Here is a 141,539-nt window from a genome sequence, read left to right on the forward strand (position 1 = left end):
AATCATGACGAGCTTTTGGGAGGATTACAGTTTTCTGGTGTTCATATCTCTCCCTTAAATCATTCCACAAAATAAGTGGATCTTTCACCGTTAAATACTCAGTTTTTAATTCTTCATGAAGATGGTGCCGAAGGAAAATCATTGCCTTAGCACGGTCCTGCAGGGACCCTTGATTTCCTTCTTTAATTGTATCTCCCAGGTTCATCGCATCCAGATGGATCTTAGCATCAAGGATCCAAGATAAATAATTTTTTTCAGAAATGTCAAGATCAACGAATTTCAATTTTGTAAGATTTAACATTTTTTACATATATTATCAGGAATATAAAAATATATTAAAAAACTTACTTGAAGTAGAGGACTACTAGCTTCAAAATCGTCAGAACTTTCGTGCTGATAACGTGTTATGAAATCATAGAAAAGAGAGAGCCATAACGTATTATAAAACTTTTAAAAGGGGAGAGAAAGAGATAGAGCTCAGAAAGGTTATGAAACTTATGAATTTCTTAAAAAATTCAATGATATATATAGGTTTACAAAGGGGACTATGCTTGCTCACTATGCTAGCACTATGTACTATGCATATGTCGGCCAACTCACTATGTTAGTACTATGCTAGCTAGTACTATGCTAGTACTATGCACTATGCATATGTCGGCCAACTCACTATGCTAGTACTATGCTAGCACTATGCACTATGTATTTGACGACTAGATAAATGTGGTCATACAATTCAAGATAGTTTATAACATATATTTAATTTTTTTTGAATTATTTTTTATTTATTAATTAAAGAACTAACTATTAGTGTATTGATATTTTTAAAAAAAATGTTAGAACATATTTAAAAAATTCTTAAAATAAAAAAAAAAATTACAATTTGTATTAGGGGCATACTAAGTGGACAAATTGAGAGGCATAGTAACACTACCCCGGAAGGAAAAAAGCTGACTATGCACTATGCATATGTCGGCCAACTCACTATGCTAGTACTATGCTAGCTAGTACTATGCTAGCACTATGCACTATGCATATGTCGGCCAACTCACTATGCTAGTACTATGTTAGCACTATGCACTATGTATTTGACGACTAGATAAATGTGGTCATACAATTCAAGATAGTTTATAACATATATTTAATTTTTTTTGAATTATTTTTTATTTATTAATTAAAGAACTGACTATTAGTGTATTGATATTTTTTAAAAAAATGTTAGAACATATTTAAAAAATTCTTAAAATAAAAAAAAATTACAATTTGTATTAGGGGCATACTAAGTGGACAAATTGAGAGGCATAGTAACACTACCCCGGAAGGAAAAAAGCTGTTTTTGAATCCAGGAGGCACACCTTCCTCTGTCACTCTTTGTTCCTTCTCTGTTTGAGCATAGAAAAGATAACAAAATAGAATTAGAAATTATTTGTACAAGTCTAAACAAAGTAGACCTTATTTTAAAAAGAATAAAAAAATAAAAAATTATTTTTTATTAATAGAATTTACTTTTTTATAAAAGACTCGTACGAAATTTGTTTATTTAAAACTTGTACCATTACTCAAATAAAATAATGCTATGTCGTCCGAGTCCTGTGCCCCCAAGTGTACATATAAGTGAATTTGTTTTTCTCTTTTTGTCTTAGCATTTGTCTGTTAAAAAAAAAATACACAAATGCTTTAACAAAATAAGAGAAATGATATTTACAGTGATAAAATATATAAAGTGTCATACACTGTTTTTGAAAAAAATGAGTAAATATATAACTTATATGAAAAAATTAATTTTTTAATAATGAATCTCACTTTTTTCAAAAGGATATACATTTATACAACTCATGACTATATATAATATTACTGTACAAAAAAAAAAAAGCATTTATCGATTCATTCGGAGGCACGAGATTTGGACAAACATAGCGACATCTGGAAGAATTGAATGTCAAAGGTTGGTGAACATTGTGTTTCAGACAAAGCTACGAACAAGTTGTTGCTCACTTACAGTCCCTGTCATCGGTTGTCATTCTCCGGCTTATGACAAGAAATAGAAAGTGGTTTGTAAAGGAAGTCCTTTTCTGAGATGAATTCACCATTACAAAAGATGGTTGTAGTGGCCATTATATCTACAGAAGGTGGCCTCTACTCTGCAATGTCATAGCACTAGAAACAAGAAAACAAATTCTAACAACCTACTGCTGTGTATAAGGACATAATGTACACTACTGCTGTGTATAAGGACAGAATGTACAAATATGTAAAGGAATATACTATATTACAACTTTTAACACTCCCCCTCAAGATGGACTATATATGTTCAAAAGTCTCATCTTGGAAATTAAAGACTCAAGTTGTTGTCCTAATGCCTTGGTGAAGAGATCTGCCAACTGCATGTTATTCTTGACATGTAAAGTTTTGATTAAACCAGCTTGAAGCTTCCCCTTACTACATGATAATCGATGTCTATGTGTTTTGTTTTCTCATGAAAGACTAGGTTGGCTGCTATCTGTAATGCTGCTTGGTTATCACAAAATAACAAGACTGGATGAGAGTGAGGTACATGTAGATCCTTGAGTAATTGAACCAACCATGTTAATTCACATACTGTTGATGCCATAGATCTGTACTCTACCTCTGCAGAGCTTCTAGAGACAGTTGTTTGCTTCTTAGATCTCCATGAAATTAGTGAATCTCCAAGAAAGATATAGAAACCAGTGACACTTCTTCTGGTGTCAACACAACCTGCCCAGTCTGCATCTGCAAAGGCCTTTAGGTGCAGCTTTGATTTAAAGGACAAAAAAATGCCTTGTCCAGGAGTCCCCTTGACGTACTGCAGCACCCTATTTGCTGCTGCAAGATGTGTATATCTAGGCTTATCCATGAATTGAGAAAGAACTTGTACTAAGTAGGAGATATCAGGCCTTGTGATGGTTAAATATATTAATCAACCAACTAGTCTTCTATATGTTGTTGGGTTATCAAGCAAAGTCCCTTCCATTTTGTTTAGTTTTAAGTTCTGCTCCATTGGAAACTTTTGCGTTTTACTCCCCAACATCCCACTATCTTCAAGAATCTCTAGTGCATATTTTCTTTGGCTAAGTGAAATTCCATTAGCTGATCTAGCTATCTCGATGCCCAAAAAATATTTTAAAGGTCCTAGATCCTTTAATTTGAACTTGCTATCTAGAAATAACTTGAGTTCTTCAATAGCATTCATGTCATTGGATGCTATTAATATGTCATCCACATACACAAGTAGGGCTATGAAGGATGAACCCGAGATCTTAGTAAAAAGGGAGTGGTTTGTAGCAAACTGGATAAAATCATGTGAAATCAAAGTTCCTGAAAATTTATTGTCTCGAGGCTTGCTTCAAACCATAAAGAGACTTAAGCAATTTACAAACTTGTTTATTCTCTCCTTGTTTAGCAAATCCTGGTGGTAAACTCATATAGACTTCTTTATGAAGATCACCATGCAAGAAAGCATTGTTGATATCTAATTGTGTGAGATGCCAATTGAAAATGGAAGCAAGAGCCAAAATGGTTCTAACAGTTACCATTTTAGCAACTGGGGAAAAAGTATCATAATAGTCAAATCCTTCTAGTTGGGTATAACCCTTGGCCACTAATCTGGTTTTGTACCTCTCAATTGTCCCATCTGACCTGAGTTTGACTTTGTAAACCCATCTGCACAGGTGGGGTAGTTAATTCCCAAGTTTGATTAGCTTCAAGGGCTGCTATCTCAGTTGCCATAGCTTGTCTCCATTGAGGATGACAAACAGCCTCACTAAAGGATTTTGGCTCAGAAATTGTGGATAAATTGAGAGTAAAAGTTTTATGAGAAGGTGAGAGATGACGATAAGAAATTGTAGAGGCTAAAGAATGAGGATTACCTGCCTGTGGAGGACCATCAGAAGAGGAAGACTGAAGTGGAGTCTGAGAGGGGAGGAGCTTGAGATGGAAATATGATAAGTAGCCAGGAACTCTTCTAATTCTAGTAGAACACAAGTAGGTAAAATCGGAGGAGCTAAAGGAGAGTTAGAAGGGGAAGAAGTGTGTTCTGGTTCTTGAGATAAAGAGGGTTCTTCATTATGAGTTGAAGAAGAGGATCTGGGTCTTAAGGTTCTGTGTTGGAATTAGAAACATTGGGTGGAAAGTCATTGAAAGGATATGAAAAGGGCATTGGGAGTACAAGAGGGGAAGCATCAGTTGAAGGGAGGTGGTAAAAGAAAAGTAAGAAAGGGGAAAATTGACTCATGAAACACTACATCCCTGGATATGAAGACTGTTTTAGTTGTAAATTCATAGAGTTTATAACCTTTTGTAGCATATGGATAGCCAATGAAAACACATTGTTTAGCTCGAGGAGAAAACTTGTGTATATGGCTAAAAGGTGTTGTAGCATAGCATAAACACCCAAAAACTCTTAAATGATTAAGAGAATGATTTTTTTGATAAAGGGCAACATAAGGTGAAATGTTGCCTATAACTGAAGAGGGGATTCGGTTGAGGAGGTAAGTGGCAATCAATATACAGTCACCCCAAAAGGAAAAAGGAAGACTAGATTGAAATCTAAGGGATCTAGTAGTGTTTAAAAAAGTTTGATGTTTTCTTTCAACCCTTGCATTTTGTTGTGGTGTTTCAATGCAAGATTTCTGATGTATGCAGCCTTTAGAATTATAGAAATCAGTCATGAGGAATTCTAGACCATTATCAGTTCGAATACTTTTAATTTTAGATTGAAATTGAGTGTTGATAAGTTCAAAAAAGGCTTTTAGAATGGACCTGTTGAACCTAAGGTTTCAAGTTTTATATAATTATATATCTACACATAGATTTTGATGATAACAAATGAATTTAAAGAATAAAGAAATCTCAAGCTCAAGTTGTCTACACAATGGAGTCAAGCACATCAAAAAAACAAGTATGAGCAAGAAAGGAACAAGTTCACATTAAAGTCATAGAGTAATATTGTAAATCTCTTAAAAATTCGAAATTAGGATTAAGATTCAAAATTAATATTTTATCATAAAGCATTAAAATACATTTTTCACATGTGCATGAATATTTTGAAAATTAAATTTGAAAATTTTGAAAGATAATTTATTGTCATCTTTTACATGTGTATACCTTGATTAAAGGTTTGAATTTTGAAAATATTAAAGATGATTGATTGTCATCTTTCACATGTGCATGTTTTATTTGAATATTTTCAAAAGTAATTGATACTTTTTTTTAATTATGCAAAAGGTAGATGTTTTTGTTTGAAATATTTGAAAAGTAAAGTGTGCTCCTTTTTTCATCTGCCAAAAGTAAAAGATTAGGTTTGAAGTTTTTGAAAAATGAATAATGTTGTCTTTGACAATTGAAAAAGAAGAACCTTTTATTTGAATTTTTTTGAAAAAGTGAATGATGTTGTCTTTGATATGTGAATTTTTTTAAATTTGAATATGAAATCTCATATGTCTATAAATAAATCATTTAAGAACTTCACATTTACAACACAAAGAGCATACAACATTCATTCAAAGCTTTCATTCTCTCTTCTCTAAGTATTGAGTCTTAATTCTTGTTCATTTTGAGATATATAGTTTGCGCTGTATTGTTCTTATTTCACTCATTGAGGAGTGTTTTCTGATAACCTACCCACTATCAGCTCTTGTATCAGTAAAGAGTGTGTATAACCATTGTGCGTGTAAAGTGTTCTACACAGGGAATAGTTGAATCACCACGTGTAAGGTGCTTGTAAGTACAGAGGGTGTTATACACGGATCCTTTATAGCGGTGTTGTTCAAAGGTGTAATAGGTTTCTATCTCCACCTGAAGGAGGTTGAATAATGAATTTGGGAATCTTCAAGGGGTAGCTTGAGGCGAGAACGTAGGCAGTAGTGCCGAACCTCGTTAACATACTGAGTTTGCTTCTCTCTTACTCTTACTCTTTATATTTATTGCTATTTCGTATTTTGTTTATATTTTATATTGTATATTTGATTTATAATTATTATTATTTTTAATACAATTCAATTCACCCCCCTCTTGTGTTAGTCATCTGGGCAACAGGACCTAGTATCAGATTTATGTTTCACTAAGTAGGTCCAAGTATATCTAGTGTAATCATCCACAATAGTAAGGAAATATTTGGAACCAGAATGAGTGGACACAGAAAATGGCCCCCAAATATCACAATGTATAAGATCAAAAGGAAGAGAAGAAATTGAACTACTAATATTAAAAGGAAGGTATTTTTGTTTTGCTAGAGGGCAGGTAGTAAAATGAAAAGAGTTTGAGTATGTAATCTCAGAGTCAAGTTTCTGTAACAAACTGATTCTAGAGGTAGAAATATGCCCAAGTCTGAATTGCCATAAATCAAAACAGCATGGTTTAACAAAATTACTAGAAATAGAGGTATTCAAGGCTGCTTGCTTATAGACGTATAGGTCATCTCTCTTTTCACCCACTCCAATCATCTTCTTGCTGGTAAGGTTCTGAATCAAGCAAGAATGAGGCATGAAAATAAAAGAATAGTTAAGAGTCAATACTTAATTTGCTAGCTGAAATTAAGTTGAAGTGAAAAGTAGGGACACAAAGCACATTAAACAAAGTAAGGTCAGAGAAAAACTAAAATGTGCCTATATGAGAGACAGATATGGAAGTGTTATTTGGAAGTTTAACAATTGAAAAGCAAGGGACAAAAGATACAAAGAGAGAAGGATCATTGATTATATGATCCGAGGACCCTGTATCAATGATCCAGGTGGCAGAAGAATAAGATACATGATGAGAGGGAGAGAAGGATGTTATACTTGAGACAATGTGAGAAAATGCTAGATTGGCAGATTGAGTGTCAGAACATGTTGGTTACACAGAATGTGAATTCAGCATAGAGATGATTTGGTGGTACTGCACATTGATGAAAGACATGGTAGCAGAAGCTGCTGCCATAGGTGAAGAAACATTAGGATGAAATAAAGCATCATAAGTAGTAGGATTGGAACCTGAAACAGTATTGACAGAAACTGTAGAGGGCTTATTTTTTAATTTAAAGCCAGGTGGAAAGCCATGAAGTTTATAGCATCGATCAACAGTGTGGCCTAAAATACCATAGTGACTACAAAGAGGTCTCTCTTTAGCACGAGAAGGGGTTTGTCTATTGGTTCTATTGTAGTCTTGTCGAGATAAAAGGGCCATAGGTTCCATATGAGGGGTAGGAAGAATCACACGTTGTCTTTGTTCTTGATGGACTAGGGAAAAAACTTGGTTAATGGGTGGGAGGGGTACCATAAGAAGGATTTGAGCTCTAATAGCCGAGAAAGACTCATTAAGGCCAACTAGAAATTGAATGACATATTCAGAGTGTTGAGCAGCAACAACATCTTTGAGGGCACCACAAGAACAGATAGGAAGGGGTTTGTAGTTACTTAATTCATCCCATAGACCTTTAAGGATAGTAAAATAGGCAGAAATAGAGAGAGTCCATTGAGAGAGACCAAATATTTGCCTTTGAAGTTGAAAAATACGTGGGCCATTGGCTTGAGAGAAACGGTCTCTCAAGTCATTCCAGACTTCTTGAGCATTGGCAATATATAAAACACTGTTAGCAATTTCTTTGCAAACAGCATTTAGAAGCCAAGAAAATATCATTTTGTTGCATCTACACCAAGGACCAAAAAAAGGGTTATCGGCATTAGGTTGGCTGATAGTTCCATCGAGAAAAACATGTTTGTTTTTGGCTTTTAAGGCAATAAGCATGGACTAGCGCCATAAATGGTAGTTGTCCCCTGAAATAGAAAGGGGTTGGGAAATGAGCATGGCACCTGGGCTCTCCGAGTGATGGAGGTAATAAGAATTGGAAGGATAATCAGGGCTCATAGCAAGTGGAGGTGGAGGTGGTGGTGAAGGTGGAGGATCACCAGAGGTAGACATGAGGAGTCTATTTGGCAACTGATAAGAGAAAGAAAAATGAAAAAGAAACTCTTTTCTCAAGAGCTCTCTCATACCATGACAAGAAATAGAAAGTGGTCTGTAAAGGAAGTCCTTTACTGAGATGAATTCACCATTACAAAAGATGGCTGTAGTAGCCATTATTTATACAGAAGGTGGCCTCTACTCTGCAATTTCAGAGCACTAGAAAATAGAAAACAAATTCTAACAATCTACTGTTGTGTATAAGAACAAAAGGTACACTACTATTGTGTATAAGGATAGAATGTACACGTATAAAGAATATACAAATATGTAAGGGAATGTAATGTATTACAACTTTTAACAGCTTAGGTGAAATTCATATCCCAATTTGGCTAATTGATTACCATTCTAAGGTGAGTCAAGACTCAAGAGCAAGCCGAAGCAAGTATGGGTTTTCTTAGATGAGTAATGCTATTTATTGTAACTTTTACGTACTTTCCGTGCACTCTACTGATATGATTGGCTGGATTATTTTTTTTAATACACAAGCAATCATATCATTGAAGTGCACAAAAGAATCCGTAAAAGTGACTGCACATAAAATTTTTGTTCATAGATACCTCTTGGATTATTAATGGTGGTCCCTATGAATTTATTCATGGGTTGAGGAAGGTATTTTTAAATAAAGATAATGTTACAGACATCGTTGGACATGTTTCACACTGCTTTCAACGATGTCCAATGCCTTGCACTAGGAAAGCCAAATAAAGGCTAGAGTAGTATGGAATACCTCCGATGCCTTTTGTTGTGTTTGAGTAGTGGAGTGACTATTTAATATTTTATTATTATTTTTTATCTATTTTTTTACAATTTACTATTATTTAATATTTTTTTATTATTTTTTTACCAATTTTTTACTATTATTCATAGATCTTCTGACATCACCTCACTATCTAAACATAGCCTAAGTCAAGATAAGTTTGCGTGGTATCTTAACTCTCAGGAAAGATGGTTCCAAAGTTACCTCTGATATGCGCTAGCTTCCCCCTCATATATCTCGAGTAAGCGTTCAATTGATATGACTGACTTAAAGACTTCGACACCCTCCGATCTAAATTGGATTGCATGTTGTTAGCACTTTGAACTTGCTACCATATCGGATGGAATTTATATCCTAGGCAAGCAATCCGAGCCTTTATCTCACTGGGAATGGTTCGTAGTAATCTTTTCCATTACCTTATCAATTCGTTATTAATGGGTTTGTGATCTTGACCCTCGTTAGTGGGCTTGTAATCTTACTTATTTAAACAAAAAAAGGTGGGCTTGTGATCTTAGGTCCATGGGACTTTTAGGGTGCCGATGTTCGGCCTACTTGGTAGGAGAGGATACCTGCCCCTCCAGATAATTATATTAATAATATCAAGCCTCTCTAACATTTTTTATTGAGAATCAGAGAGGTTTCATTAATACATGATCCATTCCATGTCTTCTTTATTTTATTTTATTTTTTCATTTTTTGCACTCTTTTATTGGTTTTGGGACAGTCTAGGAAAAGCAAAAGAGATCCTTCAACTTCTCCTAACTTATTGTTGCCAATAGAAGAAGCTGGCTCGGTATCCTTTTCACTCACTACTATGTATACGAACTCTCACAGCTTCTCGAGTCCTTCTCTTTCTCGCCAGACAGATTTCTAGCTAGGAAATCCATTAATTAAGCTAATTCAGTGTATGGTATTTTAATAATTCGTGCTTTCTAATTTACTTGCCAGTTACACACAACTGTTGGGAATAAATTCCAGGGAAACTCAGTTGAATTAGGAGATTAATTGCAGTTACAAAAAAAAGATATATACACCGATGAAAGCTCGCCAAGAAAAGGGAATGAAGTTTGAAAAAAAGCAGAGAGAGCTAGCCCATATGATCTTAAAAATGTTACATAGCACGAGCCCGGCCTAGAAGTTGTGCTGCAATTAGGAACTTCTTATTACACAGCTAGCTTTCATCATTTCATGAAGCTCCCAAATCATTGCACTTACATTATCCATATTTCTCACTCATGATATATATAATTAGTATGGTCTGGTGTTGTCTCGATTTCCTTTTCATACAGTCTCTGCACTTCAGGACCATCATCATCTTTATTGGACTTCAGTTCAAAATCCCTTACAAATGACTTCTTTGTTTGACCACCAACATCATCTTTGGAATAGTACTCGACATAATTGGGTCTCGGTTTGAAATCCCGAACGTATTTCTTTTCTGTTTCACGACCAACATTATCTTTGGAATAGTACTCGACATAATTGGGTCTCGGTTTGAAATTCTTCACAAAAGGCTTCCCATTTTCAAGCTCGAAATATTCGACAAGTACTTGGTCTTTGTTTCTTGCCCCCATAGAAGTGTGGCAATTGGCATTCTTGTTAGGTTGAGATGGCGATGAATCCAAAGGAAGAAGACCTTGAAGTGCTTCTGGCATTGGCTCATCTTTCATAACACTGACCCAATATTCTCCAGGATCCTTTCTTGCAGCTTCTATACTATCAGCAAACTACACTAGAATATAAAGAAATGTATGTAAGAAACTTAGTGAGCCTTTCAAGACCATATAATCATAATTCAAAATGATCAATAGGGTATGGACCAAATTCATCTTACCAAGAGAAGAGAGAAGAGGGTACTGAGCCAAACGATATCATGAGCTTTCATCTCTTCGTCTTCAATGGCTAATATGAAAACTCTTACTTCTCACTTTTATCTGCATTGAAAATCTATGTAAGTTCATGATATATATAGACAACGACCAAGGAGAGTTGCTCCCCTCTGATTCATGCTGGGAAGGACTGCATCAATTAAACTTGGTCTACTCAATTATCATGGTATTTTTTGTTAAACTATTGGTCTTGCTCTTACGACTTGCCAAGTAATGGTGGGTCCATCACTCGTGTCGTTACTGGAAAGAAAACGCTTTTTCTTTTTTCTTTTTTTAATCTTTCATCGTCATCACTTTTTTTTTTTTTTTTTATAAACAAGCAAGGTATATATATAGGGATACTGCAAAGTACAATTACAAAGTTCAAGGAGGATCAAAAAGAAAGAAATGGAAAGAGCCATCTAAAGGTATGCTTCCAAAAACAAGATTGGTTGCTGCCCATTGCGCTACAGAATGCGCACATCGATTTGCAGATCGATGAATTTTGACAAAACTCCAAAGCGAATTACTCGCATACAGATGTTGAATATCCTTGATGATATTGGAAATATACCAGTTTGGAGCAGAAGATTGGTCTTGAATAGCTGAAAGAACCAATTGTGAGTCTCCTTCAAAAATAACCTGAGTGTGTTTGGATGAAGCCGCCATTTTAGTGGCTAGGAGAGTTACTGTTGCTTCAGCGACAAGAGGGTTCTGGGACTGGATTTTATCAGTTTGAATGCTATGAAAATTACCTCTATGATCTCTGCAGACAACTGAAAGAGTGGAAAAAGTATCTCTGACTGCAACATCAAAAGAGTAACTAAAGAAATTTGGTGGTGGAGGTTGTCATATTGCTTGCTTGTCCTTTTGCTTCGTATTCCAAGAGTCTTTGTAATTGAGATAGATGTGATTCAGTTGGATTTTTGCTTCTTCAATATTGAATTGAAGTTGGTTGTGCACTATGTCATTTCTTTGTTTCCAGATAAAATCTAAAGATATGGCTGCAAAAAGTTGAAAAGAATGAATCTCTGAAGCTTGAAGGCCTAACTCTGCATGTGGAGAAATGATCATTTTGATCCAATCTGAAATTGAGGAAATCGGGAGAGCTTCTAGATTTAAAGGCCAAGAACTTTGACTCCATAGAATTCTCGCTATTGGGCATTTAATAAAGAGATGAAGTGCATTTTTTTCAGCTTGATTACACATCGGGCATTCATCCGAAGCTGAGATTGAAATAACTTCGTTCACTCTTGCTCTGGTTGGAAGAATATTCCATAGTAGTTTCCATATTAATAACTTGTGCCTTTCATGAATTTTCAATTTCCATAAAGACTTGAATAAGCTTTGTGAAACAGGTTGGTTTGAAGATTCTTGCCCATTGGTAATTACCTGATATGCTGTTTTAACAGAGAATTTTCCATTCTGAGATGGGGCCCAAACTATTCTATCTTGGATCTGTGAGAAGATTGGTAGAGGGATTTTCAAAATTTCTGTGGTGCTCTCTTGCTCGAATAAATCTTGCATCTTCCTTGTATCCCAATGTCTTGGATTACCTGTGATGAGGTCTGAGACCATTAGATCTGGATGAGCTTGATCCATTCCCTGCAATGGGATAGGCTTAAAGTTCTCCCTAGTAGGTATCCATGGTGCTGCCCATATATTGGTTGCGAGACCATTATTAATCTGAATACATCTTCCTTTGGTAATTGTGTCTCTCGTATGTAGAATACCTTTCCAAAAATAAGAATCTGATTGGCGTTGTTGAACTTGCAAGAAATCTGATGTTCTGAGATATTTTGATCTTAGAATTTCATACCATAGGCCAGGCCGTCTTTCACACATATCCCATCCTGTTTTTGCAAGAAGAGCTTGATTCATGTTTGTCATTTGTCGTAGTCCAAGGCCACCTGAAATTTTTGGTTTGCAAATGGATTTTCATGATTTGAGAGTCAGATTATGGGTCTTATCTTTTGGAAATCCCCACCAAAAGTTCTTGAAGCTTGTGTCTAGTATCTTACAGACTGTTTTGGGGATCATAAAGGTTGTCATGCTATATGTTGGAATAGAACTTGCTACTGATCTTATTAGCATTGTTCGGCCCGCCTGTGATAAGATTTTCATTTTCCATCCTTCTAACTTTTTCTCTACTCTGCTTAGAAGCTCTTTGAAATTTTCTTTCTTGTTTCTGCCAAAAGTAGTTGTGGCCAAATACTTCATTTTTTCTGAAAAGACTTTGTATGGAAGCCAATTGTGAATATCTGACTTGACTGCATTGTTGACATTTCTTGTGATGAAGATTGTAGATTTCTGCATGTTGATCTTTTGGCCTGACCATTGTTGGAATTTTGTTAAATTTTCTGAAATTGCTTGGGCATTGTCTGTAGTTGCCTTTGCGAAAATGATCGTGTCATCTGCAAATAATAAGTGTGAAACTGGTGGGCTTTACCTGGTTAATTTGATTCCTTCCAAATTTCCTCTTGCTTCTTCTTTTAAAATGATCCTTGATAGAACTTCTGTTACTAGAATGAAGAGAAAAGGGGATATTGGGTCTCCTTGTCTTAATCCCCTTTGAGAGTTGAAGAAACCCCTCAGTGAGCCGTTAATAAGAATAGAAAAAGTAGCTGTGGTGATGCATTCTTTAATCAGGTTAATCCAGTTTTGGCTGTAACCGACTAAACTCATTACCTTGAATAAGAAATCCCACTCGACCATGTCAAAAGCTTTTTCCATATCAAGTTTGAGGGCCATCATTCCTTTGTTTCCTTTTTTCTTCTTTAGAAGGTGAAACAGTTCACGAGCTATGATAGTATTTTCCTTTATGTTTCTGCCTGGGACGAAAGCTGTTTGCAAAGGAGATATAATGGTATCTAAGGTTAGCTTGAAACGATTGGCCATTATTTTGGTTATAATTTTGTATATGACATTGGTGAAACTAATGGGGCGGTAATGGCTTGGGTTATTTGGATTTGGAGTTTTGGGAATAAGAGCAATATTGGTATGATTGATTTGTTTCAACAGTTTACCCCTTCTGAAAAAATTCTGCACTGCTTCCACTACCTCCTTTTTAATGATGCTCCAATAATGTCTATAAAACAAAGTTGTCATACCATCTGGGCCAGGTGCTTTGTGGTTAGGGATTTGTTTTAGGGCCCCAACTATTTTTGCTTCACTTGGAACTGCTAGAAGATTGACATTGTCTTGGTCTGTAATTTGCTTCTCAAAAAGATCTTCTAAACTTTCCGGGAAAGTAGGTTTTGTAGAAGCATAAATGGATCGAAAATGACTGATAAATGTATTTTCAATAAGAGTATGATCCATAGACCAATTACCTAGGCTAATTTGACGGCGTCGATTGAATTTCTCCTTCTTCTGATTGTTATTGATAAGTGGTAGAATTTGGTGTTAAGATCAGTTGAAGTGAGCCATGCTATTCTTGACTTTTGACGCCACAAAGTTTCCTCATGTTGTCTTTGTTTTTGAAGCTTATGTTGGAGTTCTTTCTCTTTTTCCTGGTTGTACTCACCAATCGGTTTGCTTTGGATATCAATCAAATCTGTTTCCAACTTTTGTATATTGTCCTGTATTCAACCAAAGTGATTCCTATTCCAGAATTTGAGAGCTTCTTTTGTAGATTTGATTTTCTGACAAAGAATATAAGCCGGGTTGCCCTGAAAAGCTTTGTTCCATGCTTCTCTGATAATATTATGACTGAGCGGTTCATGAATCCAGAATTCTTCAAATTTGAAAGAAGAGGCATGTTTCTGGTTGTTGATTGTATGAAGCAATAAAGGGTGATGATCTGATGCTGATGATGCCAAGTGTTGTAAGGATGCATCAGGGAATAGAAGTCTCCATTCTTGAGTTGCTATTGCTCTGTCTAATCTTTCTCTGATGAGAGCCATACCGTTTCTGTTATTAGACCAAGTATATTGAGGGCCTGAATAACCAATGTCAATGAGGCCGTGTCTGTCCATGATTGCTTTGAGTCCTTGGTTGCTATTGGAAATAAAAGGTCGTCCCCCATACTTTTCATTTTGATTGATAACATCATTGAAATCTCCTATACATAACCAAGGGCCATTAAAAGCTTGATGAATAAAGTACAGGTGACTCCAAAAAGACGCTTTTTGATGTTGTTGTGCAGGAGCGTATACATAAGTAAGTAACCAAGGATGATAAGACGGATCAGAATACACCAAAACAGAAAAAGCATTCATATTTAGATTGACCGGTTCTAAGTCCAACCCCGGTCTCCACATAAGTAACAAGCCACCTTTTTTACATACTGCAGGGATACAAACAAAAAGATGGAAACCTAAACTATGTACAATAGATATGGTGCGATCATCCGACACCAAGGTTTCCGACAAAAAAACTACATCAGGATTATATTTCCTAATATTAGCCCTTAGGTTTCTGATTGCATTGGGTCGGACAAGGCCCCTGCAATTCCAGGCCAGTGTTCTCATTTGACTTTTGGAGGCATTTTGAAGCTTACCTCGCTAGCTGATTTGGATTTGCTGTGAGAATGAGTAACTGGCTTACTATACGGATTCAGCCTTCCTTTTCCTTTTGATTTTTTTTCTTTGCCTTTTGTTCCTGATTGCATGTCCATGAGAGTGAGAGCTGTTGTAGATTCTTCTGAAAAAAACATTTTAACTGTTTCATCCACTTGCTCTGGTTTCTCTGTTTTGTTGAGGCGCTGTGATTTTCTTGTTGGTTCATAAAAGGACTCTGTATCATGTGGCCTTTTGGATGGTAGAAGAACTTGAGGCTGAGATTGAATGGACATGCGATTGAGATGTGCCTCTTGAGTAGACAGAGATAAAATATCTTCAGGTGTGCCACTAATAAAATCAGTTTCAGTTGGTATTTCCAAATGTGCAACCAGATTACCCACTGGCATTGAACTTGAATCTTCTAGCAACTGAATTGTAAGATTGGATTGAGTTGGAATTTTTTCTGGAATAGGAGCATGTATTACCGTGGATATGCAATGGTCTAAAGAAGTAGCTAACTGAGTAGCAGTAGGAGTAGAGTCTGTCGTAAAACCTTGCTTCACCTTAGAATCTTTCAGATGATGGAATTCGGCAGACTTGTATTGATTTGGGATGGGCCGGCTTGTAGATAAATCAAGTGGGCTCTTGAAGTGAGGACAAGTCTCAATGGGCTGGAAAGATTTGAAAGTTGCTTGATGGGCTGTTGAAGGTCCAGGCCCAGGCACGTTAAAAGTCTGAAGGCTCTTATACTCCTTGAAGGCAGAATAGATTTTCTGCCACTGAGCATTCCACGGTGTTTCAGTTGCTTCCGTCGGTAATGTATTATCTTGGTGACTATGCACGTGTTCAGCTGTCCCTTCCTTTACCTGCTGTTCTGAAACCAGATTTGAAGACAATAAGGATATTTTGCTGGCAATAGAGGTATGGTTGTGGGATTCGGTCGGTGGCTCTTCAACAGTAAAAATATTTATTCTTCTGGTTGGGGAAATTAATGCTCTTTGTTCACTGTAGCAGACCAGATCTTGAGGGAGTGCTGAATTCGTGGCGTTGAAGGTTTCCGATGGGTTTTTGGTAGCCAATGTTGAGGGGGCAAGATGAATCCAGCCTTGGTTGTTTTTCTTCACCACCGTAGATATTCTTTCGGTAACTTCTTGCTGACCTCTCCTTGAAAACAGATTCAGATTTTGTTGTTGAACATTGGTTGGCTTCTCTCTGTTTTGATTACCATAAAGATTAGTTTGACTGGAAATTTTCCCCATGAAATCGGTTTCTGTTGGTTGCCCGTGACCTGTTTGTTGAAAAGCCTGAGATATGCCTTGGTAGTTGTTGCACTTGGCTTTGATCCAGGGGCCATAAATTAATCTTGTCGTAGGCGAACTTAGAAATCCACAAAAAACTTGGGAATGACCGAGTCTACCACAGGCATAACAGAAGTCTGGAAGTTTTTCATATTTAAAAGCTATCCATATTTCAGAGTTGTCTAACCTTGGCATCATAAATCCTTGCTGTAATGCCTTAATGACATCAATTTCAACCTTGAGCCTGATGAATTTTCTTAAAGCTAGTCCATAAAGAGGATCCTCTTCCACTTTGATCAAAGTTCCAAGTGCTCGCCCTATTTGAATAGCATTTTCTAGAGTAATATAATCCAAAGGCAGGCCATGGATTTGCACTTGGAATGGAGCATGATTTAAATTGATTTCTTTGAGAGTGGCCCCAGTTGGCCCCTGTTTTAGAACCAGAAGGTGCCCTTTAAAATTCCATGGGGCTTGATTGAGGACTCTAAGTTTATCTTGGGTATTTCTAAAGGTGAAAATGAAACTGTTTGTTTCCATATCTTCAATAAGGAAATTTTGTATGAAGTTCCATGATGCTTTGATGCATGAATGTATTGCAAATTTGTTTAAAGGCCTATCGGCTACCAACCTACCTATCAGAATTTTGTTTGAGATAGTTTGAGCTGATGCTGTCGCTGGATGCAGGTTGAGATCATGCCATGAGAGAGCAGCTGTTTGGGAGATGAGGGAATCCAGATCCATCTTTGCGTCTATTGTATTGGTTTTCTTGTTTTTGGTTGAGATGTAAAACAGAAAAGTAGCAACAGTAAGTGCAGGAAAATGTAAAAACAGCCTCCTAGTTAGAGAGAGTCTGACTTCTCACTAGCCGGCTTTTTTAAGTCAAGATTTTCATCGTCATCACTTACGCAAGAGGGATTAATACTCTATGAAAACGAAAGAGTATGTATTCGGCGATTCACACGTGAAGATGGTCGGGATCATGTTCACAGGTAGGTGAGAAATCTTGGAATAAGTTTTGGGTCAAGTTATATATTTAACTTTGACAAAAGGTAAATTATTTTTGTTCGATTCTATAATGTTTATATATATATATACTAGTAGAAGAAACGTCCCTTGGACGTTTGCCTGGTGGGGGCATAATTTATATGGTAATTATATATGGACGTTTGCCTAGTAGAGACAAAATATAAACGTAAAACTTTCCTATTAAAGTAAATAATAGTATTTAAAAAAATACAGCAATTGTATTAAAGCAACTGTATAACTGGAAGATTGGAACGCAAGAAATTATCTCCTACAACAATAACACATTGTGGCACCCAAAGACATGGTCCGTGGTCGAAAGCCTAACGTACAACTTTCACTGCCAAATCAACACAAAATGATAAAAAAATGTATTCATTACAATACAGCATAAAGGTTTTGATATTAAAGTTATAATAACTTAAAACATAGGAAATTACTTTATTTTAGGCAAATCTCCATGCATACATACTATGTAAACAATTATCAATTCATATTTAATTATGTTTTTACTTATTACTTTAAAAATACAAGCATGGAAAGTTCTATTTTGTTGGTAATTTTGTGCTTGGATACATGGAAGATCTATAAAACCTGATTACAACTGCGGGAGGTACCATTTTGAAAAGTAAAAAAGAGCTTGGGTGTCTGAAAAATAAATAAGCAAATGGATCATTTCAACCTGATGGGGAAACTGAAGTAAAATGGGACAAAACAAATATCGAGAATATGTTAATACGGAATGAAATTTGCACAATTATTTCAACCTGCATAAATCACCCCATCCCACCTGAAAGCAGGTTTTGATCCAAGATGTTTGTTACGACACCAAAATAGTTTACCAGCCTTCTTATGGCCCATAACATTAAGCCAAAATATTTCAGGAAAATTCCCATATTGAGAACAAATAGCCAGGACTCAACAAGATGGCCACCCCATTTCCCATGACTCATTAAGTTATTATGAGAGAATGGTCCGTTAATTTTCTTCCAGACATTCCAATTTCCAGACAAATCCAGTTGAACTAAGATGCTCATAAAAGTTGGAGAATACATAATCCATATATTCCCATTGTTCATGTCTGTCATGCATCAGAGAATTGGACTTACATTATCCAAGCCCATAAGCCTATCAGTTTTGGGGCCATTGCAACTCCCATGGTTGTTAAGGTCAACTTCATAAGGTTCTTCATCCACGGGGTGGATTGCTTCCATACAAGCCTTTACCCCTGCAAAGCCAGCATTTCAAGTTACATCAGTACATAAAAGTTTAATCAATACAAGGAAACTTAAAGAAACAAGATTAAGGGTGAGAAACACCAATATAGACATATATAAATAATCTTTATAACTCGCAATAACTCTAAATTAACCCTTTAAAAAGATCTATAGGATTAAGTTTCTGCTAAAATTCAAAATATAGCCCCAATTTTTGTAAAATGCTTTAATTTTTTTGAAAACCTATAAGTTTGGCCCTTAAAATTTTAAAAATCCAAAAAATATTTTTTTCTTTATAGAAAGAACCCATGGCATGTAGCATTTTCCTATTCACTCCAGTCCCCTTTAAATTTCTAATTTTCTCTTCCACTTTCTTTTTTCTATGTGGCATTTCTCTATTTTCTCTTGAATTTCGTTCAATATTTTGTTCTTTCTTTTATTTGTGTTCTCTCCTCCACATCCACAACTTGGAAAGAAAACACTAAATATACTATGTTTTTAATTATCAGTAATTTGTGATCTTTCATTATATAGATGTGTATCATATATCCTTAAGTTAATAAAAACTTACTGAAAATATTGCTTATATGTTAAAAACGTTAAGGGCAACTTACAGTCAATTTTAAGGATCCATCTCCCATTCAAAATGGTCATGAGAACTTTAAGTGTCCTGGTACATGCACCCTGTGCATCCGTGGCCGCAATCACGTGTGTGGCATTTGGTTTCCAATACTTGGTGACAGTTGCACCACACATGCTTGCAAACTTGAGCACAAGAACCTGAAACAAAATCATTTAGAAAGAAGACATGAATTATTTCAATTTCCACCAAATCATGACAATGACTCAAGGGAGTGATTAAAAGGACAAAAACCTATTCAAACTAACCTTTTTTTCAGTAGATAGAGCAGATCCACATATAACTCATTCTTTGGCTCCATCCCTAGGAGCTACCCAAAGTATAGGCTGCGGAGGGGCTCTACATGCAAAACAGCAGAAAATTAGATGATACTTTCAACATAGCTATACACTATTTAGAACTTTGAAACATTAAAAACTGATTCAGTTAATTACAAAAGCATTAAAAAACCTAAGAAAATGGAGTTGTACCTCTGATTTGGCCCCAGATTATCCTAAAAAACATGTTTTCCAGATTGAGATTTCTCATTTTGGAAACTTGATTGAAGTATGAGCAGGACAGAGCATGAGAAAGTTTTCCTGCAAGAAACAAAATAAAAAACCATTAATAGTTAAAGCTTAACACATTACATTGAAAGATCAATTCCACTGGCAATACATTATATAATCATGATACTGAATGGCAAGGCATATTGCACTAAAAACAATGGACAAATGCACACACATACCCAACAAACACAGACCACGAACAGAGCTTTCTTCCAGACCTCCCAACCAAATCTCCTACAACCGATAGTCAAGAAATAAACCAACAACTCTGCCCTGCACCTCTCCCATCAACCCACCAACATATCTTCTTTATTGCTATTGCCACAAATTAATTATTCACCGAGACAATATAAACAATTTTAATTCCAGGGACAGCCATGTCACCACAAGAATTCAGAAAATGGAAATTTACAAGTCAAGACATCCATAGCCACATTTGGTGCCCCAAGCATCTATACCAACATTGTCAATGATGTTTGAATGTATTTCAGCCTTTAATAATGTGCTCTTACCAGTTGGCATTAAATTATAGAAGGAATTTGATATATAAAAAAATGTAAGTACATAGGTATATATAGGGAGATATGATACATAACAAATATTATAAGCATTTATAGCTAAAGCAAGAAAAAAAAAAATCCAGATAATTTCACACATATTATATTAAATGAATCAAATGAGATAATACATCTTATAAAAAAAAATTGTTCCAAAATATAAACATTCAGTGTACAAGAAGAAAACTAACGATTTATGCAATGAAAGTATTTCTATTGACAAGTCATGTATTCTTTGATTTATGCAATGAAAGTATTATCATTTAAAAAAAAAAACAGAGAAGAAAACTTAATGATAAGGTAAACAAGGATAATATAATTCAGTCCAGTTAGAAACTATTAATTCAAATCGCAATAAGTTTTAAACAAACCATAGGTCCAAGCAAGTTTGGGAAATAAATGATCATCTTTCAAATTCATATTACAATTTTTTCCTTAAACAATTAAATAAAGGAACATAGACAACATAACTAAGTTAAATTATTTACTTTTAAAAACAAAGTTTGACCATCAAAAAAGAAAAGAACACGTTAAAAAATAACCACAAGAAACACATTACGCATGAACAATTCTAAAATTCTGAATGGCCACATCAATATAATACCGAAATCAGACCTGATTACAATATAAAAATCAAGAACCCAACAGATCATGGGACATTACATCTCCAATTCCACAAATTCAAAAATCAAAACACGTAAGAAAAAATCTGTATGTGTGCATGAAAGCAGCCTCTTCAACTCTAACTCTTTGACCACCTTCAAGAACTGATCATACATGCTCATACACCACCTCAAAAGGTACCACAACCACCTTATAAGTCACCAAGAGAATCCAGAAAATGGAAATTTAAAAGTCAAGACATCCATAGCCACATTTAGTGCCCCAAATATCTATACCAACATTGCCATGCCGTGTGTTAGTATTCAACTGGCTGACACATAGCATCAATATGCAAGTCAATAAAACACAAAGCATACTCATGTTATGTGGCAATTCCCGTTAGAATATTACATATTTTTTTGATGTTAATATATTAATTTTACGAAACTTTAAAACCTAGCTAGACCTCAAATTTGTAACATGAAAAACTCAAAGGAAGCTTTCCTGAGAGCTCTGGAAGCAAATCTGCTTTGGCACCTAGACATACTATCACCGCATCATATTCCCCTAAAGACAAATTCAATACCCATTAACCACTAAATGTAGAGATAAATCCTCTAGACCAGAGTATGTTTGTAAATAATGAGATCCCACCAGGATTAGCCACTCGAAACAGAAATTTGATGTTTAATATAGGTTTATCAGAGTTTATCTAGTTCAATTAACTGTGCTCAGTTCACATGTTCAAGTTGAATATTATGGGGAATAATCTGGTTAGAGGATACCTTTCCCAATCTATTTAACTTTGTTGAGACAGATTTTAGGGGAAGACTATAGTCACCATTTTAGGTAGTTCTACACTTAAATGATTACATGTGAAAAATGTGAATAAGAAAATCTCGTTTCTGAGTCCTAAAAAACTAATCAAATCAATCTCCTTCAGTTTCAAAGCCTACCTTCAGTTCCAATCAGCAAGTGAATTGCCTTTTATACTTGATACTTCATTTTTTATTATTCCCAAACATATCATGGGATATTGGACAAGGATATGATACATGCACCACATACATACAGCAGATTGTATGAGAATAAAACAGGGAGACAGTGTTAAGATGTATGAGAGAGAATGTTTGTACATTGAAGATTGAGCTTATCAAAGACAGCTGTTCTATAGAATTTTCCATGTTAATCAGCTGTATATTTCTAGCTGCATTACTGCTATGTATCATAAACCTACACGTCAATCAACATATGAAAAGAGCCTAAAAAGATTGAAACGGTAGTTTAAGTGATTACCTTCAAAGTCGAGAAGTTTGTGAATAGATTTCTTATGCAAACATAACTCTCTCTCTCTCCAAAGCCAGAAATTGTTAGTTCTTTTACCAAATTTACACATTCTAAGAAGAGTGCCTAACAAAATGATAACGAGGACTTAAGATAGCATAAAGATAACTAAAATATTCCTAGAAGGAAAATATAATCAAAGGCTTAATTCTTCAGACCTGGAGATAGCATTGGGGATTGAGATTTACAGCTTCAGGCATATAGAAGGCTGATTCAAATGGCATACATAACTTGGGTGCAAGATTTTGAGCAGTTTCCTTATCAATGGTCTCTATTCTGCAACTGGCAAGGCAATTCTGAGCATTCTAATGACATAAATGAAAATTATAGATATTATTACAAAATTAAGATCAATTAGTAATATATTAGGCTTGAAAAGGGCGTATGGAATTACATCGTTCAATATAAGAAGATTCTTCATGTTCATTGCTGGTCTCAAGATGCCTCTGGAAAAGTATTCATCAGAAGGATAGCAAAATGCAAAAGTAATTTTCTCTTACAATAAATGTGCAAAAGTTAATTGAATAGAGCATAGGAGGAAAAAAAGCCAAAGAAATGAGAACTTCAACCAACTCTTTAAGCTTCCAACATGAGCATTAAAGTAAAATCCCACTGAAGAACTTTTATTTAGTTTAACACATTAGTGAGACAAATATTTTCAAATTTCAGAAATTCACTATATACATAGAAAACAAATTGCACGCAGTGAGAAAGGGACCTTCTCCGAACTATGAAACCATAAGAGTTTTGACCAACTGCTGCTTCCACAATGCTCAAAAGCTTCAAACACTCTTTCCAACAATCAGACCCCACAAGAGCAGCTTGCCTACAAAGAGAACAAAAAAACTGTGAAATACATGTAGCAGCACCCCATTTAAATAGTAGCATCAGTTTGGACGGACAGAAGGATTTACGATGTTGGGAAAAAAAATAAATTCAGGGAAAAAACAAAATTGAAATTTACAAAAATCCCAGAAATAAAATTGCAGCCCATATGATGATAATTGAAAAAAAGCCAGACCTTTAGGTGAATAAGGGTGTGGTAGACCAGGAACTCCCGAAGCTCCTCAGCCAATCCCAACTTCATCGTATATATCAATGCGTAGCCTCAAATCCTTAGGACTTTCCTGCAAACAATCTTTTTCAAAAAAATCAATAAATTCCATAAGTTTTATTTTATCTTTTATTTAGTTTGAGAATAACAATGCGCTTTGTTAGAATTGGTAAGAAGGAAAGAGTTACTTGTAGCAAGTGCCAGGCAACAGAGAGGCCAGCAAAGCCAGTGCCAAGCACTGCCAATCTTTTCACACCAAAGCCAAAAGAAAAAACAAATTTCATGTAAGAATTCAGAGAGAGAGAAAAGGAAAAAAAGAAAGGAGCAATTTGGAGTATGGTAGATTTCTTGAGAAAGATGCAAAGTACCTGAGTGGGCATTGAGAGAGTGAGACAGATGAAGTGCTTTTGCTGTTATGGAGAGCGAGACAGTGACGGAGGCTGGAAGGGGAGAGGAGCATCCTAGGGTTTTAGGATTTCGGGTGTCTGTTGTGCTATGTGGAGAAGGATCCGACGCGAGAGACTGTGCTTTACTGATGGAGGTGGTGGACAAACACCCACGTCGAGCTGAGCCACCTGAGATCAAGCCACCGCACCCCGAACCAGTTGCCACCGCAACTCGGAAGAGAGACCAAGAACTCAAACGAGCACTGTTGCCCCGCCAGCCACACACACAACTCCACGGACCACCACTCACGTTGCCTACTCACAAACACAGCAACCACGGATCCTCCATGCACATCGGAAACAGCTCTTGCCAAGATCGAGCAACCACCCAGCCACCGTGAGCCTCACCTACGTCTTCGGGACCCCAGTCTCAAATCCCTCTCATCCCGTGCCTCTCTCTCTCTCTCTCTCTCAGTCGGTAAGAGGAAATTAGAAAGGTACAACGAAACAGGGGAAAGAAATCAGACGGTCACAATGTAAAAAGACCAAAACGTCTGTCGGCAAAAGGGGCAAAACTGTAAAACTACAAACAGAAGATAATAAAACTGAGGGATAGAAAGGGAAAACAATTAAAACATAAGGGTAAAATTAGAAAAACAAAGTTGGACGAAACACTATTGTTAACCGATTCGCACTTTATGTATTAGTAAGTATATAGATATAGATATAATAGATATATCAGTATAGACCTCTGCAATAAGGACAAGATCTCCTCACCCACTCCGGAGGAGAAAAGGTGGGCGTGATTGAATATCAATAACGTTTAGAAATTTTCTGAATTTGTTTGAGATTAGTCTTAAAAAATGAGAGATAAAATGATAAATAAAAATATTTTTTTAAAAAATAAGTACTATATTAGAGTTTGTGAAAGTGGATATATAAAATTAAAAAAAATTAAATATATTTTTTTAATATTATTTTTATTTTAAAGTTTATATATAAAAAGTTGTATTAATTTTTGTATTTGATAAATAATTAGATGAAGAGTTTAAAACTTGATATAGAAAAGTATTTTATATTTGAATGATATTTGGAAATGAAATTGTGAGAAATTTTAAAAATTTTATAGATTACCAAACATGCCGAAAGAATTTAACAATATCATGTATGAATAAATTATAGATTAAGATGATTGTACTCTTAGGTCCCGTTTTAAGTTGACTCTAACATCTAAATACCCAATTATCAAATTATTAAACTCATTTCAACTCAAAATCTCTTTACACATGGGACCCATAACTTTTTTTCAACTCAACACATATTTATGTGCAAGACCTACAACCTTTTTAACTTTCCATAAATATATCTAAACTCATTTTAACATCTAAACATATCTAAACTCATCTTAAGTGGGACTCACTCTATCATTTCAACTCATTACTATTTATAAAGAACTCAACTCAGTTCAACATCTATCATCCCATTTTCATCATCCTCTCATTATCCTATGACGTGGCATTACACGATAGTTTTACTAGTAAAATATAATAAATAATTTTCAATCATTTAATGTCATATCATAGTATGATGAGAGGATGATAAAAATTAAAATGATAAATAGTATTGATCTTTTTCAAATTATCACAGATGAAATATCTTCCATATGCTATACATCATGAGTATCAAATCCCACATCAATAAAATCTCGTTTACTATTCCGTTTGAATCTTAGAGGTTTGATAGCTCTTTTTACGTAAGATTTAGATTATATTAAGTCGCGCATTAGATAAGAAGGAAGAAACAATCAAAGACTTTTTCACCTACATACACCTAATTGTATTACATATCATGTCCATGTTGAGGGTAAAATGTTAGAAACTAGGGCCGGCCTAAGCATATATGGGTCTCCCCTGTAACGCCTACGGGTGGCTTGATGCTATACATCTTTAATACCAAATTCCATATCAATCAAATCTTATTTACTATTCAATTTGAAACTTAGAGGTTTGATAGATTTTTTTTTTTTTTAACAGATTTTAAGTTTTGATTAAGTTCGCGTATTTGGTGAGAAGGCAGAAGCAACCAAAAACCTTTATCCACTTAGATTCATTTAATTGCATTACATATGATGTCTACTTTGATGGCGAAAGACTAGGGCCAGGTTCAGCACATGGGTCTCACCCGTAACGCTCAAAAGTGACATTTCTGATTGAGATTGGTTTTTATTAGGGGTGTCAAATCATGTTAACGGGTCGTGTTCGTTTCGTGTCAAAGCATGTATATTATACATATAGGTAAACCCTAATCCGACCCGTTAAACTTATCGTGTCACAATTTCAAACACGACCCATTAACATAACGTGTGTGTCGTGTCAATCCGTTTTGATCCATTAGTGAATATTACTAAATAAGTTGACACGACAATACAACTTGTTTCAAATTGTTTATGTAAATGGACTAAATAGGCCTGAAATTAACCTGTTTAATTTGATTAAATTTAATATAATTTTCTATAATTGTTAAAATTACAATATCTATAAAAATTATAAAACTAACTACAAGTCTAAAATTAAAATCTAAATAATAAAAATATCGAAATTAAAATTCTAACAATTTTACTTTTTGGTAGAAGGGTATAATTGTAACTTTAACTTTCTTAACGTGTCATAACGGGTTATAACGAGTTGATTCGTTATCAACCCGTTAAGAAATCGTGTCTTAACGGGTCAACCCGTTTTGACCCGAACCCATTAAGACTAAACCCTAACCCGCTATTATCGTATCGTGTTCGTGTTGGATTAACAGGTCGTGTAACAAATTGCCACCCCTAATTTTTATATTCTTCGTAATGCCTCAAGGGAGGCTCAAGACATATTTAGACATATATTTCAAAATGATTAGTTAATAATATAATTAGAGTCTCATTAAAACTACTTAATGAAAAAGTTAAAAAGTTAGAAATTTGAAATTAAAAAATATTTATGTTTCAGTGGTGTTTGGATGTTAGAATAAGATGAGATGAGATGAAATACATTGAAACCATCCCAATTAGGCCTTAATCTTTCAATTATTTCTTTAAGAAAAATTATACTCATCATTCTCACACCATACATAATTTTTTTTTCTCTTACTAAATTTGTGGTATATGAATGATGAGTAAAAGAAATCAATTAGTTTAAGAAGAATAAAATCAAAAAATACAAAATAAATATGGTATATAGTATATAGGGATGATGAGTAATAAAACTCTTTTTTTAATAAAAAATCCTTTCATACAATTTTTTTTTTTATGTCCAAACGTGGGCTTAGACATATTATCAAAGATTTTCTTTTCTTGTATTGCATTAATTCTCACGTGCCAAAATTCTTGCTGCCAAATCACCATCTCCCATACCAAATCAATTAAGATAGTGTTCCAATGCTAAAATTATTTTAGTTGATCTGAATTGAAATGAAATAATAATATTTTATTAATTTTATTGAGATGTAAATAAATTGATATTTAAATTTAAATTTATAAATTAAGTTGAAATAAATTTAAATTTTATATAAAAATTTATAAAATAATATATATTCCTTCAATAATTAATTTAAAATAGATTAAAATATGCTTGTATTCCCGAGTGTATTGACATCATTCATCAAGAAACGAATGTCACGGGCTGGTGAGGAATTATGACCGACCGAGTCAGCTGCCGCGAGTTGTGGCCCAATGGTTCCCCCTCTCGCTTTTCATTTTCTGGATTTTAACTTTGGAAAACACTATATCCACAGATGATTTCGGTAGAAATCATCTACCGAAATTTTTTTTTATTTTTTTTTATATTTTATTTTTACTTAGTGATTAAGTAAACATTTTTAAATGAATATATAATTTTTTTTATTTTTAAAAAATATCTAAATAATTTTAAAAAATAGTGAAAGAAAAAAAAAATTACAAAAAAAAAACGTTTTGTAGTGATCGGTAAAAATCTTCTGTAAAAATTATCTGTGGACGTAGCAACGTCCTTTAACTTTTATGCTATTTAATTAATTTGCCTATGAAAATTGAGTAAATAATTTACACAGTTTTCAAATATATAAATTATGAGGATTCATTCTTTTTAAAAAATAAATAAAAAAAATCATAATTAAGACTCACATGAAAAAAAAAAAAAATCTTTTTTTTAATGATGAACTTACTTTTTTTAATAAATATATCACAATATTAAATATTGTAAGATTTATATATTTCATCTATATCTTTTCAACTTAAACCATTCAATTCAAACATAAAACATCATAATAAATTTTCTTAAAGTTGGCCTCTTGAAATATTTAATTGTGGACTCTATGAATAATTGTCAAAGAAATCAACTTGAAGCATTTGCCAAATTAATATAATATCCTTCCCGATTTGTTATTAGGTTTTGGACAGGAAATTTAGCATATCCTCTGTAATGTTTGACTTGATTTTAGTGTGGCATAAAGGACATAAATCTCTTATGATAGGCTCCACCCCAACTCTTCTTAATTATTCTTTTCCCTGATAACGCCAACCGTCTTACGTCTTGCTTATTTAATGCTTCCGTTCTCTTAATTCAATGGGCAATGATAAACAAAGTTGGAGATCTTTAACCAAGGAAAAAAAAAAAATGGGTTCTGGGTTTGCATCTTGGAGCCTCTTCCTTCATCTACTAATCATTATGGTAATCTCGAGATTGTACTTGATTCTTATTGCACTCTACATGTCTTTCAGAATATATGTTGCTGTAATACTCTCAATTTTCTTTTTTCCCTTTAATTCTTGGTTATAGATTAATCGAAACTCTGAAGTAATATTATTTATTTTTGGAAGATCTTGACTCGGATTTTATTGCCTGTCATTCCCTGTTTATGTCTGTAAATTTTCTGCAGGGTGCTCATGGCACTGGAGCCAGGGAGTTGACCAAAAGACACCCGGGAGAGTTTATAGATCGTCATGATCCTGCAAGCAAGTATGGAGAGTTCGAAAAATCCAAAGGTAACATCATGTTGGGATATCATATGGAGGAGGATGATGTCCATATAAGACTACGTGATTCCCAACGCCATGCCATGGATGATCCTGCTGAGCTAGACCATGATCATGTTCATCAAGGAACACATAGAAAGCATGCTCATGCGTATCGGCCTTCATCCCACATGGATCACATGGACCCTTCCTCCATGATCTTCTTCACATCTAAGGATCTGAAGGTAGGAAAAAGAATGCCCGTCTATTTCCCAAAAAGGGATCCTTCAACTTCTCCTCACTTGTTGCCTAGAGAAGAAGCTGAAGCAATTCCCTTCTCATCAAAGGAACTCCCACACCTTCTTGAATTCTTCTCCTTCTCCCGGGCCTCTCCCCAGGCCAAAGCCATGGAAGATACACTTCGACAATGTGAGAATGAACCCATTAAAGGAGAGACCAAGTTCTGTGCCACCTCCTTGGAGTCCATGCTTGATTTTGCAAGTGGCACTCTGGGGTTGGATTCCAACTTCCGAGTTTTGACAACTTCCCACCTCACCAAGTCAACCACCCTTCTCCAGAACTACACTTTCCTCCAAATCCCAGAGGAAATTCCTGCTCCCAAGATGGTAGCATGCCACACCATGCCCTACCCTTACGCAGTTTTCTATTGCCATAGCCAAGAAAGTGAGAACAAGGTGTTTAAGGTTGCCCTGGGTGGTGAGAATGGAGATAGGGTGGAAGCTCTTGCTGTTTGCCACATGGATACCTCTCAATGGAGCCCTGATCATGCGTCGTTTCGCCTTCTTGGGGTTCAGCCTGGGACCTCCAGCGTCTGCCATTTCTTCCCAGCAGATAATCTTGTCTGGGTTCCAACAAAGTTGTCAATTTAGTATTCCGATCCAAATGCATGCGCTTGTTGAAGTTTTACTTCTGAATAAATACTTGTGCGCATATGGTAGTTTCATGTAAATATTTTACGGTTTGTAGCGTACCATTGTAATGAATAAAGTAGTGCTGCCTTTGGCATTTAAATCGAATTAGATAGCCGGTGCATTTCCCAACCAATATGGCTAGTTAACAGATGATTCACAGGGAAGGAAGACAAGAACTTCATCCAAAAATATAGAGAAAACAAGTCTGATATTCAATTCAAAATTATTAAATTTAAGAACGTCGAAAATCAACCCACAAGCAGGGTCGTAATAGCCGAAAATCATCCATATCAGAATTTTACCAAAAATAACAAAATCCTAATAATCATGCCAAAATTAAATACGTAATAAAAGAAATAATATGTCAAAAATCTCACTCAAATTGGATTCAAAATCACTTACTAAATGATAAATAAAATATTACCATAAAAGATAAAAAAGAATTAAAAATGGAGATTCAGAAGGGAAATCGGTAGATTTTGGCCTAAAAAAAGATACACAGCGAGTATAGCTGGGTGACCACGACGTGTACGCTGAAAAGAGTTTTCTAAATTGTGGTCATATATGCAGTTCTAATATCTGTAGCCAAAATTATAGTCAAAATATCGAAATGCATCCAAAATTGCCACAATTAGGAAAAGATTACGATTTCTTGCCATATTTGCGCTGATTTGCTAACTCAAAAAATCTCAGCACCATCAATATGCCATCTGGCTCGGATCCTCTTGCATCATATTGTTTATCTTTTTATTTTTTCATATATTTTTCTGTTTTCATTCTCCCTTAAATTTTGCCTAGTTCTTCTACATTGACATGGTTCAAGGACCCCCATAAAATAGGAAAAAAAATTATATTTTCAAGCCAATAGGAAGGATGCACTTTCTAAACCAAATATTTAATTCGCAATAAAAGTTCGATTTCCATACCAATTTGCAAATAGAAGAATTCAAAATATGTATACTCACATTGTGCACGCTTAGGTTCTTAAAGGATCTATCAAATGTACATTTAAATTACGTATCCTATATATTAAAGCATGCACTTAAGTTTAAATCTGAATTTGGTAGTATTTAGCAACCATCAAATTTAAAAGCTTTTTCCAGCAAATGAAAATGGGTTGTCCTGTTCATATCAATATCTGGCCAACTAATCACATAAAGTACGAAATTTGATCAGCATCTTAAGCGTCTGTCTGATTTCCCCTTCAACAACGGCCATCATTTTGGTACCCATTTCCCAGTTGTGTTGGTAAAAGCACCAACCACTCATACTGAACAACATGCAAAGCACTAACCAACGCGTGGGATGCATCATCTGTACACTGTTCACACACCCAGATTTGCCTTTTGTGCAGTGTTTGAACCGACTGAAGATCGTTTTTTTTTTTAAGGATAAACAATGTCGGGCATGGCACATTCTGAAGGCCCACCATTGACAATTCAGTGATGATCACCCCTTTGAAAACTTCTAAGCACAAAGAATTGATACGCAGAAGCTTTTCTGGGAAGAATAACACTCATAATACCATTGTATTATTTTCAGGATTTATAGATTTTCACAATCTTGCACGAAGAGATCTAAAACCTCCAAAGAAACTTTGCCAAATAACTGAAAAGACCATATATAGAAACTATTGCCAATATTTTAACAACAAAGCAAGATATTGTAAATCAGTCAATATAGCTTCAGCCCTCGAACAGATTCAGTTCTGTGTGGCTCTTTTGTTCAAAGTCCTCGACACAAGGCTTCTTCTCTTTTTTATCCTAAACGTGGGCATGATATATGATAGCATTAGGAGTAACGTCAAAATCTTTAAGAAAATGATCCTTTTCCCTGGCATCAGAGGCATATGGAAGATCTCGACGCAAAAGGCCTTTGATTGCTTCTGGGATGGGTTGGTCTTTCATTATGCTTTTCCAGTAGTCTTCTGGGTCTTTTCTGGCATCGTTGAGGTCGACAAGCTATTGCAAAAGAAAACACAAAGTTAATAGAAACAGTGCTGAAAGAGGAGATCAAAGTTGCTAGATATGGAAGGCTCACCAAGAACAGAGAAAAGAGAAGCAAGAATGCAGAGATAGTCTTCATTATCTTCTTGTCTGCACGCTCTTGGATTTGTTAATCTGAATGGTGCTACGCTCATCAACATCTGACTAATAAACCCTTTTATAGGCCAATTTCAAGCATCCTTATCGTGGACCTCTATCTACCCTTGATATATCATCCATGTGTATTAATTTGAATTTTGGTCTTATCTGTATATATTTGCAAGATGTAATTTCCACTGAGGTCACAGTTTTTTTTTTCTTTTTTTTTTTTTTTCACACCATACTTGAAATGAATTCTATCAAAACATTAGAATTCATTTCCCATACCAACCAGAACACAAGATCTTTCTCATGTTAAATACTTTCCCTTTTTTTCTCTTGTTAATAACACAAGATCCTCAGCTTGGCCAGATCCACCCCGTATGGCTGGACCATCCTTGGTTGCTATAGTTTTTTTTTTTAATAATATATATGTTACGGACCTAGTACATGGTCAACTGTCTGTCTTACCCAATATAAATGCAAGATTGACGCAATATTATATAAATTTATTCAAAGGCAATAAATTAATTACTTGATTATCAATTTCGTTGGCAAAGCTGATGACTTGTAAATTGTTTATTAAATTGCACTGAATCCTCCCTCCTTGGTTGTAATTACAAATAATAATTATTAATATATATATATATATCTTTATTTAGATTGTGTACTCCCTAAATATTTCATATATAGGGACCATGTCATGCTTTAGTCAGCTTTTATTATTGTCCATGTTGGCATAAAGATAAAAATTAAGAACCCTAATCATAGGTTATAGGTTGAGTTATAACGATGACATCTTTGTCCGCCATCCGGTTGAGCACTTAACTACTAAAAGGTCCATGTCACGCAAGCATTTCTCTATTTCATACTTGGTTATTTATTCTTTACACCAAAAATTGTAGCATGGATTGTCTATATTGTGTATGTTTATGTATTGATAGGGCTGATCAGTTTGTTTCCCATCGGAAAAAGAGAGAGAGAGAGAGAGAGAGAGAGAGAGAGAGAGAGAGAGAGAGAGAGAGAGAGAGAGAGAGAGAGCAATGAAAACAAATAATTTCATTGTCTTAATTTAGTATTTAATATCTACTTTTAGAATACACACCCAATTAAATAGAAATAATTAATTTAATAATTGATTTAAAAGTAATTCGTCGAAAGTCCAGCTTTCATTTCCTCGTAATTTGAATTCAAGACATAAAATTCATAACATTTGCTAAAAAAAATCATTCAATAATTTCCATATCAACTCATGAAAAATATGAATATCTACCTGCAGATCTAGATGTAGATTTTTACTTAAAAAAAAATAGATCCAGATGTAGATTTTTCGTCTTTAATTTAATCGTCGAGCGGTACTTTTCTTCAATGAATTTTAGGTATACTTACCCCCCCGTGGGGAATATATTAAAAAGAGAAAAAAAAAAAAAAAAGTTTTCTAGTTAAGGATATAGACAATGGGTCGGCTTTGCTGCAAAAGTCAACTTCACGTGGGGGCATCACGGTATACACTTCGTTCCGTAAGTCATCGCATTCAGATGTGTCAAACAAGAATGCTAATTTTTGTACTTTGATTTATTTAAAAATGATGTTGGCTTCTTTGACTTTCATGTTTTTCTCAAGTTCGCCCAGCACTTGAGGCATCCAAGGCGCCATTTAGATGTTGAGTACAGTAAAAATGAATTGAATTTTTATAAATAGTAATGGATTAAGATAATATAGTAAATTTTGTAGAATCTACCTAAAATAAATTTAGATTTATTTAAATATTAAAATGAATTTAAATATATATTTTAAGAAGTTGAAATAGATTATAGATACTACATATAAAGAAATGTTGAGTTGAAAAATATCGTGAATTTCACATGTAGAGAGATTTTGAGTTTAGTAATTTGAAAGTTAGATATTTAGATATTAGATTCAGTTTAAATCAAACTGGATTGAATTCATCTTTGTTGTTCAGCTGCCTGGAGCTTTGTGATCATAAAAATATCAACAACAACAACAACAATAATAAAAATAAATAATTGGTGGGCAAAAATGACGTTTTAAAACTGAAGAAGAAGCCTCACAGCTGTGGACATTAGATAGAATAAATACCTGTACTCAGCTGTAGACATTACTGGCATTGAAAACTTTCAAAATGTTTTGTCTTGCAAACAATATTGTCAAGCATCTTCAATGCATCATAATCTCTGTCAAATAAATGAAAATCAATAGATCATTTTCATGTCAATTCGTGACATTTTTTCCCTGCATGCCTGTCAATTTACGACTCAAATGACAATATAATATGCAGCCTTACGTGTAAAGATAGAGGATGACCTCCCAATTAGAGTGTCTGACTTGCATCTAGAAACAAAAGACTATAGTCACAAATATTCAAACCAGAACGATGAAATTCAATAGACAGACTTATTCTTACTGCTTATTCACATTCCAAGAACCAATAAGACATTGACTTTACAACCGCATCACCTAAAGAAATTCAATTCACTTATGTTATACAGATCAAATCTAAAAGGAACAAATTAAACTTATGGTAAGAAATGAAAAGCTCATTTATCAGTAAGAAGTATCATTGCATAATTTAATATAAAATATAAATACTTCACTTCAAGGTTCTAAAAAATGGCCAGTTGGAATGCTGTGAAAGAAAATTGTTAGGAAGCCAGGTTTAGAACTAGAAGGAAAAGAAAGAATCCACAGCATACGGGAACTTGTCATTTCCTCAAGACTTCTAATCTTGCCCACAGTTTGCAGCTCTCTAATAAAACTGTTGGCAACTGTAATTATTAGACCTGCATCCTTGTATTCTCAGCCTTGGCATCACATATCACCAAAATAGAAAATCACTAGGCGATCCTTTCCCCACGTGCTTTGATATTGTAGATCCCCAGCACTCTGATAGCATACAACAAAAGCCACAAGGCTCAATAAACTATCTTTCAGAGTTTTGGCTCTGCTAGATACAATGAAGAATGGTCTCAATGATGATAATTGCTGGAAGAAGAGATAACTGTCATACACAATCCATTTATTAAATTAGAAGTGACGCTACTTTTTTTTTTTATAAATAAAATTAGAAGTGACGCTACTTGCACGTATTATGTGGATATTGCACATGCACATAGCTCATCTCTACTTATGTATACAAACTCATAGTATGTGCAAGTAGTATTACTCTTACCACATATTCACCAGAAAATAAATAAATCTCCAATTGAATTTTGTGCGGGATTGATTTTGGCAGCTAATGGAAGATCTGAGTTATAGGCTATGAATGTTCATAGTGGAATCTCTCTTACCAATGGACTTCTAAGAAAATGCAAAAGGTGCCCTGTCACCGCAGCAGTCGAAACCTGAAGACTAATGATCCATTCGAAGAAGTTAAAGTATGTAGTAAATTATTTCACAAGGCATGACAAACTGTACTAGAGGTGAGGTCAGGATAGTATACGAAATGAATCTTATTCATGGCACTGGCAATATCACAGATGCCTCCAATGATGAAACAACTACAAGAACTGTGTTCATTTTCAAACAAATTGGAAAACAAGAAAAGCATGTCTTAATTTGTCATGATGTACCATCTATACCTATTGAGCTGCATCTTCAGAGAACCTAGCATCAAAAGGAGCTGAAGGGTGGGAATGGGCAGCACCAGTTCCAGAACCATGCTGTAGTTCAATCACAAGCCATCGAACAGCCTTACTCATCTGTTCCAACTGTACTGCACTAATGGGTGGGAGACCAGTACTGGCAGACTGCCCTGGCTTCCCAGCCAGTGAGCCAGTTGCTTCATCCACAAGGCACTCTGATCCAATCCTTTGCTTCACAGGCTCCACGAACTCGTCCGCTTGGTCACAAGCAACTCTGAACAACTCCCAAATCTGCTTAAAATTTTCTACAGCAGCATCTGTGGCTGCTGTTTTCTGGGCACTAGAAATCTCCTTGGCTTCGAGCACATTAGCTGCTGCAACCACAAACTCCTGATATGCATTGTTCAGAGAATCTACCGTGCTGTCCATTTTGGGGCTCTCTAGCTGCTGCAAAAAACATAAATAAATAATAACTGCATGAAGTCTCTAGTCACAAGAAATTAACCCAGAATGAGATATGTGAAGTCCAAAACAGCACACATTGCAAAGAGTTTTGGGTGAAGTGGCAATTTCCAACAGCACCAAGAATTGGTTGTATTTCGAGGAACTTGTTCATAAATATGGAATGTGGGAACGGAAGCCTATTAAAGGGTTTTTCTGAACAAATAAATGCCAAATGAATAACAAAATTAAACATACACTTGTAGTCACTAAATAATAAAATTTTCAATTTTAAACCCAGGATGAATCACAAACCAAAATATAAATCCTACCAAATACCGAAATCTGAAATCCAAAGTGAAGATATACCCAGAGAACTATCAATCTCACCCGCTTCCATATGTGTTACTCTCGTATACAAATAACCAGTTTACCAAGCCACATAAAATTCTATTTGAACCTACAAATGCAATGGATTTCCGACAACACCAACAAGCTAAGAGGAAATTATGTACAACAAAAGTGGTCAAGACAAAATTTTTTTTTTTTTTTTTTTTTATGAGTAGTGGTCAAGAAAAATTGAACAGGCTGAAACCGTTATTACACTGAAAATATAAGTGTTTCTCCAAGAGTATAGTTGGCACTACACAGCACCATATGGCTTGATTGGCAAACTAAGGAAAAAGATGTAGTATAAGCCCAACCCTGTCATAATTCCCAATAATTGTGAGCCTGTGGCCTCAAATTAAAGCCGATTTTCAAATTTCTGCAGCTAAGATCTCAGATTTTATTTTATTTCATTTTATTTTTTTATATGTTGGAACCTCTCCAAGACAGGACCCACCCCTACATAATAAATCCGGGTCCCATGCACCACACCTTCGAAAGTATCCCTATACAGAACTGATTGTTTGCACAGTATTGAACCTTGGATGTTGAGGGGCCAAGACCAAGAACTTTACCACTTGGGCCATCCCTTTGGGGTTAAAAACAAACTCAAAATAAATGGATGGAAGTGGACCTAAAAAATCTTTTCAGGTTCGACACTTACAGTTGAATGAAGAAGTGGGAAATTCAAAGACGTTACAATCTCCAAGTTGTGTTAGTAACTGAGAGCACGCGAGCACGTGAACTGTAGGTGAGAGTGAGACTCCTCCGTCCTTGGAGGAGGGAAAAAAGCCATCCTTCAACTTTCGAGGCCTTCCAGAACTCGCACAAAAACTCGAGACTTAATACCAGATGCATTCAACTCACCCCCATAAGTTCAAATTTGACTTCAAGAATTTAGAGTGTGTGATTGTAGAAATTTAGATATTGGATCAGTTGACGATAAAAAAGTAAGATTTGCCTCAAAATAAATGGATAGAAGTGGACCTAAAAAATCTATCCAGGTTCGATACTTACAGTTGAATGAAGAAGTAGCTTCTCTCTCTCTCTCTCTCTGTCTCTATTTTTTCTTATGTTTTTTGAAAGGGTGCGGACTGCGGAGCCTGGAGGGGCTAGCTACCATCTGCGCAGAGCTCGCCGGTATTCTACCGAGGAAGAGGATTTGGGGTGGTGGTGGCGGCCCGGTGGGAGACCCTAGGGGATAGGTGTAACTTGAGAAAATGTTGTGTTTTCTTAAACAATATTTTGTGAATTTTATTATTATTTTTTAAATGCCTCAAAATTTTATTCATCTTTTAAGATTTAATACTAAATTATGAATTATAGCATAAGCTTGAATACATAACTTTTTTATAGTTTTGGAAACAAAACTATGAGTTATTATATCCATTCCTTTTACTAATAAAAGCCAGTGTAAAATACAACATCGGCACCATTGATATAATAATAGTTAAATAAAAATACACTTCTTAAAGAGAAGTGGTGAATCATTAGCTAGAGCATGTGCTACATTATTTATGTTCCTAAAAACATGCCTAACACACTTACTCTTTTTAAAAGAGTTTTTACATCTCTAATAATCAAGCTATCTGAACCCCACTTCTCATCAGTACTATTGATGACATTGACTACAGAAAGAGCATCATCTCCATGGACCACTTGTTGTAGTCCCATTTCAAGACACAATAAGATAGCTTTAAGCACCGCAATGGATTCTCCAAACTGTGCATAAGGGAAAACACCTCTTGAAGATCTGCATGTTGCTAGCACCCCGACCTTCTCTATCTCCAGCAATCACCTCAACTTCCCACTCTGCACTGAAACTTATCAATGACAGTATTCCAAATGATATTGATTGTATCAGGAGGAGGCGTTTCCCATCTCTGCACACGTGTCTTGTTGTTCTCTACCGGTGCAAGCTTTTTGAGAACAGAACCCCTTCGGACCGGTCGGGCTGTTTTTCTCATAATAACAGCTCCCACACATGAGGTGACACGTAGACAAGCTCACACCAAATTGTCTGAAGGACATTCCAGCTGATTGATTTCAGAAACAACCCACTGTAGGAAAGGAAATAGCCACGGGAGCTCTCTCTTCCAAACACAAACAACAAACAACAGAAGAAATAAGACAGATCTTCATCTTCGAGTAGAAGAAAAGGCAGAGTGGTCGTTAGCGTGGGTAGGAGAAAAGAACCAGAGAGAGGTCTTGTATATAGAACTCTTGAATTAACAGTCTTTTCAACCAAAAATACCCAACAAAAATATCACTAAAGATTGAACTATCCATAATTTGAAATAAGACAAATGCGACTCAAATCAACTACATAATAGGTTCTAAAATTGCCATTCAAGATGAAGCACCACTGCGTAGAACTTGAGCCTTCTTAGACTTGCTAGTTGCCAACTAGATCTCGGGTTCTCCTCAACGCAGCCGCCGAGTTCCCGTCGCCCATCTCTCAGCCGCCGCTAGTTGGGTGGGGTCTAATACGGCAACACTGTGGTCGCAGGCTTTGTAGTCGTCAATTGTGATGCCGTGCTCTGCTTCTTCATGGCCCCAGCCACTTATTCTCTTTATTTTCTATTTCTCTCAGACTTGGATCCTCCACCTCTCTCTATTTTCGTGAGAATGTTTCTTGGATTTGCTCTTTCTTTTTTGCAATTCTTGATTCTGAATCAAAGAAAATGTGAAAAGAAAAAGACTGTTGTTTACACCAGTTTTCTCTAATGGTGTTGGTCACCATCCCAACTAAAGTACTACTTTTCCAACCTATGTAAATCTGGGGGCTGGTTTTATTGGAGGGGGAGGACACGACATGTTCACGATGGAATAGAGAGACAGAGACGTACGGGAAGAGGGGGGAAGAAATTCGTCTGGGTTCAAAGGGTGTTCAGCGAGAGGGGTGTGTGCATTGTGTGGCCGAGGAAGAAGAAGTTTCGTCTGGGTTCAAGGGGTCTGAAATTAGATAAGAAATGATTTGGTGTAGACGGGTCCATCTGTTATAAAATGAAGTGGATACGTGATGGGTCATAATTGGAGGGCTGTTATTAAGTGAAAAGCAACCCGACCGGTTATAAGGTTTTGCCTTTTGAGAAAGAATATGTTCTATTTAACAAACTTATTTTTTTATAAGGAGTTTTTTTTTTTTTTTCCCTCAAAAATTCTACAAGAAATATCTTAAATCGGTATCTAAAATAACTATTTTTTTCCTTAATTTTAACTAATTGAGGAGGGTTTTCAAAACTGTGGGGGTGTCCTGGCCCCTAGTCCCCCCACCCTCCGGCACCAGGCAAGTACACGTGATGATATCCAGAATATAAAAGAATAAAATAAATAGTGATTAATATATAAGAAAATGAAATTTGACTTTCTCTAATAAAAGATACATATAAGTGAGTTAAGAAAATGAAGAGCAAAAAAAGAGACCAAAATTGTTTTAAATTTTTGGATTCTTTTCTACCCAAATTCATGGCAGCTCAGGCTCTCTCTCATGATAGAAATGTATAAAAAAATACTAACTGTTTTTATCATTGCTCGCCCCATTATCAAACAAAAATCATCAGTTATAGTTAGAAGCGACCTTCTAATCATTACATCGAAAGTCATGCTGTGTGGTGTGGTGTCTCATACACATTGATTGAATTGAGAAAAAAACAAAAAAACAAGAAGTTTTTTCCTTAAGAGAGTTCGGTTTTTTCGTGTCTATCATTAATGCCCATGTCGTTTTATCAGCTGCATCGTACGTGGAATTCCAATAAAACTTCGTCGGCAAGAAAATATTTTTAAAAAATAGGAAAAATTATCAAGATGGATATTTAGCCTCCGTTTGAAAATTGAGCTACAATAAATTGAATTGATTATTTATAAATAATAATAAATTAAGATAATAGAATAAATTTTATATGATCTATTTAAATTAAATTTAAATATTAAGATAAATTTAGATATATTTATAATAAATTAAAAAAAAATTATAAATCTCACATATAAAAAAATTTTAAATTAAGATAAATTTAATAATTTGAAAATTTAGTATTTAAATGTTAGATTCAGTTTAAAATTAAACCGATCAAGTCCAGCTTTAGTGTTTATGACATGCCTATGATTTGGTTTGTTATTTTTCTCACAACTTATTTATCTTTCTCAATTAATTATCAAAATAAGTACATTCATAACAAAAATTCATATCATTATAAAAAGAAAAGGTACAAAAACCTAAAATAACCATTTCTTACAAATATGTTATTCAAGCAACTTTTTTTTTTTTTTTATCTATTTATCAATTTTTACAATTTTTAATAAAAAAATATATGAGAAATGCTTTAACAATAAAGAGATTTTATAAAATTATATTTATAAAATGATATTATTTGATATGCTATATCAGATTATAAAATTATTTTTATTTTTAAATAAATTATAACATATCACATGAAATCATAACAATTGAATTTATCTTTATAAAATCTTATTGTGAATATAACATTTTCAAAATACATATAAAAATATTTTCAATTTTTTTATTCACTTCCACAAATCCTCGTAAAAACTTAAAATCTCTTCTCAAAACTTACATAAATTCTTCTAACCAAATCTGACATCATTTTCAAATTGAGGGATGGTTGGAAATAATTTTATTCTCATCACATTTTATTTGATTTTTAAATATTTTTAAACATAAATATTTTCAAATTATTTATTACAAAATTTTCAAATTAATTATTATAATTTTTTCAAATTTTCAAACAAAAAAATAAAAATTCAACTTTTTCAAATCTCAAAACGAAAATAATATTAAAAAATAATATTCTAAAAACATTTTAAGTTTATGATATTTTTTATTTAACACTTCTCTATCATTTTTCAAAACTCAATAAATACTTAACTCAAAATAACTTAAAAAAATTACTACTCCTGGTTATAAAATATTCTAACAATATTTATAACTTTTTAATATAAAAATCAGTGTAAATTACAACATCACCAATAATATAATAATAGTTAAATCAAAATAATTATTTATTAAAGTCTGGAGTATGCAAATCACCTACAAGGTTTTTGAAAAAGGAATATGATCTATTTAAATTCTCAAATTAAGTACATTCATAACAAAAACTCGGATATATTATTATAAAAAAAATTATCTCACTATTATTTATAAATTATTTTATTATTATTTACAAAATTATCATTACATTCCTTTTCTTATCATTCTTTTAAAGCGTATCAAATTTTAATATATATAGATTATAAATAATAAGATATTAATAAAATATAAAATAGAGACACGTCATTTTATATAATTAATTTTTATGATTATAATGATTAGCATTTATAAGGAAAATAAAAGAATTTAAAAATAACTCAGATCCAACCCAAACTTATAAAAATACATACAGTCAGATTTGACGTACAATTCCATCTCTATCTCTTTATCTTTCTTTTCCACACAGTTTAAACACTCGCACCTTTGTCGTATTCTATCATTTTCTTCGCAGACTCCACAAACCCCTCCGCATGGTCACAAGCCACTCTGAACGATTCCCACTTCTGCTCAACGATTTCCAGGGCTGCATTCGTGGCAACTGTTTTCTGGCCACCAGATATCTTTTTGGCTTCTAGCACGTTACTCGCCGCAGTAACAAACTCCTCGTATGCATTGTTCATGGAATCTACCAACTTCTCCATTCCCGGGGCTCCCTACCTGGCTGGCTGGCTGCTGAGAAGTTTTGAAAAGAAAAACTGCGAGAAACCTGAATCCTCGAGAAATTCACCCGAAATAAGACATGAGAACAGCAGTGCTGCATGCATTTGCCACTCCTTTTTAGGTTACTTCTAAACGAATGGATTACAAAATTATACATACAATTAATTCACTCCAATCAAATGTTTAATTAATTTTGAATCGTAAATTCCAGGAAGAGGCACATGATATCGATCGAATTAAACCCCTATGGCCTTAACTACTCTACTGAGTACTAAATTTTTGAGTCCATAGTACTGTGTGATACTTACATAAATATATATATATATATATATATTATAAAAAAGGAAAAACTACCTGACGTACGACGCCTAATTCTGCATGAACGTCCTACATATTTATTCCGATACTTCTACGAACTAATTTCCACAATATAAGAATAAATTAATCTCTGTTAAAAAAACAACAGAAGAAGTTAAATTCAGATTGAACAGACCGATACCGTGTATTAGTTGTGTGCACCCGAACCGAATATTGTATATTACATGTTCTTCATGTAACTTAATGCATTATCAGCTTGCATATTCTATTAGATTATTTCTCACCCATCAGGCATAAATGAGTTAATGCATTGGATTGAGAAAATTTAGAAATCACCTGGATTTTTCTGCGGATGCGGAGCGTTGAGGGGCTCGAATTTTAGCAACGTTGAGATTGCCGAGATCTGGACGCCCGAGGGAAGTTGAGGTGGCCGTCCGTTCCGAGTGGCGGGGGTAGGGGGAGCTAGTGGGTGACAGGAGGATATGATCTGTACTGTGCGTGAAGGCCGGGTCCGTTGGAGCGAGGAATGAAGATCAATGCGAGCAAAATGCGCTGAAAAGAGTAGGGAGAGAGTGCGATATTGGACTGGCAACTGTGGGACCAGTGGTTTATAACTGGATAAAGGAATTGCCGTCGTCGGTTCCCCCTCCCAATTTTCCATTAAGCCGTATTTTTTTTTTTTTCTTTGAGTCGATCATGGAGGATCTCAATCATGGAGGTTCTCAAGTCCCGACAAATTCATTGATTCACGCTTGGGAACAACTTTATTATATCGTGTCAAAATAACGTTAGGCATAAGATTTAAATGTTTTTGTAAAAATATGAATTCTATTAAGAAAAATTAGTTTCACATATTTTTACTGTAAGGCTCACTTTTTTATAAAAAGTTTGTGTGAGGCTTGTATATATTAATTCCAAAATAATATAATATCTTTTTAAAAAATATATAAATGAATAATATTAGAAATAAGCTTAGCATGACGTGTAATATTGCAATTAGTACATCCATTCCATTTGATAAATAAAAATTTATCACTAAAAAAATTTGCTACGGTCACAAATATAATATTTTATAAAAGTAAACATATAATATAAATCGACATAATTTCTTATGACATGTTTGATATATTTTATAATAAAATTATTTTTATAGTCTAACATATTACATTAAATAAATTTAATTTATAAATTTATTTTTAAAATATTTCTTTATAGTTAAAATATTTTTCATTAAAAAAATCGATGGTTAACATATGTGATATTCAATGGTTGCATGATTTATATTTTCAGAAAAATATTGAAGGATATTTTAAGAATTCTTCTTCCATGTATCTATTCTCCCAATTTTTGAGATAAACGGCTATTTCTTGTTTTGAGCAATCACTATTCCTAGCCTTTGTCCCATTTCGTGAATTAAACGGATCGATTTTTAAGATTTTCACATACTATTTTAAATTTTCTTTTTCACAAATCTTTTTCGAGTAAGAAGGTTATTTTCAAAATTCTTAGGAGACGATAAATAGTTATTTTGAGAAATTTTTTGTAAAAATAAATATTTTAGTCACAAATAAATTTTATAAAAATAAACTCATGATAAATTGATATAATTTTATATAATATATTAAATTATAAAATTATTTTTATTGTCAAATAAATATAACAATTCACATAAAATTATCTTAATTTATAAATTTATAAGATCCTTTTATCGATGTAGTGCTTCTATCCGGAAAAATGATTATTTAAAAATATTTTGGGACATGCCCCTGCTCATGTCGACGTAACTTGTTAAAATTGGATATATGTCGCTGTCGTAAATTACTACATGCCAGTTGGACGTAAAAAAATGTTGGGTGAGGTTTAGGGATGAGATGATATGAAATTTTGTGAATAATAATAAGATAATTTATAAATAATAGTGAGATAATTTTAATTAAGTATTTTTTATATTTTGAAAAATGAGATAAAAAAATTAAATATAAAATATTATAAAATTAAAATATTATAATAATATTGTTTTATAATATTATTTTTGTTTGATGATTTGAAAAAATTAGAATTATTTTTTATTTCTTATTTAAAAGTTTGAAAAAGTTGTAATGATTAGTTTAAAAATTTTGTATTTGAATTATGGTTAGGAATAAAATTAGATGAAATGAAAATTCTATATTTCATATGAGGGCCCTAAACATGCCCTTAACCTAAAATTTAGGATAATTTTTGAGATTTTATGGACCAAATAATATTTGATACGCACACCTCGTACTGGAATAGCAGAAGCAAAACATGTTTGTGGTTTTGATTGAGACAATAAGTTCTATATATGTAAGTTGACGAAATAGAAATTTTAAAATACCAATTAAAGAATATGTTGAAAATAATTTATTATTCGTACTTGATAAGCAGATATTTAAGGACTCGTTTCAAGATAAAAGAGTTATTGATCAGGAGATCATGATAAGCCTAGTTGTGTTTAAGTGCATGCCAATCAATGGACTCGACAATTGGTCTATGTATTTTGAAATTTCTTGCATTTAATAATGTTTATCTCAAAGCTAATTGAACGACACTAACAAATTATACACGTTTACAACATTCATGATTTGACAATTACAGCATAATTCTAATGTAACAACATATATATCAAAGAGATCATGAGCAAGCAAAATGATACTTATATTATATTGTTCATCAAGCGACAATTTAATGCTAAGAGTCAGACAACCTGATGACATATATCCTGATTCTCCAAATAAAAAATTTGAATTCGAAATTCGAACCTTCAACCCCTTATCATAAAAAATTAAAAATCAAACGACAATTCATTATTTTATGACCAATGTTTGGAGATTGATTCATCCCTACATCTCGAATTTATTACAAAAAGATAATAAACAATACCCATTTTCCATTTTAAAAAAAAAAACCAAAATAATATAGAGAATAAAAAAATTATATCATCTTTATTTAGGCCAAGAGAAATTATGTAAAAAATATTTAAAATTCATAATTTTATTTGTTCAAATTCTTCACCTTCTTATTATTATTTTTTGGTTCAAATTTCTCACCTCTACTTTTGGTCCAGATTTGTTATCTATGTGTTTTTCATAGCTTCTAGCCTTCTATGCTAAACAGAATGCAAATTAAATACATAGAAGCGATCATATCATTAAGAAAACTTTGATTAAAAAAATAAAAATAAACTTCATGTGGGGGCATAGGATTGGAGAAGCCTATAAATTGGACCGAGAAAGAAGGAGACGATAATCTTTCCAAACCAACCCGATCCAAAAAGTTACTATAATTTGTAATCCACAAAGCCCAAATCTGTTTATTCCTCTTATTCAAATTTTAAAAAATTACCAAATCCTGATTTGGATACCGTAGTTTTATCTCTTTTTAATTTCTTTGCTTATGCTCCTTCGTCCCTTCTTACGTTTTTTCATTGTTCTTGTTTTCCAAAACTTTCTTTGTCATTGGCAAACTTAGAATTTCAGTCATGAATATCGAATATCAAGAATTCAAGAAGAAAATAAAGAAAAACAGTAGTTCAGCTGAGAATCAAGAGCTCAATAATGAAGGCGAAGGCGAAGACGGTTTGCTAACTGTTTCTCTTCCTATTCATCCCCCAAAGACCAATCGTTCCTTGCTGGCAGAACAGCCTGATCTAACACCACCGACGCCATCATTCTCACCCATGGTTCACTCAATCTCAATGCAAGCACGGTTATCTCAAAGCACCCCAGCACAACTTCCCCTTCGACGCTCACCCACACACCCTTTATACGTGCCATCTTTCATGCTGGAGCCCCCGAGTTCATCCTCGGCTACGTTTCGGCAAGAAGGTGTCCCGTTTCGCTCTCCAAATCATGCTTGTCGTAATCGAAAACGGATGCTGGGTGAGGGAAAAAGTGAAACCATCCCAGCTCTGTTCCCGTGGGCCACGACGCATCGAGCCACTGTGCATAGTCTAAATTACTTGCTATCCAATCAAATTTATACTATTTCTGGGGACGTCCAATGCAAGCGGTGCCATCATAAGTATGAGATGGAGTATAATCTAATGGAAAAGTTTGTCGAAGTTGGTAGTCTTATCATGGCGAAGAAGAGCGCCATGCATGACCGGGCTCCGAGTTTCTGGACGAATCCGGTTCTTCCAACTTGCAAATCTTGTGGGAAAGAAAACAGTGCCAACCCCATTATCATAAAGAAGAAGAAGGCGATCAACTGGTTGTTTTTGCTTTTGGGACAAATGCTCGGGTGCTGCACCCTCAAGCAGTTGAAGTATTTCTGCAAGCACACCAAGAATCATAGGACGGGTGCCAAGGATCGAGTTCTTTATCTGACTTACCTTGGATTATGTAAACAACTAGATCCTGATGGACCTTTTGATCCATAAGATTTTTGTATTGGTCATGGGTGTTAATAATTAAGGACAACAACATGTAGTTTTGGTGTTTTTGTCCTTTTTGTTTCTTTTTTCTTTTTAAATTTTTTTATGGGCTAATGCCCCTTTCTTTTTTTTTGGTTCTTGATGATGACCTCCAATAATATTTGTGTAATAATTAATTTAGCTACTTTGCCTTCAATTTCAAACTGGCTTGTAATCTTTGCAATTGAATGATTCAAATGCATGTCATGCGGCCTTGGAGTTGCCATGCATGCATGCTAGTTCAAGATTTTTATGAAATTTAAATCTTGTGATTTGATCATAAAGTAGTTACATGCGTATTATCTGATAAGATCATATATATCAATTATACAGATCATTTTATTTGTAAGGACTTTTATTCAAATAAAATTACGGATTAATTTTCAGTTCTATCCTACCATAACATAAAATACCAATTGAGCTCTCCTCCCCTCTGTTAAGTGTAGCGCAAGAATGAAAATGCAGAGCAAAGGACGAGTGGAAGATGAATGAATAACAGAATTATATTCTATATCACGTGCTCTGTTACAAGTGTGTATTGCTATTTATAGATTGCAAACTGTAAAAATAATAAATGAATAAAAGAATGTAAAAGAATGGATTTACAGCTCATGGCCTTTAACAAAATTGTATTCCTCATGTTACTGCTTTGTCCTTATCAGGAGGAACCGTAGGCAACTTAGATTTAAATTCATCTTGTAAGTTCATTAGCCCCTCGCAAGATGGAGAGTAGATGTTTATCACTCTCATCTTGGACAGTAACCGTTTGAAAGCTGGAGAATGGAGCGGCTTGGTCAGCAAGTCTGCGACTTGATCTGATGAAGACACATGCACAGTGGAAACTTGTCCAGCCAAAACTTTATCACGAACTAGATGACAATCTAGCTCAATGTGTTTCGTGCGTTCGTGAAACACGGGGTTTGCGGCAATGTGTTGTGCAGCTAAATTGTCACAATGTAAAATTGCAGGAGCTGAAATGATGATGCTGAAATCCTCAAGCAAATATCTGATTCATGTAAGCTCGCACACGACAGCAGCCATGGCCCTATATTCGGACTCAGCCGAGGAGCGGGCAACAGTGTTCTGTTTCTTGGATTTCCATGCAACGAGGGACTTGCCAAGAAGGATGCAAAATCTAGTTGTGGACCGGTATCTAAGCAATTCGCCCAATTGGCATCTGAGTACACTACAAGTTGAAGTGCTGAAGTGCTTGAGAAAAATATTCCTTGGCCTGGGGTTCCCTTTACGTACCGAATGACCTTGATCAGAGCTTCATAATGAGGTGCTCATGGACACTCCATGAACTGGCTCAATAAATTTACACTGTAACTAATGTCTGGGCGAGTATTAGTGAGATAAAGGAGCTTGCCCACTAATTTTTGGTAAAGAGCAGGATCATGAAATGGGTTGCCTTTATCTTTTTGCAGTTTGATATTGGCTTCCATCGGAATGGGAGATGGTTTAGCTGCGAGCAGTCCTGTTTCGGCTAATATATCCAATGCATACTTTCGCTGACATAATTGGATTCCACCCTAGCCACTTCCATGCCGAGAAAATATTTCAGTGGCCCGAGAGTTTTGATTCTGAATTTTGTGGATAGAAACTGTTTGATGGCATCACTAGAAGTGGTGTCCGAGCTCAGTAAAATAATGTCATCGACGTATATGAGGAAAGCAATGAAGAAGGTGTTTGTCCGTTTGGTGAACAAGCTATAATCGGCTTTGGATTGCACCAGGCCGAATTCAGCAAGTGATGAAGAGAGTTTAGTGTTCCATTGCCGAGATGCTTGACGTAAGCCATAAATGCTTTTCTATAATTTGCAGACTTTGTTGGCGTGTGATGAGGAAAGACCAGGTGGGAGCTGCATGTACAATTCTTCATCGAGTTCCCCATATAAGAACGCATTATTTACGTCCAGTTGCTGCAAGTCCCAGCCCTTGATGGCAGCAAGAGCAAGTAGACATCGGATGGAAGTCAACTTTGCAACCGGAGAGAAAGTGTCGTGAAAATCAATTCCTTCACGTTGGGTAAAACCCTTTGCAACCAGTCGGGCTTTGGCACGTTCGATCGAGCCATCCGCTTTGAACTTGTAACGATAAAGCCATTTGCAAGCAATCGGCTTCTTGCTAGGAGGGAGATCGACAATGGACCACGTGTTATTCAGTTCCAAAGCAGTGAGCTCTTGTTGCATGGCTTCTCGCCAGATGGGCTGTTTAATGGCTTGATTGTACGTAGTGGGCTCAGTGTTGATGGAGAGGGATGTAGTGAAAGCATGAAATGAAGGAGATAAAGAACTATAAGATAAAACAGAAGACAATGAAAAAGAGAGGTTCAAACCTGGGATGGAGGATGATTCAGGGGCTTTCGACGTGGATGCTAATTGGTGTGGGAGCAGGGCATTGCAATGGAAATCTTTAAGGTATGCTGGTGCTGTTCTGGTTCTTGTGGAGCGACGAAGTGGGGTTGAGGGCGAAGGTGCAATGGTTGGTGTAATGGGTGGGGGTGAGGGTGAAGGTGCAATGGTTGGTGTAACGGGTGGGGGTGAGGTGTTGTGGTTGAATGATTCTGTGTTGGTTTGGTCGAACGGTGGTGATGTATCAAGAATGAGAGGGTCTTGTGAAGTTGGAGTGGGAAGGTTGACGTGGGATTGTGAAGGGTCCTGTTCGGAGTGAGGGAAGGGGGAAAAAGGTGAGGGTCATTTGTACGTTTGAGGGGAAATATTTGCTCATGGAACACAACGTCACGCGATAGGAATATTTGCTGTGTGTTTGAGTCCAGAAGTTTATAGCCCTTGACCCCGTATGGATACCCAAGGAAGAGACATTTTCAAGCTATGGGGTCAAATTTAGAACGGGTATGACTGAGGGTAGATGCGAAACACAGGCAGCCGAAAGTTCTAAGATGTGAATAAGATGGTTTTTGGTTGTATAGTAGCTCGAATGGTGATTTGTTGTGAACTTGAGGTGTGGGTGTTCTGTTGATTAAGTGTACAACAGTGGTAATGAAATCGGTCCAATATTTCATTGGTAGTCTGGACTGAAATTTCAAAGCTCTGGCTACGTTTAGTATATGTTGGTGCTTGTGTTTAGCCAAGGCATTTTGTTGAGGTGTTGCAATGCATGTGCGTTGATGTAAAATTCCTTTTGATTGATAAAAACTGGGCATGTGAAATTCGACACTGTTATCGGATCAAATTGTTTTAATTTGGCTTTCAAATTGAGTGGCGGCAAGTGCGATGAAATTTTGAAGGGATGTTCTTGCTTCGGATTTGGTTTGAAGGAGATAAATCCACGTGCAACGGGTGTAGTGATCTACAATGGTAAGAAAATACTTGGTGCCGTTGTAAGATTGAACTTGATTGGGACCCCAAATATCAACGACAATAAGATCAAATGGTTTAAAAACTAAAGTTTCGGATTGAGTAAAGGGTAGCTTATGCTGCTTTTCAAGTGGACAGATCTCACAAGGGATAGGTGGAGAATTTATTGGTTTAGAATTTGCAAGTTGCATGTCATTTAATATTTTTTGTGTCATAGAACTATGGCCAAGCCGATAATGCCAAAGAGTAAAGTCATCTAGCTTGGAAACACTTGTGGTATTAACATGACTGAAACGTAAGGCAGGTAAAAAAGATTGTAATTCGTTGAGGTGAGGTCTGGAAAGTTGGAGATGATAGAGTCCATTATGCACCTTCCCCACTCCAATCGTCATCCAAGAGGAAAGGTCCTGAATGTAACAAGAGTTAGAGAAAAACATTAGATAACAATTGGAATGAGTAGTAATAGACTTAGCTGAAATTAAATTGAATGAAAAGTCAGGCACACACAAAACATTTTTAAGAATTAACTGGTTGGAAATTTGGACCTCACCAAGATGAGTAGCTGCTGTGGTTGTGCCATTAGGAAGCTTAATGGTGTGTGAAACGGTGGTAACATTATGAGTGAAGAATTGAGGGTTACAGATCATATGATCCATAGCTCCCATATCGATTATCCAAGACACAACAGCGTGAGTGACGTGATTGAGTGTGTGTGTGTGTGAAATTGCAGGATAATATACCAGACATAGGGGACTCGGATGCTGAGAGGTTTGTAAGAACTTGGTTGGCAGCAGGTGTGTGAACAGAGGAGGTAGAAGATTGGAGCAACAAAATGAGCTGGCTGTACTGCTCTGGAGTGATGGATGGTCCATTGCCGATGTGATCCTGCTCAAGAGAAGATTGGTTAGCAAATGTTTTATGTTTGGTATGGTTTTTATGACCTGGAGGAAATCCATTGAGTCTATAGCACTTCTCTTTAGTGTGTCCTGGTATATGGCAATGATAACACACTGGTAAAGTTGGATTTGCTTTGAAACATCGCTCCAATGAGTGACCGGAAATGTTGCAATGAGTGCAAAACAAATGGTCTCGACGAGTGGAGGAGTAACCACGATGATCTGGTCCTTTGGCAGCCATTGCAATAGGTGTTGGTGAAGAGTTGAGCTATCTTCTTCGCTCCTTTTGTTGAACCAGCGATAACACATGTGACGCCCCCAAATTCCGTTTGGGATCGGACGGACATTTGAAGCGTCGAGACATGCAACACAAGGTTACCTGCCCCCATTCATGATATATAAGATGCAATGTTCCTAACATGCATTTAACATTATGCAATATTCGCAGCGGATAATTTTTTTTTAGCAATACTATGCACCAAATTGAAAATATCCCAAATGCTTAAAACATACTTCATACATAAAGACCCATTGAATAGATCACAACACTAGTCCAAAATGGTTATGATCCAAAAAGTACTAAAGATGCAACTCCATTGTACAAGTAGTAATTTATGTTAACTACTATATTAACATTGACGTCGCACCGTCGCTTAGTCAACTGTGTCTAGTTGATCAGCTCCTGATTCTCCTTCAGGTCCTATAACAAGATCTACCATTCGGGGGGAATGGTAGTTGGGACTACCAAAGTGAGATTTGATTACAAATCTCAGTAAGTTAACAAAAAAACTTCCACACAAGTTAATGATGCATGCATGACAGTAAAAGTATAAATGCATAATCAAATTCATAAGTAATTAAAGTATAACTTGGCGTACAACATAGCATAATTGACATAACTTAACTTGAAACATGAACTGAACTTGACTTGACATGAACTTGATCTGAAACTTGACTTAACATGAAAAATACATACTCCACAGTTGTTGTGGCCTCATGTATTCTACGTGTAAATACATACTCCACAGTTGTTGTGACCCCATGTATTCTACACAAACTTGACTTAACATGAAAATTACATACTCTACAGTTGTTGTGGCCCCATGTATTCTACGTGTAAATACATACTCCACAGTTGTTGTGGCTCCATGTATTCTACACAAACTTGACTTAACATGAAAAATGCATACTCCACAGTTGTTGTGGCCCCATGTATTTTATACAAACTTAATGTACTCAAGATGAAACATGACTGGAAAACGAAAGGACTGGAGCCCTGACGTAACATAACGTGATTTGAACATAACTTGAAATAGATACATTTCGTAACATGGCATAACATATAATAGACAACATATTTAACATGACATACTTGTAATGTACAGTAATACATGACAGAATATATTATGTAACAGATAAAAATTGATGACAGAATAAATTCTGTATAATAGACAATTACGTGATAACTTGGCATGACATTACATATATGATAACATACATACATACACTGTAGTTCCTTTACTTAGCACACATACACAGTAGACTGCTAGTAAGTTAAAAGCTAACTTACCTCGATCTCCGCGTTTCTTATAAAACTTCAAGTGCGACCACGAGGAACTGTAATTAGTGATTATAAAAATTAGAACTAAATCACTAATAATTTGAAATATGAAAAATACTAACTTAAAGAGTAAAATTTTCATTTCACTCTCTACATGTGGGAAAATGACCGTTTTACCCATAACTTAAGGATTTTGCATACTAACTCCAAAAGTTTCCAAAATTTACATTCCTCATGTAAATTTTGTCCTAAACTTAAATATAAACTCAGAAAAATTTAAAACAAAACACAACTATGAAGAACACACTATGGCCGAAACATCCATAGGCTATTTCCCTTGATTTTTGTTGCAATTCCTTCTAACTTCAAAACTCATGCTTAAACCAAAATTTTGCAACAAACATCTTCCAATCCTAAGTTCAAAACCATACTTAAAACATCCATTTAGAAAAAACTAATAATTAACACCAAACCTTTTTTGTAAAAAGATCAAAGCACTTGAATCACAAGTTTTGACCTTAAATCAAAACATCTCCAAGAATTTCAAAAATCAAATCTTACTTCTAACATATTCATAATATCATCCTAACATCAAACATGCTTTAAATCATCAAACTAAAGTCACCAAAATCACAAAATAACATTTGGAGTTTTTGGTTTTACACTTAGTCCAAAAACAGAAACTTTTTCCTCAACTAGTTTTGATAAATCTCTTGATCTATGACTTATAAATATATGATCTTCAAACCAAACCATCACATGGTTTAAAAAGATGTCCTAAAACATATATATGCTTCTAATTCAAGATCACATGATTAGAAATTAACCAAAACATAAATTTAGCCAAGAATATCCACACTTTGGCTTATTTGAATATCTCATTGCATAAAATTTCATATCTTTGAAACTAACACCAAATATCTTCAAAATAATAATATAACATGTATATAAGATGCTTAGGATCCTCCAATAAAATTATCAAAGTCATTGGAATAGGTTTAGACCACCAAAGAGTTAAATTTTCTCAAAACAGAAACTGTTTTTCTTCTTCCAGTTTCTAAGTTTCTAAATCTAAGAAAATCTTTCATCAAAACCTTTAATCATGCAAAAATCCTCAACCAATAGTCACATATACATGTTAAAAATACTCCATAAAAATTTCGGACCAATATCTATCCATTAGCTTGGTCAAAAACTCCAAACTATAACATATTCTCCAGTTTATCTCCTAGAATGACCTTTTTATAGTTTACACAATATTTGACTGACCAAATGATCTTCAAATTGGGTAAATAAGATATCCATGTAAACTAGATTAAAAAAGAAACAACTTATATGAAGGAGACTTTATGATAAAACACTTACAAAAGCTTCTAAATGGGTGTGCAAAAGACCTCCTAAAAGCTGTCCGAGAGAGAGTGTTTGATATTCTTTCAATGGAAAGTGTAAATGAAGATAATTTCGTGTGGAGAGGTGGCTGGAGATACTTATGGATGATATATGGAAGAGATGAGGCTGGAGTTGAGAGTTGAGTGTAGTTTTCTCCTACCCAAAATATCTATAAAAGATTATCTCATAATATTTTATCCAATAGTATCTAAAAAAAATCAACTTAAGATATTTTTATCTAATAATATCTATAAAAATCAACTCAAAATATTTTTACCCAATAATATTCATGAAAATTACCTCAAGATATTTCTTTTTATCCAATAATATCTACAGTTTTGAACAGACGTTTTGTCCGAAAATATAAAAAAATGTTATTGCGCCATAAGACTTTAAATAACCTTCCGAGTCTAATAGTACAAACTATAATACATTTTGACACTTCTAACTATCTCCAATAATCAAAAACACACTTCTGATACCATAGTAAATAATAACACTAACTATGTAGTTAGACAAAAACTTATACGATTAATGGATTCGTGAAAACTTATGGGGTTTTCACGAGGTTCCTAAAGTTAATAGAAATTTCACAATTGAATTTCTAGCGGACTGTTACAACACATGGTTCAAAGCAGGGAGAGAATTATTTAGTAAAATTTGAGCTCGTACCGAATCATAAGAATCATGTAAGCCCATGAGGAACTTCATGACCTTGCTTCGGTGAGTATATTCCATCAGTGTTTTCATTGATCCACACGTACAAGATGGCATAGGTTCATATATTTCCAGCTCATCCCAAAAACTCTTAAGTTTGTTATAATACTGACTTACCGAATCATCATCTTGGGTAAGTGTTGAAATGGATTTGTTGAGTTGAAAGATTCTTGGTGCATTCTGAATCGAAACACGTTCGCGAAGATCGTTCCACACATGAGCAGCAGTTTCAGCATGTGCTATGCTCGAGTGATGTTCAAGGCCAACGGAGTGTTGTATCTAGGTGATTACCATGTCATTGCAGCGTTCCCAAGGGGTATAGAGAGGATCGGCATTGTTGGAGGGTTTGAGGATTTTGCCATCAATAAAACCGAGTTTGTTCTCAATATTGAGGGCCCGGCGCATGGTTCTTGCCCAAGTTACGTAGTTTTCCGTAGTGAGCAAATCTGGTACGAGTGGAGAGGAAGCTCCTTCTCCAGGTTGGATGTAATAGGGACTGGCGGGATGGTGGGGATTGTTCTCAGGATGGGGAGGCATAATTGGTTCTTCAATTTCTGGGTTTGGAGGAGTATCTGTCATGGCTCTGGTACCATGTTAAGAGTAGCACAAGAATGAAAATGCAGAGCAAAGGACGAGTGGAAGATGAATGAATAACATAATTATATTCTATATCACGTGCTCTGTTACAAGTGTGTATTGCTATTTATAGATTGCAAACTGTAAAAATAATAAATGAATAAAAGAATGTAAAAGAATGGATTTACAGCTCATGGCCTCTAATAGAATTGTATTCCTCATGTTACTGCTTTGTCCTTATCAGGAGGAACCGTAGGCAACTTAGATTTAAATTCATCTTGTAATTTCATCACCCTCCTATCTGGTTTTAGACTTTACGTCTTCATTTTCACAAAATCAAAATAATTATGAAAATCAATGTTGTTGATCTAAAATTAATTGCTTTTCTTAAATCATACTTTGAATCTTTCATTCTATTTGTTTGGTTTATCAAAACATGTAATATTAATAGAAGGACAATGCTAGAGCTACAGGTACTCTTCGGTCTCCACCGAGTGTCCGGCCACCAAGAAGGACATTTGATTTTTTTTTTCATACATTTTTTTATATTCTTAAACATTTAAAGAAAAACACAATATGATTAAACAATATTTTCTTAATCATTAAGTATATAAAAAAAAAATCAATAGCTATCATCGGTGGCTTTTCTATATGGGATAAGTTATCCTTAATAAATACAAAAGAAATAATGAGACCACAATTGCGAAAAGGAAAATTTTTTAGTCAAGATTACGTAAAAATAAGTTTATAAACTGACGTGACTTGATATGATACGTCATATTATAAAATTATTTTTATTATAAAGTAGATATAAAAGACTTTATAAAGTTATGTCAGTTTATGAATTTATTTTTATATAGTTTATTTGTATTTGTAGCATATCTCTTGCTAAAAAAATTTTAATGCCCTTTAAGTTAAAAAAGTTTATGTAATCTATTTGTGTAATCTCATGTTACTTTATTATTATTTATAAATAAATAACTATATTAAAAAATTATTTAATTTTTTTATTATTATTCACAGATTATCTAAAATTAGCATAAGACCCAAACATAGTTATTTACCAACGCAAAGGAGAGGACGGGAACATTCCCTTAATGAAGAGAAACATGGTGCCTTTAGGTTGTGTTTGGCCACTTAAAATTTTTATTTCAAACTCAAAATTCTCATCTCATCATTACAATTTTCTCAAATCCCAATACAAAATATAATAAATAATTCAACTTTTTCTTAACTTTTTCAAATCCCAAAACAATAATAATATTAAAATATAATATTTTAATATTTTATCTTAAAATTCAAAATTTTCATCTGAAAATTCTTAGTGGCCAAGCAGAACCTAGTTTTTTATCCGGTTGAGTTTCGGAGATGGAGAGAAAAATGTGCTCTATGGCTCTTGTTTTCTTCTTCCTTAATGGGATTTAAAGAATAATTCTACTCATAAGCCGGTCCAAAACTCCAACACCACACACCATGATGTGGCGAATCCGGTCTAATCGCCACGTCACGGCTCTTCTACCCATTCTGCTCTCACTGCTCTCTCCCTCGGAAGCCTCCCGATCTTACTTCAAGCAGATCCCTCTCTCGCTGCTCTTTCCTTCCCGAATCTCCCTTCCCTCAGATCCCTGTCTTAGTGATCTCTCCCTCATGAGTCTCACTGCTCTCTCCCTCACTTCTCCTAAACGCAGAAAGGCCTCTCTCATTGTCTTCCCCTCCCGTCTCTTATTGTCTTCCCCTCCCGTCTAAGTACCCCCAAGACTCTCTCCCTCACTTGTTTCTCACTTCCCTCCCGTAGCCCTCTTTCTCTAACCCCAATCTATGAGTCGATGCCATATTAGAGGAAACAACTGTCCAGATCTAGGAGGAAAAAGACATACGTGTTTGCGTTTCCAGCTCATCCCCAACATTAGGTATGGTAAGTTTTCAACTGAACCTTTCTATTTGGTTCCCCAGTACAATGATCAATGTATGTGTGTTTTCTAGTACACACTGAGTAGAGAAGAGAAACATTTTTGGTATAACTTTGTTTTTTTGTTTAATTTTTTTGTATGGAAGTTGTTTTCACTTAATCATCAGTTATATGTTTGGAATTTTTTGGTTGTGCCCATAAGCTGTTTGAAGGAGTTACTGACTGAAATGGACCTTGTGTGTCCTTGTTTGTGCCCATCCATGTGTGTCATATATTGTGTGTCCTTGTTGCGGTTGTTATATGGTCACCACTCTGCAACAAACAGAGTCCATTTCTCTCAAAATTTTTTGTCTTGTATATACTGATATACAGCGATAAGCAGCTAAAAAAGGTGGCATTCACATTCTGTATGGGCGAGAGAGAGAGAGAGGTTTATGAGTGTGGGAAGCACAAGATTATAATGTGGTCACTACTCAACAGAAAAACCAATCTATTTGTCTTGAATCTTTATTGCATATACTGACACAATGACATTTGGCTTAAAAGAATAATCATTCACAATTAATAGGCCCCAAAACAAGAGAGAGAGACACACACCATACCCACCATCCTTGAATCTGATTCACTACAATGGCATAGTGATAATATATATTTAAATTTGATTTCTCCCTTGATACCAAATATTATTTTTAGGTCTCTCTTTCTCCGTCTTACATGAAATTTGGACAACAAAATCAAACACCAACGACATGGGAAAGCGACAAATGTGTCTATGGTTAACATACTTTATTTTCATAGTGGCTTCATGCATGAATTTGATTTCTCCCTTGATACCAAATATTTTTTTTGGGTCTTGCTCTCTGTCTTACATGAAATTTAGACGACAAAATAAATCACGAATGACATGGGAAAGCAACAAATATGTCTGTGGTTAATATCCTTTTGTATAAGAAAAAATTTTCACAACCTCCCAACACCCCACACTCCACATTTTTTTTAATTTTTATTATTTTATTTTTTATTAAATATTTAATATATAAATAATGAATAAAAGAATTAAATTAATTTAAAAAGAATAAATTAAAAAAAATATTAAAAAATTAAAAAAAAGTGGAGTGTGGTGTGTTGGGAGGTTGTGTAGCATTTCCCATTGCAGTATATATTTTGTAGCAACAACATTGATTACTAACCCAAAAAAAGCTTTGGAAATCAAGTAATTTACTCCAAAAAGTATAACTCTTTGATGCATCAACTGTTTAAGTATAACTCCTTGTGGGGTTTGATTGTATTTTTTTCATATTTAATGTTTGAAATTCTTGAATTGTATGCAGGGATAAGCAAAATATCAATTCTTCGTATGGGCAAATATGCTTCAACTGGTAGAGGAGAAAATTCTGACAAGAGAGAATGCACTCCGACAGAGGGAGGATGATTTATTGTTGCGCGAGTATGAGGTTTGGAGGGGAAAAAAAAAAAACTAATACAAAGAGAGAATGAATGATCTGCACAAGCAAGAGGACAAAGTTCAAAGGCAAATAGTAGAGAATAGATGCGCACATATACTATTGTGTTTATACTGGGTGTTATCTATTGTAATTATTTTTGGTTGGTTCGGATGATAGATGTATCGTGTTACTATTAATTGTAGCTGGATCATTTGACTGCAATTGTAATTGTAAAATGCACTATGACTATTTTGTAAATGTATGCTTGGTAAGATTTGAGTTGGATATGGATGTTAAATGATACCGAATGTATACATGTGCTTGGGTTAGTTTTTGTGCGAATTGGACTAGAGTACTCATTAGTTGCTTGCAAATGGAAATTTAGTTGGAAAGTTCTTATGAGTTGCATGGAAAGGGAAAAATGAGTAGGGAAAGATACAAATTAAAATTAAGTAAGAAAATTAAGGAAACGCGAATGCATTGATCATGGACTATAATGATGGTTTATATTCCTGTCTATGACATGCACCATCCCTCTAAAAAAGACCTCTAACACCACATGTTTGACACGTTCTCTCCCTATCATTTCTTGCACAATCACAACCATACCCACCACCATGCAAGAAAAGGAAAATCTTTATATTTCAATAAACATCAACCACAACAAAAAATCTGATAGGTAATAAAAAAAATCTGATAAGTAATCAAACATAAGTGCTTCACCTTCTTTACAACTAGAACAAAATATATGATAGGGAATCAAAAAAATCCGATAGGTAATCAAAACACAAGTCTATCATATTCTTTATAGCCACAACAAAAAATCTGATAGATAATCAAAACATGAGTCCATCACATTTTTTACAATCATAACAAAGTAGCCACTAAGCCCCAGAGCCATAAGTCCAGTTTACATTCGTTACAAGTCCAGTTTATTCTCAATCCATCTCCACATTAATTCATTTTTTGAGATGGGAGAAGCAAGTATAAACATCAGATTTGGGGTGCTTTCCTTCCGCATGCTCCCTGCACTTCACCTCCATAGTGGTGCACATAATTGTCTACATGCACACCTTGCACTGCATTGAATATTCACCAAGAACAAAATTAACTAACCAACAAATTGAAAGGAAGTACATAGGCAAGACGATCTTTTTTTTTTTTTTCAATAAATAAAATCTTATTGATTATAAGAATAGGCATGAGCCCAATTAATAGGAAAGATGATTTTATCTGAGACAAGATATAGTTGCACCTTGAAATTTCATCCTCTTGATCCATGATTTGATTCAGATGCAGAAACACGAATTATACATGATCATTGTCTATGACTCTATCTTCTCTACTTTCATGTGAATTCATAGGTGCCTCATAACTCCTCCCCTTTTGCTTCCCTTTTCTATTAATTATTCTGTCTCCCACACACCATGATTCGAATCAGTTTCAACTGAGTTGAACAATTTAATGCTCTGATATATCTTAAAGAGTAAAAATTAAAACAAATCCTATAAAAAATCCAGGAAGCATTATGAACAAGAAGAAATAGATGCAAAATACAAAGCAAGGAAAATACAAAGCAAAAGTGTATAAACCATACGAACAGTCAATTTCTTACATACGTTGAGCAAAATCTGGACGCATTACTCGTTGTACATGTCTTCAAGTCACAGATCGGGGTTAGAGAGAGAGGGCTACGAGAGGGAAGTGGGAGAGAAGTGTGGGTAAGAGGGCTACAGAAGTGAGGAAAGGAAGGAAAGAAAGTGCGGCCTCGAGGGTGAGAGATGGGAGTGAGGGCTACGGAAGAGAACTGTAAAATAAGTGTAAAAATAACTCAGCCATATACAATGCGAGAGAGAGAGAGAGAGAGAGAGAGAGAGAGAGAGAGAGAGAGAGAGAGAGAGAGAGAGAGAGAGAGAGAGAGAGAACCTTGGAGTCGTCGGCAGCTAAACGCTATGGTGAAGGTGAGCAGAGGAGGGAGAATGTGGGAGGGGAAGGGGATTTGGAAAATTTTTGAATACATATTCTGTGCTGCAGGATCTATTTTGGGGGAGGGGGTTTGGGTAAAACCGTGTTGTTCAAAACGCACGTTTTGAAAAAAAAAAAAAAAAGAGAAAGATAAATCCAGCTCAGTTGGTGTGTGGTGTGGGTGAAATAGAGGCTTAAGAGTAGAATTACTCGGATTTAAATGGGTACAAAGCTGGTTCTTGATCAAGTTTAAATTTTTATCGAAATCTACTCGGCTTCATGACCAATTTTACTTACATGCTAGTTCTTATTAGAAATGAACAAATTCGTGAATTTTATTTTTAAAAAACAATAAAACGTTGACAAGTGGTCTCCAAGAGAAACTGTATCAAGCAATATTCATGTTACGATCGAATGGTTGCCACTTCCTAATGGTAAGGAAATCTCAGCCTGTCCGAGTGCATACGAGGGGGGAAGTGGGAACGCATTGATTCAGAGCGTGGAATCATCGGGTCCGACGCCTGCGACGTTGCACGAGTAAGTAGCAACATTATTATTACTACTTCTAAAAGCAATCCAAAAGAGCCACTGTCGGTCAAAATTTACTTACTACTTTAATTAATAGGTGATATTCACGTGATACTTTATTTGATGCCACGTAAAAAAATGAAAAAAAAAAAAGAGTTATTCTATCTTAACACGTCATCTGTATATAACCTATCTATTTCCTCATCCCTTCTTTTTTTTCTTTATGTGGATTTGGGTGTTGGAAAGTATTGAAGAGAGTTATAAATAGTAATAAAAAGTAGGTAAAAAGTAATAATAAAGTAATGAATAGTAATAAAAAGTAGATAAAAAGTAATGAATAGTAAAAAAAATAGGTGAAAAGTAATAATAAAATAATAAATAGTAGTGAGAAGTGTTGAAGAGACTTCAACACCCAAACACAGCCTAGATAATTTCTCTCGGACTCTCTCCTTTCCATTGGGTGGAGGGGGGGTGTGGAGCTCCGACAATCTCCTTCCCTGACTAGCCACCTTACTCTACTAGTTTTTTATTTTTCTTAATTTTTTTCTTGAATTTTCTTTTGTAGCGTCGAATATTGCCGATCTTCTGCTTTCCAGCAACCTTCAACCAACATGCGGCCTTTTTTCTATTTTTCCAGTCGCCAATCTTTAAATTCGTAGAAGAAATCTATTATTATGCTCGAAGTGTTCGTCGCACGCATGGCCTATGCCGTGCTGGTCTCCCACGCATAGTGGCGTCTTGGAGCGACTTTTGAGGCCATGCATGACTCCATTGGCCTCATATCTTTTGAATTTGCTTGTCCTTTCACCTCCTTAGGTGACGTGTGTCTTGCGCGTGCCGCCATCGCTAATAACTCGGCTCAAATTCTGACTACTATCTTACGTTACTGCTTTCCTTAACTCGTGATCTTATAATATGAATTGTGGACCTCTCTAAAAAACATCTGAAAACAATATGGGACAATGCACCCACCCCCTTCACCACTTCCACTGGAAGTTCTACCGTCACTAACGGTGGTTCCATTGTTCGTATTTTTGCGAACATAATTTTTCCATCTTTTTATAAGATGACATCTTATTGTAGGATATGGGTAAGGACTAAGAAATTGATTCCAAATAAATTTGTTTTTTTCGTTTTTCCATCACTTTGCACTGTTATTTATTGTTTATTACGGAACCCCACTCCCTCTTTAGTATCATCTTTTTAGTTTAATGGAGTTAAATTGTTTATAAAAAAACACATATCATCTGTGTATAATATTTAAATAATAAAATTTTATTTCTAAAATTTAAAATTTATTTTTTAAATTAAATTATAACATATAAATATTCATTCATTTTATAATAAAATAATAAAAATAAAATAAAAAGCACTTCAAAATTTTGGCAGTCGTCCCACGAGGACGGGAAGCAACTTTACAAGGCAGCGGTTAAATGCATAGCCGTAGTACGAAAGAGGAGAGGTTCCGAGGGGGCGCGAGAGAGGCTTGCACCGCAAGTAAACCAAACATAACCTAACGGCATCACCTAACCTCCCTGAATTACATAAAGGCATCATATATTTATTTATTTATACTACGCAGAAATAAATAGACTTGAATCTGATAATAACAACAGCGACATTAACGATATCATGGAAACTAGACCACCAATGTGCGAACCCTAGGAACATTCTCCATTTTCCCTGTGAGTCTTAGGATTCCATCGCTGGAAATGGAGGCTCTGAAGGAGCTCTGCGACCTGGTCGCGCAGAACCCGACCCTTTTCTCTGACAAACTCGAGTGGCTGTGCAACCGGTGCCCCCAACCCGATTCCCTTTTTGCCGGATCTCCTCGGGTCTCCCGCTCTCAGCTCAATGCCGTCCTCGCCGTCTCCCGCTTCCTCTCCAAATGCTCCGATTTCTCCGATCCCCGACCAAAATCCGTCATCCTCGGGTTCCTCCGCTCAGTTCCCTTCTCGTTTGCGGGGTCTTTTTGGCCTCAATCCTTCACTACCGACTCGATCGCCTCCTTCTTCTCCGATTTCCTGAGCTACGTCTCCAATGCCGCCGAATTGTCCTCCGATTTCGCCGCAGAGATCGCAGGGTTCACCGGAGACGTTGTGTTATCGGCAATTAGTGAGAATTCCTCGATTGCTAGGGTTTTCTTAACGGCCTTGGCGCAGAGTTTCCTGCCCATTTTGCCATCCGATGCCGATAAATTGGTCATTTGCCTCATCGATCAGCTCGCGATCCCGGTCCTGGTCCCCGGCACACCGAGAGAGCAAATTGCAACGTCGAATTCTGCGACTTCATCAACGCAGAGCTCCCCGTTGAGCGCGAACCATTACCACCAGAATGAGAGTGCGAGTCCCGGAAATGAGGTGAGCCACGTGTCCGGTTCAACCTCCAGTTCGAGGGTTGGGGACGAGGCCACGAGTGCGACGTCATCGAGGGGTTCGATGGTGATAAATGGGGGAAGCATCGTCTGGAAGAGTGGGGTCGATCAGTTGGCTCTGAATCTGGGGTTCAATGATGGGGGTGGAGGTGAAGCTACGTTTAGGCAACAGGTCGCTTCGTTCGAGGACGAGTCCATTGAGAGCTTGGAAAAGCAGGAGATTGCGTTCAAACTCATTGCGCATGTTTTGGATAAGGTCCATATTGATTCTAGACTTTCGGATCAGGTGAGGTTGATCGTGAAGAAGCAGCTCCAATCTTTATCCTTTTTTCTGAAGGTAAGGAGGTTTTCAATGGTACAAGTTTGAAATATATATTATTTCTTATATGTCACCTGTAGTTAGTTTGTGTGTTGTTTTTGGGATAATTAGAACTTGAACTAGTTAAAAGAGTTGGGACCGAGAGAGATTGTTGAATTGTTGGTTCTCTGGGCAGATTCGGAAGCGGGATTGGAACGAACAGGGAGTGCTTTTGAAAGCCAGAATCAATAGGAAGTTGTCGGCTTATCAGGCTGCGGCAAAGTTGCAAATTAAGAGTATTGTGGTCCTTGACTCTGACGGAAAATTCACTAAGAGGTTGGTGCACGAGGCAGTTGCATTGCTGATTGACGCGGCAGAAGCTTGTTTGCTCTCGGTGTGGCGCAAGCTGAGATCTTGTGAAGAGCTCTTTGACTCCTTGCTCGCAGGAGTTGCACAAGTTTCTGTGGCTCGAGGAGGTCAGCCACTCCGTGTTTTGCTCATCCACCTTAAGCCCATTGCGCTGGCTGTTTGTGCACAGGTATATAGTATGGTTGTGTTATTTTGCATCTTATTCACGTGCAATATGGTAATCTTTTCTCTATTTATTCGTATTGTGTTTTGTACAATGTAATTGAAGCAGGCTGATACTTGGGGCAGCAGCCAGGGAGCTATGTTTGAGAGTGTCATGAAGACTAGTTGTCAAATAATTGAATCTTGCTGGACCAAGGATCGGGCTCCCGTGGACACATATATCATGGGATTGGCTACAAGCATACGTGAACGGAACGATTATGAGGAACAGGTTAGTATGGATATTGCTGGTGTCTTTTGATCAATAAAATTTGTTTACCGATAAAAAAAACGTATGGATATTGCTGGTAATTTGGTTTGAGATGGTAATTATTTTTTCATATCCAAAACTTTTTATTCTCTATCAGGGGGAAATCTTCTTGTCAAAAAGATATGTTTTTTCCTAAATTATTGTATCTTTGAGATTTTCCTTATTTTATTATCAACACTCGATATTATTGCATGCCTTTTTAATCTTTACCTATTTCAGGGTAATAAGGAAAAACAGGCCATTCCTGTAGTGCAACTCAATGTTATACGCTTGCTAGCTGACTTAAATGTGGCTGTCAAAAAATCCGAAGTGGTGGACATGATATTGCCCCTTTTCGTTGAAAGCTTAGAAGAGGGTGATGCCTCAACTCCTAGTTTATTGCGACTCAGAGTATGGAATCTTTGTCTTCCGAGCATGTATCTGTTGATGTGAATTTTACATATTTTTTTTATCTGTTTAGTTTGTTTAGCATTGATCACTATCACTGTATCAGATAGATGTTGCTTCTTTGGAGTTGGTGGCAAGTATCTTAACTTTTCTCACTAAATTTTACTGCAGCTTCTTGATGCTGTGTCTCGCATTGCAAGCCTAGGGTTTGAGAAGTCCTATCGTGAGACAGTAGTTCTGATGACAAGAAGTTACTTAGGTAAACTCTCAAGTCTAGGATCTGCTGAAAGCAGAACAGTTCCACCTGAAGCCACTACAGAACGCGTTGAGGTACTTACTATGTAATAAAATGTACTGGCTTAATGCTTTAAGTTGCTTGACACTGTATTTTCTCAAATGGACGCTCACTGGTTCAATCACATAGACTCTTCCTGCAGGATTTCTTCTGATTGCTAGTGGTCTTACGAGTGTGAAACTGCGCTCAGACTATCGTCACCGTTTGCTATCTTTATGCTCGGATGTAGGCCTGGCTGCTGAGTCCAAAAGTGGAAGGTAGAACTCTGTTTGTAATTACACTCATGCTATGTAATCATGGTGCTTCTATCGATTTCTTTTTTATTTATGATGGCACATGCTTGTCTTCTGGAGGCATTATTTTCTTACCACAATACATATTGGAGACTTCAATCTTTATAGTTGATACTATTATTGCAGGAGTGGAGCAGATTTTCTGGGGCCTCTGCTTCCTGCTATTGCTGAAATATGTTCCGACTTCAATCCTACTATAGATGTGGAACCTTCACTTTTGAAGTTATTTCGCAACTTGTGGTTCTATTTTGCTCTTTTTGGCTTAGCACCGCCCATACAGAATTTTCAATTACCAACAAAGTCAATGTCCAGTACACTGAATAGCGTGGGAAGCATGGGTGCTATTGCTCTTCAAGCTGTGGGTGGACCATACATGTGGAATACACAGTGGTCTTCTTCTGTTCAGCGTATTGCTCAAGGGACTCCTCCACTAGTAAGTTGATTCTGAAGAATTTTCTATGTAACGCTTGTTTGTTCTTTATCCTAGTATTTAGTGTCTTGTATACTTCCTGTGTACTTGGGCTATGCCTATTTCGATGATTTACTTTTTTGATACTCTTATATATATATATAAACTAGTATCTAGTGTCTTTTGGTTCTTTTCTTTGGTACCGTGGGATTTGTTTTGTATTTCACCAACTGTTTTTTACTATAATTGTTGTTTGATTGTTGTTTTGGAGAATTTGTGTAAACTTGTTTTGGATATTCAATTTCAACAGAATATCATCCATTCATGTCTTGATATCTCACTAATTGTTTGGTTGATTATTGAAATCACTCTGTTAGGTTTCTGTATTGTAGTAATTGTGTCTTGTCTTGGATGCTCAGTTTCATTTACTTACACATGTTTAAATTTTCAGGAGTAGATGTGGCATTCTGATTGTTGTTTTTTTGGGTCAAAGAACTGTATATGTTTATACTGCATGTGGGGTTGTGTTTCTCTGTAGGTTGTTAGCTCAGTGAAATGGCTCGAAGATGAGTTAGAACTCAATGCTCTTCACAACCCGGGCAGTCGTCGAGGGAGTGGCAACGAGAAAGCTGCTGTGACCCAGAGGGCAGCTCTTTCTGCTGCTCTTGGAGGACGAGTTGATGTTGCAGCAATGAGCACAATTTCAGGTTAGAGGAATTCCTTGGTTTGTTTTTAATGAAAAGCTATTCTTTCCTTTGTTCATTCATCACAAATTGATATTTTGTTGCTATTGATGTTGAAGAAGTATGCTATTTTGGAGTTTTTTTGGTCACCATTTTCAAAGATCTTGAAATAAAATGTATTGATAATTCTCCAATATACACTTTTGGTATCTGAAAAAACATTTGCTTTTTTTTTTTTTTTTTAATTCATTTTACAGGTGTGAAGGCTACCTATCTCCTTGCAGTAGCTTTCTTAGAGATTATACGCTTTAACAGCAATGGTGGCATCCTCAATGGTGGGACTACTGTGACTACTTCTAGAAGTGCCTTCAGTTGTGTCTTTGAATACCTAAAAACTCCCAATCTTATGCCGGCTGTCTTCCAGTGTTTAACAGCAATTGTCCACAGGGCATTTGAAACGGCAGTATCGTGGCTGGTATAGCTGTGTTTTCTATCAAGCTTTTGAAGCAATTTTATTTACATTTAGTCAACAAAATGCCTGTTGCAGCATAACGGCTTGGGCTTATGCTTCTTGCATTGTCTTGAAGTAAATGATTCAAAATTTCTGGGGAAATTCTTGTTCAGTTCTTTAATTTTCCTTACAAATAAAAATCATCCAATTCCTCAAATAAATGGATGGTTTAGGGGATAGGGTGCAATGTAATTTATATTTTCTTTTTTTAGCAAACTCACCATCTTAGGTGGTGGTATAAATCAGTCAAAAGTCCATAATATCTCCTTTTATTTGTAATTATTTTTTACTTCTCCAATGTTATCTTCTGCTGCTTCTCTCCTCTTTTTTTTTTTTTTTGATAACTTTCTGCTGCCTCTCTCCTTTATCTTTCCATAATATGTGAATATCACTGATCATTTAGTTTTGCTTCAGGATGATCGAATATCTGATACAGGCGACCAAGCTGAGGTTAGAGAATCTATTCTATTTGCCCATACCTGTTTTCTTATCAAAAGTATGTCTCGGAGAGAGGAACACATACGGGATATTGCTGTTAACCTGTTGACTCAGTTTAGAGATAGGTTTCCACAGGTAATGTATTATTGGTATTGCTATTATCATTTACATGTTTTTTATTTTTTATTTTTTATTTTTTATAATTTATAATTTTTTATTTATACATTTACGTGGTACATTTTAAACAAATGAGACTACATGAATGCAGGTTTTATGGAATTCATCTTGTTTAGATTCTCTGCTATTCTCAATTCATAATGAGTCACCTTCTGCTGTTGTCGATCCTGCTTGGATGGTGGCAGTTCGTTCTTTGTACCAAAAGATAGTTCGAGAATGGATCATCAAATCACTTTCATATGCTCCTTGTACAAGCCAGGGTCTTCTACAGGTTCCCAGAATACTCTTTATTGCTCTCAGGGTGGTTATAATCATGGATGCTGAATAGTTTTGTATTTTGAAATTTACCCAACTGAGATTTTTTTTTTTTAATTCTTATTATTTGTAGGAAGTACCCCAGTACATAGGAATTTTACAAGAGATTCATCTAATTGTGAAAAGGGAAAAGTGCTAAAAAGTCTTGGAAATTTTAATAAAAAGTCTTCAAATAGCTCCCTCGGGGAATTACATAACACCCAACAGAGTTATTTGTCTGATATAAGTTTGATTTACTTCCCAAGGCGGGTCTGAAGAACTTTGCTTTGTTGAGGTTCGACATCATAGAGAAAAAGTGTGCGCATGTATATATATATTCATATATATATATATCAGATTGCATTCATATTTGAGGAGATTTTGTTAAATATTATGACCATTTGGAATTTAGTTAAGTATCTCATTTTACCAAAAAGCTATTTAGGATCTGTTTGGTTATCCTTCAAGTTTTAAACACTCGGAACAACTGATTATTTATCACATCCAAGTTAGAATGTCCTCTTTGCAACAAATGGTTTGCTTGAGAATGAATTTGCTATTCAGATTCCATGCAAAAGAGTGAAGGACAAATGGAACCATCCATATTTATTCTTAGATAAAATTATCATCCTTTTGGCTTTTATAATGCCAGTTTTTTTTTTGCAAGCACCTAATGTCTTATAGGTCTCTCCTCTTGTATACTTCCTGTGTACTTGGGCTATAACTATTCCATTCATTCAACATAACCTTACTTTTACTGTTCAAAAAAATACTGGTTACTACCACTACTTCTACTTTCGCTAAATATTATAGATAGATTGTCAGAAATTTTTAGTTTGTTTCAATTTTTTTCTTGGATTTTGCTTGTATAATTCAGGAAAAGCTTTGCAAAGCAAACACATGGCAAAGAGCTCAGCATACAACCGATGTGGTTTCTCTATTATCTGAGATAAGAATTGGAACAGGTAAAAGTGATTGCTGGACAGGCATACAAACTGCAAACATTCCGGCAGTTATGGCTGCTGCTGCTGCTGCATCAGGAGCAAACTTAAAATTAACAGAGGCATTTAACTTGGAGGTGCTCAGTACCGGTATAGTTAGTGCAACAGTGAAATGCAACCATGCTGGAGAAATTACTGGCATGAGAAACGCATGTAGTACCTTTGGATTTCAATCAGGGGCTTCAACAGGCTTTGGGCTTGGGGCTGGTTTTCAAAGGTTGATATCCGGAGCATCTCCTCAACAGTCACAGGCTGAGGATGATTTATATGATGGGTGGTTACTTACGAACTTTGTGCGTTTACTTCAACAATTTGTTAACACTGCAGAAAAAGGTGGGGAATTGAACAAGTTGCAATTTCGAAAAATTTGTTCTCAGGCCACTGCATTACTTCTGTCAAATCTGGTAAAATACATTTCAGATTTTCATTTCGTGTATTTTGAGAGAATGGAAGAATATTCAAAGAGACTGAGTTGTCTTTGTCCGAATTTTTATCTGGCAGGGTTCTGATTCAAAATCTAATGTCGAGGGCTTCTCACAACTCCTACGTCTTCTTTGTTGGTGTCCAGCTTACATTTCTACACCTGATGCAATGGAAACTGGTGTTTTCATTTGGACGTGGTTAGTTTCTGCTGCACCTCAACTGGGATCTTTAGTACTTGCTGAGCTTGTTGATGCATGGTTATGGACAATTGATACAAAGCGAGGCCTTTTTGCATCCGAAGCAAGGTGTTCAGGCCCTTCTGCAAAACTAAAGCCTCACCTTGCTCCTGGGGAGCCAGAAACACCACCTGAAATTGATCCTGTTGAGCAAATAATTGCCCATAGACTATGGCTTGGATTTTTAATTGATCGATTTGAGGTTAGGAATTATTGACCTATCCCTCTGTCTCTGTTTCCTCCTATCCTATCTTAATTACTCATTGTATTGGATGAAATGTGATGCTCATATTGAGGAAAACACATTTAATCAATGTTTCACTTATCAACCATTTGCTTTGTTCTCCTTTTTATTTTTTAATCTCAGTAAGTTATATTTATTTAATGACGTGGAATTCGAAGTTTGTTTAGTCAGGGGATTAAGTTTTGAAATTGGGTTACATTTCTTTTTCTTCTGGTAAAAGACAAAATACTGAGTCACAGACTCACATGGCTGTGAAAGTAAGAAAATTCATTCGCTGATAGGTGTCCTGATTTTTTTTTTTTTTTTTTCCCACAAGTAATTGGAAGCAACACAATTAATATTGCTGGGCTGTTTCTTCAACTCCTGATGCTGTCTCACCTTAGGAGTTGTTTGTTTTCACTGCGAAATTATCACAAATAGAGGTTGGCTCAAGTGATAGATCACAATGCCTTACAAGGAGGATAACCGAATTGTTTGGCCTTCTGTGTCATTTCCTATTCAATACCGTTGATTGAGTTATGGCAGATATTTTACTTCACAGAAAGTTATGGTGGATATTCAGTTACTTTATTTGCATTTCTCACTTTCTTCTCTAATCGGCTGCTTAATTTTTTTACAACTAATAACAATTCATTAAAAAGTGCAGAAGGGCGCAAACCTCATACACAGGAAGTATGCAAGAGAATCCTAAATAGTAGAAAATGACTAACCATATGATACCCCATACTGACTGGTAAGGGATAAGAGTAGGTGGTGTATGAGATCCTAAATTGTTTGGGAAAAAGAAGTTCTTGCCCTTTATAATGGTTTCAATGGGACTCCAATGGTATCACTGACTAGTCCTTTTAGAGTATAGGCCATGTAGATTGGGTCTCCCTTGGGGCGTTACAAGTGGTATTATAGTCTATCCCACCCAAAAATGTGGTACCTGAGCCATGCCGCCTATGACGAACAGGCCCCATGAGGATGTCGGGAATTTAAGGGGGGATTTTGATACCCTATACTGATTGATAGGTGATAAGGGTAGGTGGTATATGAGATCCCATGTTGCTTAGGAAAGAGAAGTTATTGTTCTTACTCTTTATAATGGTTCCAATGGGATTCCAATTGTATCATGAAGTATTCCTTTTGGAGTATAGGCTTAGATGTGGCTTGGGCCTCCCTTGGGATGTTACAAACCAACTTTGTAATTACCAGATGCTTTTTCTCATGGTAGATTGTCTTATTCAAGTGATGCAGGATCTCTCCTGTAATTGCTTTCGTTCTCTCTAACTATAGTTCTTTGAATGAATTAAGTGGAAAAAAAACCAGCAAGTGGAGGTTTCTGTTAATTGTAAGACAGTTTCTTTTTGAATAAGGTGTTAAGCATATGGAGTCAGCAAATTATAAATTATGGACTTAGCAGAATTTTTAATCATTTGACTTTGCTAAGTCCATAATTTATAATTTGCTCCTATGCTTAATATATGACATGGACTAAGGGAGTCATTTTCAGTTAAGTTCTGTTCTACTGAACTCCATGCTATAGCCTGAATCCTCTTCTTATCATAATGTTTTTGAGCCTGCATTAGCCTGTTTCTTAACTTTCAGTTTTTTTTTTTTTCATCGGGCACATGAATTTCAACAATGATTGGCCAGATTTTGTGGTACTTGGATACTAGTTGCCTCATTTAATTGGAATTGACTTTAGACTTTTCCTGTTGTTCCCTTTATCTTGTTTTGGTTGTATAGGTAGTTCGACACAACAGCATAGAGCAACTCTTGCTCCTTGGTCGGCTGCTGCAGGGGACCACAAAATTCCCTTGGAATTTTTCATGCCATCCTGCAGCCACTGGTACTTTTTTCACAGTTATGCTTCTGGGGCTAAAGTTCTGCTCATGCCAGTCACAAGGCAATCTGCAGAACTTTAAAGCAGGGCTTCAGCTATTGGAAGATCGAATTTATAGGTAACTGCAAGTTACTTTTTCTTGTTATTTGGATTCTGCATCTTAGTGCACAGTTTCTTGGTACTTTTGACTTTCATTCACTAGAATTTCTCCACATGTATAAAGATTGCTCTTGTCACCATACTAAAAACTTAAAGTTCATTGTTTTCTTATTTTTGGTTCTCTTTTCTTCCAGAATTTTGCATACCCTGATACAAACTATGGAGCTTGTGACTAGATCTTTGATTGTGATGCATGTATGTGCAGCTATAAAATTTATTATAGTGGAAGTTTCAAGAGTTGATAACAAGGGACTGGGGTTGGGGAGGTGTGTTCCACTCCAATTCAGGTTTGGTGTATTTTGGGTAGTTTTCACGGGCTTTTGAGTCATTCGGGGCACTCTAGTATGGGCTAGGTGTTTTCTTGTATACGTCTAGTGTACTTAGTTACTCCTATTGATATATATAATATTTTTACCTATCAAAAACAAAAAAAAAAAAAAGTTTCAAGAGTTGATGTAGGTTCTAGTTAGGAATTTAGTCGCAACTTATAAGATTTGTTTTGATGATGGTATATAGTGAGAGTCAGCTGCAAGAATGGTGAATACTGCGAGTGCTGGCCGCAAGAATTTGATGACATTGAACCTCACTACGGTAGGGACCTTAAGATCCACCCTGGAGAGTAAAACTCCTAGATTATAAGATCCCACCTATCAGAATTGTGTACTAGGTACTCTAGGGGGACTCGTAGTGTGGAATCAAACCAGGATGTCTGAGTCTACAGCTCATCCCAAGATTGTCTTTTTACCACTAGGCTGCACCCTGACGGGCAGCTGTAAGAATGAAAAAGAATATTTGGTAACTGCGATTTTGCAGTTTAAATACCTTCATATTGTCCTTTGTCTACCCATTGGTGATATTACGTTTCTGATACCGAGGCTTATGCAGTTTATTACATACTGTGCTGGAGTTTGGACACTTGTCCATTTGTCTTGGTAAATTGTTGCACTAGAGCTTAGTTTGCTGTCAAGTTTCTATTTTAGTATTCCTGTTGTCTAGAGTGTAGTATGTATTTCCTTTGTATACTTCCTGTGTACTTGGGCTATGCCTATTCGTGATAATAAAATTCTTATTACTTATAAAAAAAAAAAAAAGTTTCTATACTCAAGATGACATCATCAAGCAAACTTGCATATTCTTTTTGAAATTGAATGTTGTTTTTGTTGTATGTTACAGGTCCTCTTTGGGCTGGTTTGCTTATGAGCCCGAATGGTATGACATGAACAATATGAGTTTTGCCCTTAGTGAGGCTCATTCTGTCTCTGTATTTGTTCAGTATCTTTCAAATGAGAGAGTAGATCAGTCTGAATCAAAAGCACGACCACGTGAAAATGGAAGTTCATTGATTGATGTGGTAAGGTGGCTATATTTGCATTGTAGTACATGAAATCTACAGATGGCTTTTCAATGTTCAAAAGACATGCTCTTTTTAGTTATTAAACAGTCTTTAACTGTTTCCTATAGTTATATAAAAAAAAATGTTTCCTATAGTTAATATTGCAAGCTCTATGTGCATTGTATCCTTAGAGTTATTTTAATATTTGCAGAATGATCAGTATCACCCTGTCTGGGGCCAGATGGAGAACTACACAGTCGGAAGAGAAAAGAGAAAGCAGCTACTCTTAATGCTATGCCAGCATGAGGCCGACAGGCTAGAAATTTGGGCCCAACCCCTAAACTCAAAGTACTCCTTTATCATACAGAGAAATTTCATACTTTTTTCCTTCTCTTGTATTTTGGGTGTCTTTGTAAACCTTATGTTACATAGTTGATTCAATATGGGGATAAAACATTTTCATTTTGCATCACCATTAACTTTTCAGGGAAAGTACTTCCCGGTCTAAAATTAACTCAGAAAAATGGATTGAGTACGCTAGGACAGCTTTTTCTGTGGATCCTCGGATTGCCTTTTCCTTGGCATCAAGGTTCCCAACAAACACACATTTGAAAGCTGAAATAACTCAACTGGTTCAGGTATGTATACTTATAATGTATCTCTTTGGATTTATAAAAAAAAAAAAATAATGTATCTCTTTGCTATTGCCAGACTATCTTCTGTGTCTCTCTAGGGTATCTTATATGAGTAATTGTACCCACACAACACTTTTCACAACACATTTCGTATGTTTTAAAATAAGGATATTTTGTGAAGTCATGTTACTTTTATGAGCTATTTACAAAAATACCCCTCATTTTAAAACATAGTTGTGTAAGGTATTGTGAAAAGTATTGCATGTTTACTCTTGTCGATCTTATATTGCTTGATATCTTAATTCACGGGGGGTTTTTCTTTCAGTCACATATATTGGACATACGCTGCATTCCTGAAGCATTGTCCTATTTTGTCACCCCAAAGGCAGCTGATGAGAATTCTGCACTTCTGCAACAATTGCCACACTGGGCTGCTTGTTCAATTACACAAGCTCTTGAGTTCCTCACTCCTGCTTATAAGGGTCATCCACGTGTTATGGCATATGTGCTTAGGGTTCTGGAGTCCTATCCTCCTGAACGAGTAACCTTCTTCATGCCACAGCTTGTGCAGGCTCTGCGATATGATGAAGAGGTTGGTTATCTAATGAAGATGTGTATGGCTTTTTTCTGTGAGTTTGTAGGTTTGGTTGGGGTGTGGATCAGAGTGGTGGTGGGTGTGTGTGGATATGTTTTCATTCTGTGTTAATAGCATGTGTAAGTTGAACCCAACAATGGACATTTTGACTCTAGTTTTGATTTTTAGATTTTGGACAGGTGCATCCAAATCCAATCTCTATTTAATTTGGGTTGGCTATGTTGTATGACAATCCAAATTATCCCAAACCTGATTCAATTATAAGTGGGTTTTACATTCCATGGATTATTTGGCAGTACAAACTAAAACCTACCTTCATTTTGAATGACTTATATTGGATGAAACCAACAAAGATTGTATTGAAATTAAACATTTTAGGTTGGCTGTAGCTTTTTATACCACCTATCCAAAAAAATAAAATAAAATTGTAGCTTTTTAATCCATTTTTTTTACAGCCATGTTTTCCCTTCAACCTACCGAACAGAACTCGCTAGCCCAATGGAAGCCAATTTCAGGGCAAGCACTTTGTTTGTTTGAGTTGCAGGCCCAAATAATGCAATTATGTATATGGTATGCCAGTATCTGTGCATGTGTCCATGAGTTTCTTATTTCGCTTGTAAACCCTAGCTAGGTATTACTCATGTATATATCCTGTGTACTTGGCTATGCCTATGATTATGAATAAAACTTCTTGATTATCTATAAAAAAATTGTGAATGCGTTATATGTAGCTGATTTTTTATTTCATCATTTTGCAGATGTTGGTTGAAGGATATTTGCTTAGAGCAGCTCAAAGGAGTGATATATTTGCTCATATTCTGATCTGGCATCTACAGGTGTGGAGAATATTTAACTGTGAATAATACAGCTGCCATTAAATGTTTTAGTATTTATTTATGTAACACCATTCTTTGTAACCTTTAGCTAAGTGTTTCTCATGTATACTTCTTGTGTAACTGGGCTTTGCCTATTTCTATGAAAATAATTTCTTGATTGCATATAAAAATATATATATATATGTAACACCATTCAGCATATAAATATGAATGAGGACATGGATCTTTTTACTTCACTAATTCAAGTAAAATGCATCTACAAATTAGGATGACGATTTTTTTTTAACTTATAATGTTTATACTAATGATTTGTAGATGCATTTGAAGATTTCAGGTCTATTAAAAAAAATATGACCATCACGCATGAAGAAGGGGTTAATGGTTAATTGCAATAACCCTGATGTGGCACCATCTTATCCTTGTCTATTCTTTACTTATTGGTGTATCTGTTTATTTTTCCTTTGTTGTGATTCGGTGATAGAAACCGCAAAATATAATATGCTTTCACTGAAATCTGTTTTGGTTTCAATTTGATTGGCACTGACTTTAAGAATGACAGGGTGAGACGTGTGGACCAGAATCAGGTAAAGATGCTGCCGCTGGGAAGGTATGTCCTCATGTATGTTTAGTGTACTTCAGATCAAATAGCACACGACAGTTTATTCATGATATGAACTACAATCGACTGCTATTGAAATTTTTATCATCAATGTGATGGAGATAAAATGATGTTTCATGTCTTGAAAAATTGTTTGTATGAAAATTGTTCATATGTACACGCATGCACACATATTTTTCCTTGTGATACACCTTAGTTGAAAGAAATGGAAAATTATACATAAAAATCTGAATCTATTTTCCATAAGGCCATCATTATTCTAATATAAAAATAAATATTATATACTCATTTTCAAATGTTCATTCAAATCTAAAATTTATTTTTGATGGAATATATACTAATTAATGGGTTAGACATTTAGAACTGCTGAGAGAACACTTGTTATTGCTTTTTTTATTTTTTTATTTTTATTTTAACATGTACAAGTAAGAATTTTTTATTAATAAATGCAAAAGGCACAACTGAAGTACATATAAAGCATATGAGGGAGACACCAATCTAGGAGAAATACTTCTTTTTTCTTTTTTATGATAAGTAACCAATAATTTTATTGAAGAATTGATGGCTTAGTAACATCATTGTGTGGCTTTTAGATTTCTCTCCGTACAACCCCTGCATGCATGCACGTAATCCTCACTCCGGCACCTCTCGCCGGAGTTGATCTCTTCCCCTCCTCCTTTCCTTCCCCCTCTTCTCTGCTCTGCATCCCCTACCTCTCCTTTTCCCCTGCTAAAGACAGATGGCAGATACTAGATTTTTTTCAGTGGAAGCAAAAACTTTCATCTTTAAGAAGGAAGGAAACAATAGTTTCCGCATCACTGAAAGAAACAGGCGTATGGCCCTCTTTCTTCTCATCAGCGGGGCAGCGGCTTCATGGGTAGTTAAAATGGTGGAGGAAGCCACCGAGTATAGGTGGCGTGAGTCTTTCTTCAAAAAACTAAGGGTGGGTAACAATGGGGTTCTCACGTTGCATCTTCTTAGGAATGCTAGGGGCTGCTATCTTCTGCTGGAGGAGTTCAACAATGGCCGGAGAAGAGGATCACTGATTATCCCAGAAGGAGTTGAGAGCTGTGGCTGGGAGGGGTTTGCCTATAATCTGAAAAAGGTGGCGGAACACAAGGTGGTGCCCACCGTGGGATGCTCGAGTCAGGATGGGAAGACAATCTCTTATGCCGCAGTTGTGGCTGGTTCTAAGGCAGAAAACAGCTCTGCCATGGTGGAGAAGGAAGGAAGGACTAGTCTTTTCCCACAGCTATCTGTCAGAAATGTAAAGCTAGGGGAAATAGAGGGTGTTTTTTGGGATGTCAGGGCAAGGCTTTCTGGAGTTTTTCAGGAAGTTTCTACTCTGATGAAAAAAGTAGACCTGGGTCTAAGCTATGTGATGGAAATAGGAAAGCATAGCTCTGACTCGTCGCACGTCTCTGGGCAATCATCTCCAAAAGAGATGCAAGTCTCTGCAAGGAAAGAATTTAAAGAGAAGGGCAATGGGCTGGGCATGTGGACATAAAAGGGTAAGGGAGTCATAAGTGGAATTAACGGACTGGATCCTCAAAGGGACTTAAGCCCATCTCCAAGGCCTTCAGGCCCACGTCCCAGGTCCTCTAGCCACACGGGTTCCCAGTCTCGAAAGGCTTCAAGCCCGAGCCCTAGGTGTTTGGGCCCCATCCTCACAGGCTCACGGACCGCAAGCCCACAACCACCACCCGGCCCAGTAACCAGCTTACCGAGCACCCGTTTCACACAAACGGGTCAGCAGACCTTCTCCGCCTCCTCTACGCCGGATCTGGGTCAACCCTCCCTGCCGGCGTTTGCACCGGCGACGCAGAAGCCTCCGACGGCCGCCGATATTCCCTCCGACGGTCATAAGAACCATCCGAAAACACTACAGCACGTCGGGATGGCTGGGTTTCTCACGGTCGGCGCTTCCCAGGCTTCTGTCAACACAGAATCGACCCAGAAGGTACCGGCGGTTGCACCGGCGACGCAGAAGCCTCCGACGGCCGCCGAGATTGCCTCTGATGGTCATGAGAACCATCTGAAAACGCTACAGCACGTCGGGATGGCTGGGTGTTTCACGGTCGGCGCTTCCCAGGCTACTGTCAGCACAGAATCGACCCAGACGGAGCCGATGGGGACCTGCGACCCCTTCACAAGCCTTTCCGAGCGCACCCCGGCGGCGGAGGACTGCTCTTCATCTGAGCTAGGTACGGGTGAAGCCTCTGAAGCTCTTTTCTCACATCTGGGTCTTTCTAAAGACCTGTCTAGGGTCCTATGTACTGAGATGGAAGCCTCTCTTGCGGATGGGAGGACCTCAGACGAAGAAACTCCTTATGATTCAGATTTGCAGTTAACATGTAGGGAGTTTGGGACGGATTTGCATTTAACTGAGATGAATGAAACTGAGGACATACCTAGTCCCCTCTGCTCTCTACCACCAACAGTTCCTTGGGATGTTTCGCAACCTGATTGGGTCATTCAGAAGGTTAATGATATGTGTCAATTCATGGGGATGTCTTGCGAAGGCTTTGAGGATCAAATGCAAGCTCTTTTCATCGCAATAAGAGCAGGCCAGCCCTCTCATGCCAAATCCGTGGGAAAAAAGGAAAGGGAGCTACGAAGACTTACCTGCTCTATAAACTATGGCACAAGGGAGGGCAGCGCGAGCAGGGGACGCACTAAGGATAGGGTGAATCTTGGCGATCCATGAAGCCCAAGATCCTTTCATGGAATGTTCGTGGCCTGAATGACCCGAACAAACGACTTAGGGTGAAGAACCTTCTAAGGGATTGGCATGTAGATGTCATCTGTTTGCAGGAAACCAAACTATAGTTCGTTGACAGGCATATAATAAGAAGTTTGTGGAATTGCCCTTATGCAGGATGGACCACACTTGCTTCAAAGGGCGCCTCAGGGGGTATTTTGGTGATGTGGGATAAGAGAGTAGTAAATTTTGTTGAGGACTGTGTTGGGGATTTCTCGATTGCGTGCTCTTTCTCTAATGTTGGCGATGATTTTGTTTGGGGGTTTGCAGGTGTCTACGGGCCAAATGAGGATAGCAGAAGGAAATTTTTTTGGGATGAAATAGCTGGCTTTTGCAGTTGGTGGGACATCCCGTGGTGCATAGGGGGCGATTTTAATATCACTCGCTTTCCGAGCGAGCGGTCGGGACTTTCTAGTTTGGGCTCAGCTATGGCGGACTTCTCAGCACTTCTTTTCGAGTTAGACCTGATGGATCTTCCTTTGGCAGGAGGAGATTTCACTTGGTCAAATGGAAGGGCCTGGTCGCGTTTAGACCGTTTTGTCGTTTCCTCTTCGTGGGAGACTCGTTTTCCTACGCTGTGTCAAAAACGCCTACCTCGGTTATGTTCTTATCATTTTCCTCTTTTACTAGATTGTGGGGGCCTTCCGGAGGGGAGGAGATATTTCAAGTTTGAGAACATGTGGCTAAAGGCAGATGGGTTCACTGAAAAAGTCAGCTTGTGGTGGGCATCCTACCATTTCACGGGCACCCCTAGCTATATCCTAGCGGGAAAGCTGAAAGCTTTGAAGAATGATCTAAAGAAGTGGAATTTGGAAGCCTTTGGGAACATTAACGACCAGCGAGACAAACTTTTCACGGAATTGAAACATTTAGATGAAAGAGAGGCTGAAATGGGGTTATCAACTGAAAATATTGCAAGAAAATTGACTGTAGTCGCTGAGCTGGAAAAAATCACCCTTATGGAGGAGATCTCATGGAGACAAAAATCACGGGCACTTTGGTTAAAGGAAGGAGATAAAAGTACAAAATTCTTTCATAAGGTTGCAAACTCTCATCGAAGGAACAATGCCATAGAGGTCCTTCATGAGGAGGGCAGGGTTATATCAGGTCGAGATGCCGTTAAGGATCATATTGTCCAATTTTATGATAGGCTTCTCACAGAGCAGTACCCTTGGAGGCCCAAGGTGGACGGTCTAGTTTTTGATTCCATCGACCAGACAAGCGCAGCTTGGCTGGAGAGACCTTTCGAAGAGGATGAGGTGTCCAGTGTGGTAAAAGGTATGAACAAAGATAAAGCCCCAGGACCAGATGGATTCCCAATGGCTTTTTTTCAAGCTTGTTGGGATATCATTAAGGAGGACCTAATGAAGGTCTTCTCGGAGTTTCACTCTTTTATGAAATTCGAGAAGAGCTTTAATGCCACTTTTATCGCCCTCATCCCCAAGAAGGCGAGGTCGGTAGAAGTAGGTGATTTCCGACCCATAAGCTTGATAAGTGGGATCTACAAGATCATCTCTAAAGTCCTAGCAAAGCGCTTGAGTGAAGTCATGGGGAAGCTCATCTTGAAGTCGCAAAATGCCTTTGTAAAAGGAAGACAAATACTAGATTCGGTCCTCATCGCCAGCGAATGTCTGGAGAGCAGAGTCAGAGATGGCATCCCAGGTATCTTGTGTAAATTGGATATGGAAAAGGCTTTTGATCATGTGAATTGGGACTTCTTGTTATATGTTCTTGGTAGGTATGGTTTTGGGGAAAAATGGTGCCAATGGATCAAGCATTGTATTACAACTACCAGATTTTCTATATTAATCAATGGCACTCCCGAAGGTTTTTTCAACAGCTCTCGGGGTTTAAGACAAGGAGATCCACTATCACCGCTCCTTTTTATTCTTGTCATGGATGTACTGAGCAAAATGATGGAAGGAGTGGTGAATAGGGGACTCATCTCGGGTTTCTCAGTGGGAGGTTCCTCCCAGGGAAGCATGTCAATCTCCCACCTTCTTTTCGCTGATGACACATTGATCTTTTGTGACCCGGATCCAGATCAAATTCGCTCTCTAAGAGGACTTCTCTTCGGTTTCGAAGCCGTCTTAGGCCTTAAAGTGAACTTAGCAAAGACGGAAGTAGTCCCGGTTGGCAGGGTCTATAACTTAAATGAAGTGGCTGACATTTTGGAATGTAAGATTTCATCCTTGCCTATGCGGTACCTTGGACTTCCCTTGGGGGCCCCTCATAAATCCAAGGTAGTGTGGGAAGGGATCATCGAGAAAATGGAAAGCAAGTTGGCAGGTTGGAAGAGGATTTACTTATCTAAGGGAGGGAGAATCACACTTATTAAGAGCACATTATCTAATCTCCCAACGTATTTTCTTTCTCTATTCCCTCTGCCTGCAGGGGTGGCAAATAGGATGGAAAAGATCTTCCGTGATTTCCTTTGGGGAGGTCTAGAAGACACAAAGAAATTCCACTTGGTAAAATGGGATCAAGTATGTACTCCTTTGGCTTGTGGAGGATTGGGCTTAAGAAAACTAAGAACCTTCAACAAGGCACTTCTTGGGAAATGGTTATGGCGCTATATGCACGAGGAAAATGCTCTTTGGAAGAATATTTTGGACGTCAAATATGGAACCATTTGGGGTGGGTGGTGTACAAAGGAAGTACGAGGTGCGTACGGAGTGGGAGTTTGGAAATTTATTCGGAATGGTTGGAATGACTTCCTCGGCAACTGCAAATATGAGATGGGAAGGGGCACGCAAATCAGTTTTTGGCATGACATTTGGTGCAGGGATGTAACTCTAAAAAGTGCTTTTCCTTCTCTCTATAGGATTGCGCTTGATCCGGACTCCTCAGTGGCTGAGAATATGTGTAGTACTGCAGAGCCCATTCATTGGTCTGTGAGTTTCACTCGCGCTGCTCAGGATTGGGAGGTGGGAGACATCACAGATTTTTACAGCATGCTATATGCACTGAAACACAGGGCAGGAAGGGAGGACAGATTAGTATGGACATGCACCGGGAACAAGAAATTCTCAGTTCGCTCATATTACAAGGCCTTGACAACCCACTCCCCTAATACCTTCCCTTGGAAGAGCATCTGGAGGAGTAATGCCCCTCTCAAGGTCGCTTTCTTCGTTTGGTTGGCTTCTCATGGCAAAATTCTGACAATAGACAAGTTAAGAAAGCGCGGTCTAATTATAGTGGATTGGTGCTTCATGTGTAAACACGACAGTGAATCAGCGGACCACCTTCTCCTTCATTGTGAAATAGTCAAGGCCTTATGGGATGAAATTCTCTCAAGACTTGGTATCGCATGGGTTATGCCAAAGAGGGTAATAGATTTATTGTACTCCTGGCAAAGGATTGGAGGAAATCGACAGATCGCCGCTGTTTGGAAAATGGTGCCGTTATGTCTAATGTGGTGCACTTGGAACGAAAGAAACAGCCGCTGTTTTGAGGACAAGGAACGCTCCCCGGCTGGTTTTAGGGATTTTTTCTTTCATACTCTGTTATTGTGGGCCTCCTCGATTGTACTAAATGGAAGGAGTTTTAGTGACTTTTATGCTACTATCCGTAGCACGTAGTTTGTAATTAGGCTCTTTCTTGTATACTTCCTGTGTACTCGGGCTTTGCCTATTTACGTGGATCAATAAAATATCTTTTATCTATCAAAAAAAAAAATTTTATTGAAGAGAGTTTTTCCTCTATGGTGGCTACTTTTGGTGATTCGTGATGGAAGTATTGGCTTTTGGCATCGTCAATCAGATTAGGCAGTCCTCTACCTTGATTGTTGAATTTTTTAGATGTCTTTGAGGGATAATCATGGCTTTTGCAACAAGTGCTGATAGATTCACACATTTTTGAGCTATCACCAAAGGGGGTCCGTGCACTTCGTATCACAGAGTAGGAAGGTGGTGAAGAATATTGTTCCTGATGGACCATAAGTGACTGACAATTTTCATTTGCAAGGCAGAATTCTTTTCTTCTTTTTTTTTTTTTTTTTTTTTTTTTTCTCTCTCTAAAAAAGAAATTCTGAAGAAAACTGTCTGATGTACTCTCAGTCTATTTGGTTTTGTTGGCAATTCTCTGTTTCTCATGTCTGCTGTGAGAATTTTATGATATGCACATGTATCATAATATACTGCTACTATTGTGAGAGATGCAGTGATTCCGATTGCATTTTCATTACCGATGTATATTTTTCTGATCTCTTGTAAGATTTTGTGAACTCAGATCAATGAATTATATGAGTATATGAGTACCCACATCCTTGGTTATTTTAAGTGCTAGTGGTTGTTATTGATATGGGGCACATGTTTCACCATTGGAAGCCTCAGATATGAATTTTAAATCTGGTGCGCTCTGTTGTGTTGCATTGGTATGAGAAAATAGCATGGTCCATTTTTAAAGACTGGTATTGCAAGATGTGTTTGCATGACTCTGCTTTGTTATTATACATTTGTTTAAAATTTTCAATTGTTATTATGGTAGGGATTGATGTTTTCCTTGTAGTAGTCTTTCAGTACATGCTGAAAAGCTTGTATATATCTTTTGTGATTTCAGAATAGTTTATTTCAAGCACTGTTGCCAAGTGTTAGGCAGCATATTATCGATGAATTTTCTCCCAAAGCACATGACATTTTTCAAAGAGAATTTGATTTCTTCGACAAAGTTACATCGATTTCTGGCGTACTTTTTCCACTTCCCAAGGAAGAACGCCGAGCTGGTATCCGGAGGTATGCTTCTTAGATGTTAACTCTTAACCTTGTAGTATTGCATCTGGGGGTCGAAACTAATATTTGCTACAACAGAGAGTTGGAGAAAATTGAAGTGGAGGGAGAAGACCTTTATTTACCAACTGCTCCGAACAAGCTTGTCAGGGGTATTCGGGTGGATAGTGGAATTCCCTTGCAATCGGCTGCAAAAGTCCCAATAATGATTACATTTAATGTGGTAGATCGGGATGGCGACCATAGCAATATAAAGCCTCAAGCTTGCATTTTCAAGGTAAGCCCATTGTCCTTAAAACTTTCGTTGATATCCACCTATGAGTTAAGAACCAAAAATCACAATTTTCAATGCTAATGTGAAGCTTAATCAATAAATGGAAATTTAAACAATTAAGCCACTCAAGTTTACAGGAGGCTGGTTTTCTTTCTGGTCGGCACCATGTTCATCATATGTGGTTTTTAATTCATATTTGTTACAACTGACTGTTAATCCTAATCAAATTGGTGGGTTTGGCACTAATGGATCCTCATAAACTCTTTAGAATTAACTGTGTCTATTTTTTTCTTGATTGGTTACTACGTGCATGTTTGGGATTGCGGTGGGAAATATAGTTTATATCTTTAGGGCTTATAGCGTATAACTTAATTAATAAGTTATACTATTAAAACATTATTTATTGTTTGGTAACCATATGTTTAAAACACTTTCAAACATGTTATGCTTGTTTGGAAATGAATTAAAAAAGTGCTTTCTGAGGTAGAAATGACGATTATTTGAATTTTTAAAGATTATGATCATATCATTGGAAGTTTGAAAGTTGTAATTATATTAAAGTTGTATGGGTATATTCGTCCATTAATAGTCTTTTTAAAATTTGAATAACGTTGCGCAATATTCAAAAAAACACTCCTCAAACGTACTTTTTAGCTTATTTGAGATTAAAAGTGCTTTAATATGCAACACCCAAACAACCTAATTTTTTCATTAAAAACCTTTTAAGCTATTTAAGCACCTTTTAAGACTCCTACCTCAAACCCAAACAAGCCCTACATCTATTTTGATGATGTATATCTTCTTACTGATCCTAACTTGCTCTTTCAAGGTTATTATGTGTGGCTTAACTGAGTTTTCTTGTTCAAGGTTGGAGATGATTGTCGTCAGGATGTTCTTGCTCTTCAAGTGATAGCACTTCTTAGAGACATATTTGAAGCAGTTGGACTTAATCTCTATCTGTTCCCTTATGGTGTTCTCCCAACTGGCCCAGAGAGAGGCATAATTGAGGTGAGTTTTTACCTTACACCTTGAAGGATTTTGCTTGAGTGCTTGCAAATTGCACTCGTTGTCCTCTTGCGGTGCTTCTTGTTTTCTCACTGCAATGTTACATGAACAATTGCTAAATGACCACGGAAGACAGGTTGCGAGACTTTATGTACTTTTTAAAGTTGCCTTATTATGTAAGATATTTTATGTAGATTTACACAAATTTGCAAGTGAGAGATCATTTCTTTCTTTGTTTTAGTTTCTTGGAAGTCTAGGTGAGAAGATTTGGAACGTTAGTTATATTTATATTTAAACTTGAGTATTTTTTTTTTTTAATTTAATTCTTTCCCTCGTTATTTTATTTATTATTTCTGAACTTTCGTTTTTAGGATTTCCTAGTTGAATAACTTATAAAAAAGAATTTCCTAGCTGAATTCGACTGTATTGAATTTTCCAGAATTGCAGGATCTTCATTCGAACTTTAGAACGTTAGTGTACTTTTATTTTTAATTTATTGTCCAAAATTAAAGCAACCGAATTAGAAATCTCTCTTACCTAGATTTTGTTATGACAAACCAACTAAAATAGAAAAACATAGTAGAGCCTAAATTGTTGTTGAAGTGGACCCTTACTTGAAGGTTCCAGTTAGCTTAGTACCTTGGTGTTTGTATCATAGGCCTATGATTGGAATTTTTCTGTCACTGGGATGAAGGGGTATATTTTATTTAGTCCCACCACTTACTCTGCATTGCATGGACCAAGCGGCCTTTCCAGTGATACAAAGAAGTCGGTCAATTTTGTTACATGCTTTAATCTTGTACCATTGAAATTTTTGGGGGTATCTAAGATCAAAATGCATAGTTTATTTTGCACTTTTAATAATAAAGTTAACTTATTTATAAAGAAAGGTATCTGATTTCATTTGAGTTTCAATATGAAAGTTGGCAAGGCCCTATCAAGCCTCTTGAGGCTGGAAGCCTGAAATAATTTCAACATACCTGTTGTGCTAGTTTTCAAACCATGTATCGCAAGATACCTGTAAACAACATATGAATTAACAGGGAATTATCCTTTTATTAAAGATAAAATGTTTAATTAATTCCAGAAGATTTAATACATTTTCCTTGCTCTGGATGGGATATTCTTTGAATAATTTCTCTCGGCCTCAACGGATTGACTGATACACCATGCATATATAGCTTCCTTCTCTAAATGCTATCTTATCTTGCAGGTTGTGCCTAATACACGGAGTCGAAGTCAGATGGGTGAAACAACAGATGGTGGTTTGTTTGAGATTTTTCAACAGGACCATGGGCCTGTAGGCTCTCCTAATTTTGAAGCTGCACGTCATAACTTCATCATTAGCAGTGCTGGTTATGCAGTTGCCAGCCTTTTACTTCAACCTAAGGATAGACACAATGGGAATCTTCTTTTTGACAAGTATGCTGTCTCTTTTTTCCTGATTTTATGTGTGTATTGTACTTTGTGATTATTCCAGGGTTTATTCTGATTTAGCTCTCCATTACAACAGGGAAAACTTAAGTCAGTTATTTACTTGCTTAATCTCATTGGCCACTTTCTTGGAAAATGTTTATATAAGGGCCTTTCCAAATACTAGATTGAAGATAGTGTAGAAATAAATCCAATGCTAACTTCATGTCAATGCAGTGAAGGGAGGCTTGTTCATATTGATTTTGGATTCATCCTAGAAACTTCACCAGGGGGAAATATGCGCTTTGAAAGCGCACACTTTAAGCTGAGCCATGAGATGACACAATTACTTGACCCATCCGGGGTCATGAAGAGTGAAACCTGGAACCAATTTGTGAGGTGACATTTGTTTACTCTCTCTCTCTACCTTTCTTTCAAATCAGCATCCGTGAATGAACTTGATCCAGATCAAAAAACAATGTGTGATGTTATATATGTGAACCGAAGTTTTAATATGTTTGCTTGTTACCATATATGTCCACAGTTTATGCGTGAAGGGGTACCTTGCTGCCCGTCGGCATATGGATGGGATTATCAACACAGTTTTGTTAATGCTAGATAGTGGATTACCTTGCTTCAGCAGGGGTGATCCCATTGGGAACCTTCGAAGGAGATTTCATCCTGAGATGAGTGAACGAGAAGCGGCCATTTTCATGATGCGTGTGTGCACTGATGCTTACAACAAGTGGACAACTGCTGGCTATGACTTGATTCAATATCTGCAGCAGGGCATTGAGAAGTAAAAGGCTTTTATTTATTTTTTATTGTTAAATTTATTTTTGGGTGCTCGACTTCACTTGTACATGAATGCATGTAATTCTGTCAATTTATCGTCACTTAGCTGCGATTTTTCCTCGGGGAAGCCCCCCTGCAAGTAGTGTTGAGGAGGTGAGTAATGTAAAAACGGCTGACACAGAATTGAGGTCTTTGTAACCTAGTCGTGGGATTCCTGCTGAGGGTTGTAAAAATATAGTTTGTAGTTATTTATTAATGGGAGTTCGCATTTTAGGGAGTTTATTTGGCTAATAATTATGTCTAAAGCACAGAGATAACAGATTACCATTTAAGAAGAGAGGTGTTGTAATTGCTCCGAGAAGGAAAAAAAAAATGATAATTGGAAGAGTTGAGTTGGGACGTAAGGTGCATGCTTGCCAGAAAACAACTTTTCGGTTGAAAAAACTCTGATTAAAACGTAATTTATTTACAATTCAAATTAGCTACAATTATAGTAAAAACTCTCTTTAAAAATAGAGCAATCTAGAATGAGAAATGTTTATTGATCTTACGAAAAATTAATCAATAATCAACTACAATGATAGCAATAGCAATAGTAATAGGGATAATTATACACCTACAATTCTCTTACAAATATTTTATAAACCTACAATTTTGTTATAAATATTATATAATTTATTATATATATATAATTATTTTATAACTCATTTCGTATAATTATATCACTTCATTTAGTCATTATAAATAAATTTTAATTTTACAAATTACTCCTCATTTACAAAGAAATATAAAATATTTATTTATTGTTCCCTTTTGTGGAGCGCCCTTTGCCTTTTCTTCTTTTATTTCCCCTTCACTATCCGCGGCAAGTGCACTGTCAATACCTTCGTTGTCTGCTCAATCTACCACTATAAATCAGCCGCCACCAAGTAAGGCTCTCTGCTTTTCATCCTCATCACGTACGCATGCAAATCACTTTTATGTTTTGTTTTTAAGTTTTAATTGAGATAATTTTGGATTATAAATTTTGAACAAGGTCCCAATGTTCTACCTTAGCCGAATCGAGCACACCTTTCGCGTGCCGCCGAGTCTCCTTAGCCTTCCTATCGAGGAAGCTGTCAAGGGAGAGCTTGAAAGACTCTTCTTAGATAAGGTCTGTTGTATGGTTTTTCGGTTCACTCTTTCTGGACTTTGATCAATCTAAAGTTAATATTTGTGTTGAAGGTTATCGCAAACTTGGGGCTTTGCGTTTCCATCTACGATATCATATCTATAGAAGGTGGCTTTATCTTTCCCAGTGATGGTGCCGCAACCTATACGGTATTCTTGATTATGTTATTACGTTGTACTGGTTTCAGGGATCACTTTATGCTTTCCATGTACGTTAGGGTTTTAATTGTAAGGTCTCCCTGTGTACTTATGCTCCCCCTGTTCTTGAGGGTTTTAAATCTACGTTAAGGAAAAAGTTACCGTGTAATGCCAATTACCATTCTTGTTCCGTATTCACATTTAGCATAGATTTTATAGCCAATTACCAGGCACTCAAAGTCAAATTCACATACACTCGTCACTCAGTGGAGTTATGAGTAGGGGAGAGGAGCCTTATTGGTATCAACCATGAATAGCTGACGTTAACATATCTGGCGATTGAAACCAAAATTAGTATACTAGTTTTCATTAGTACCTCTTTCTGTTTCCTCTCTCTAGTGAATTTGTGACTATTGTTGCTTTTTTATTATGTACAGCTTTATTAGGTATCTGCTTACTTTATAAGATCTTAATCATCTATTAACTTAGAATGGGCATCCCTACATTTCAACGTTTTAATCATAAAATGGCTTTTTGATCTTGTTTTTATATTTTATCAGGTTGTCTTCAGACTCATTATGTTTCGTCCATTCGTGGGAGAGATTATTGCTGCAAAACTTAAAGAATCTAATGCTACAGGTTTACGCTGTATGTTCTGCCCAGCTTTACTTGGTTGACTTTAAAGTGCCTAGCACTTCTGCATCTATTCTTTTTCGTAACCCTTCTTTCCTATTTTGTAAGTATTATTTTATTCATTACTTATATTCACCCTATGCATGCTTGTGCTTCTCTTTTGGGCTTTTGCTAAGTGTGAGGCAAAATTTCAATCTACTGGTTTCATCCTTGAATGGGAACTAACCTGAATTGATTTGAATCAGCTTTTCCTGGATGGTAGTTGAGGACTCTGTTTAGATTAATATGAAAATCATTACTTTCTAAGTAGGTACCTCACAAGCATATTTTAGGACAGCATCTCTCTTTTCAATGATGGTAACATGGTATATCATCTGCCTTCATCTAGTCATATGTTCTACTTGGCAGAGTACTCATTTTTTTCGTGGCGTATAAAGATAGTTATAACTACTAATGAGAATGGTGGTAGTAGTGTCAAAATGATGCATCTTTCTTTTTGCAGGTAATTGAGATTTAACATAGTTATGTCATACTGATGTTGACTCTATACATGGCAGTATCACTTGGGTTTTTTGATGACATTTATATACCTGTCCATCTTTTACCAAATCCATCCCGCTTCAAGCCTGACCCGAATAAAAGGTACGGTCCCTACTTATTTTAATATTTTTCTTCTTTTTTTATACTGTTTTGCCAAATCCTTTTGTGTTGGGAGTGTAGAGTGACTTCCATGCAGTATTTTTATGCTTTTCAAGAGTTACACACGGAACCTATTTTTAAGCAAAGTTGGACTTATTGGGCAAGTAAAGTCTCATATGGGATTTGTTTCTTCACTTGACTGTCTTTGAGCATCCGTAAGTGATGCAAGGACCTTTGATTTCCCTTTTTTGAGAGCCATACACAGAGAGCCTCATTTTTGTGAGTAGTGCTGCAAGAGAAGAGAAAGGAGATGACTGCTATTGTTTAGTATCTCCGGGTCCAAGGGCTGACAGAAAATTGTAGATTTTTTCCTCTCTTGTTAGAAAAGTCTCATGTGTTAGTGGGTTTTGGGTCTATTGAGGCTATGGATTTGTGATACACCATATGATGAGATTGAAGGTAGGTGGTGTATGGGATCTCACATTACTTGGGAATGAGAAGTTCTTGCTCTTTATAAGGTTCCAATGGAGCTCCAATTGTATCATTGACTAGTTCTTTTGGAGTATAAGCCATGTGGTTTGGGCCTTCCATTGGGGCATTACAAATGGTATCAGAGCCTATCCCAACTAGAAATGTGGGACTTGAGCCTTCCTACAACGAACAGGCCGGACGAGGATATCGAAAATTTAAGAGGGGTAGATTATGATACCCCATATGATAAGATTGAAAGTAGGTGGTGTATGAGATTCCATATTACTTGGGAATGAGAAGTTTTTTCTCTTTATAAGGTTCCAATGGGACTCCAATTGTATCATTGACCAGTCCTTTTGGAGTATAGGTCATGTGGTTTGGGTCTTCCATTGGGGCGTTACGGGATTTGAGTGATTTTGACCTCTACTCTCTTATACTTCATATTTGGCTGTTAGATTTCTTCTTGATCATCTCCGCTAGTGGATGTAGGCTTTTTAAGTCAAACCACTTAAATCTTGGTGTCTTATGCAATTGTTGAATTTTATTCTTTTACTTTATGATGCTTGAGAATTTTTATATATCTATTGGATAAAATGTTTTGTTCATTTTATATCTCATCTTTTATTCATCATGCGTCACTACTGTACGGACTGCAGGGACAAAGGCATGTGGGAATGGGAGTATGGTGGAGAACCATATGTTATTGACGGGATTGATGAGGTTCATTTTGTTGCTATTGTTTTTCTAATAAGTTATGTAGGTATTCTCAAACATCTGAAGTGCTAGCTTTTGCTAACTTCTGGTTTTAAAATGGCAGATCAAGTTCCGAGTTCATAATGTAAGTTATCCTCCAATTCCCATTGAGAAGCCAAAAGAAGCTAAGCCATTTGCTCCGATGGTGATTACTGTAAGTTCATCCCATGAATTTCATAATTTGGTTGGGTGTTCACTCTTGTTGTAGCTTCCTTGATGTCGTACTTTTCTTTGAATGCTATTGAACAACCATAAAAGAGCTAAATTTCATACTTTGGTACTTTTTTGTTTAATAAAGAACCATCTTAATGTGTCAATTACCCGTTTTTCATCAAATGTGAACAAAAATATTGGTGAGGCCCTATCATAGTTTACAACCCTTAACTCATACCTACACACGACACATAAATATAGATTACTTTTGTAGGCATCCCTTAGTATATACATTTATTTTGCGTAGGAAACAATACTATTAAAATCTTTGTACAATCCAATCTGAGAAATAAACATATAGTGTTTCAAACTAAATGTAGTTGCTTCGTCTTTGGCAAATGGTGATTCTCATCTTTCAAGCTGTATCTCTAATATTATCTTTATTTCTTAGGGATCGATTAATGATGACGGTTTGGGCCCCATTTCATGGTGGGTTGGTGCAGAACAGACCGACGAATCTTAAGCAAGCCCAAACTGGCCGAGAATGGCTGTATTATGAAGCGACGGAGGTTGTGGGATGTTTTTGCTGATTCTTTTGCAAGGAGCTGAAATAAACATATAGTAAGAAAATTGTAACTATTCTTTGTGTAGCAAATGATATCATTTTGCTTTCCTTATTGCCCACGAAGGGTCAAACACTTTCTGAGGGAACGGTTGAACAAATTAATGGGATTATCCATTTTTTTATATATTGCCGAGTAACTTAATGGGACTATCAAGTATCTGCTGCTTCCTTACTCTAGTTTTCTGTCTGGCGGCATGCATTCCGCCCCAAATCTGCTGAAAGCCATAGGGCTTAATCGATTTGATGAAAGCACTGCACTCTTGTTGTTACCCGAACAGCTTTCGTGTGTTGTTAATTGGAACATGAAAAGTCTATTAATATATCTCTCGTATAATATATATTAACATTAAAGGGCACTCAAGTTTTACCATATTATCAGAGAATACTATTTGATGCTTGACAGATGGTGGAATATCTTATATGTCGGGTTAAATTATAAATTATTTGTTATTTGGTGTGGAAAAAATATATATGGAGATACACAAAATATCAGATACGCATCCATATCGGTACAAAATATTGGCCAAAACAGTATATATCATTACTAAATTGATCTTGGCTCTTTCATTTCAGCAAGTACTATAGCTAGGCAAGACAAAGTGTCCTGAACGATGGAAAACGATTCGCGACTGTCAGATATAATATATATTCGTATCATTTCAGCGCCCAGCAAGATTCCCAGACACCATCCTATTTATATATTATATCATGCATGGTATTCTTTGTCCTCTGCAAATCACATGCCTTGGAGCTTCGTTACCGGCTACTTAGCTTAGCTAGCTGCCCATCACCTGCTTGTCCATTTGTTTTACTACACGACGATTTTGTCTGGTATATGCATAAGACTAGTAATTTCATGTCCCCAATAAATTCTGCATCGAGGAATCCTCATCAACATGATTACAACCCTAGAGCCACGAAGAATCCTAAGAACCCGTGTAGGAGTTTTTTTTCACCTTAGTAGAGTACCATTAGAGTATAGATGCATACATAGAAGCAATGAAAAATACAGAGACTATACATTGATTTGGATTTCTTTTTTATCTATTCATAATAGACATGATGGGCAGGTGAATATTTTGGTCGAGCTGCTACATTTTGAATGGTCAGGACTCCTAATTGAGATGTGACAGCTGGTCATTCAAATGAGACTAGTTATTTATTTTGGAAGTCAAACCCCAAAACGTGTAGGACTAGTGTGACAAGAAAATTTTAGACGAAAAGGCTGTCAATTATGCAGTATAAACAGAATCTTGGATTGATTTCAAATTTCAATGATATGACGAGAGCAAATAATCTTAGTCAAAGGTTGCAAGCTGGGATAATTACATACTCGGAAAAAGAAAAAGAAAAATGGAAGATAAACAAAAGAATTATGGGACTTAATTATTATTTCAATTATAATAATCCACAACGAATTTGGGATTTAGATCTCTTAAAATCTGTTGTATAAATTATCCCTCGAGATGGGCATTGTCCGGCTGCCTCCTCTCAAATTTTCTACCATCTGACATAAAATTTCAGCATGAGCATACTTGGCCGGTAGTTTTCAGATATACACGTTACCTGCCAAACTATACATCTTTGTTCACGATAGAAAAACAAAAGTTGAAAAAGAATGAAAGGTACGTTTGACCATTAATTAGGATAATATATAGCCACTGATTATTCATATGACAGGAACCTGATTATGACGCCCAACTCTGAGTCTTGATCATGTACTCATTACTTAAACCAGCTTTAATTTCTCGCCTTTCACTGATCTCTAATAATGGAAAGTACTACTCCCCGAGTCCCCTCCACTTTGGACGGGTAATTGCCTCATTCTTTCCCTCGACTCAAAACCATACAATTAGCTAGGGCCGATCCAAACCTAGCAGCCTAGCTACTAGGGCTAGCTTATTAATATCGATCATGATCTCATGCTGATCTAGGCATGCATTGGTCATTGTTGTCATTATCTTTAACTTGGTTTTGCTAATTTTATTAATGCACCTATTCACTCTCTTCAATTGCTCAATTACTACTTTTTCCTTACAACCCATGCATCAAATATATATATATATATATATATATATATATATATATATATATATAAAATAGAAACCATCACTTTTTATGATCGAGATCATGTAATTTTGTACGAGAATTATGTTATATTAATAACTATATATGATTGTCTCACTTCTATATGTTGTATTTTTTAGTAAGAATTAAGTACGTACTCGAGAGTTGATGCATACTTCTAGCTATCACAATGTAATACGCAGTAAGTAACGTGACAAGAGTTTTAATATACATAACTTTAATTTCCCAGTAAACTCTTATCTTCTTGGAGCCAAACATGATACATAAAGTCGATCTTTTTGCCCTAAGACTGCAAGTTAGTCGACGTACTGGTCCCTAGCTAACTGAATCTGACCTTTCCCGTTGCCTTTTCCAGCAGCATGATTAACTTCCTCCTTCTGTTGTTGTTCGTTCTTAATGGGTTTAGCAAACTTCCACCCGAAATTACCAAACAATCCCTCCATGTCCTCCAGGGTTCGACCTTGTGTTTCTGGTAGCATAAAATAAAAGAAGATCCATGACACAGTGGCGATGGACGCATAGAGAAAGAAGGCTCCGCCGATGGTAATCCCTTTGCTTAGTGATAGGAAAGTCATGGAGATGACCCCACTCGTCACCCTATTCACTCCTACTCCAATACTCGCACCCTGCGCTCTTAGCCTCAACGGGAAGACCTCCGAGCTGTACACCCACGTGATGGGTCCCATCCCGATCGAGAAGAACGCCACGTACGACAGCACCATGGCGATGCACAGAGCCACAGCCCACATTAGCTTATGATCCGAGTGTTCTATGATCGTTAGGCCGATTCCGAGTGTCGCGAGGGAGAGAATCATGCCTGCAACGCTGCTAAGGAGCAATGGTCGCCTTCCGATCCTGTCCAGCAAGAACGTGGCAACCAAAATGAACATGGTCTTCGTGAACCCGACTGCTACTGTCGCTAGTAGCTTGTCGTTCGTCGACGTGATACCGGCCTTCTCAAAGATTCTCGGACTGTATAGAACGACCGAGTCGATACCTGATGATTGCTGGAAGAAATGGATACCTACGGCTGCGATTAAGGCGTGGCGAACGGGTGGTGTGGGACGGAGGAGTAGTTCTTTCCACACGTCCTCGCCATGACTCTGTTTGGGCACCTGAACGATGTCGTCCGTACAATTCTCTGGAATGCCGGCTGCTCCTTTGATGTCGGCTAGTCTTATATCAGCCTCCTCCTTGGAGTCCGAGGTTTTGTCGAGGACTCGCTTCGCCTCACCGAGTCGACCCTGCATGACCAACCATCTGGGTGACTCGGGCATGCCCAAAACGACGATTCCGAGTATAACAGCGGGGATAGCACCCACTCCGAGCATCAGCCGCCAGCCCAAGTGAGTTGGGAGCTTAGAAAAAGCGTAGTTCGAGACGTAGCCCAGCAGTATCCCACCGTTGATGAATACCTGTACAAAACACGCGGAGATAATCAACTTCATTTTCTGGGAAAAGACGTTAAGATATAAAATTATAAATTGTTATCTGTAAAGATCCATAGTTCGTCGAATTTTAAAATGAGTTTTTTCTAATTATCATTTCACTCCTTATACATTATTTTTATTTTTATTTATTTTATTTTTATTAAACTATAAACTAGTTAAATTATTCTAATTAAATCTCATTTATATCTAATCTCATATCATTTTATTGTTATAATTTTTTTAAAATTTTAACAAAAAATATTATAAATAATTTAATATTTTCATTATTTAAAATAATAATAATATTAAAAAATAATATTTTATATAATTTTTAACTTTTATTTCAAATGATCTTTATCTCAAAATAATACATAAATGAAATGAGGAGTGAAAATTTTCTTTTAAAATTATTAATTGGGAAGCAAAGGGTGTAATTTATATCTAATTATATGTATTTTCTTGGAGAGCAACGAAGGGGTGTCGTTGAGTTATATAGTTACTGTGCTACACACGAACCTCCGGAAATGAGGTGAGGAAGCCACGAGAGGAGGCTGGAGAGACCTCGGCAGTGTAGACCGGGGCGATCATCAGCGCATAACCGACGCCAATACCGGCTACGAAGCGGCCGACCATGAGAAAGGCGTAGTTGGTGGCGAAGCCCATGAGGATAGCCCCAACGAAGAAAATTACTTCGGCTACCACAATAGTGTAACGGCGGCCTATCCAGTCGGATGTTCTACCGGCTGCGCAGGAGCCGATGAGGCAGTAGAGGTTAAGTATCCCGGCGAGGATCTCAACCTGGACGTCGTTGATTTTCAGATCCTTTTTTATGTAGATCATTGCTCCGCTCATTACTCCAATATCTGAAGCAACATAAAGATCATGATTAGGACGTACAACGTACATGTTGGGAAAACGTAGTAAAATACAGAGAAACCACTTCAAAGGAAACACTTTCCGGAGAAAATCAGACAGAAATCACATGTCCCAGAAGAGCGCTCCCCGTGCTTTTGGATATAGTCGTTTTCATAATTGAAGAAAAATGGAAAATGATTTCTCTAGGAGAACTACTGCTTTGCCAACGGAACCTCATCAACGAAATCAAAAGAGAATAAACTAGCTAATAACCGCCATAACGATACACCATTAATAAACCCACCAAAAATATTTGTAATGAAAAGTCAGTGAATCGAAAAAGCCTATACAAAAAGAATGATACTAAATATATATAGCGCAAAAGGTCAAAGTTTTTACTGACCATAACCCAGTAAGACGGAAGTCATGGAAGCCAAAACCGCGCAAGCAATAGCATACATGTTCCTTTTGGGTTTCTTTGGAGGATCAAAATCCACTATACTTTTCTGGGGCTGGTCGGAAATGTCATTATTTTCAGCTTTCCGGTCAGCCATCTTGGATAGACAGCTAGAGAAAGATGGAACAAGAGGGTTTCTATCGGAGACGATCCGAGTGCTTTGTGGTACTGCCTTTTGCAGATAAACTCAAGTGGCCACGAACCAGCACTGGTTGTCCAGCGGTGAGGTTCGGAGGCCGGTTGCTTAAATAGACAATAATTGCTAGCGTCACTGCCATAGAAAACTTCGTTTGCCTCAAATATCTGATCCATTTCATTTTATCTAATTAAATATTATAATTTTTTCAAAATAAAAATAATATTTATCGCACGTCATCTCAACACTGTAACTCACGGTCCAAATCTCCCGAAACTCTCTTTTCAAGCTTTAGCTTGAAGCTGCTGGAATATGGTATATATTATTTTGTACGAGTACTGTATGTCGTTTAGAAAAATTTGTCCTTACTGAACTTACCCTCAAGTAAACGAACGATAATAAATAAATAAAAATAATCCTTATCCTTTTTAATAATTAATATACGTTAAGAAATTTTATTTTATTTTATTTTAATTCATACTCTGCCTTTTAGAAAAAAAAAAAAAAAAACTTACATCGATATCTAATATATATTTTTTTATTTTTTAAAAAAATACGATAATTTCTTTTTATTAATAACCCTCACTTAAAATAAAGGAATATGATCATTATAACCGTACACATAGAATTACATATAATCCTAAAATCAAAACAGACCAGAGATCAAAATCAAATATAAAATAACTCAATCAATATACAATATACTAAAATAAGCATATAAATCAAAAGCAAAACAACATACACATCGATATCTAATATGCATACCTGAAAAAGATTGATTTTTACGTTTTTGCAATTTTCTGGCCCGTATATACCAACCGATAATGGCCTCCGGTCCGCGTGTCATGCGAAAGTAATACGTTCAAAATATGCAAATGCAAATGTTTCACCGGGAATTAATTAATTAAGTTCCCGGCCAATAAATTAATTAAGCATATTATATAAATGTTGATGCAAGTAATTGACAACATTAGTGAAAAAATATTTTAGCCACAAAAGAAATTATACAAAATTAAATCTATAAATAAATATGATTTGATTTTTTAGTATGTCGGATTGTAAAATTACTTTTAATATAAAATAAATCTAACGAATTACGTGAAATCATGTCAGTTTATAAATTTATATTAATATAATCTTTTTATATTTTTTATATCGACGCAACCCAACAAAATGCATATTCTCGTAAATCAACGGACAGCATGTTACGAGTAGTGAGTACTACTGCTCGGGTATCTCGCATGCACGCACTTTAATATATATAAATGCCATACAGATTAATCAAGAGTAGTTAACGGCCATTAGGCAGTCCAAAGAGGCAGTACTGACCAGATTCATAATGTTCATAATGTATATTATATATAGTATTAGTACATTAAATATATAAGACTGATATAATTAAGATATATAGTTATGTGTTTTTTGTGTTCTAGCAAACTATATAAATATAATATAATAACATATAATATTTATATATAATTAATATTCAAATGTGCCAATTATGAGTCGAATTTTTTACGAGTTGGTAAACATTAGTTGAGTCACATAATTAGCAAGATTAATACAAATATATATCGTTCAATAATTGCATTTAATTTAATGTTTGTGAAGGTCAAATTTGAGTTTAAACAAACTTATAAGTTTGAATTGATTGTCGAGTAGTGCTGAACTTTGATTAAACAGGTCATCAACTTATACGTGTGTGGTTAACGAACATTTCCGTAGATGGGACTCTACATACGTTTATTTAATCATGTCAATCGTCATCTACATGACCCAGCGTGTACAACACGGACACCAAAAAGGTTGGACCACGTGACGCATATGATTAAACAGATCACCAAATATATATAAATTAAAGTTTCCATTTAATTATTTTCCTGTTCTTTAATTTCAAGTCAATCAAGGGAAGGCGGAAAAAAAGAGGATAAGCTAGAGAGCTCATGATTCTAAGTATTTGTCTTATTTGTCGAATTGTGGTTCAGCCGATCGAACTGCGTTCATACATAGATACCCCGCGCGGGTCAACACAGACGGGCTGATCTCCATTTCTGCAGACACACGAGCATCAAGGCCTGGTGCTTTAGCATTGCACGAAAAAGTTCTAGAAGGCATATATGCATGCACTTGGGACATCGGAAAGGTCTAAGATTTATCTACTTAGGGCATCGAAAGGGGACATATAATAGGGCATCAAAATTTATGGGACTTTCAGAAAATTATACAAAAGATATATACGACAACATCATGTAATTAAATGGCCATTTACTTTGGTTAATCGTGAACAAGCTAGATAGTGGCCTCTACGCACGTACGTGACAAGTGTCCACAATTTTGGTTTAGAAAGGAAATTACATTGATCATCTATACCGATCCTAAACTGTAACCTAAACTTGCCAGTTCTACACATCTACCACGAGATCCGTGCTTTAACACTAAAACCAGTACTTAATTCTGTTCCTGCCAGTACTGAACTATGAACATTTCTCTCGTTATCTATTCCCATGATGACACAGACACACACACTCACACACAAATATACACATACATATGACAAGGGGTGGTGTGAAAAAAACAAGAAATTGATCATATCACATAAAACTTTATGTGATTCGACAATGTGCTTACATCTACGAAATTATAAAAATTTTTATAATTTTGAGAAATGTCAAAATATATTTTAAGACGAAATACACTGTCCCGTATAGTCATACTGTTTAAAATAAACATATATATGAAGTTATACAATACAAATCCTAACACAATTACAAGATTATTCACTCGAGTGACCTGTCTATCTAACATGTCGAATGATTGTTGAGTAAACTTTTTGCTTAAAATTTCACTCAGGCGGCCTGTCACATGAATATGAAACAAACTTTCTGTTTGACAATTTTTGAATCAATTTTTTTTTTTCTTTCTTCTTTCAGGAGCAACAGCTAGCCCAAAAGTCGAAACAAACGTGTCCCAAGATCACTTATTGAAAATCTATCAAAAAAATCGTGACGTGTTGAATCGAATTATCAAATCGAACCAACTCCAAAAACCCAATGATGGATTATATATAAAATAGGTGAATATGAATCTACATTAAAAGTTAAAACATGTTTTATATTTAAGGTGCCAGAGAATTATTTTCCGACTGCAAAACAGTCAAAAGTCAATTTCTCGATTAACCCAACAATATCACCAGATCAACACCAAGTACAGGAAACATATGCGCCACCTATACACTAACTTCTTTGACTCATTTAAATTAATTACAATATATATAGCAAAAAAAGACTAACATCGATGCATGCAGCCGACAGCTAAATTAACTGGCTGCATGCATTGCAAAACATTATATATATATATATGTATGTATATGGACGCATTTTTATAATTTCACTCACGATTCCATAATGACTTACAGGACTCCATAATTTAATTTCTATGAGCGATAAAAGTCATATATGCTGATGATCATAAGTCCAAAATATATCATGATCTAAGGAAAATTGGATCCAACATTATCGATCCCCATAATTTCTTTAAGAGTGTTGATCAACCGAATTGTTTGACTCGTGCATACATACTTACATATATGTATATATATAATTTGAGTCTAAAATAATTATAAGACGCCGGAAAGATGGAAGATGGGGCCGGAAATTAAGGATGGTATAGTTTTCTACAAGACATTGAACATTGACTTGTATTCTTGCTGCTCGTGATCGGTCAATAAATTTCATTAATAATATATAATATGTTGTACGTTTGAATATTAAATAACAGTAAACCTGATGAAAAACTGATCATGCACGTCGTCAAAGCTTTACGATAATGACACGAGATTAAGTACTTCAATTAATTGTTAGATGCATTTTAATATATAATAATATCATGTGTACTTTTTTTTTATAATAATAAAATGGAGTTTATAAATTTTATATAATATAAGAGGATCGTTAATTGCAAAGAAAAAGGGTACAGATCAGCTGGATAAGATAAATAATAGTAAATTAAATAATATGTTTCTTATGAATAATCAAGTTATTTGGTTATATATGTATGAGTTATTTTATTGTAGCCTACGTATAAGTAAAGTTGTGTATTAATCTGAGTATTTGATTCTTTTATATTTAAAATTTAAATTAATAATCTTTATAATAAAATTAACTTTTTAATTAATCATATTAAATTGGTACATATATTAATACGTAATTGTATTTATAATTAAATTTTTTTATATATATTAATTAATTAAGTGAAATATTTACAGATCATCGAATATTCGATGAGCACGTTCTCAAACATTTCTCCGTTTTGACGAAAACTAGTCACGGATCGGAGGACGGCAGCCTGCCCTTGGCAGCTAGCTTTGGCATGGCCAGATTAATTAAAGTCTTGTAATTCATTCACCTTATTTTTACACTCTGATCATTGCTCTCCAATTAATTCAAAGCTAGCTCTGAAAATTCGTTTGGTTAAATAGATGAGATGTAATAAGATTAAAATTAAAGTTAAATAAAATATTATTAAAATAATTTTAAAAAAATAAAAATTTTATTATATTTTAATAAAAATTTTAAAAAAATTATAATAATTAAATAAGATAAAATAAAATAATTTATCTAACCAAACGAGTGTTAAAGTCACAACTTGAGTAAAAACATTAACAACGACGTACGAATAATTAGCTGGCTGGCTGGCTGGTCCAAGCTGAATGATTGCAGATTATTGAAACAGTTTTTGTGAGTGATCATGTGGTCTACTCATGCTGTGAAAATATTTTATCTTATTCTATGCATGGGATCGACCCGAATTCCTCATGAGGTTCAAACTTTTAGCGATGGAAGTTGAAGTACTGCTGAGCTTGATCAAGAAATTCATGAGGAGGCCGCATATATTAATTAATATTGTTTACACATAAGATCATCAAAAGTTATATAACTTCAAATATTGGTTTTTGTTGGATCTTCTTTCCAAAGCAAGCAATATTTTCTCCACCCAATTGATGAGGAGTAATTCTGCTCATCCACCACTATATACCTCACCCTCTGATATTTATTTTTTATTTTTTCCTAACACTGTTCTATCCTGCGATTTCAATATTTTCCTATTTTTCATCTGTCGCGTCCACGTCTCTCTCCTCAAAACACACACACTCTCTCTCTCTCTCTCTCCCCTCTTCAAAATACAGGCCAAGCCACCTCTCTCTCTCTCTCTCTCTCTCTCTCTCACTGACGATCAAAAGTGACATTGCCTGTAGATCCGAAGGCAAGAGCGACATGCGCACCGAAGAAAGCAAAGGCCAATGATAGGGAGGTAGAGATAGACAGTACGGGAGGTGGGGCTTCAGCGGTTGAGGCCTGGAGAGTGCCATTGGTGACAATTGGTGTGATTTCTTGGCATTTGAGAGAGAGAGAGAGAGAGAGAGAGAGAGAGAGAGATCGTGAACTTCATTTGTGTTTGAGGAAAAAGTTGATGTATTGATTAGAATAAACTGGTGATATTGACTAGAGAAGGCAGCGACATTGACGTGAATTTCAGCAAGTTAAGAGTATCAGTAGTGGGTCAATAATGTAATTTAGTTAAAGTTTTCACTTTTATAAATTTTAACTAGTCACTTTTTGTAATACCAAATAAGTTCAACAAATCTTTCACTATTATAGTAAAATATTGATTTTGAACTTTTTATTGAATTTTAATTCTAATTCAGTTCAATAAATTCGGTTTCATCACAATACATCACAAGAAAATGAAAATATAAACTGATGGATGAAAAAAAAATTTGTCAAATTCGGTTTCATTATAATACATCACAAGAAAAATATAAACTGATGGATGAAAGAAATTTGACCACCGATTATCAGCAAATTCTGTTTCATCACTACATCACAAGAAATTCCCAAATCCACAGCAACAATATTTCTCGGAGTGGTTCATCAGAATTTTATCAAATCAATACACCAAAATCAAATTCCAGAAATTCAATCAATCATTGAGAATTCTAAAAAAAAATAAAAAAAAATGGAGTTCAAACATCAAAGAAGAAAAATCTCATCCGGTGCTCAGATGGCCTGGGATTTACCGGTCCTCAGATAATCATTCAGTGCTGCAGCTCCAAATCGTCCGGTGCTTGAATCTCGTCCGGTACCAAAACCAGAAGCTCCGTTCGGTGCTGCCCTTCACTAGAAATCGCAGGAAAAAAAATAAAAAAATAGAGGAGACCCAACAATGGAGGCATGGGATTCGGCAGCTTACCGACGGTCCTTTTATTCTCACGGGGTTGCTTCCATCGGTGCTGTAGTTGGGAGACAATGGAGTCTGTCCGGTGCTGCGGTTGCTCTCGTTCGGTGCTGCGATTGCTCTTCGTTTGGTACTGCAGACGCTGGAGCTGGGAGGCAATCCGGGAGTTGGTTCCGGCCACCGAAATCGAAAAATATGGGAGAGAGCTGGGAGGTTTTTCAATTGCTATGGTGGGTTTTGCTCAAGTGAAAGAGATGAAAGGGGAGAGGGCAGAAATTTTTGCCTACGCGGGAGATAACATGCAACGGGGGAGTAATATTTTATTCCAAAAATATTATTTAGCTAGTGTTTTAGGCTCAATAAATTTGGCCAGCCAAATGGTTGATGGCTAAATTTACTATATACTTGTTGAGTCTATTGTAGAGGTTTATTTCACATTTTAGCTATTCTTTGGTTATAATTTAGCTTTGTTGAGCCCATTACCAATGCTCTAATACCCAACAATTAAGGTCAATTTTGCTGAAAATCGATTCCCACATCAGTTATGTGGTGTAGGCAAAATAAATTGGCTGATTAGGTTGGGTTTAGATATTAAAAAATGTTAGAAATATATTGTGAATAGTAATAAAGAAATACGTAAAAATAATAATAAAATATTAAATGATAGTAAAAAATAATAAATAATAATAAAAAGTATGTAAAAATTAATAATAAAATAATAAAAATAATAAAATATGTTAAAAAGTATTGAGGTATTCTCAACGTTCAAACTCACACTTTCTCATGAGACTTCATAGACTAATCATCAATCATCATTAAAAGTTTAGATAATGAATTAAGATGAAATGAAAATTAAAATATAAATAAAATATTATTAAAATATTATTTTTATTTTAAAATTTTAAAAAATAAATTATTTATTATATTTTATATAAAAATTTAAAAAAATTATAACGATCAAATAACATGATTACATCAATGAGTCGAGAACTTGCGAGGCTGATGTATGCTTACATCTTAATATAATGGGATTGATGACAATTATTGATCTGTCTCAATATGAATGGTCTTGCTCTTTAATTAATTTATAAAAGAAAATTAGAAAATGGTTTTCTTCGAGGTTTACTTTTTAATTTTTATTTTTAAAAAGGAAAAAAAAAAAAGTTCTCCTCCACATAAATGATTAAATAACAATAAATAGAACAAAATATTTGACAGTTTTACGTCGGAGCAGACATAGCCGGTGTGGCGGTACACGTGAAGTCGAAAAAAACCAGCCATGTGTACTGCGTAAGGGGTCCACGTGCTTTGTCTTAAGACTCTTAAGTCCAACTCACGTGGCTCTGAAATTTTTTCCCGTTGCCATCGTTGTCTCTGACTATTTTGTCACCCTCTTCCAAGTTAGTAGATAACACAAACAAGCTTTTAGTTCTCCGTCTGGATTTTTTTTTTTTTGGGCATTGCCCAAAAGTTTGAACCTTTTTTCATAGTCCCTCTTTGGACAGGTGCATCTTATAAAGCCACTTTATCGGAGACCACTTAGAAGGAGACATACCAGCTGAGTATATAAAACACCACTAAACTTGGCCACACCGAAACATCTTTCCAGAATACCTAGACCGGAACTTCTGCTTTCCTCTTCCCCTTTTCATAAACCCAGCGGCCAAACTCAGACAGTGAACTCAAATTCATTTAAGTTTCTTGCAATCCTCCAAGATCAAGACATTAAAAGCATCAAATTCTCTTTTGCTTGTTGGAAGGCTAAAAATATTAGTCCATGAAAGATCTAATTCTTGCAATTTGGAATTACAATTAAGTGTCAAAGAAATCCAATTTTGATATGACAGAATTTTTAAGATTGAAAACTTCCAATGCTAGAAAAACTATTGAGGAAGATGGAGTAAGATTTGAACAATCATAGGCATAAAGTTCCCTTAGGTGCTTCAACTGAAACATGTTGTTTTGTAAATGCATAAGAACTTTACAACCTCCTAAATTCAAAATGCGAAGCCCACTGAGGTTCCCAACAGATGGAGGCACTTCTTTTATGTTAGTGTCATTTAGATAATTCATGTAATCTTTCCATTTCACATTCAATTTTGGGAAAGTTTTATGGGGCTAGGGTTGCTGCTGCGATTTTTGTGAGCTCTGGAATCCATCACCGTCGCATATTACTGCCGCAAGTGGTCTTTATTAACGCCGGAAAGTTTTTCCCTTGATCTCTCTCTCTCTGATCTCACTTCGTCGATGACAAACCAACAGCGAGGCTCCAGAAAAGCTTTGGTTATCCTCCACCGCCACAGACCCAATTTCATCATAGAGAGAGGATGAGAGGGAGCGAGTGGACATTGAGGGAGTGAGAAAATGAAGGGGGGAGAGAGAGAGACAGGGGGAAGAAAGCTTATTCCTCTGGTACGCTGAGAGACAGAGAGAGAGAGAGAGAGAAGAGAGAGAGAGAGAGGAGGGTGGGGAGTCTCGACAGATGACCCTTCAATTTGATGTTCCTCTACAGCGCATCCCACTCGGCAGAACATGTATTCCCTATGTGGCTTCTATCCATTAGTTGCCTATGTTCTACACACAACGGATTTACCGGTTCGAAGTTATCCTCTTTTTCATAAGTAGAGTCCCAAGAGTTTGAACTTTGAAGTTTGAAGTCAAGAAAGCCTGTGGTCAGGAAAAGATTTTGGAGGCGGCTTCCAGTCATTCATAATGGAAGCATGCAAAGCTGTCCTTTTTAAAAAAAAAAATATATATATATAAAACATTATTAAATTATATTTTTTAATATTATTTTTATTTAAAAATTAAAAAAATAAATTATTTATTATATTTTATATAAAAATTTAAAAAATTATAATAATTATATAATATCCAACCCTAACTGTTGTTGGAGTTTTGATCAATCTGTTTCATATATTTAATAAGACATTCAATAATTTTGTCATTGAATATTAATTAAATTCTATTTTTCTTAGTGTTCAAAAACAAAACCAAATTCATTGAACAAGAAATATTTTATATTTTTTTCTTGTCAATTAAGGACCATCGGATAATTTATATATTGTTTTAATGTATTAAAAATTAATTTGATTATCTTTGTTTTAGAGGTCACAAGTCAACAGTACTATACTCATAGGTATAATTATTATACCAATCAACGTCGAATAATAATTATTATTGTGTAATTATAACAATGATCATAAGAAGAGTCTGGTGCGTTTTGGCCAAAAGTAAACACCCGTGCTTGGACATAATGTTTTCTATGTATATTATTATTTTTCACATATTGTTTTCTCTGATATTTGAAATTACAGCACATGTATGGGACATGATGTCAGCAGTCATTTTCTCAATTTTTTTCTATTCATTAATATATTAATAGAGTAGGGATGAAAACCGATTCCTTTAGCGCGATTTTTGGATAGAACAGCCGCCGACTGATGAGAGGGAAAACGGTAAACGGATCGACTGTAACCGGTCGACGGGGAGGAGGACAACCGGCCATATCGACTCTGGTGGTTCTCAGGCGGTTTATGGTCGATTCTCGATTCCCCTCCTGCGGTGTCGTTCGCTTGAGAGAGTAGAGAGAGAGAGTTGCAGAGAAGAGAGAGAGAGAGGGTTACTAAAATGCAGAAATGGGGAAAAAGGCGAAGACGACGACTGTGTAATTTCTAAATGGCACTGTTTGGTTTAATACCAGACGACGTCGTTCTAATTTTTTTCTCACTTTATAGACAAAACGACGCCGTTTGGTTTAATAACAAATGTCGTCGTTTAATCTGTGTGAGAGATAAAAACTTAGAGTAAAACGACGTCGTTCCACTTAAACTTAAGTGGGATGACGTCGTTTCATATTGAGAAAATTAAGAAAAAAAATATTATTACATAGGCTGGTTCAGCGGTTTGAGCCGACCTCAAACCGCGACCGAACCGACGATAGGCAGTTTTGCTAAATCGTTGCCGGCCGCCGACCAGTTCCTTAGCAGTTTCGACTGGTTCCAACGGCTGGTCTGAGTCAGTCACGGGCAGTTTCACGGTTGCTTGTACACCCCTATAATAGAGTGCCGTTAGAAGCTAATTAAGCAGCTTGGACTCTCTCTACTCACTACTTAGGGGGACCATGCACATATGCATTGAGATCGAATACCAAGAAGACACAAGATCATGTGACCAAAGATTTTTGACTCCACACAATTAATGTTATTTATTTATTTAAATGTCCTGACATGCAATTAATGTTGTAGCTAGTACTGACCTTGACCTCCAGCTTTGCATTTTTTCGTACCTTAAAAGTTTTTATAACCATATGAATTAGGAGATTCGTCGATCGTGTCCGTCTATGCCCTGTTGGCTGTTAGCTGGTTGCATGCATGTGTGGCTCAACTTGGCTGATCTGCATGGATCTATGGATCGGACAGTCGTGTTTGGTTGAGCAATGTTCCATGTCTTTGAGTTTAGTACTTAATTACATACTAGCTAAGGCAAGATTAACAGTTTCTTAGTTTAAGTTTTTCACTTAAAACTTTTTGTTATGAATTTTATCAATATATATATAATGAATCTAGCTAGCTAACGTAAATCATCCTCATCATCATCATGAGTGTTCTGCCTGGTCCAACTTCACAAAATAGGTATCCACTTGCTTCACCTTGTGGTACAGAGCATTGCCAGCCAGCCAGCCTTTTTATCTTCTCCCTTTGTACGTAATACTTTAATTTTATTTATGGCTCTTATTTATGATAGATGAATACCGTAATTACATCATGACACTTGAGATTTATAAATATTCAATAAAACTTTTCAATGCATAAAAACCAGTAAAAAACAACCTAAACATTAACTAAATAAATAAATCAATAAACTAAACATGCCTAGTGAAAAACCAAAAAGAGCCAAACCACTCTTAACCATAACAAATAGAAGCCAAGCCTAGTTTATCCAATCTATACAAACCTCTGACCTCCCGTGTCAACTGGCCCACTTCTTAATACAACTTATTCTTCCCCACAGCACCTCTTCTTGCTAAAAAACCAAACACCTTATTCCCTCTAAAACAATGATTAATAGAGAAACCAAAATCATCGAGTAAAAACATCAACTTATCCCAAAAATCCTGAAAATATCACACTGTACAAACTTTAGTCAAAATCTAAGAACCCACCACCATCGAATCACATTCAATGTCAATGTTCAAATAACCCAACTGCTTGCACCACATCACTCCTTCTAACACTGCCCTTAACTCGGCTTCATTATTGGAGCAATGCCCAAAATTTTTTGAGAAAGCAAATATTAGCTTCCCGGAATTGACTCGAAGCACCCCACCACCTCCGCTAGGACCTGGATTCCCTAAGTTACTTCCATCTAAATTCAACTTGAACCAACTTGGATTTGGCATGGACCACCTCACCACCTATAGCATTCTACATCACGGCACCACCAAGGGACATCTAGATGGGCCAAAATGAGTTTATTAACTGCTAATAACCTGCCAACTTTGTTCACATTTCCAGCTAACGCTCTTATCCAATATTTGATGGAGTTCCACACGACATTAAGATTCTCCAATTTATCTTCCATTTGAGCTATGCACTGACAACTCCATACAACAATTGAAGGGATTAAACCCATAACAATTCCGAGTTGAGACTGTCTGAATGCTCGAGTAAACCATGCTTGAACTCTCGCATGCCAATTCAACAGATGGACGAACAGGATACTATGCTCCTACGACGCTGTTGAACTCAAAGTTTCAAGTTTCATGCGATTATAAATCTACACATAGATTTTGATGATAACAAATGAATTCAAAGAATAAAGGAGTTTCAAGCTTAAGTTGTCCACACAATGGAGTCAAGCACATCAAAGAACCAAGCATGAGTAAGAAGGAAATAAGTTCACATTAAAGTCATAGAGTAATGTTGTAAATCTCTTAAAATTCGAAATTAGGATTAATACTCAAAATTAATATTTTATCATAAAGCATTAAAATACATTTTTCATATGTGCATGAATATTTTTGAAAATTAAATTTGAAAATTTTGAAAGATGATTGATTGTCATCTTTTACATGTGCATACCTTGATTAAAGGGTTGAACTTTGAAAATATTAAAGATGATTGATTGTCATCTTTCACATGTGCATGTTTTATTTGAATATTTTCAAAAGTGATTGATGCTTTTTTAGACTTATACAAAAGGTAGATGATTTTGTTTGAAAAATTTGAAAAGTAAAGTGTGCTCCTTTTGTCATATACAAAAAGTAAAAGATTAGGTTTGAATTTTTTGAAAAAGAAAGTGTGCTCCTTTTGTCATATGCAAAAGGTAAAAGATTAGGTTTGAATTTTTTGAAAAGGAAAGTGTGCTCCTTTTGTCATATGCCAAAAGTAAAATATTAGGTTTGATTTTTTTGAAAAAGTGAATGATGTTGTCTTTGACAATTGAAAAAGAAGAACCTTTTATTTGAATTTTTTGAAAAAGTGAATGATGTTGTTTTTGACATGTGAATCTTTTTTAATTTGAATATGAAGTCTCATATGCCTATAAATAGATCATTTGAGAGCTTCACATTTACAACACCAAGAGCATACAACATTCATTCAAAGCTTTCATTCTTTCTTCTCTAAGCATTGAACCTTAATCCTTGTTCATTTTGAGATATATAATTTACGTTGTATTGTTCTTATTTCACTCATTGAGGAGTGTTTTCTGATAACCTACCCACTATCAGCTCTTGTATCAGAAAAAGGGTGTGTATAACCCTAGCTTGTGCGTGTAGAAAGTATTCTACACGGGAAATAGTTGAATCACCACATGTAAGGTGATTACAAGTGTAGAGGGTGTTCTACACGGATCCTTTGTAGCGGTGTTGTTCAAAGGTATAATAGGTTTCTATCTCCACCTGAAGGAGGTTGAATAGTGAATTTGGGAATCCTCAACGGGTAGCTTGAGGCGAGGACGTAAGCAGTGGGGCCGAACCTCGTTAACATACTGAGTTTGCTTCTCTCTTACCGTTACTCTTTATATTTATTGTTATTTCATATTTTGTTTATATTTTATATTATATATTTGATTTATAATTGTTATTTTTTTAATACAACTCAATTCACCCTCTCTATTGTGTTAGTCATCTGAACAACAGACGCTTTCTGCCACACCCCTTGAGCAAATTCTCCCCTGTTTAAAACATGTTCCAAGTCCTCCTCATGCTTCACTTCACAACAATTGCAGCAAGATAACATCGGTATACCTAATTTATTGACCTACGCATCCAAATAAACAATTAAAAGCTGCTCTCCACATACAAATAGTTAACTTAGACTGAAGCCATTTGTTCCATATCCATTTGTTACCATCTTCATCACCATATATATGTATGTATATATACACATACACAATTGTATCATCATTGTCATCATCCAGGATGGACAGCTGTCACAAGCCTAAAGAGGAATTATAGCACCTTCATAGAAATTTCTTTTCACTCTAGAATTACCAAAATACCATCCTCAGTGGGGTAGCCATTTGCTTCCAAACAGAGCCAACTCAGAGCACTAGTAGTGGGCTAGTTAAAGTTAAATTTTAGCTAAATAATAAATAAAGTGTCAAATAAAGTATAGTAGTGGGCTTAATAAATGAATGTTGACTTCAGATCATATGGCTAGACAAATTTGTTGAGATGGAGGGGCTGACCAAATATTATTTTTAGACTAAAAAATGATCTTCCCGAACACCAACACCAGGATTCGGTTTGATTTTCTTTACCACTTCTTTGTTTGGTTTCTGGGTAAGATATCGGTGCTATTTTTTTTTTTTAAGCGGATTGCAATTTTTTTTCTTTATGTGGGCTGTGATTTTTTTTTCTTGATTCAGTGCGATTTTGTTTGCAATTTGTTTATTGGTATTTTTCCTATCGGACTATTAACCCTTGCAGACATTATATGATTTTGCCCCTTTCTAATTTGATGTAACCACTGCAGAGTGATTGTAGTCATTAAAATAATGAAAAGTTAAAAAATCCATATTTTACTAGAATAATGAAAAATTTGTTCAGTCTATTATTTGGTATAGTAAAAAGTGACTAGCTAAAATTTATAAAAGTGAATTTTCTAGCTAAATTTTATCTAAAATTTATTGAGACCACTACTAATACTCTCAATGATACATTTCCGGTTCAGCCCAAGATCGGTCCGAAAATTAATTCAGACCCGTTGTTGAAATGTTATAGCCCAAATTTTCTGGACCTGCCCAAATAATTATAAGTCCGGTCCATGACTAAGTGTGATTGTTGTCTGAGAGTTGGAACACCAGTCTCCTATGGCTGGTCTCGGAGAAACGAAAATGGAGAGCAGTGTTCAGAGGCGAGTGGGGGCTATTTCTCGTCACCTCCTACTGACACGGCCTAATACCGTTCTTTCTCCGGTAAGATGACTTCGTTCGCACTTTTCCTTTTCCTCTTTTCCTAGTAATCTACTATATATTGCACGATATTGAGACTTCTTTTTGGGTTGTAAGATTTTACTAAAGGGTGGGCAGCCGATAAATGGTGAGGCTGAACCTGTGATCATAGGAGGTATGGTGTTGGACATTCATGCCACACCTTCGATGCCTGCAAATCCCAGAACAACCACTCCTGGAAAGGTATTATTTTTTATTGTAATTTCGGTTTTTTCCCTTATTCGTGGCTCAAAAGTATTTCAATTATGTCAATTTCTTATGGACAAGAGCCCATTTGAGTAGAGTTATTTATTATATTTTTTTAGTAATTTAATAATTTTCAAATGTCTGTTAGTAACCATTTATTATAAACGGATTTACAAGTTATTATTATTATTATTTATAGCTTTCTATTAGATATTATTAATTGACGTAGAGTTGGTTTCACTGGAAATACAAATACAGGTGTGGATTCATTTATAGCTAATGGTAACATGTGCATCAAACTGTTAAAATGATAGGAAAAGAAGTTCCTTTCTATATTTTTACACATCCACAAATGTATGTATTATCCGGAAACTTAACCTTAGCGAGTCTGCTATTTAGGTTCGTTATGTACTTGGAGGTGTAGCAAGGAATGTTGCTGAATGCATGTCCAAGCTTGGAACAAAGCCTTATATGATTAGTGCTGTGGGTCTTGATATGGCAGGTGAGCTTTGTGTTACTCTCTTTTTGTAATATGTAATGCTGAAGACAATTTTGTTCTGAAGATGTAAATGGAGCTTACACTTACATACTTGCATACGTAGGAATCCAATACGGTTATCTGAGAGTTTTGTAATATTTTTATATCAAACATTGTATTTTCTTGGAAGGATGGCATAATTAATCAGTCGGCTCCATTTCTTTCCCCCAGCATTCAGGCACGGATGTTATGCAGCATGTATTAAATTCAGAAATATCCATCCTTGTGCATTAAAATACCTAATCACTGTACTGTTTATCTCTACATTTTAGCAGACTTGATTTTCAAATGGATCAGAAGTTGTTTAGCAGTTTCTATCCTCTTTCAATTTGACAAACAGCCAGTATAGCTTCCATTGAATCTGACAGATTTCACTTCTCTTACCAGGAAATTTGTTAATTCAACACTGGAAATCTGCTGGGCTGTCTACAGAAGGTTTTCCCTTTCATGTTTACAACCTTTAGTTGTCATCTGTGGAGACCATTTCTTTTCCAAATTGCATAAATCTTGATCTATATTTAAATTTCAATGTACTCAAACTCAATAACCAGGTGCCTTTACTCCTACGTTGACTAACAGTTTTGTTTGAAGTTGGGATGGATAAGCCTCTAGCACAAAAGGCTTTTTCTGTCACTAAAACAAGCCAGTCTCAATCATATCTTTCTTAAGTCCCAATTCAAAGGCTGACTGTTGGTACTTACCATACTATTTCCCTGAAATTTTTCCCCATATTGGATTTGTTGGTGTGGCTGCTATGATGAGTAGCGTAGTGCCAATGCTTGTGTTGGCTATGGTAAAATATTGAGAATGGATTGGGAAGTTTAGAGTGACAAGAATACTTAGAAAAGATAATGTAGATTGTAGAAAACAAATTTGTAGAAATGAATTGAAGATACAGAAACTCAAGAAGGGCAGGAAAAGTGTGACTGGGTTGTGTTTCTGAAATTCTAGATGTTTATTTATGAGCTTAGGCACAAATAGGAAATTTATTATAATGCATATATAATTTACTAGTGTTATGTTTGGTAGAAGCTGCAGGATGTGAAAAGAAAACATTTATTTTTAGAAGAATTAGTTCAGTGCTAGCCACAAGTAACATCGCAAGTTTTGTTTCCTTCTTGTCTTGATGGAAATATTGATAAAAAAATTAATGAATAAGGTTGGATGTAATTTCTAGGGGCCATCAAATTGGGGGAATTTCTCCTTGAATTACCAAATGTGCACTTGCAGAAAACTCTTTGCTGAGCCTGTGCACGCCTGGGATTAATCAAGACTTTGTTCCCAACACCTGGTGCCAATAAATAAATATTGAAACATTATCAGTACCAAGCATCGTACTGCTCTATTCTGACATAATATTATTTGGAGTAGGGATTCGGAAGCAACAAGATGTAGTGACTCCAGTTGTTTGCAACATACTTGATTTAAATGGAGAGTTGGCAGCTGGTGTTGCGAGTGTGGAAGCTGTTGTGAGTTGATTTTTGATGGATTTAGTTATTCTGCTAATCTTCCAACTTATATAATTTTAAGAACAGTACCTTCAGGACATGATACTTTTTTATTCTAACCATAATTCAGGAAGAGTTTCTTACACCTGAGTGGATTCAACAATTCAAGGACAATATATGCACTGCTCCAATATTGATGGTTGATGCAAACCTGAGTCCTCTTGCTTTAGAAGCTTCTTGCCAAAGTACCTATAAACTCTCTCCATGACATTTATTATTTGGAATTGTAGGATCATCAACTCTGCTGATTTTACTCATTCTCATCTATCTCTTATCTGTATCTGGGTATTCCTCAGTTGCAGCTGAATCTAGCATTCCAGTGTGGTTTGAGCCTGTATCAGTTTCAAAATCCAGAAGAATTGCTTCAGTTGCCATGTATGTGAGTGCTATGCCACCTGATGAGTATAAGTTTTCAATAATTCATCTTGGTTTGCTTGGGGATTTTTGAGAAAGTGGTATTTTTCTATATGTTCTGAGTTCTGCTCTGTCATCTCATTCTATATTTAGGACTTAGTTTTAGCAAAAACTTAGCATACGGTTTTATTTTTGTAGCACATGCTATGCTTGATCCTACACTTTGTTCACTTATTTTGCAGTCTCCTGCTAATATGGAGGTTTATGCAGGTAAGTATTGCTTCACCTAATGAAGATGAACTTATTGCCATGGCAAATGCTTTGTCCTGTGCAAATGTGTTTCCTCCAATTGAAAGGGGGAATAAATATTCGGCAGAGTCACTGTTCCAGAAGCTGAAACCAGCGATCTGGCTTTTGCTAGAAAAGGGTATCAGAATGGTTGTTTTAACCCTTGGTTCAGATGGAGTGTTCTTATGCTCTAGAGGAGGTTCAAGCTTCAAGAGAGCCAATTTGGAAAGAATCAAGGCATTTGATGCTTCTGGACAGCTCTATAAGGTTGTGACATCAAGCTGTCCACCACATTGGCATGGTGCTACAGCTTTGGAAAGGGATTCTCATCTTTTTGCGGTGCATTTCCCAGCCCTTCCCGCATCAATTGTGAGGCTCACAGGGGCGGGTGATTGCTTGGTTGGGGGGACACTTGCTTCAATTTGTGCAGGTTTAAATATTATGCAGAGCGTCGCAGTTGGAATTGCAGCAGCCAAAGCTGCAGTCGAGGCAGAAGCCAATGTGCCGGGTGCATTTAGTTTGGCCACAATTGCAGGTATGTGATCATATATCGCATTTACAAGCTATTTGTAGAGATATACATTTCACAATCCCATCATGAGATATTTGGACAATGCAAAGACAGAAATGATTCCAGATTTTTCTCTATAGCATTTTGAGACACTGACACCAGTCCGTTAACAAAATAGATGACAGAACACACCTGACATTGCAAACGCATGGAGACATCAACCATAAGTAAATAAACATAAAAGACACAACCAGAAACAAAGCTTAAAGCTGTAACTGAGGTGAATTTCCTGTGCGTGCAGATGGTGCCAGGACAGTGTACTCTGCTGCCAAAGTTTTGTTCAATCAACCGATGTAGTCAAGCGCCAAAGGATGTTCTCTGTCTCTGAAATTGCATTCTTGTAGTTTGGTACCCTTTCTTGGATTAACAAGACAACGGAATCAAGATGGACTGATGCATCCTGAGACAGATCTCTTTTACATATAAAATCAAGATCTTTGTATATTGACACAATTAATCGTTGATCACTTATCCGGGAAAAAAAACACTACCATGATGATAATAATACTAATAATAATAAAATTCATTGTTGGCTTTGCAAAATTTCAATGAGTGACTGACAAGAGTTTAATAAATAATACAATACAGCAGAGAAAAATAGCCAACTAGGTCTTTTCTTAACGTTATTGAAGACGACTTTGATTCATTACTTGGTAGTTTGATCATTGATGTGATATGGCATTGCATTCCTTTATTTATACAAATCATAATTTTATAATTTTAGTGGAGTGCATAAATAGCATGCAAAATAGATTATATGTAGCAGAATTCATAAATTTCAAGTTTTTTTTTTTTAATTAAATGGACAAATTTCGAATTCACATTTTAAAAAAAAAAAAACTATTTTTTTCAATAGGAGAAAGTGGGTTTGTAGAAGATTGAATTTAATATTATTCAAAAAATAAAAATAAAAGAAAGTATAAATAACTAAATAAGTATCTGATTCTTTCAACCGAGGTCATTCATAAACACTGCCGGCAAAAAGAGTAGCCCCACGCTGCCGTGGCTGCGTGAATGACTGAATGAGGTCCCTAAATCATGGCCTTATATATCACGTCCAAGCAATTAAAGCTGGTTCTATTCCAACCGTTTTCACCTCCAATCAACTCATTCACTTATACTCCAAACACGGCCTTATGCGCGAAGCTCGCAGATTGTTCGATGAAATGCCCGAGAAAAACGCTTTCTCTTGGAATGCAATAATCTCGGCTTATATAAAATCCCAAAACTTGGCACAAGCTCGAGTGTTATTTAATGCCGCTTCCCATAGAGATTTGGTTACATATAACTCAATGCTGTCAGGATATGTAAGCGCCGATGGGTATGAAACCCATGCGCTTAAATTGTTCATTGACATGCAGTCGGGATGTGAGGGGATCAGAATTGATGAGTTCACTCTCACAACAATGCTTAACTTGATCGCCAAGCTAAGTGTCGTATCATTTGGGAGGCAGTTGCATTCCTATATGGTGAAAAGCGCTAATGATTTAAGCAGGTTTGCTGTTAGCTCTCTTATAGATATGTATTCTAAATGTGGCTGTTTTGAAGGAGCATGGTGGGTGTTTGGCGGATTTGATCATGGGGTGGTTGACTTGGTTTCGAAGAATGCAATGGTGGCGGCTTGCTGTAGGGAAGGCAAATTGGAATTGGCTTCGGATATTTTTTGGACAGAATCCGAGTTAAATGACACGGTGTCTTGGAACACATTAATTTCAGGTTATGCTCAAATTGGTTATGGGGAGGAGACACTGAGATTGTTCGTTCTTATGGAAAAGAGTGGCTTTAGATGGAATGAATATACGTTTGCGAGCGTTTTGAGTGCTTGCTCTGGTCTGAAAAGTTTGAAGCTTGGAAGGGAAGTCCATGCTTGGGTTCTGAAAAACGGGTTGTGTTTGAATCCATTTATAAGCAGTGGCATTGTTGATGTCTACTGCAAGTGTGGGAATATAAAGTATGCAGAGTCAGTTCATTCGGCAATTGAGAGTCAAAACCCATTTGCAATCACCTCGATGATTGTGGGGTATGCATCTCAAGGCAATATGGTGGAAGCCCGAAGGCTTTTTGATTCATTGCCAGAGAAGAATAATGTTGTCTGGACTGCTTTATTTTCAGGTTACATCAGATCACAGCAATGTGAAGCTGTGTTTGAACTTTTGCGTGAGTTTCAATCTAAAGAAGAAACTGTCCCTGATGCTTTGATCCTCGTCAGTTTGCTCAGCGCTTGTGCAATACAAGCTGACCTTGGTCCTGGAAAGCAGATTCATGCTTACTTACTCAGAGCGGGGATTGAAATGGATGAGAAGCTGGTCACTGCTTTGGTTGATATGTACTCAAAATGTGGTAGCGTCACATTTGCAGAAAGGATTGTCCAAAGAGTTACTGACAGAGATTCAGTGCTTTACAATGTAATGATATCCAGTTATGCTCACCATGGACATGAAACTGAAGCTATCCAGCTTTTTAAGGAAATGGTGGAGAGAAGTGTCAGACCGGATGCAGTCACCTTTCTCGCCCTTCTGTCAGCCTGTCGGCACTGTGGATGGGTAGAACAGGGTGAGCAATTTTTCCATTCCATGAGAACAGAATATAACATACTGCCTGAGATTGAGCACTATGCATGTATGATTGATCTATATGGGAGGGCTAATCAACTGGAAAAGGCAGTGGCTTTAATGAAAATGATTCCAATAGATCTGGATGCTGTAATCTGGGGGGCCTTTTTGAATGCTTGTAGGACAAATGGGAATACAGCATTTGCAAGAGAGGCAGAGGAGAAACTATTTGAAAGTGAAGGAGTCGATGGGGCTCGGTATGTTCAATTGGCCAATGTCTATGCTGCAGAGGGCAATTGGGATGAGATGGGAAGAATAAGGAAGAAGATGAGAGGGAAGGAGGTCAAGAAACTTGCCGGTTGCAGCTGGGTATATGTGCAAAACAGAGTTCATACATTCACTTCTAGTGATATATCTCATTGTAAAACAGATGAGATATATAGAACCTTAGCCTGCTTGACTGAAGAACTAACTACATGAGATAGCCGGGTCATCGTATTAAATTTGAGGTCATCTTTGATTGGCAGCATGACAACACGATTGATTTCTGTTGCCTTGTGGATGTAGAAATTCATGGGTTTTGGCACAACCGGATGAAGGGACCCCCATTAATCTTTAACAAGTTCTCTCTTCATCCTACTGGCCCCATATAGTAAGTTTCCCTTCCGTTCAAATATCAGTTCTTAGAAATTTGTAAAAACGTGCTTTCTCACTTCTCAGTCTTAACAAATCATAAATCGGTTATTAGTGCCATCTTATATTATAATCGAAACAAAAATACTTTTTCTTTCCTGTGAGTGAATGCTATAGATAAAAAAACAGCATGCTGATGCTGTATTCTGTACTATTTTTCGAGCGTTAACAAACTTTCTGGTAGAGATTACGTTGGCTTCGCTCGAAAGGCATCCTCGCGGCAAAGACGTCCTGATACAACTGGGGCGTGGCTAGGGCAAGCAAAGATGCGGGGAAAACGACCTTGTCGTCTGTGTTGCATTTGGACATGATGCAAGCCACGACGACTCCGAACGACAGGTCTCCATTATTCTACTCTATTAAAAAAAAAAATATATATATATATATATAGGCTACAGACTACTCTCCTCGTTAAATAAGCGTTGCAAACGAATTAAAGGATATTTAAGACCTTCTGAGCTTTGAATCCGTCCAAGTCTTCGTCAATGTATCTTTTTCTCAATCCTTCATTAAGCAACCACTCTCTGAACTTTAAAACCAGCCCATTCGGGCATCCTTCAATCTCTCCGGCTCTGAACCTCACCCAAGTGACCAAAAGCCGTTGAACCGAACATACCCACATCTCCCTCTGTCTCTCTCTGAGCGTCCACAGTCGCAACTCCAAAAGTGCCTTCTAATTAACCCCTTGTCACTACTTCTAATAACCATTTGAAGCGCCCCTCCCCCCCTCCCCTCCAATGACTGGCCGCAGAGATGTGCTCTTGATGCGAAACACGGCTCAGTTGCTCCCCAAATCGAGAGTCGCAATCGGCGTGGCCATCGCGGTGGGAGTCCTGTTGGGGTGCGTCTTCGCCTTCCTGTTCCCTCACGGCCTCTTCCTCCCAACCCCTCTTCTCACTCACAGCATTTCCAAATCTGATAATGCCCAGGTTCCTATTTCCATGCCTGTATTTTTTGGAAGAAAAATGTTCCTTATTTATTTTGATTTTCTAAATTTTGGGATGATGAATTGTTATTGGTGTTTTATAGTGTATAAGTGTGTAATTTGGTGGTTAGATTTGTGGGTCTAATCTGGGATTTTACACTGTTTATGTACTGTTCATGTCACATTTTTGCTGTTTATTTAAGGAGATGTTTTTAAAATTTAAAGATGAAATATAGTGTGTTTGAATAGAAAAAATTAGTGTACAGTACAGATAAGATGTTTGGCCATCCAAAACGGGCAAGTCGTCGCCTGAGAGTTTCTGAGGTTTTTGACTTTGAATTGGCCACGGGTTTTCCATCAAATGGTTAGCAAATCGGTTGAAAAGTTCTAGTTGCTAGTAATCTGTGTGCTACACCTCACCAAAAAATACATATAAAAATATATCCATATATGCAGGATTTCCCTCATCCCAATTTATATGTACAATTAACATGTATCGTAGAACACGCCAAAGGATAAAAGCAAGACATTTAAATTCGGATAGAGGTAGTAATTATTGAAGTCTACAATTCTGTTGCTTTTAAATATTTTTGAATATAATTAGAATGTAGTTTCTCAGTCCCAAAAGCAACAATGAGAGAGCTGACAATGCGAACCTCTGTGCTTATTTAGTTTGCAACCACCCCCATTCGTGGTTTGACTTGAACTGGATAATATTGTTGTGGTTCATGGGTCTTTGTAACTTGTTTCAAATATTGAAATTTTCATTATGTGATAGATTAACTGATAACTTATTGATGGAGATCATATGACTGATATGTAACGCTTTCCCTTCCCATTAGTTTATTTCAAACATGTTAATATGTGATATTTAGCTGTGCATCTCTTGCACTTTTTATATTATTTTCATCTTGTGGTCATGAGTATAGTGTATATGGAGTTCACGTGGAGCTGAACGGATGAATGCGTAGATTCTTAGGTGCAGATTTCCAGTCTTTGTAAATGATGCTCACTTTTTTATACTTTTGTTGACTAGGTTGCTTCAGCCTCATGTGAATCATCTGAACGGATGAACATGTTGAAATCAGAGTTTGTGGCAGCATCAGAGAAAAATGCCGAGTTGAAAAAACAAATTAGGGAGCTTACAGAAAGACTTAAATTGGCTGAACAAAGGAAAGATCAGGCGCAGAAGCAGGTTCTTGTGCTGGGTAAACAGCATAAAGCTGGACGTTTTGGTACTGTCAAGGGTTTAAGAACCAACCCTACCATCATCCCTGATGAATCCGTGAATCCAAGACTGGGAAAGATATTAGAGAAAGTTGCTGTTCAGAGAGAGCTCATAGTTGCTCTTGCAAATTCAAATGTGAAGGACATGTTGGAGGTCTGGTTTACTAATATTAAGCAGGTGGGGATACCCAATTATCTAGTTGTTGCTCTGGACGAGGAGATTGCCAGGTTCTGCAAGTCAAAGGATGTTCCAGTGTATAAAAGAGACCCGGATCAAGGTATTGATTCAGTTGCGAGGACTGGAGGAAACCATGCTGTTTCAGGGTTGAAATTTCGTGTTCTGAGGGAGTTTTTGCAACTGGGTTATAGTGTTCTTCTGTCAGATGTTGATATTGTATATTTGCAGAATCCTTTTCATTATATATCTCGGGATTCTGATGTGGAGTCCATGACTGATGGTCACAATAACATGACAGCTTATGGGTATAATGATGTCTTTGATGAACCTGCAATGGGTTGGGCTCGATATGCCCATACAATGCGGATATGGGTGTATAACTCTGGTTTCTTCTATATTAGACCAACAATCCCTTCTATCGAGCTTCTGGATCGAGTAGCCAGTCGGCTTTCTAGGGAGCCAAACTCTTGGGACCAGGCAGTTTTCAATGAGGAGCTCTTTTTCCCATCACATCCAGGGTATGACGGGCTTCATGCTGCCAGGAGAACTTTGGATTTCTATCTTTTTATGAACAGCAAAGTTCTCTTCAAGACTGTCAGGAAGGATGCTAAATTGAGCAAGTTCAAACCAGTAATTGTTCATGTGAATTACCACCCTGATAAGCTTCCACGGATGAAAGCAATAGTGGAATTTTATGTTAAAGGGAAGAAGGATGCCCTGGAAGCCTTCCCCGATGGTTCAGATTGGTAAAATTTATATGCTCTGAGAAATACCTTTTAGCATTTGGGTGCTTCGTACGTTAAAATGGAATGTAGTACACGACGCATTTTACTTGTTTCTTCTGCGGGCAATGTGATTTATGCCCTTTCTGCATAGGAACTGTGATGTCATAAGCTTCACACCTGATACAATACTATGTTCGCTGAACTAAGTGATGCTAGGCCTTTTCTATTTTTTATCTTTTTTTTTTTTTATGTCCTCTGTGGTCTTCATAAAGACATGTTGTGCTTTTTAGTTGTTGCTAGCTGTAGTGAAGCAAGCCCCTCTTGTTCTAGCAGCTTATGTGAATCCTAAACCGTGGGGATGGACGTATATTATCTGTTAATGAACTATCTATCTCTTAAGGCTTTAGCCATTCTCCAAGCTTGCTTGCTTGCTTGCGTTGTAAGCAGTCTGCAATAGCAATATGTACGTCTGCAAACATGGAATTCAATATCTTAGCTTAGCCTTAATCATTGACCCGAGTTTCAGATGCAATAGGTCGCCACACAGACCTATCCAGCACGGCGGAGGGAGCGCTGGAGGACATAGGTCTGGCCGGTATTTTCATCAGAATTAGGGCGGAGAAAAACGAGCAGTGGTTTTTTTATGCTTACTGCTTACTGACAACGGGTCAATGGTCTCTCAACTCTTTAGAAGTAGTATGTTTACGGATCGATTTCTGGGAGCATTCCTCAAAACTATAATCACAACTCTGCAGATTTGAGGAAGAGAGACGTATTTAAAGCCCAAGAAAAGCTTCACTACATTTTGCATCAACATACAAATTCAATCAATCATAGATCCAAATCTCTTTAGTTCGTATCCAACTCAAAGTCCCCAACGAACACTACTTATAAGCAACATCTAATTTTCATCAAGAGCAAAAGCATTACCGTCAGCTCCTTGAAATCGATTTATATATATATTACAATTAATCAAAATTCTTACGTATTTTTTAAATACGGATGATGTATGTTCATATTTCATAAAATTATTCTATAGAGGCCTTGTTTAGATAGTGAAAGACTTTCACATAAAATACAATAAATAATTTAATTTTTCAAATTTTAAAATAATAATAATATTAAAAAATAATATTTTATTTAATTTTTAATTTTTATAACTCTTAGTTTTTTATGTTAATTTCATAGTAAAATCCTTGACTTTCAGTCAACACAAATTGATCAAGGGAAACCAAAATTTTATTCAAGATAACTTGGAATGGCTGATAAAAAAAAAAAAAAAAAAAGACTTGGAAAAGCGTTGATACATCCACAGAAGGATATAGCCCGAATTCCCACCGAATGCAGCATATTTTTATTTTTATTTTTATTTTTTATATTTTTAAATATATTTTTTTTAAATTTACAACATTATTTAAAAAAATTTATTTAACTAGTAATAAAAAAAGATTCATAGAATTTTTAGCTCTTGAATTCAAGAGCTTTTTAAAATTTTTATATAAAATATAATAAATAGTTTAAATTTTTTTAAATTAAAAAAATAATAATATTAAAAAATAATATTTTAAATTTTTATCACAAAATCAAAATTTTCATCCTCTCCAAACCTGTCCACTCATTTTTTAAATTGGAATGGACTTGACCGTACCCAGGTGACTCAAAAGGCGAGCCGGTCAAAATTGTGACCAGGAGACAGCATGTCTTTCACGAATTCACTTTCAGCTTTGGCTGCAACACATCTTTCTTCCTCTTCCTCTGCATTATTCTCTTTCTTCGTCGGGCGTCAAAAAGTATTGTGTTTTCTGTGCTTCCCGAGCTTCTTTGTCAGTAGGACCGAAGACAATGGGTCGGTTTCAGGCACCCACATTGCTTCATTTCCAGGAGCCCTCCTCTCTGCTCTGAAATTGGCTGTCTTGCATTTTGGTTCTTGCGTTTTCCTCACTTTCTAATGGGTGTCCTTTGCATAGAGGTTGGTGGGCCTCCTTGATTATCGCTTTCCTTTATTTTTATTTTCCTCTCAAGTTTTTGGTTTCTTGTTTTGTTCTGCGCATCAAATCTTCTGAATTTCTGCTATTTGTTATTGCTGTTTAAATATGATCAGCTGCTCTGCCATTGCTTGTTTCCTAATGAATCCGATCTGCTTCCTTGCAAGATTTAGCCGTAAATGTACCTTCTTTTTCCTCCAGTTTATTTTTATGTACGGAAATATCCAGTTTATTCAATTAGAGAGGAGAGTTACGTAACTAGATGGCATATATGCAGAAAGAAACTGATGGAAGAAACAAATTACTAAACTGTTCAAAAATAGTTCTTGGACAATAACGAGATAACATTAATATTACGCTTAGATCTTCAGATTTGTCTACGTCGCATATATATATACAAGAAAGTTAAAAATATTTGAATGATCGAAGATATTTCCATTCTGGCAGGTTGGAACTAGGCGTTGATGGATTCCTAGTTGCACCCTTAATCATGAAATCAATACCAAAGGATGGCCTGCGCTCTATTATGCCTCTTTGTTTCAGAGGCAAGTCAGCCACAAGCTTCGGCATATTCCCAAAAGTGAAGTCAGCAGGATATAGTCCAGGCAGTACACCTGTATATCTAAATGTGTATGATTTGACTCCCGTAAATGGCTATGTTTATTGGGCTGGTCTTGGTATCTTTCACTCTGGGGTGGAAGGTCAGTTTGCTTTTATCTTATATTTCTCTTAATCACGAACTTTTAGTTGTTAATAGTAAGAGCATTAGTCGATGACTGAGTTAGAACATTTAGACTACATTACCCATGATGACAGTTGCATTTTTCTGATTTGGTGTAAGATAATAATAGATATCATGACATAGCAAGTACAGTTGATTGGATTTTCGTTTACAGCAGAAAAATATAATGTTCTTGATTGAACTGAACCCTCTCGAACAATACTAAAAATAGTCCCTCTACTTGAGGTCAATGACATGAGTCCTGTCTCGCAATGTCTCTCCCTAAATTTTTTATTTGTCTGCCAAATTATCTTTTACACTTGCGCCACCCGCAGCAAAAATGATCTCCAGTCTGTACTTGCAATATATTCAACCTAAACCATCTGACTCCTTGCTGGTGGCTAGACCAGTAAATTTTCTAATTCATAACGGATCCACTGCTATCTTCTTGCTTAGATGCAAGCAATATAATTTTACATATTTCTGTAGCCTCAGTCCACTCGAAGGATATATTATTTTAACTTTGACATGTCACCTCTATTTCCCTTTTTCTTTTTTCTTTTTTAACTTACTCAAGGATAGATTCCCAGATTCAACATGGCATGCATGTAAATATGTTTGTACAGACATATTAGTCTTTGAATGACCAGGACGTGGAAGAGATCCATATATGTCAATGATTAATATTCTGCTATCATCTTTTTTCTTCCCAAACAATGATGTTTTCTGGCTGATACAACTGTTTTTTGTTGTCCCTATTGCTACTACAGTTCATGGGATTGAATATGCCTTTGGAGCTCACGACTACCCGACAAGTGGTGTCTTTGAGGCTGATCCTCGACAGTGCCCTGGCTTCAAGTTTAGGAAGTCAATATTTATGGGTACAACATGCTTAGAACCTGTCCAGGTTAGAGAGTTCATGGAGCGCCAGTCAGCAAACTATAACGGGGATACGTATCACTTGATTGCTAAGAACTGCAATCATTTTTGTGAGGATATATGTTACAAGCTGACTGGGAACCGAATGCCAAAATGGATAAATAGACTTGCAAGAATAGGTAGGTTGCATAAATCATACACTCTATTTTACTTTGAGGTTTGGCTTGCATTAAGTTTTGACTGCAAGTATCTTAGAGTGCTCAGGGCCTGAATGCATTTTATATCATAGATTAACTCGAATATTTTGTAGCATACATCAATTTCACTGCCTCATCCTCTTCATATACAATGGAAATTACTTTCAGGATTTCCCCCTTCATTTGATGTTTCATGGGGAGATTTGGATAATAAGCTGAGATAAGATGAAAGTTGAAAGTTGAATAAAATATTATTATAATAATTTTTTATATATTATTATTATTTTGAGATTTGAAAAAATTGAATAGTTTATTGTATTTTGTTTAAGAATTTCATAAAGTTGTAATGATTAGATGAGATTAATTGAGATGCTTTCTGAATCCAAAGTAGCAGGCTGATTAGGTTTGCATGTAATAGAGCATAAGGCTCTAGTGTAATAAGATCTAAATAGAAATTGATGCTTGCCTTATAATATTTACACATGCAGATTATATTTTCTTGGGTTTCATCATCTAGGCACCAACCAAAAGAACCAGGGAGCACCTACTTTTCTGAAAACAAAATAAAATAAAAATGGAGGTTGAACAGGATGTTTATTGAGTTGCATGCCTTGCTACTGCATAAGTTACCTTGATATATGTTACCCCTCGTTCATGTGCTGATTACAGTAACTAGTTCTTGTGTCTTTTGTCTTCCTTGTAGGTTCACTGTGCAACTGCATACTACCTGAGGCCCTTAAAGCAACCACCGTATGCCATGACCCTGATTTCCAGGGATGTGACAATGAAAAGAAGAAATTGAGGAGTGCCTTTAGTTGTCTGTCATCAATATCAATGCATCAGAGGGAAGTATCGATGTCATCGTTGTTTCTACATTCTCACTATAAGGGCTGTTTACCACCATGGGAGTTGAAGAGGTCTAGGAGTGGTTCGATGAAGGAACAGTGAGTAGACTTCATTTCTTTGCAGTTGAAGGGACACTGAACGTCCAGCTTGCAATATTGAGCTATTGGAGACGGGGTGTGCCATTCCTGCTCATTTTCATCTACATGGCCTTCAAAGATTGAAATCTGTGCGAGTTTGTTGTTGTGAATTTTGAAAAAAAAAAATAGAAAGGCATATTCTTCTGCTTTTCTGTATTTTTGATAACCTTTGGATTTGCTTCATGTATTTATAAAATTGTATGCTGATATTTGCTCCATTGATGTGCAGTCATATCCTTATAACAAAAGAAGAAACCAAAGAGGTTGCTGAATTGTTTTCATACCATTTTGAGCTCCCATATAACGTGTTCTTCTTGTTGTTAGTGTTGTATATGTTTGTAAATCCAAAGAAGGAAAGGAAAGGGTAGCTTCATGTCATCAGTGTATCAAAACGATCGAAAAACAGCAAAATGAAAAAAGCATCAACATTAACCCCATAAGTTAGACCATTCATTTATCATCAGTTCGAGCAATGGCTTGAAGCCAAACCCCAAAATTCAAGGAGAATGAATGGTATCCGTACATCCACTTCAGCTAAATGGACTGCATTAATTTAAAGCTAGCGCCATTATTAGTGCGGGCGGTGGTCCAATGATCCTAGATCTAGGTAGGAATGACCTCGAAGCTTGGGCTACATTTTCTAGGTTTTATTTTATTTTTCTTGATTATTATTGGATAGGAATAACTTCATCAGCCGCAATTTGTAAACGTAATTGCTCCCACTTTTAAATCACCATTGTTCCAAAAATTTAGGCTCCTGAAATGAGGCAGAGTTAATTATTTAAGCTATATTCTAAGTTTCTAACATCCTCACGATAGGTTTGTTCTCATCCCTCTAGTTGTAGTTAACTGCTCTTGGTGGAAGGGTTGCACATTTATGGCTTACTCAATAACATGTAATATATATGCACAGTTTTTTTTTCATCCCTCCGTTTCCATCTCATTTCTATCGGAGAAACAAATATTTGAACTCGAGCACAATGATGAAAACGAATACATTTGTTACTTAAATAAAACTATATAAGGTTGAAAAGTGCAGAACATAGTTGTTTTTTTTTTTTTTGCATAATTTGCCCAAGCATGGCAGTAAAAAGCATGTCCCCCCCCCCCCCCCCCCCCCCCCCCCACAAAAAAAAAAAAAAAAAAAAAAAAAAGAAAAAGAAGAAGAAGAAGAAGATGAAAACCCACCCAAGAAAAAGGAAAGGAATAAATACATAACTAAAGTCTTATGCCGATGATTCACGTCCAAATAAAGAAAATCGAATGTCCCCAACCAATATCTCAAACATGTCACTAAGTTACACAGAATACAAACATCTCCCAGTGGGCTTCTACATTTTGAAGAATTCATGCCCAAAACAGCACCGCCCTAGGAAGCCCTGCAACCAAATTTACAGCCCTTGAACCTTCGAGCAATGAACTCAGTGCTTAGCATCACAAATGGCTGTGCTATATGCAACGCGGGAACAGGGTCTGCCCAACATACCCACCAGCCATTGCCCGACGCACATTGGATTCAAACAACTTTGGGTGGTCTCTTAAAACTGCAGCTGCATCATGATTGAGTGGATCTTCACTATTGGGTTCCTGTAAACAAACAATTTATGATTAACAGGGTTCCACCTAGTAGCAAGAATGCACTTGTGAATGAATAATCAAAATACCGTATAAAGATGAAATAGGCCATATATAATAGTGTTTATATTTAAAACAGGTTTCCAGTCTTCTCTTAGAATGTTGAGGCAGACATTTCCTTCCAAGTCAATATTAGGATGGTACACCTGCAAGTTGGATACATTGTTAAAACCATCTTTCCAAAGATAACGTATAAGTTTATCAAGAACAACTTCTTTAGAGAACGGCATGTGCTTTGTTTACCTTTGTCTTGCACTTGACCTTCGGTGCTTCGTGAGGGTAAATAGGTGAAACTTGGAAAGAGAACAAAAATGTGCCACCTCTGTAACAAAAAAATAAATAATAATAAAGATAATAGACTGCATTCGGCTTCCACTTTTTTATTTTCAAAAACTAGAAAAAAAAAAAAAATCATCTTCAATTCAAACATCTTTCTACACTAAAAAAAGAAACATTGTCTATTTCTCAAAAAAACTTTTCATCTAACTATTTGGACAGGTTACAACTTTAAAAAATTTTAACCCCTAAGGGTTGGCTCAAGTGATAAGGACCGTGGTTTTGGTGATATGCTCTTTTCAGGACTAAGGTTCGAACCCTTGGGTGCAAACACTTTCTAGGGGCCACATCCCATCAGTGAAAAGCAGATTCTTTCTTTACCTGAGCCATGTGATGGGAATGCGTTATATATGTCCAGGATTTAACCGGATTAAAGATGTGTTGCATTTACATGGTCTCCGGAATTCCACGTCATTAAAAAAAAAAAAAATCACAAAATAGAAAAACGATACATCTACAAAAATCTAATCCAAGCAAATTTTTAAATCTACTTATCCACTCTCACAAATCCTAATACAAAACATATCTAAAAAAAAATTATCTAAACAAATTTTCATTCTTCCTACCCACTTCCACAAAACATGACCCAAAATTTTTTGCCCAGAATTGTAGGAATTTCTCTTAACATTTTCACTAATCAAATATGCCCGTTAAGTATTCAAACTTCCACCATATATAATGGCACGAGGTGTTACTAGAAAAAGTCATAAACATGATGCTCCATTATCCACAGAAGAAAAATGAAGATTTTTACAGAGTGTACTTACAAATAATATCCTTCATCAGGCCGAATGGTAACCTCGAAGTTCATCAAGTCATCCTTGCCACTGGGGAAAGATATGCTACAAGATTTCGGTAGGTTCAGTTCACTGATATCTACACAATGATAAACACTTAAAGTTTAGAACATAAACCCACATGACTCCGCTGGAAGCAAGCAGGTCAGACTATGTATATATGAGAATCTGCGTTTGATAGCAATTCGTATGCAAGACATAGGTTTTGTGAGTAAAGAACCAATGTATGACAATGAAATCCTGAAACTTCTGTCAAAATTTTTTTCAGATATAAATAAGTTGGCTGAGCTGGTCCTCATGGCAACTGTTTCAGGTACCTTCCGGCAAACACTTGATTATAATATTCTAGTTATTCATATAAAAATATTAGACTCTACCTTTGTGAAGACGTAATTCTCCTGCACTTTGCTTCTTGATAGGTGTCTTTCCATTAGCACTCTCTGCAAGTTCCCTTTGCTTTTCCTTCACTTTAAATAGCCTAATCATTTTTCCTACATCATAATATCGAAATCGGTTTATGAGGAATGCAATACTACCATATCCAAAAAAATCTTGGGCAGCACAAAAAATAAAATAATCAACTCTTAAATAACTTAAATATAGAAATATGCAGTCTGCCTTGGCATAACAAATGATTTCTTTAGTATCATTACATGATTTGCACAAATACAATCAGCATAAAGACAATAACCAGTATGGATTATAACCAGGCCCGAGAGTTTCACTCAAGCCCTGCCAAACTTCTGGACATTGTTGGGAATGCAACAAACTAATCAGCATCAACAAAATTCCAGCCACGTTTTGCAAGTAATCATCATTACTGTTAACTCATTCCGAGTCTGGCCATTCTTACAAAGGATTTTTTTTTTGACAAGTAATAATTCTTCATTAATAAGCCACACAGGAAGTATATAACAATTTTATAAAGAATTGAACCCCCATTATGCCTCCCAAGAAGAGTAACTTCCCTGGGGGATTTCAGTTACTATTCAAATACCAAATTATAATTGCTATTCTGCATATCTCCCATCTCCATGCCATTTAGTTTCTCTATATTGCTATCAGAAGAAATTGCAAAAACGCAAAATGATATGAGCAAATATGCTCAATTGAAGAATGGATCACAGCAAAGCAAAATTCAGCTTCAATGAATCTTCCATTGTTACAGACTATTATTTTCCTCCAGGTGCTCTTAATTTATCATGCTTTCCAGAAGAGCATTGGACAAAAGCATGCAAGCTAAGAAACCCATTATTTTCAGGAACAAAATCATTATTTCCAAAAAAGCATTGAACGGTGTAACTTCTGACTATTTTTTCAGAAAAAAAAAAAATATCCAAGGAACACCAATCCAACCTTGTTCTAGAGATCTAACAATTAAACACGCATTCTAGCCGCCAAAAATTCTTGAAACCAAAACGAACATATCTTTCACTATATCTAACCAGTAACCGTGATCCTACGATAACTCCATTAGGTAGGAGAAGGACGATCTCATGAACACTAGCTAATAACAACGATTTAAAGAACATGCAAAGATCCACATGAGAGAAAAATAAATAAATAAAAAATAAATAACCGCAGCTACTTCAGCTTCAAGTAACTTTCATAGATCGTACAACAATTCAGCGGCTTACCTAAGGGATTTTGAGACGGTCATCATCCCGTAGAAAAACTTTCACAGCAAACCCGCCATGCTTAAAGGAAGTTATTTACTTAGCAAACCAAACACCCAGACACAACAAGTTCAATCATTCCAAACACACAAAGCATTTCAGCAATTCATAACACAAGCACCCAGGAGGAAAAGAACCTCCTTGACCAGAATACCGTGCAAATAATTCAAACAAAACAAAGCCCAAACAGAATCAATCCTACATAATTACGAAATTTACAACCAAGCGCAATCGCAAAAGAATCGACAACCTTATCAAAAGCCCCCTTAAACACAAACCAAAGCTATAAAAAATAGACAAACCTATATATGTATGAAATATGTGAAACGGCTGAAGCCCGCAACCTGGATCAGATTAGCGAAGAGAGATGTGAAGGCAGGCAAAACGCGAGAAATACGATCGCGTGTAAGGAAAATTATGGAAGAGAAGAAAAAGAGCGCAGCTTTTACCTTTGCCCAGAGAGAGAGAGAGAGAGAGAGAGAGCCAAGCTAAGGAGGAATCTCGAGTATTTTTATTTTAAAGGGTGGGGTCTGTGTCTCTCTCTTTCAATTTTTCTCTTCCTCGCGTCAATCATCGTCATCCACTACAAGTCGGATTTAGTTTCGTTCGCTTTCGATGAACGGGCTTTATCGCATTCTTTTGTCTTCCCATGAAATCGCCAATCACCAACAGCCACGTGAATGTCTTGAGACGCAGCCAAAACAGCACTGTCAGCACATGTAATTATAAGCCGGTGTGCAATCACGCTCCATTCTTTATTTTTATAATACAACAACTTCATTCGTAATAATAACATAATCAATTATAATGATAGCACCGTGAAATTACAGATTCGCAAGACCAAAATTTTCAGATTAAAATTTTAAGTTTTAAAATTAAATATTAAATATTATATTTTAATATTATTATTATTTTATAATTTAAAAAAGTAAAAAAAAAATTAAATTATTTATTATATTTTGTATAGAGATTTAAGAAAATTATAATAATAAGATAAAAATTTTATATTTGATATAAAAATTTTGTATGACCAAACAGTACTTAAGACTTTAGATTAAATAAAATTTTAACATTAAGATTATCATTAAAATGTATCATCTATGTTGATATTGTGTTTTGCAGTCGGGATAGTCTCATGAAAGCCCAATACCAAAACCGACAATGAAAAAGAAGAGTGGGCTCCAGTGTGATCCAGGATCGCTCCAATACCAAAGTCAAAAGGGGATCTTTCTATAAGTGATCTAGAAAACATATGGGAGTCCAAAAAAGAAGAGATCACTTCTTAGAAGAAGCGGGGGGTATCTATACCTGACTCGGGCTCGACCACCCAAGGAGATCATGGGGTGTCAGTCCGTACTCATGTCAAACCTGTTGTCCATGTCCTTGTCAAGTGACAGTATGTCAGGTCGGGGTTGTGTCGACCTCTGACACTTTAGGAAGCACGTTGTCGTGTGTTTGCCCCTCTCTTGGTGCACATTGAATGCGGCGTGGTATCTGATTGTGGCATGCCTCCCCTCCGTGTTCTATTTAATGTGGTGTGGCCTTAGTCAGGCGTATCCATTCATGGACGCGCCCAACCACTAGGGTTCTGAGGCAAGCAACATTCACGTCCTTACTTGTGGGACTTTGTTAGCCACTCGGGTGTCGGGTAGTACTTGCCCGTGGCATGCTTTCCAGCTACCTCTTGGCTAAGCTTCTCAGTTGGGTAGGGCTTGGTGCCTGGGCTCTCTAGACAGGCTTTTGGCATAACTCCTTTCTTGCTTTTTGGGCCTAAGGCCTTCCTGTACTTCCAAGCCCAATCTAGCTGGGCTCGGGCCAATCCCAATCTAGCTAGGCTTGGGCCAATCCTGAGAAGGCCCCCCTTACAATCCATAAGATGAGTATGCCTCACAAGTAAATAAGCTGCTTCATTCCTACCTCCCAAGATGAAGTACTTCATAGTCCACAAAAAGAAGAAAAAAGCTTTTGAATCTCCAATATCATATTCAAATGCCTAAAAAGTTAGGTGCCTTATAGCCAATAGCTTCAATGATAAACAAATAATCTCTTTCCAATATCAAACTTGAGAAACTCAAATGCAAAATCATCTGTAATTCCCTCAAAGCAACCAAAGCCTCAATTTCATTCACTTCAAACAATCCAAATTCTTTCCGACACCAAGCAAATAAAGCATCCTCTTTATCATCCATTAAAATAATCCAAACACCAAAGTCGAAAACATGAAACAATACACTATCAAAATTAAGTTTTACCGTGCCCATTGGGGGGGTTTCTAAGAGAGAATACTTTGATTACGTATAATCAACTAATGCGATTTAATGGTAATATGCCCTTCAATTTATGCTAAACAATTATCAACAATATCTCGAAGCACACAATTAGAATAATGAAATAACTTCAAATTCCTATTCCATATACCCCAAGAAATAGTAATGAATCTAGAAACCGAAGTTAAATTATATTGCACCAAACTCTTTTTTTAAATATTTAAAAAAAATACAAATACAATAGTAGCTTGTTTAAATATTTTTAAAAATAAAATACACTGGCTAATGGGCAATAGGCATTTTCCTTCCAAAATATCCACATCCTCCAATCTCAGTAGCAGACTCATTCCCCTCCCTCCAATTTGTTTGAATTCTTTATTTTTTGGCCTGAATGAGGACCTCTATTTGTAATTTTGTACTCTTGCGAGGTCATTATTTTACGACATTCAAGGTTCCTGATGTTTATGGGGTTTTTCAGTTCAACCTTGAGTACCAAAGGCTTGGATGCACGAGCTTGTCCCTGTCAAAGCAGGTAAATTTAGAGGTAATCATAAATTTAATTGATAATATCAATAGGCATAGCCCAAAAACATGGGTTATATGTAGGAGCTTAGCATTCTTACAAGTTGGACTCTGTAAAAAAGAACAGTAGTATTATTACACAAAATTGTATAATTTGTATGTAAGATGAATCTCTAAAGCAATGGGTCCTACTATGAAGTTTGAAAGTAAGCATGGCTAACCGAGTGTATTTGATGCCATTTGCTGCTAATGAAACCAGTCACATGTTCGAGCGAAAGAGATCTTGTTACACCTTCATTTGACTTGCTAGTTTTGAGGTGCCATCCCTTAATATTCCAGTTTTCAGTTTTAATACCTCCTACATTACTGTTTTGCTAAGAATCTAATGATAACTATGGGTCATGGTTAATACTTAAAAATAATAAAAAAATCAAGAGCATTATCTTTGTCTTCTTCACATGATAACGCTTGCTAGTATGATATTCTGTTACAATTTAGAAGCACCTTTTTTTCCATGTATTTGTAATTTTTAAACTACAGATCCCAATTCGGCCTTATAGGTAGAATGAATATGAAAGATTTAACCTGCAGCTTATCCCTATTATGGGACGACATTTTCAATGGTATGAAATGTCAAGTGGATTCAATGCCTCCTTAGTGAGGATTTCCTTTCATTATATAGGCACAAGTGTGCAAGATACAAGGCTGGAATCAAGGCTAAATTACAGGAATTAAATCTATTTACAAGAAAGGAAACTATGACTATATACAAAATCTGTCTAAGTATGGAAGGTCTGCTATCTAAATAAGGAAGTAGATATATACAACTCATAACAGATAAATAAGGCAAGTAGAAACATATTATGCTGTCATCCCCCCTCAAATTGATGCTGGTCGGTCAAGAAGCATCAATTTGCTCACAAGAAACTGATGACGGTGTCATGTCATGGCCTTAGTAAATACATCAGCAATCTGGAGGTCAATAGAAATATGAGGAAGAGAAATGATGTGAGTGTCCAATACTTCTCCAATGGAATGACAGTCCACCTCAATGGGTTTTGTGGGTTCATGAAAAACGGGATTGGCAGCAATTTGAATGGCACTAGTGTTGTCAACGTGGAGAGGAGTAGGATCAGACTAAGCGCAATCAAGCTCAGCGAGGAGACCATGAAGCCAAAGAATCTCAGAGCAAGCAGTAGACATCGCACGGTATTCAGATTCAGTGGAAGATTTGGAAACACGATCCTGTTTCTTACTCTTCCAAGAGATTAAGGAGTCACCAAAAAATATGCACCAGCCTGTAACAGAGCGTCGCGTATCAGGACATCCCGCCCAATCAGCATCACTGTAAGCCACAAGATGAAGAGAAGTCCCAGTAGGAAAGAACAGGCAACGGCTAGGAGAGCCGCGAATATAGCGAATAATACGACGAACAGCAGCAAAATGTAGATGACAGGGAGCCTGCATGAACTGACTAACTTGCTAGACAACAAATGAAATATCAGGCCGAGTAATAGTCAAATAATTCAGGTTCCCCACTAATTGTCGATACAAAGTAGGATCAGAAAGGAGATCACCCTCGTTCCAACGATATTTCATGTTTACTTCTAAAGGAGTATCCACAGAAGAAGTATCCTAAAGACCAGCCAAAGTAATCAGATCCTGAGTATATTTATGTTGATTCAAAAAAATGTCAGATGGATAAGTATGAACTTTCAACCCCAAGAAGTATGTAAGAGGACCAAGGTCCTTCATATGAAATGAGGCTTGAAGATGCTGCTGCAGTTGGGTGATCAAGACAGAATCCATCCCAGTAATGACAATATCATCAACATAAACCAGAAGAAGAACAATGCCAATCGATGTCTTGCAGAAAAATAAAGAAGAGTCATATTGACTCTGCTTAAAGGAAAATTGAAGCAAAGTGGAGCGGAATTTATCAAACCATGCACGAGGAGCTTGTTTCAACCCATATAACGAGCGTTTCAACTTACAAACATCTGAGGGAGAAGAAGAGGACAAATCGGGTGGAATGGTCATGTATATCTCTTCTTTAAGATCGCCATGAAGAAAGGCATTTTTTACATCCATTTGATGAAGAGACCAATCTTGAGAGGCAGCAACAGAAAGTACAGTTCGCACTGTAATCATCTTAGCCACCGGAGCAAAAGTTTCCTCATAGTCCACCCCATACTCTTGCCTATTGCCAAGTGCAACCAAACGGGCCTTATATCGATCCAGAGTCCCATCAGAAAGCAACTTGATAGAATAAACCCATTTGCAACCAATAGCTTTCACCTGAGCAGGACAAAGGGACAACATCCCATGTATGATTATCCTGAAGAACTTGAAGTTCATCAGCCATCACCACACGCCAACAATCATGTTTAGCTGCCTCAAAATATCAGGACGAGATAGGAATGGAAGACAAAGTAGTATGAAGAGAGGTATGGGAGAAACCATACCGATCAGGTAGACGAGACACTCTAGTCAAACGGCGAGGAACTGTGATAGTGTCCGGATCACCCGTAGAAGATGCAGTCGGAGCAGGCTCAGATGGCAGATCAGGCTCAGGAAGGGGCAAAGTAGGATGTCGTCTTTCATAGACAAGGCCAGGTTTGAAGCGAACAGAAGAAGAGGCCAAGTCATCAAAATTAGGCAAGACATGCATCTCAGGCAAAGATTCAACATGAGAAGAAAAGAATGACTAATTTTCAAAAAAAACAACATGACGAGAAATGCAAAATCGGTTAGAGCATGGATCATAGCAAACATAACCTTTGTGCGAAGTACTATAACCCATAAAAGCGCATTTAACCGATTAAGCAGATAGTTTATGACACTCATGATAAAGTAAATGAATAAAACAAATACAGCCAAAAGTATGCATATCAAGGTAGCTAGGATGTCGCTGATAAAGACGAAAGTAAGGAGTTTCAAAATTCAGGACACTCAACGGCAATCTATTAATTAAATAAACAACCGTAGACAAGGCTTCAACCCAGAATTTGGAAGGAACAGATGATTAAAGCAATAAAGTATGAACAACATCCAACAAATGTCGATTTTTACGTTTAGCGACACCATTCTGCTGAGGTGTATAAGGACAAGAACGTTGAGAAACAATGCCATGTTGTTGAAGAAAATCATGAAACTCACGAGACATATATTCACCACCTAAATCAGTCCTTAGAATTTTAATGCGAGAAGAAAATTGAGTCTCAACATAAACAGTGAATTGTTGGAAAACAGAGAAGATCTCAGATTTAGAACGAAGAAAATAAATCCAGATATACTTAGTATTTATAATTGGCATGCGAGATAACAGGAGAAATGCCCCACACATCACTATGAATTAAATCGAAACAACGTTCAGTATGACTACCATGAGAAGAAAAAGAAAGAGACTTACTTTTACCTAATTTGCAAGTGGAGCAATCAAAAGAAAGATGAGAAGAAAAATTATCTTTATTGCACAACAAACTAGAATTTATTACATGGGATAAAACAATGAAATTAGGATGACCCAACCGTTTATACCAAATTTCATACTTATTGTTCACAGTGTGACAAGCAAAGAAATAACAATAGGAAGGGAAAAATGTAGAGGAAATAAACGTCCAACTTTAGGCCCCTTCGCGAGTATCTGGCCTGACACCTGATCCTGTACAAGACAACCATCACGAGAAAAACAAACATCACAATTGTTATCAACCAACTGTCCAACAGATATAAGACTAGTAGAAAGCTGAGGTGATACAAAAACATCTCGAACAGTAGAATCAACATCCCCAATAGCATGAATAGGTAACTGACTACCATTAACAATCTGAATGTATGATGAGCCATTATAAGGCCGAACATTGCTAAGAGTATCAGAAGAGCTAGTCATGTGATTAGACGCACCCGAATCAACAAGCCATGAGAAGGATATAAGGGAACCGTTACCTTGCAGCCCTAAGGCTGAAAATGCTGAAATAATCATCTGCTGGACCATCTCTGTAGTAAGAGTAGAAGAATCTCCTGCAGTAGCAGAAGAGGAACCCACAGTAGCCTGATAAGCATTGGCCTGACGATTCTATGGACGAGTAGGACAATCTTTAATAATATGTCCCGGATTCTTACAGTAGTTGCAAGATTTTCTTGCATAGTGGGCAGCAATATGTCCGTATTCCTTACAGCTGAAGCATTGAACGTTCCGCATGTCCCGTCCCTTGCCTTTCCTGTGAGCAGCATAAGCCACAGCATTGGGTATCATTTTGTCATGCTGATAAGTGGCCTGGGTGGCAAGACGCTGCTCCTCACGAAATAACTCCCCAAAACAAACATCCAAAGAGGGCACAGGATTACGGTTCATCAAATTGGAGCGAGTGGCCTCAAATTCAGGTCGTAACTTCATTAAAAACTGATCAAGCTTGCTTTGCTCATGAACGACCTGCACAACAGAGAAAGAAGCTTCCGAGACCTTGGCATAAATCATGTCAATAAACTCTCCCCAAAGAGTATTAAAGCCAGAAACATAATCTTGAATAGAGAGATCGCCCTGAGTGTAACTGGCAATCTCGTATTCTAATTGAAAACGCCGGGCAGTATTGTCCTGATTATATATTTTTCGTAAGTATTCTCATATAGATTAAGCAGTCTTATAAGGCCTTAGATTGAGAACAATAAGGGGATCAACAAAGCCTAAAATCCATGTCATCACCCTGGCATCTTTAATCGTCCATTGAGCCAACTTAGGAGGCTCAGTAGGAGCGGGATCACTACCATCAATATGACCCTATAAATCTTTCCCCAAAACAAATAAGCAAAATTGAAATTCCCAAGCAGAATAATTCTTACTCGTAAATTTCACAGTAAAAGAGTCTGAAAACATGATGCTCATAAAATGGAAACCAGCCAAGAATAATACTGCACGTATCTACTAAGCACCAAAATTTGAAAACTGCTGAGAACCAAAGAAAAGGAATTGTCGTGAATCAAACAAACCAAAGTTGTCGAGAAACCAAAAAAATAAACTCACAGAAACTGTCGAGAAGCCCAACTCCTGCATAGAAACTGCTGAAAGCTACCACAGAGATTTCCGAGAAGCCCAAATCTGTCATAGAAACTACCGAAAGCTACAGAACTCCAAGAAATATCACAGGCCAGCTGCAACAACAGCAAAAAACAAGCACAGAAAGTGCCGATAGGATGAAAACTGGCACCCACCACCGAGAAAAAAAAATAATCGCAACCCAGCCACAAGCAAACAACTCACAGAAAGTGCCGACAAAATCAACACTAGCCTCCAACCAGAAAAAAATATCCCACAAGAATCAACCAGAAAAATTTCTTAAGGTTTGGATCTTGATACCATGTCAAGTGGATTCAATCTCCTTAGTGACGATTTCCTTTCATTATGTAGGCACACTTGTGCAAGGTACAAGACTGGAATCAAGGCTAAATTACAGGAATTAAATCTATTTACAAGAAAGGAAACTATGACTATGTACAAAATCTGTCTAAGTATAGAAGGTTTGCTATCTAAATAAGGAAGTAGATATATACAACTCATAATAGATAAATAAGGCAAATGGAAACGTATCATACTGTCATGAAACACACACACTCTCTCTCTTTCTCTAGGATTCTCTGTGTCCACCCGCTAGTGTTGTCATTTCTACAAAAGCCGGGGTGTTTTTTCTCCTACTAATGCTATGGTAGCCAAGCTTGGCACTTGGCATTGTTGTAAAACTATTTTGCTCCTTTTAGAAAGGTCTGGATATAAGCATAGCAGGCTGGGACTGTGTTAAATTGGGCTCTGCAGTTTGTTTTTTTTTTTTTTTCCTATTTGTGAAAAATTTGCTCAGAACTTGGCTGATTATGCGATTCTTCTAAACCTCCAGGTTCCTGTTGCGTTCCTTTCATTAGCTAGAAACTATTAATTAGGAGTACCTACTTCATTCTGGTTTGGAAATTTTGTTCTAGGAATTTAATCAATTAGAATGCTTATTCTATTATATATGGATACGCCACTTCCACTACAACAAATAGTAGCTTTTGTCACGGGTTCTTTTTCCATGACAGAACATCGTGTGTTATAGTGGCTATTTGTCACCAAAACAAAGCATGGGAACAAAACCAGCCTTTTACCATGAGATTCCTTCGGTGACAACAGTATAGTGGTAATAGGAGTTTTAATCACGGAAAATACTTTTGATCCCACAACTGTGTGTTAATGGGAATTAAAATTTGCAGAAATTTTCCCTCGTCGTGGGTTAAAAGTTAGTACCCACGAGAATGAGATTTATTCCCATGAAATATTATCCATCGCAAAAATTATAACACCCCAGTAGATGGCAATCGTGAGTAAATTAATATTTGCCACTAATATATTGATTCTTTATCCCACGAAATATACCATCAGTTAATGTTGAGGGAATTAATTCCACAACAAATAATCCCGCTATACCCCGCACGATACCGGGTCTATCCTTTTTACCCGATGTTATCTTCCCCACCCCTTTCCTTTCTTTCACAACCGCCGCGCCCCCCCCACATTCGCCAGTCACCGTACATCGCACTCGCCCTACAACCTCACCGCCTCTCACCATAGTCGCGTCCTTCCCCACGCTGTGGGTAAAATCGTCCCCAACCCGTGCATCGAAGCAGAGTGAGAAGAAAGTTCCCAACAACTGCCCTAGCCTACTGCACGACGCGGAAGCCCTCTTCTGGTGCATCCCCTCTCTCGGGTCAAATAGACACAGTCAGCCTCACATTCTTCTCCCTCCGTCTTCTATCTCTATTAATGGTATGATTGTGTACCATTGGGGGTGACTTTGAAGATACTGTGTAAGATATCTCTACTTGTCTTATGATATGGTTGTGGCAAATCTGATTCATGTATCACAATTTGTTATCGTCAATAAATACACATGGATGGAGGTGCCACGGATCATCCCTAATTTAGCTCTGGAATTTCTACTGATTAGGTAGCCCCGATTGTTGTGAAGCAATGTATGTACAGATTTGTATATATTATTTATGTAAATATTGGAGTGTGGGGATTGGTTCCTCCATGTTAATCTATTTTTGCGTAATATAGGTGAGGGCGTTGTCCTTACTAGCCTTGCATTAACATGTTAAGTGTACCCATTTAAAAAATTCCTCGTTGCATTCCAATCTGAAACATATCTGTTTCATGTTTTTAAATAACTACAAGCATGCATCCAGTTACCAACAATTGATGTTAAATATTAAATTTGGGCTTCGATTATGTACCCGTCCTGTGCCAGACCAGTTATTTCTAATTTATCGAAGCCCTACTGAGATTTATACAAGATTGGATCATTGCTTTCAATTAAGAATGAAGCTATGAAAGCTGTTGTACCATTCTGGTATAACGCCAGCCAACTTAGTTACAAATTTAGAGGTGATTTCCAAGGCATAGCTTTCTTTGAATGTCCAATTCCAAATTGAACCTACCTAAGATTCAACTATAGAACAAACCTAATTAATTTCAGCATTGCCTTCTATGACTTAGCTTGTTGGGTCGGGGATATTGGTCTGAATATTTGCAATCCCTTGTTTGCGCTGCGATGTCTTTTAATGTTTCCCATGAATTAGGCAATTTTATTAATACATCTCATTCCCTTTGGTCCTGCCCTGTAAATTATAAAATCCTTTCCTTCATGGTCCGTTTCTGGAAAGGCTGTTTAAGTTACAGTATATTAAATAACCAAAGGAATCTAATGATGTATCTAACTGATGTCTGGATTTGATAAAGCCCTCTATTTTTTGTAGGCTGTCAGTAGGAATGGTCGGGAAATTCCATGTGGATCAGCAGCCAACGAAATTGATTGCAGTTGGTATGAGCAGCAGGCAGGAAGCTTAACTTTTTTTGGTGGAGTTTACAGCTTCTTCTGAAGTCTACCAATTTGGTCTGTACACGAAGCTTCGAGTTCTAATATTGAATAACGATAATTTGAAACCTATACAAGAAAAAGTTCTGTTATCAGAGCACAGGTTAGTCAGAATGGGATGTGAAAGTTTATGTTAGAACTATAATTTGGTGCAAGATTCCTCATGTCTTTATTTGCTAAGTCTGTATCATATGTCATATAGACAACTTATTCACGATGTTAGCTATTAAAATGTACAAGGCAGAATGCTACTCTCTGGGAAGAATTTTTGACTTCTGTTCTCTGCTGCTGTCATTGTAGTGAACTGGTTTAGACTATTGAAAGCACATGAATTGCTATAGTCACCATCTTCCTTGATCAAAAGGGCAGTGTGCCTTACTCATTATTGTCCTTATTTATATGCATTACAATAGTGAACTGATGCCACCAGCTAGATTTGCCACTCACATTTGGCATTCCTAAATGAGATCGATAGTTAGAGATTTTTTTTTTTTTTATGTACAAGATTATCATATAGGGTGGATATGCCCTATCTGATAATCTTGTTAATATGGGACTGCAGTGCATATGCAGTCTAATGGCTTTTAATTTTATGTTTCATTTTCAACTGATTGTATATTAATAATCTGCTTCATCTGGTCCCAGTAGTCTGTATATGAACCTCTGTTTTCTGTCTTAGCGGCTAATGGCTATATTGAAACCAAACCACTAGGCTTATGTTTCTAGATAGGTGTTCTTGATGAAAGCAGCCTACCATGAAATTCATTAACAGAACATAACTCTAATATACTTGTACTTCAAAGTCTGAGCATGACTTAGTGTTAGTTAGA

At 36.3% G+C, this 141,539-nt stretch overlaps 12 protein-coding genes and 3 long non-coding RNA genes across 51 annotated transcripts; 8 read left to right on the forward strand and 7 right to left on the reverse strand.

Moving 5' to 3' along the window:
- Window positions 1–2,410: 2,410 nt before the first annotated feature.
- Window positions 2,411–2,872, reverse strand: LOC122312788 (uncharacterized mitochondrial protein AtMg00810-like). The gene has a single exon (XM_043127440.1). It carries the CDS (start codon window positions 2,870–2,872, stop codon window positions 2,411–2,413), a length of 462 nt encoding a protein of 153 aa, XP_042983374.1.
- Window positions 2,873–9,688: 6,816 nt separating this feature from the next.
- Window positions 9,689–24,365, reverse strand: LOC122314076 (organ-specific protein P4-like). Of its 21 annotated transcripts, none has more exons than XM_043129476.1 (15): window positions 23,739–24,362; window positions 23,559–23,616; window positions 23,338–23,454; window positions 23,035–23,142; window positions 22,711–22,762; window positions 22,475–22,621; window positions 22,269–22,382; window positions 19,735–19,842; window positions 19,513–19,603; window positions 19,239–19,404; window positions 18,517–18,635; window positions 17,017–17,149; window positions 15,086–16,813; window positions 13,917–14,647; window positions 10,551–10,650 (listed from the first exon to the last, which is right to left on the reverse strand). In XM_043129476.1, exons 13-14 carry the CDS (start codon window positions 16,580–16,582, stop codon window positions 14,465–14,467), a joined length of 1,680 nt encoding a protein of 559 aa, XP_042985410.1. In that variant the 5' UTR covers window positions 16,583–16,813; window positions 17,017–17,149; window positions 18,517–18,635; window positions 19,239–19,404; window positions 19,513–19,603; window positions 19,735–19,842; window positions 22,269–22,382; window positions 22,475–22,621; window positions 22,711–22,762; window positions 23,035–23,142; window positions 23,338–23,454; window positions 23,559–23,616; window positions 23,739–24,362; the 3' UTR covers window positions 10,551–10,650; window positions 13,917–14,464. The 21 variants fall into 21 exon arrangements, 18 of the variants coding, with proteins under 18 accessions (XP_042985419.1, XP_042985403.1, XP_042985402.1 ...); XM_043129471.1 differs by having other exon boundaries at window positions 19,735–20,127; XM_043129482.1 differs by lacking the exon at window positions 22,269–22,382 and having other exon boundaries at window positions 19,735–20,127; window positions 22,475–22,592; window positions 23,739–24,365.
- Window positions 15,868–17,438, forward strand: LOC122314077. Its single transcript, XR_006243598.1, has 3 exons — window positions 15,868–16,007; window positions 16,101–16,229; window positions 17,069–17,438. It is a non-coding gene; the product is annotated as an uncharacterized LOC122314077 (long non-coding RNA).
- A 3,921-nt stretch (window positions 24,366–28,286) lies between the features above and the next one.
- Window positions 28,287–29,765, forward strand: LOC122313816 (BURP domain-containing protein BNM2A-like). Its single transcript, XM_043129067.1, has 2 exons — window positions 28,287–28,444; window positions 28,653–29,765. The coding sequence occupies exons 1-2, from the start codon at window positions 28,340–28,342 to the stop codon at window positions 29,616–29,618; spliced, it is 1,071 nt and encodes a 356-aa protein (XP_042985001.1). The 5' UTR covers window positions 28,287–28,339; the 3' UTR covers window positions 29,619–29,765.
- Window positions 29,766–31,484: 1,719 nt separating this feature from the next.
- Window positions 31,485–37,395, reverse strand: LOC122314510 (mediator of RNA polymerase II transcription subunit 32-like). 14 transcript variants are annotated; one of them, XR_006243728.1, is made up of 7 exons: window positions 37,192–37,395; window positions 35,344–35,793; window positions 35,053–35,106; window positions 34,459–34,763; window positions 34,050–34,096; window positions 33,845–33,939; window positions 31,485–31,621 (listed from the first exon to the last, which is right to left on the reverse strand). XR_006243728.1 is itself a non-coding variant. In XM_043130152.1 (3 exons), the coding sequence occupies exon 2, from the start codon at window positions 35,773–35,775 to the stop codon at window positions 35,344–35,346; it is 432 nt and encodes a 143-aa protein (XP_042986086.1). In that variant the 5' UTR covers window positions 35,776–35,793; window positions 37,192–37,395; the 3' UTR covers window positions 34,141–34,648. The 14 variants fall into 14 exon arrangements, 4 of the variants coding, with proteins under 4 accessions (XP_042986086.1, XP_042986085.1, XP_042986082.1 ...); XR_006243733.1 differs by lacking the exon at window positions 34,050–34,096; XR_006243732.1 differs by lacking the exons at window positions 31,485–31,621; window positions 34,050–34,096 and adding an exon at window positions 33,667–33,717.
- Window positions 37,396–41,534: 4,139 nt separating this feature from the next.
- Window positions 41,535–42,893, reverse strand: LOC122314155. Its single transcript, XR_006243623.1, has 2 exons — window positions 42,536–42,893; window positions 41,535–41,927 (listed from the first exon to the last, which is right to left on the reverse strand). It is a non-coding gene; the product is annotated as an uncharacterized LOC122314155 (long non-coding RNA).
- A 2,799-nt stretch (window positions 42,894–45,692) lies between these two features.
- Window positions 45,693–46,604, forward strand: LOC122312846. The gene has a single exon (XM_043127491.1). It carries the CDS (start codon window positions 45,699–45,701, stop codon window positions 46,596–46,598), a length of 900 nt encoding a protein of 299 aa, XP_042983425.1. The 5' UTR covers window positions 45,693–45,698; the 3' UTR covers window positions 46,599–46,604.
- Window positions 46,605–59,142: 12,538 nt separating this feature from the next.
- Window positions 59,143–60,148, reverse strand: LOC122312453. Its single transcript, XR_006243189.1, has 3 exons — window positions 60,063–60,148; window positions 59,699–59,854; window positions 59,143–59,522 (listed from the first exon to the last, which is right to left on the reverse strand). It is a non-coding gene; the product is annotated as an uncharacterized LOC122312453 (long non-coding RNA).
- Window positions 60,149–62,509: 2,361 nt separating this feature from the next.
- LOC122313564 (phosphatidylinositol 4-kinase alpha 1) lies at window positions 62,510–87,100 on the forward strand. 2 transcript variants are annotated; one of them, XM_043128676.1, is made up of 26 exons: window positions 62,510–63,647; window positions 63,805–64,146; window positions 64,249–64,410; window positions 64,669–64,839; window positions 65,008–65,166; window positions 65,261–65,388; window positions 65,551–65,857; window positions 66,372–66,540; window positions 66,774–66,991; window positions 67,442–67,600; window positions 67,734–67,913; window positions 68,814–69,341; window positions 69,439–69,798; window positions 71,572–71,786; window positions 73,001–73,178; window positions 73,372–73,508; window positions 73,648–73,798; window positions 74,121–74,387; window positions 75,149–75,226; window positions 75,786–75,845; window positions 83,167–83,339; window positions 83,415–83,610; window positions 84,475–84,615; window positions 85,826–86,034; window positions 86,263–86,424; window positions 86,570–87,100. In XM_043128676.1, exons 1-26 carry the CDS (start codon window positions 62,649–62,651, stop codon window positions 86,826–86,828), a joined length of 6,108 nt encoding a protein of 2,035 aa, XP_042984610.1. In that variant the 5' UTR covers window positions 62,510–62,648; the 3' UTR covers window positions 86,829–87,100. The 2 variants fall into 2 exon arrangements, with proteins under 2 accessions (XP_042984610.1, XP_042984611.1); XM_043128677.1 differs by having other exon boundaries at window positions 75,786–75,833.
- Window positions 87,101–87,592: 492 nt separating this feature from the next.
- Window positions 87,593–91,552, forward strand: LOC122313565 (DNA-directed RNA polymerase III subunit RPC8). The gene is made up of 8 exons (XM_043128678.1): window positions 87,593–87,749; window positions 87,857–87,973; window positions 88,045–88,140; window positions 88,689–88,776; window positions 89,319–89,403; window positions 90,528–90,591; window positions 90,689–90,778; window positions 91,229–91,552. Exons 2-8 carry the CDS (start codon window positions 87,863–87,865, stop codon window positions 91,298–91,300), a joined length of 606 nt encoding a protein of 201 aa, XP_042984612.1. The 5' UTR covers window positions 87,593–87,749; window positions 87,857–87,862; the 3' UTR covers window positions 91,301–91,552.
- Window positions 91,553–93,634: 2,082 nt separating this feature from the next.
- Window positions 93,635–96,495, reverse strand: LOC122314082 (polyol transporter 5-like). The gene is made up of 3 exons (XM_043129490.1): window positions 96,179–96,495; window positions 95,437–95,783; window positions 93,635–94,905 (listed from the first exon to the last, which is right to left on the reverse strand). Exons 1-3 carry the CDS (start codon window positions 96,327–96,329, stop codon window positions 93,787–93,789), a joined length of 1,617 nt encoding a protein of 538 aa, XP_042985424.1. The 5' UTR covers window positions 96,330–96,495; the 3' UTR covers window positions 93,635–93,786.
- A 14,275-nt stretch (window positions 96,496–110,770) lies between these two features.
- LOC122312789 (putative pentatricopeptide repeat-containing protein At3g18840) lies at window positions 110,771–119,799 on the forward strand. The gene is made up of 12 exons (XM_043127442.1): window positions 110,771–111,026; window positions 111,120–111,245; window positions 111,648–111,750; window positions 112,174–112,221; window positions 113,158–113,255; window positions 113,365–113,479; window positions 113,591–113,673; window positions 113,919–114,471; window positions 114,749–114,800; window positions 115,529–117,711; window positions 117,937–118,091; window positions 119,714–119,799. Exons 1-10 carry the CDS (start codon window positions 110,922–110,924, stop codon window positions 117,537–117,539), a joined length of 3,294 nt encoding a protein of 1,097 aa, XP_042983376.1. The 5' UTR covers window positions 110,771–110,921; the 3' UTR covers window positions 117,540–117,711; window positions 117,937–118,091; window positions 119,714–119,799.
- LOC122314104 (arabinosyltransferase RRA3-like) lies at window positions 118,169–121,222 on the forward strand. The gene is made up of 2 exons (XM_043129508.1): window positions 118,169–118,681; window positions 119,714–121,222. Exons 1-2 carry the CDS (start codon window positions 118,490–118,492, stop codon window positions 120,830–120,832), a joined length of 1,311 nt encoding a protein of 436 aa, XP_042985442.1. The 5' UTR covers window positions 118,169–118,489; the 3' UTR covers window positions 120,833–121,222.
- A 1,255-nt stretch (window positions 121,223–122,477) lies between these two features.
- Window positions 122,478–125,858, forward strand: LOC122314105 (deSI-like protein At4g17486). 2 transcript variants are annotated; one of them, XM_043129510.1, is made up of 5 exons: window positions 122,478–122,776; window positions 122,909–122,973; window positions 123,240–123,493; window positions 124,284–124,571; window positions 125,293–125,858. In XM_043129510.1, coding segments are annotated over exons 2-5 (789 nt in total). In that variant the 5' UTR covers window positions 122,478–122,776; window positions 122,909–122,971; the 3' UTR covers window positions 125,538–125,858. The 2 variants fall into 2 exon arrangements, with proteins under 2 accessions (XP_042985444.1, XP_042985445.1); XM_043129511.1 differs by lacking the exon at window positions 122,909–122,973 and having other exon boundaries at window positions 122,481–122,776.
- A 905-nt stretch (window positions 125,859–126,763) lies between these two features.
- On the reverse strand, window positions 126,764–130,572 carry LOC122314106 (NEDD8-conjugating enzyme Ubc12-like). Of its 2 annotated transcripts, XM_043129513.1 has the most exons (7): window positions 130,466–130,572; window positions 130,319–130,360; window positions 128,718–128,831; window positions 128,311–128,419; window positions 127,451–127,529; window positions 127,237–127,353; window positions 126,764–127,159 (listed from the first exon to the last, which is right to left on the reverse strand). In XM_043129513.1, the coding sequence occupies exons 3-7, from the start codon at window positions 128,824–128,826 to the stop codon at window positions 127,022–127,024; spliced, it is 552 nt and encodes a 183-aa protein (XP_042985447.1). In that variant the 5' UTR covers window positions 128,827–128,831; window positions 130,319–130,360; window positions 130,466–130,572; the 3' UTR covers window positions 126,764–127,021. The 2 variants fall into 2 exon arrangements, with proteins under 2 accessions (XP_042985447.1, XP_042985446.1); XM_043129512.1 differs by lacking the exon at window positions 130,466–130,572 and having other exon boundaries at window positions 130,319–130,459.
- Between the last annotated feature and the right edge of the window lie 10,967 nt (window positions 130,573–141,539).

Source organism: Carya illinoinensis, chromosome 6 (assembly GCF_018687715.1).
Source record: "Carya illinoinensis cultivar Pawnee chromosome 6, C.illinoinensisPawnee_v1, whole genome shotgun sequence".
NCBI classification, from domain to species: Eukaryota; Viridiplantae; Streptophyta; class Magnoliopsida; order Fagales; family Juglandaceae; genus Carya; species Carya illinoinensis.

What these genes read in the sequence shown, in the direction of transcription:
- LOC122312846 (XM_043127491.1), top strand. Translation starts at nt 45,699, where the DNA reads ATGAATATCGAATATCAAGAATTCAAGAAGAAAATAAAGAAAAACAGT.
- LOC122313564 (XM_043128676.1), top strand. Translation starts at nt 62,649, where the DNA reads ATGGAGGCTCTGAAGGAGCTCTGCGACCTGGTCGCGCAGAACCCGACC. An exon ending in CATTACTTCTGTCAAATCTG is followed by an intron (nt 69,342 to 69,438) that starts GTAAAATACATT and finishes TTTATCTGGCAG; the next exon opens with GGTTCTGATTCAAAATCTAA. An exon ending in GGGAATCTTCTTTTTGACAA is followed by an intron (nt 86,035 to 86,262) that starts GTATGCTGTCTC and finishes ATGTCAATGCAG; the next exon opens with TGAAGGGAGGCTTGTTCATA.
- LOC122314105 (XM_043129510.1), top strand. An exon ending in CTTTCACTCTGGGGTGGAAG is followed by an intron (nt 123,494 to 124,283) that starts GTCAGTTTGCTT and finishes TTGCTACTACAG; the next exon opens with TTCATGGGATTGAATATGCC. An exon ending in AAATAGACTTGCAAGAATAG is followed by an intron (nt 124,572 to 125,292) that starts GTAGGTTGCATA and finishes TCTTCCTTGTAG; the next exon opens with GTTCACTGTGCAACTGCATA.
- LOC122313816 (XM_043129067.1), top strand. Translation starts at nt 28,340, where the DNA reads ATGGGCAATGATAAACAAAGTTGGAGATCTTTAACCAAGGAAAAAAAA. An exon ending in TTCATCTACTAATCATTATG is followed by an intron (nt 28,445 to 28,652) that starts GTAATCTCGAGA and finishes AATTTTCTGCAG; the next exon opens with GGTGCTCATGGCACTGGAGC.
- LOC122314104 (XM_043129508.1), top strand. Translation starts at nt 118,490, where the DNA reads ATGACTGGCCGCAGAGATGTGCTCTTGATGCGAAACACGGCTCAGTTG. An exon ending in CCAAATCTGATAATGCCCAG is followed by an intron (nt 118,682 to 119,713) that starts GTTCCTATTTCC and finishes TTTGTTGACTAG; the next exon opens with GTTGCTTCAGCCTCATGTGA.
- LOC122314082 (XM_043129490.1), bottom strand. Translation starts at nt 96,329, where the DNA reads ATGGCTGACCGGAAAGCTGAAAATAATGACATTTCCGACCAGCCCCAG. An exon ending in TTCCGTCTTACTGGGTTATG is followed by an intron (nt 95,784 to 96,178) that starts GTCAGTAAAAAC and finishes ATGTTGCTTCAG; the next exon opens with ATATTGGAGTAATGAGCGGA. An exon ending in TCCTCACCTCATTTCCGGAG is followed by an intron (nt 94,906 to 95,436) that starts GTTCGTGTGTAG and finishes TGTTTTGTACAG; the next exon opens with GTATTCATCAACGGTGGGAT.
- LOC122312788 (XM_043127440.1), bottom strand. Translation starts at nt 2,872, where the DNA reads ATGGATAAGCCTAGATATACACATCTTGCAGCAGCAAATAGGGTGCTG.
- LOC122314510 (XM_043130152.1), bottom strand. Translation starts at nt 35,775, where the DNA reads ATGGACAGCACGGTAGATTCTCTGAACAATGCATATCAGGAGTTTGTG.
- LOC122313565 (XM_043128678.1), top strand. Translation starts at nt 87,863, where the DNA reads ATGTTCTACCTTAGCCGAATCGAGCACACCTTTCGCGTGCCGCCGAGT. An exon ending in ATGGTGCCGCAACCTATACG is followed by an intron (nt 88,141 to 88,688) that starts GTATTCTTGATT and finishes ATATTTTATCAG; the next exon opens with GTTGTCTTCAGACTCATTAT. An exon ending in TTGCTCCGATGGTGATTACT is followed by an intron (nt 90,779 to 91,228) that starts GTAAGTTCATCC and finishes TTTATTTCTTAG; the next exon opens with GGATCGATTAATGATGACGG.
- LOC122314076 (XM_043129466.1), bottom strand. Translation starts at nt 16,921, where the DNA reads ATGGAAACAAACAGTTTCATTTTCACCTTTAGAAATACCCAAGATAAA. An exon ending in AATCCAAATCAGCTAGCGAG is followed by an intron (nt 14,648 to 15,085) that starts GTAAGCTTCAAA and finishes GGTTATGTATAG; the next exon opens with GAGATTTCAATGATGTTATC.
- LOC122314106 (XM_043129513.1), bottom strand. Translation starts at nt 128,826, where the DNA reads ATGATTAGGCTATTTAAAGTGAAGGAAAAGCAAAGGGAACTTGCAGAG. An exon ending in AGAATTACGTCTTCACAAAG is followed by an intron (nt 128,420 to 128,717) that starts GTAGAGTCTAAT and finishes ATCATTGTGTAG; the next exon opens with ATATCAGTGAACTGAACCTA. An exon ending in AGGTCAAGTGCAAGACAAAG is followed by an intron (nt 127,354 to 127,450) that starts GTAAACAAAGCA and finishes TCCAACTTGCAG; the next exon opens with GTGTACCATCCTAATATTGA.
- LOC122312789 (XM_043127442.1), top strand. Translation starts at nt 110,922, where the DNA reads ATGGCTGGTCTCGGAGAAACGAAAATGGAGAGCAGTGTTCAGAGGCGA. An exon ending in TGTGGGTCTTGATATGGCAG is followed by an intron (nt 111,751 to 112,173) that starts GTGAGCTTTGTG and finishes TTCTCTTACCAG; the next exon opens with GAAATTTGTTAATTCAACAC. An exon ending in GTTTTGTTCAATCAACCGAT is followed by an intron (nt 114,801 to 115,528) that starts GTAGTCAAGCGC and finishes CGTGAATGACTG; the next exon opens with AATGAGGTCCCTAAATCATG.